General features: G+C 43.7%; 2 protein-coding genes across 2 annotated transcripts; both read right to left on the bottom strand.

The window, feature by feature from the left end:
- Nucleotides 1-52,825: 52,825 nt before the first annotated feature.
- LOC127030155 (uncharacterized) lies at nucleotides 52,826-55,018 on the bottom strand. The gene is made up of 2 exons (XM_050916205.1): nucleotides 54,475-55,018; nucleotides 52,826-53,482 (listed from the first exon to the last, which is right to left on the bottom strand). The coding sequence occupies exons 1-2, from the start codon at nucleotides 54,878-54,880 to the stop codon at nucleotides 52,968-52,970; spliced, it is 921 nt and encodes a 306-aa protein (XP_050772162.1). The 5' UTR covers nucleotides 54,881-55,018; the 3' UTR covers nucleotides 52,826-52,967.
- Nucleotides 55,019-67,127: 12,109 nt separating this feature from the next.
- On the bottom strand, nucleotides 67,128-143,946 carry PTH2R (parathyroid hormone 2 receptor). Its single transcript, XM_050916055.1, has 14 exons — nucleotides 143,873-143,946; nucleotides 140,097-140,160; nucleotides 137,689-137,791; nucleotides 131,082-131,192; nucleotides 130,854-130,975; nucleotides 129,124-129,221; nucleotides 124,999-125,185; nucleotides 123,433-123,586; nucleotides 104,350-104,410; nucleotides 83,102-83,168; nucleotides 75,215-75,309; nucleotides 69,363-69,501; nucleotides 68,376-68,417; nucleotides 67,128-67,771 (listed from the first exon to the last, which is right to left on the bottom strand). Exons 1-14 carry the CDS (start codon nucleotides 143,944-143,946, stop codon nucleotides 67,376-67,378), a joined length of 1,713 nt encoding a protein of 570 aa, XP_050772012.1. The 3' UTR covers nucleotides 67,128-67,375.
- Between the last annotated feature and the right edge of the window lie 233 nt (nucleotides 143,947-144,179).

Raw genomic sequence — 144,179 nt, 5'->3', positions numbered from 1 at the left:
TTACTGATTTGGAATCTGAAGCAATTGTCTTTGTTTTAAAACTGTTCATTTCACCTTTAAAGGCTATCAAAGCTTTGTTATTACAAAGAGGCTGTCAGCAACAGAATTTACTTGAAACAACAACTGAGAATTTGACAAGGGTGGCAGAGATGTTGATAAAAACTAATCTGATCTGGGTCAGTATCACATTAAGAAACTGGGTGACATTTGTTGGTTCTTGTACATTTAACAAAACTGTAGGGACATAAAATATCCTGAAGGACTGTGTTTGGGAATTAAGGCTGCACATTGACTGTGTACTGTGAACTTTTCTCTCAAGTGAAATGTGTATTGATGCCTACTTATGACTGGCAAATTGCTTTGAGCTTGATCCTTTTTTCTCCCCCTAAAATATTTATATTCATATTCCTTAGGCATGGTGTACGTTTTTAATAGTATCAGATTTTAGAGCCATCTCCTCGGTGCATCAGTCACAAATGGAAGCACCATCACACGAGCAAGAAAATGCTCCTGGTGCAGCAAGATAGTGTATTTTGGCTCGTAAATTATCATGAGCTAAATGTCAATGCTGGTTTATGCCATCTCAAGTTAATGAAATTTCAGTGGAGTGTAGGTCGACACAGCATTTGGCCCAATCTGACTGCTGCTGAAGTCAGAAGCTTTTACTGTTCATGTCAGTTGTAGCATGATAAGGATCATAATGACCCTGGAATTTCCACTGAACATTCAGAGCTAGATTCAGACAGGCTCTTACATAGGTGCATAGGGGTTGGAGGTGTATACTGGGAGCCTGTGCACCCTGGTTCACCTCTGGCAGAAGAGCAGTACCTGTTCTGGGGAAAGCACTGGGACAGCTCCCTCCATACACCCCTGAAGTTGCACACGGCCCAGAGGAGGTTGTGCGGAGGTAGAGCCATGTCCCTTCCCATGTTCTGGCTCATGTGACTGGCATGTAGTGGGGAGTGTGTTATGCTCCATGAAGGGGTAGCCATAGGTGCATACATCCTGCACCCTGTGAAGCTCTGGGAGGCATTCTGAGCCACTCTCACTGCCGGCCTGTGCCTCCTTGACAGATAGAAGGCCCTTGTTATTATAATATCAAAGATCCTAAGTATCATAAAATAACTCCTCAGAAATCCATCACAGACACATTTCCTACTCAGGGGACTTTTTGACTCTGATTGGGATTGGATTTAGAATTTGGATTGTGTGGAATTATGGGAGCCCAGTGGGATGTTTGTTACAATCTTCTGCATGAACTTTAGAATATTATTGCAAAGCTCTGTATTATTATTAATTTATTTATGTATTCCAGTAGCACATAGAGGCCACCAATTAAGGATCAGGACTCCACTGTATGAGGCACTTGTATAAACAGATGAGAAAACACTTCCTGCCTGAAAAAGAGATCACAATTTACATAAGTGTATGGATTTATTTCCCCCTAGGAGCCTTCTTTTTCTTTTTCTAGCATAGCAAGTCATCTTTAAATGGCTTAGCAGTTTCACACTGTAAAATTATTTCAAAACAATTTTCTGTACAACAATGGATGTTAATGGCCAGTCTTTGGTACATCATTTACTGTTCTCACTCGATAATTCCCCTTGCCTTCCCCTGTTGGTATGAGTGGCATACACAATGAAATAACAATGGTAACACAAGATGATTAACAATGAGTACTTACTATAAAGAGAATGAGTAATGGGTAAACTTATTTTGCCTATTTGACCACATATGTGAACATCATGGGCTAAATCCTCAGGTGAGACAGATCCTGGGCATAGTGCAGTACTGTTCTGGGGAGTGCAGCTTTAGTGACCCCATGTGGTCAGGGACTCCTCACTTGATGACTGATCCTGGTATCCTATTTAAGGGAAATTCCCCAGGGCTCAGCCACAAAATATTTCTTCAGAATTTCTTGTCCAGTTGGTGAGGGCATGATGCATATCTTCTCCAGAGCTTTCCCCTTCATGATACCCTCAGCCCTCGCCGTCCTGTCCTGGCCCCCTCCATGGAGCCACAGATCATGTGCTACAGAAGCATCTGACTTGCCTTCTACAGGAGGGATGAGATCCTCTCACACAGTGTCCTCATCACACCTGCATATAGAGAGTCTGGATCAGATTCTCAAAGTTATTTAGGCAGCTAACTCTCCTTGATATTAATGCGAATTAGCCACCTAAATAACCTGGAATATTTGGGCCTCCGTTCCTGTCAATGTAACTGCGTGAAAGCATTTCTCTGTGTCTCATCTCTGGATATCCCCGTCTGCTCTTCCTCCTAGTTACAGTTGCTTATCCCTACCTTAGTTTAGACTGCTGAGAGTGGGCACCTCCCGTGGCAGCCATGTCTGCAGTAGGAAAAGCTTTATGGTTTAAAATAAGTTAAATACCATGAGTACAGCAAAATAGAGACAATGGATTTCAGGAAGGCGGATTTTGGTAAGCTCAGAGAGCTGATAGGTAAGGTCCCATGGGAATCAAGACTGAGGGGAAAAACAACTGAGGAGAGTTGGCAGCTTTTCAAAGGGACGCTATTAAGGGCCCAAAAGCAAGCTATTCCGATGGTTAGGAAAGATAGAAAATGTGGCAAAAGACCACCTTGGCTTAACCATGAGATCTTGCGTGACCTACAAAATAAAAAGGCGTCATATAAAAAATGGAAACTAGGTCAGATTACAAAGGACGAATATAGGCAAATAACACAGGAATGCAGAGGCAAGATTAGAAAGGCAAAGGCACAAAATGAGCTCAAACTAGCTATGGGAATAAAGGGAAACAAGAAGACTTTTTATCAATACATTAGAAGCAAGAGGAAGACCAAGGACAGGATAGGCCCACTGCTCAGTGAGGAGGGGGAAACAGTAACGGGAGACTTGGAAATGGCAGAGATGCTTAATGACTTCTTTGTTTCGGTCTTCACTGAGAAGTCTGAAGGAATGTCTAGTATAGTGAATGCTTACGGGAAGAGGGTAGGTTTAGAAGACAAAATAAAAAAAGAGCAAGTAAAAAATCACTTAGAAAAGTTAGATGCCTGCAAGTCACCAGGGCCTGATGAAATGCATCCTAGAATACTCAAGGAGTTAATAGAGGAGGTATCTGAGCCTCTAGCTATTATCTTTGGGAAATCATGGGAGACGGGGGAGATTCCAGAAGACTGGAAGGGGGCAAATATAGTGCTCATCTATAAAAAGGGAAATAAAAACAACCCAGGAAACTACAGACCAGTTAGTTTAACTTCTGTGCCAGGGAAGATAATGGAGCAGATAATTAAAGAAATCATCTGCAAACACTTGGAAGGTGGTAAGGTGATAGGGAATAGCCAGCATGGATTTGTAAAGAACAAATCGTGTCAAACTAATCTGATAGCGTTCTTTGATAGGATAACGAGCCTTGTGGATAAGGGAGAAGCGGTGGATGTGATATACCTAGACTTTAGTAAGGCATTTGATATGGTCTCACATAATATTCTTATAGATAAACTAGGAAAGTACAATTTAGATGGGGCTACTATAAGGTGGGTGCATAACTGGCTGGATAACCGTACTCGGAGAGTAGTTGTTAATGGCTCCCAATCCTGCTGGAAAGGTATAACAAGTGGGGTTCCGCAGGGGTCTGTTTTGGGACCGGCTCTGTTCAATATCTTCATCAACGATTTAGATGTTGGCATAGAAAGTACGCTTATTAAGTTTGCGGACGATACCAAACTGGGAGGGATTGCAACTGCTTTGGAGAACAGGGTCACAATTCAAAATGATCTGGACAAATTGGAGAAATGGTCTGAGGTAAACAGGATGAAGTTCAATAAAGATAAATGCAAAGTGCTCCACTTAGGAAGGAACAATCAGTTTCACACATACAGAATGGGAAGAGACTGTCTAGGAAAGAGTATGGCAGAAAGAGATCTAGGGGTCATAGTAGACCACAAGCTTAATATGAGTCAACAGTGTGATACTGTTGCAAAAAAAGCAAATGTGATTCTGGGATGCATTAACAGGTGTGTTGTAAACAAGACACGAGAAGTCATTCTTCCGCTTTACTCTGCACTGGTTAGGCCTCAGCTGGAGTATTGTGTCCAGTTCTGGGCACCGCATTTCAAGAAAGATGTGGAGAAACTGGAGAGGGTCCAGAGAAGAGCAACGAGAATGATTAAAGGTCTTGAGAACATGACCTATGAAGGAAGGCTGAAGAAACTGGGTTTGTTTAGTTTGGAAAAGAGAAGACTGAAAGGGGACATGATAGCAGTTTTCAGGTATCTAAAAGGGTGTCATCAGGAGGAGGGAGAAAACTTGTTCACCTTAGCCTCCAATGATAGAACAAGAAGCAATGGGCTTAAACTGCAGCAAGGGAGATTTAGGTTGGACATTAGGAAAAAGTTCCTAACTGTCAGGGTAGTTAAACACTGGAATAGATTGCCTAGGGAAGTTGTGGAATCTCCATCTCTGGAGATATTTAAGAGTAGGTTAGATAAATGTCTATTAGGGATGGTCTAGACAGTATTTGGTCCTGCCATGAGGGCAGGGGACTGGACTCGATGACCTCTCAAGGTCCCTTCCAGTCCTAGAGTCTGAGTCTATGAGGTTAATCATGATTTTGGCTTTAGTGTAACCAAGGGTGGTTGTGTTTCACATGTTGGTTGGTTGGGGAGGGTTGGGACCATTTTTAAACACAACTTGGCCCTGTCTCTCCTATGTGCAAAGCTGTGTTTAATTTTGTGCTAGCCTACATGTTTTGAGTCCGCTTATAAATGGTTCATATAAGCCTTAATAAGTGAATAATGGATGTTCCAGGCATGTTGCAGACAGCACTATGTGTTATAGATGGTTAGAAAACAGCTCAGTAGACTATGGGTAGCTTCAAGTCATGGGTTATAAGCAACCTGTTGGATGTGCTAATACACGCCTAACTGTTCATTAAAAATGTCTGCTAGTAATTTATTAGCCCTTTACAAACTATTAGAGCCTGAATACCGAGTGTGACTCGTACTAAAATGCATTAATTTCCCAAATGGCCTAAGTGTAACTTTCAAGCCAGTTGGGAATAACAGAAACCCTTAAAGACCATGTAGTGGCACCCTCTTGTTTAGTTACTGGTTGCAAATTCCACTCTCTTCTGTCCTTAGAAAGCTTTCTGAGCAGTGTGGCTTTCTGATCCTGCTTCACTGCATCAGTAGTTTTCCAGTTGCTGATTGCAAGCAATGGCTTTTCTGTTTCCTCTAAATTGAAATTTCCTCTAAATTGCATTGTTGTTATGTTTATGTAGAAAGGTGCCCAGTGGCTAATTCTTGCTGTAATTATTGTTTAACTGGATTTTCTATTTTGTTTCATTTTCTTTTCTGCTATTTAAGCTCTTCTATTGTTTAGTTGCTGCACCCTATCTAGTACTTAGGTCCAACTCGGGATTCCACTTAAATCTGGAGCAGCACAAAGGGGAGACAGACCTGCCTCAAATAGGCAGCTGATTATGGTGTATTGAGGACTATGTTGGAATTGCAAGCTATCACTTTAAGAGTCTGGTGGTGGAGAAGGGGGTTCCAGGTCCTGCATGCAGAGTAGGGAGGCTCTAGCTAGTCTGTTAAGAGCCAGCTTAAAACAAGTGCAGGTGAGTTGTGCCATGCTGTCTTAGAGAGTAGCCTGTTTTCTCTCTCGCAGTTTCTAGGTTCTTATGTGTTATCATTCTGAATTCTAAGAGAGAAAGTCCTGTTACCCTTCAACCTTCCAGCAAGATTATTCATGTCTTTGTCTAGCATTTCTGGTGCCTTTGTGGAAAGTTTGGCAATGCCTAGCAACACCAGCCTTCTGCCTTTCTTTAGTTAGCTCAGTCTGATGTGAACGTTGTTGCAATTTTGCTATGTTAATTTCCTGCTTCCAGTGGGCTGCCTGATGCATGGCTACGATGGTGAGTGCATGCACATTTCATAGCTTTCATCTTAACTTTAATAAAAATGGAAGACTACAATACTAAGGAACAGGTTGATTCCATATTGATTATCTTAACATTTGAATACTCAACAAATAACCCACTCAGATCTCAAATGTGCACTTGGGGAAAAAGCAGTGTGCTCTTTGTGTGCTTTAGCCTTGTGTGTGCTGGTCAAATTAGTCTCGTGTTAGGATGGAGACCAGGTCTAATGTTAGAGCACAGAACTGGGAGTTATGGGGTCTAGGTTCTATTGCCTACACCACTGACTCACTGTGTGACCAGGGGGAAGTCACTTAAACTCTGAACTTATGTTTCTGTGCCTGTATAATTGGGATGATAAAACCTCACAAAAGTATTGTGAAAATAAGCATTTGGAGAGTGCAGTGAGGCACTTGGATGAAAGGTCTTCTATTCATGCAAAATACTGTCTCAATATTTTCCGTGGATTATATATGAATGTAAAACTTGTGGTGAACAAAATGCATTAAAAATGCTACTGATTTTGATGATGCCCAGTGGGAGTTTGGGTTTGATTATGCCAGAACTTTGTCATTAACCATAAATACGTATAAATCTGGTTCAAAAGCACTGATGTTTTATAAATGCATGTATTTTTTATTTTCAAGAGTAGCATAGTTGTAGCAATTACAATGATCAAAGTCTTTTGCTTCCATTCCAATATACTAGTCCAGTGGTTTCCAAGCTGTGGTCCACAGCCCCCTGGCAGTCTGCAGACTATGCTAAGGGGTCCGTGAAAGATTGTCATTATGGTAGAACAGTGGTTTTTCAACCTGTGGTTCTGGTGATTGAATCATAATTCAATCTCTGCTCTGCCAGCACCCAGGACAGTGTAGCTACACACTGTGCTTCATTCAGGGCAGATTGCAAGGTGCTGATCTAGTTCACAGAAACTAGGCAATATCTGGCACGATTGGGCCCACTGAGTTTCACCTGGGGAATCACAGCAGGTTATGACATACTGTCATATTCTAGATGATCTGTGCACTGTAGATATGTGCTCCTGCTATATTCATACCCCCTTCCAATCTTTTTGCTCCCTCGGTATTCAGGTGGTGACAGCTGCAAAGTACCAAACTAATGACATAGTCACAAGCTTGCCAGGACTCATTTATCCTTATACAAACTGGACTTTGTGCAAGTGCTGACCGAAAGGATGTTCAAGAACTTCTCGAAGTATTTATATACGGCAACATTTTGAAATACGGCAGGTATTTGAACACGGTATTTATGGAGGTAATAGTGAGCAGCTCTTAAAAAGCTGCTGTATTTATAATCCCCTTATTTTATTACTAGAAAAATTAAGTATTTATAATGAAGCCGATGAGCTTTCCAGAAAGATTTGTACTTGCATATATCTTTTTTTGGAAATTTACAAGTTTGGTTGATAAAAGTAATGTATGTAAGATATTGAGACTTTAACTGGAAACTTTGTGACACTTTTAATTAAGAAACTGCAGTAGAACGACACCCAATCAATATGGCACATATCACATGGATTAAACTGGCTAAACAATAAGTCTAAAAATGTAATTGTAAATGAGTAATCAGCAAAGGGGGTGTATTTCTAGTGGCATTCCACGGGGATCAGTTCTTGGTTCTACGCTATTGTTTTTATCAATGACCTGCAAGAAAATATAAAATCATCACTGAAATTTTGCAGGTGGCACAAAAATTGGGGGAGTGGTAAATAATGAAGAGGACAGGTCATAGATAACATGATATCCTGGGACAGAGATGACTACAATGATATTGCATACAGCAATTTGCAGACTCTAATATTTACCAAGCAAAAATCATATGAGTGCATTAACGCCTTGGAAAATCCCCCATGTAGAAATGGAGATTGCTAAAGCATTGTTGATCACTCATTAAACTTGCAAGTTGTGCAACCACATTTGCCAATCCAGGATTTAGACTTGCTTCCCATGTGCAGAGCCATAAGAACAAAAACCCAGAACTCAAGTCAGTGCTAGCTGAACGCTCACCCATTGAAGCGACGGGGAGAATCCATTAATTATTGATCAGAAGGCATTAGAGATTAGCTCATGTGAGCGTAATGAATAACAGCAGGAGATCGGCAGACGCAGTATACAGGAATTTGCAAATGAGGATGTAAGCAGTGTCTGAATGAGCTCTCCCCTGACATCAGTGATGCACTGGGGGAAAAGACTTTGGCAGCAGAGCACATTTGCACGGACAAACCTACTCTGTCTAGGTTTTCGATAGGCAGACCTGCTTTGCCAAGGTGATCAGTTTTGGCTGGTGTCGAGTTACAATTTGCTGAAGGTGTGACTTTAAACTGGTTTAGTTAAAGGCTGCATGGACACACTCATGTCTGTTTAGACCAGACAAATTTTGGTTTAGGTTATATGTTTAAACTGAAATAAGTGTCCACACAAGAGTCTGCACTTGTGCTGACTGCTACATCATGTAGGACTTTTAAAAAATGTTATCCACTATACAGTATTTTCTCTCTCTAGCTCTATAAATCACTGCTGTATGTGGATAAAGTGTGGCCTTCCGCACGCTTCCTTGAAAAATTGAGAGAGAGTGAGATTTTTTAAAGCACTCAAATTCCACTGAAGTCTGCCAAGTCCGTAAGGAATTTTTGAAAATGTCAGCCTCCATTTTTAAAGAAGAATGGATTTACAATGGATTGGTTGATATGGCTCATTAACCAATAAATAATATGCATTACTTTATTTCAAGAACACTTGGGAGATTTGCAGAAAAGCCTTTCCAAAACCAGGAATATAGAGGTTTTAATCGTATTTAAATGCAAGATTAGAGAAATGTTGTTCTATCTATTTTGGACTATTTAAAGGTCATAAATTTGCCTGCCTTGGTTTCATGCAAAAACCCAAAGACCTTAAGGTAATGTTCTGACATGTATTTTCAGTGCAACACGCTGGGATCAGCAGTTGGACTCCCATTGATGCAAATGGGATCTCTAAAGTTAAACTTTTGATACTGAACTGAGAATGTCTCCCAAGGATCTAACTAAAAGCACAACAGTATGAAAAACCTGTTTTAAGGCTGCTCTGAAAATGCACCATTAAATTTAGGCTTCTGGATGCTAATTTTCCTTTACATTCTCCTCCTTGGGGAGCTGTTTGCAATGCCTAGACAACATGGGGTATAAGGAGGAACTGTAATCCGTAGCTTTTAGTTGCATGATTTTTTTAAAATTTTTTTTTAAGGTTTGCCAGGGCTTGGATGGAGTTTATTTTTATTTAATTCCCCTGGTTTTATTTTTAACCACTCTACATTAGAACATTACGGGATTAGTAGCCAAACAAATTAATTTTCTATGAGGGAACACGGTGGGGAACCCACCTGATTTTAGTTTTTTAAAAAAATTACCTGGTTTAGGGGAACTGTAATTATACAAAATTAAAAAAAAATGTAACAAATGGAAAAAAAGGGCAGCTGATAGAAATAAGTTTAAATCACAAGGTAGGAACTGTAGAAAATTGATAAAAGAAGCAAAGGGGCACAAGGGGAAATCTATAGGTAGTGGAGTTAAGGGCAACATGGAGTTTTTAAAGTATATTAGGAACAAAAAGAATCCTAACAATGGTATTGGCCAGTTACTAGTCAGAAACGGTAGAATTATCAAGAATAATGCAGGAAAAGCCGAAGGGTTCAATAAACATTTCTGTTCTATATTTGGGAAAAACATGTGATGTAGTTATATCAACTCTTCCCATTCCACTATTATTTCTGGAGGATGTTAAACAGCCACTTCTAAAGTCAGATAAAGCAGCAGGTCCAGACAATTTGCATCCAAGAGTTTTTAAAGAGCTGACTGAGGCGCTTGCTGGACCATTAATGTTGATTTTCAATAAGTCTTGGACCATTTCCGGAAGAATGGGAGAAAGCTAATGCCATGCCAATATTTTAAAAGGGTAAACAGAATGACTCAGGTAATTAAAACCTGTCAGACCAACATCAATCGTGGACAAGATAATGGAGGGGCTGATCCAGACTCAATTAATGAAGAATTAAAAGAGGGTAATATAATTAATGTCAATAAATATGAGTTTATTGAGAATAGATCCTGTCAAACTAACTTGATATCTCTTTTTTTTTGACGAGATTACAAGTATGGTTGATAAAGGTAATAGCACCGATCTAATATATTTAGACTTCTTGTAAGGCGTTTGACTTGTGACCACATGCCATTTTGATTAAAATACTAGAATGATATAAATAACATACATGAAACAGATTAAAATCTGGGTAGCTAATAGGTCTCAAAATGTAATTGTAAATGGAGAATCATCAGTGAGACAGAGTTTCTAATGGAGTTCCACAGGGATCGGTTCTTGGCCCTATGCCATTTAACATAATTTATCAATGACCTGGAAGAAAACATAAAATCATCCCGATAAAATTTGCAGGTGATACAAAAATTGAGGAAGTGGTAGATAAATCAGGTCACTGATACAGAGTGAGCTGGATCACTTGGTGAGCTGGGCACCAGCAAACAGTGTGCATTTTAATTCAGTCAAATGTAAATGCATACATTTAAGAACAAATAATGTGGGCCGTGCTTGCAGGATGGGGGACTCTATCCTGGGAAGCAGTCACTTTGAGAAGGAGATCTGGGAGTTGTGATGGATAGTGAGCTGAACATGAGCTCCCAGTATGTTGCTGTGGTCAAAAGAGTGAATGCAATCCTTGGATGCGTAAGCAGGGGAATCTCAAGTAGGAGTAGCTTATTTTACTTCTCTGTTTGGCACTGATACAATCTCTGCTGGAATACTGTGTCCAGTTCTGGTGTCCTCACTTCAAGAAGGACTTTGATTACTCAGAGGGTTCAGAGAACAGCATGAGAATAATTATAAGATTAGAAAACATGCTTTATAGTGATAGACTCAAGGAGCTCAATCTATTTAGCTCAGGAAAGAGAAGGTTAAGGGGGGACTTGATTAGTTTCTAAGTACCTACCTGGGGAAAAATATTTGATAATGGGCTCTTCAATCCAGCAGAGAAAAATCTAACATGATCCCATGGCTGTAAGTTGAAGCTAACTAAATTCAGACTGGAAATAAGGTGTAAATTTTTAACAAAAAGAGTAATTAACCATTTGAACAACCTACCAATAGTCAAGTTGGATTCTCCATCACTGGCAATTTTTAAATAAAGTGTGAATCTTTTTCTAAAGATCTGCCCTAGATAGGGTGACCAGACGTCCCAATAAAATTGAGACTGACCCGATATTTAGTTGTTTGTCCCGCATCCCAGCCGATGTATGGTCGGGATGCCATTTGTCCTTATATTTTGGCATGGGGCTGGAGTGGATTGGTCAACCTAGCTGGGAGGCTCTCGTGCAGCTTCCAGGAAGCAGCTGGCAGGACCCTGCGGCCCCTAGACACAGGGGCAGCTGGCGGACGGGGATGTCTCCACATGCTGCACCCACCACCAGCCCCAGCTGCATCGCGGCGAATGGGGGCTGCGGGGGCAGGACCTGCAAGCGCGGACAGCACGCACAGTCCCCTGGCCACCCCTGAGCCTAGCAGCTAGAGGGACCTGCTGGCTGCTTCCAGTGAGCCACCCATCCCCACTCCCACGCCAGGCAGGTCCCTCTGGCTCCTAGGGTCAGGGGTGGCCAGGGGGCTCTATGCACTGCCTGCGCTCACAGGTCCTGCCCCTGCAGCTCCCATTGGTGCAGTTCCCAGCCAATTGGAGCTGCGGAGCTGACACTTATGTCAGGCGCAGCAAGGGGAGACAGCCCTGGCTGACCCTAGGACTCAAAGGGACCTGCCGCCTGCTTCCTGGGAGTCACCCCAAGGTAAACACCACTGGGACCCTACACCCACACCACCTCCCCTGCCCCAGCCCTCAGGTGAGGAGGTGAACAGCAGGCAGGAGGCCAGCCAGGAGCAATGGGACATGCATGGCATGATCAGATGCACACTGGTCCACCTGGTCCTGTGCTGCCAGTGTGCCCATTCCTGTGGGGGGAAGGCCCATGTTGTGCCACACAGCTCCCTCACACAGTGCCCCCCAGCCCCACTATGCCCAGTGTCCTCCGGACCCACTCTGCCCAGCACTCCCCCCACACAACCCTTTCACCACAAATGCACTGTGCTCTGCACACCACCATCACTGCCCATCGCCACCTCCCCAAGCCCCACCACAACTGCCTAGCACCCCACACAGAACCCCCCACTCCCTAGAGCTCAAAAACACACATCTCCCCTCCTCCCACTACCCAGTGCCCTTCCCCACAATCCCATCACCACAACTACATAGTGCCCCATACAGACCCCTACTGCCCAGCAGCCTGACACACACAGATCTCCCCCACTGCCCAGCACACACCCCAACAGGTCCCCCATTGCCTAGCACCCCAAAACACACAAACCTCCCCCACTGCCCAGCACCCTCGACCCTTTCACAGCCCAGCACCCCACCACAGACCTCCCAGACACTCACTCCCCCACTCCCCGACCTCTCCCCTGCCCACACTCACCGGCCCTCCTGGGAGGTGAGGTGACTGTCAGCTGGAACTGGGATCATGTGCCCCTGCCCTGAGGCGTCAGCCGGGGGCTTGAGCTGGGGCCAGGAGCCCCTTGCAGGGACTACAGCAGGGGCCGTACACCCTCCTCACAGCTTCTGAGAGCTGTGTGCCCCTCCTCCCCCATGGGTTTGGTCATCTCTGTGTGCCTGTGGCTGTCCCCCCGACCATGTATCCCGATATTTCACTCTTGCAATCTGGTCACCCTAGCTCTAGGGATTATTTTAGGGGAGTTCTCTGGTCTGCCTTATGCAGAAAGTCAGACTAGACAATCACAATGGGCCTTGGAATTTATGACCGAATCGATACCATGAAGATTAGGTGCCAAGGGCTAAATTCCAATCGGCGACATGTTCACATTGGGAAGAAAGGGCTTTTCTCCACTGCTAAAAAGGCAGTGGTTTTTACCCTGGGGTAATTAACGCATGTGAGTTATTTTGAGGTAAACAATAGTGAAGACAAGGCATGTTAGTTTTATTATGAGAACTTGCCAGCCCTATATCATTGCTCACACCAATCACTGCTCAAGGTTGTGCTTAAAGCAGGGGTGGGCAAACTTTTTGGCCTGAGGGCCACATCAGGGAATAGAAATTGTATGGTAGCCATGAATGCTCACAAAATTGGAGTTGGGGGTAAGGGCTCTGGTTGGGGGTGCGGGCTCTAGGGTGGGGCTGGGGATGAGGAGTTTGGGGTGTAGGAGAGTGCTCTGGGCTGGGACCGAGGGGTTCAGAGGGGGATTAGGGCTGGGGCAGGAGTGCGGGAAGGGGTTTGGGGTGCAGAAGGGTTCTCCGTGCTGAGATTGAGGGGTTTGGAGAGCGGAAGGGGCATCAGGGCTGAGGCAGGGGATTGGAGCATGGGGAGAGGCTCGAGGGTGTAGGCTCTGAGTGGCACCCCCTCAAGCAGCTCCCAGAAGCAGTGGCATGTCCCTTCTCTGGCTCCTATGCGTGGAGCGGCCCCCCGACCAGGGGCGGCGCCAGGGTTTCTGACGCCCTAGGCGGATGGCCATTTCGCCGCCCCCCGCAGCCCCAGTGGACCTACAGTAACGCCGGTGGACGGTCCGCTGCTGGAAAGGCTCCGGTGGAGCTGCCACAGTGATGCCGGCGGGCGGTCCGCTAGTGTAAAGGCTCCGGTGGACCTGCCGCAGGCATGACTGTGGTAGGTCCGCCGGAGTCTTTAGCCCAGCAGACCTTCCGCCAAAATGACTGCGGCAGCTCCACCGGAGCCTTTCCAGCAGCGGACCGTCTGCCGGCATGACTAGGGTAGGTCCACTGGACCCGCATGCCACTCCCCCCCAGCAAAATAGTGCCCCCCAAAAATTCTGGCACCCTAGGCCATTGCCTAAGTCGCCTAAATGGTAGCGCCGGCCCTGCCCCTGCCCCTTGGAGTGGGGCCAAGCCACGGCTCCTGGCCTCCAGCCTGGCACCCCAGCGGGAGCTCATGGGCTGCTGGCCCGTGGCCATAGTTTGCCCACCCCGGGCTTAAAGTCTCAATCTAGCCCTTAATAAATAGGTTAGACAGACATATTTCTTCCACTGGGAATGATTGTTATACAGAGAAGAATATATGTCTTAACTTGTGAATATGCTAGATTGTTCAAGAAAATTAAACAGGTACAAGACCTAATGTTCATTACAAAATCTCCTCCATCTGGATCAGCTAATAATTAGTGTTCATTTACAGATGAGGTAATGAGTGTAGCCCTTTCTCCCTAGCATAATCTTTTAATGTGCAGTTCAGGAACAGCTGATCTAAATCCACAAGCCTGCCACAAACTTGGCAGCTATGACACTTCCAAATTAGACAGCAGAAGCTTTTCAATTATAATTGCACCATAAGTGTCTCTTTAACCAGTTATGTGTTTTAATTATAAAGTATTTTTTTGAAGTTTGTTCTGCTCAGCTGAAGGATTTTGTTAGTTTGCTAATGGTGTAGGCCTGCAAACCCTTTTTCAGGTCAATAATGCTTCCTGCACCTCATTTTGGTCCCACTGAACTCAAAGGCGAATGCCCTCCTTTAGGGTGTAGCAATAGCTGCTCCTCCAGATCACCTGGTGGCATTTTGTTTGCATGTGTTCTCTGTGGAGAGACTGCCCTCAGGAGCTGCCCATAGCCCCTTCAGGACTTGGTTCTTTGAAAGCCACAGTCTGGCTTAATGTGTGTGACATTCCGGGGTACAGTTCGGCTCAGTGAGGGGCGAGGTAACCTGGGGTGCTTCATCATGCTTTACTGCTGTAGCTTCCAACCTGGGCTAGTCACAAACAGCCAAACAGCATGCAGGTCACAGCTGGTCTGCAGATAGCTGGTGAGGTCGGTTAGGGGCGCCTGGGCAGACATGGGAGTGACTTATCCAGGTCATTCCCATTTTTTGCTGAGCACCTAGGAGATGACGATGGCTAGCAGTCGTACTGCACCGTCTTCTGGCGAGCAGCCAGGAGATGATGATGGCTAGCAGTCGTACTGCAGCGTTTTCTTGCCGCAGGGCCACCCAGAGGATTCAGGGGGCCTGGGCTCTTCAGTGGCAGGGGGCCCCTGCTTCAGTGGTAATTCGGCTGCGGGGGGGTCCTTCCGTTCCGGGACCCGCAGCCAAAGTGCCCCAAAGACCTGCGGTGGGCACCCCCACCACCGAATTACTGCCGAAGACCCAGCACTTCGGCGGCAGGTCCCACTTTGGTGGTAATTCGGCGGTGGCGGGTCCTTCCGCCCCCGCCACCAAAGACCCGGAGCGGAAGAAACTCTGGGGGCCCGGGCCCTGCGAGAGTTTTCCGGGGCCCCCAGAGCGAGTGAAGGACCCCACTCCAGGAGCTCTGAAAAACTCTCGTGGGGGCTCCTGCAGGGCCAGGGACAAATTGCCCCACTTGCCCCCCCCCCAGGCGGCCCTGTTCTGCCGAGCACCCAGGAGATGACAACCTAAGATGTAAAAGATAGATGGAGGGGATCAAAACAAGAAATTGACCTGATTTGTTTTGTGAAATCAATGGCCTGCCAAACCCAGGGTTTTGAGTTCAATCCTTGAGGGGGCCATTCTGTGTGACAGTTGTTTGTGTTTTTCCTTGACGCAAAGCCACCCCTTTTGTTGATTTTAATTTCCTGTAAGCCATATCGTCAGTCACCCCCCCTCTGTCAGAGGAATGGCAGACAATTGTTTCACACCTTTTTTCAGTGCAGAATCAGAAGCTGCTAAAGAAAAACCAGCCAAGGAGGCGACGGCAGCGTGGTGATGAGAGTGATGAGGACATAGACATGGACATAGATTTCTCACAAAGTACGGGTCGGGCAGTGTGCCCCGGCAATATGCACATCATGCTGATGAGATCTGCATGAGCTCTGCATGGTCACCTGTGCTGATCAGCCCGCCACGCTGGCCAAACAGGAAATGAAATTCAAAAGTTCGCGGGCCTTTTCCTATCTACCTGGCCAGTGCATCTGAGTTGAGAGCGCTATCCAGAGTGGTCACAAAGGAGCAGTCTGGGATAGCACCCAGAGGCCAATACTGTCGAATTGCGTCCACACTACCCCAAATTTGACCCGGCAAGGCCAATTTCAGCGCTAATCCCCTTGTCAGAGGTGGAGTAAATAAATCGATTTAAAGAGCCCTTTAAGTCGAAAAAAAGGGCTTCGTTGTGTGGATGGGTCCAGGCTTAAATTGAGGTAATGCTGCTAAATTCGACCTAAAATCATATTGTAGACCAGGCCTCAGTTGATGTTTGGCTGGCAAAAGCAGTTTGGATTACTCCATATAATTTTTGGAAATGAATCAAAACTTCAGGTAATGTATTCAGCCAAATGGAATTAATTTTGGTTCTTCTATCGCCAGTTATGTATATTAGCTGCTATCTCTGTCGCTTTCTTCCTCTGTTTTCATGCTGATGTTTCCTGCAGCGCAATCACTAAGTAGAATCTTCTCTCTCAAGTGTCTTAGGGCCTGCTCCAAAGCAAACCAAAGTCAATAGAAAGATTCCTATTGGCTTCAGTGGGCATTGGATCAGGATCCTACTACAAGCTGAATCAGTGATAGCTGGCTGCCCTAAGGACCTGCTTGTTGCGCTAGTGCCAGGAGCAGGCCCTGAAGCTGGGTAAGCAAACCTCCATCCCACCCCACTGTTGCCATGCTCTTTGCTCACCCCATACGCATCCGAAACTTACAAGCCCACCGCTAATTATAATCTCTCTCCCCACCCGAATATGCTGCCCAGTTTTTCTCTGGATCCCCAAAGAAAAGTATGCATCAGTAATTAGGGGCCAATATGCAGAATAAACCCACCCTGCTTGTGGCTGAAAATATTAAAAGGAAAACGTTTATATATGGTTGCAAATAAATTTGCCACAGGACCTATTTCTCTGTGATTTAGGCTCCATTCGTGATATTAATTATGTGGAACACACTTCATGGGAAGTAATGGTAATGTGCACTTTAAATCTGATTTGGGAAAGCACTTATGCACATTCTGAAAGCTAAGAAAGTGTTTAAGTAAGGTCCTGAATCTGGGCATTTGGGGACTTATTTAATTTTAAACTTGGTCGCCTGGTGTGCACCCGCCACAGTTCTCAGTTTATCTGCTTGCCCGGCCTATGGTGGGTCCTTTATACTTGGTATGGGCTGTTAGATGCAAATGGTTGTGACACTGACAAAAGCAAGTGCCATGGGTTTTTTAAGGGTTGTGATGGACTATTCATGCCATGATCATTTTACCAACGATGCGTTTGTAGTTACCAGGACAGGGCTGTGATCAATTACCTCCCCAAGTAGGCTCCAGACATCCACACAATAAAAACAGTGTTTATTTTTTTGGCAGCGAAAATTTCTCTACAATGATAGTCTTTTCATTATTTGAATTAGAATGCTCTTTCTCCTTTTTTGGTTGTTCTGCAAAATTTGATTTTGAAAGACTGCTCTGCTCTTCCTGTGTGGATATTTTAGAAACCATTCCCCTCCCTCTTCATTTTTTTTTTCTGGTATTGCGAGCAGTGGGTATTTTAATCCCATAGTAATAAAGCCCTGATTTAAAAAAAAGAACAAAAAGAGAGCAAGAGAGTTATAATGAAAAGCCAGATAGACATTTTACTCTGATGGCATCATTAAGGGTTGCTGAAATACAATATGTATTTCGGACAACCCCAGGAGGAACAAATGCAATGATAGTGGTGATTGCTCATATTTATGTACCTCCATCCACCCAGGAGCATCCACCAGTGCTTGAAAAATCTTGTAAATCATAGCCTTGGTCCTTCAGCAAATTCTTGATAGGCAGCTCCCATGCCCACTCAGCACCATTGTGCAACAGAGATCCACCCGCCTGCATCACATTGCAGGACTGGGGACTATAAATATAAGACATGCTCCAACCATCTTTGAAATGCAGCTACCTCTCAGATGAAAGGTTGTAACCATTTAACAGCACAGCAGGATAGGTCAGGTGGATGTGGGACTTGGGAGACCTGGAATCAATTCCTTGCTCTCCCACAGATGTCTTGTGTGCCCTTGGGCAGGAGGATCAGTCTCTCAGTGCCTCAACTGCCCAGTTGTAAGATGGGGGTAATAGCACTGCCCTACTTCACAGAGATGTTGTGAGGATAATTACATTAGAGATTATGAGATGCTCTGAGTCCACCTCAGATGGTGCCTGGCTAGACAGTATCTAAGATAGCAACAATTACCCAACAGTTAAGGCCGCTGAGAAATGCCACCTCCAGCTGAAAGTAAAGGGGGGATTTAATGTAGTTACTAGTCCTTTTAAAGTGTATCTGTGATGGGGTTTATCAACCCCCCACTATTGGGCTAGAGCGGGTTAATGAAAAATTCTGGGCCCCAACGGCTCCTCTGCACCTGCAGAGATTGCTTCAACATGGAATAGGAGCTTAAAAGAGAGCCAGATAGGTCTGCCCTCTGGTGCTATCTTGAGAACTCCTGAGCAGTGGGTATAGCAGAAGTCTTTACTGCAAGGGAAGGGCCTTCAAATGGCAGCTACCCCATCTTAGAGGTGCGGCCAGGGTGGAGAGGTAGCTGGGAGCTTTCTCTCTTGGGCCGAGGGAAGCCTGGGGGACTGAGTCTTGAGCTGGGAGCCTGACTGGAGGCCGCGGATGATCAGGGACTGCACACTGCCTGAAGCCCTGGATAGAAGGAGTGTGTGCCAGCCCCCAGGAGGTGGAAGTGAAACCCAGGAACTTGGGACAGTCTGAATCTAGGGGCAGCCACCAAGGAAGAAGGCTGCCAGCTGACTCTGCCACCAAGGAATATATAGCAGAGTGGAAAAGGAACAAGCCTTGCTGGGGGCATTATGAGGCATGTGGAGGGGCAGTCCCTCCACACAACTCACTGGGTATCCTCATGGCTTGGTCTTTTGGAAACTGTGGATCCTTTGCCTATCATCATTTCCTGTGTGATCTGCACTGCCGGCCACTGTGCCTCCCCCTCAATAGGATGCTGCAGTGCTCACCTGCCTTCGCTCCCACGGATTTTATTGGGACTAAGAAGACACTTCCATTAAGAACAGGTTATTCCATAATTGTGCATTATAGCATTTTTTTGCACCTTCCTTTCAAGCTGCCAGTGTTGGCCATTCTCAGAGACAGGACCCTGGGTAAGATGGATGTTAGGTCTAATCTAGTCAGACATCCCATCTTGTGATGAGTTGATAAAGGTCTTTCCCACTATACATTTGGATTACGTGTTAGAGAGAACAGTGTAATTTCCTCCTATGAATCTTCATACAGCTTGGCAAATGGTTGCCAAGTTTATTCATGTGAACAGTTTAGCCTGCTGGATACAGTTCTGAATAGAAGTGAAATATTTCCTTTTCCAAGCTGTTGGTAAATTGCATAGTCAATGGCTTGGCCACCTTTTGGTTCATTATGAAATATATTAGAGAGATTGTCATAAACAGATAGTTAAGGGTTAATATCTCTTTTACCTGTAAAGGGTTAAGAAGCTCAGTGAACCTGGCTGACACTTGACCAGAGGACCAATCGGGGGACAAGATACTTTCAAATCTTGGTGAAGGGAAGTCTTTGTTTGTGCTGGTTTTTTTGTTCTTTGTTAGCTCTTGGGGCTAAGAGGGACCAGACGTGCAACCAGATCTTTCTCCAATCTTTCTAAAACAGTCTCTCACATTCAAAATAGTAAGTACTAGCTAGAAAAGGAGGATTAGGCTTATGTTTTGTTTTCTTAACTTGTGAATGTGTATTTTGCTGGAAGGATATTTTTACCTCTGTTTGCTGTAACTTGTATCTTAGGCTAGGGGGGAGGGAGTCCCTCTAGTCTATATAAGCTGAAGACCCTGTAAACATTTTCCATCTTGATTTTACAGAGATAATTTTTACTTTTTTCTTTCTTTAATTAAAAGCTTTTTTTTAAAGAACTTGATTGATTTTTTTCCTTGTATAAGACCCAAGGGGATTGGGTCTGAACTCACCAGGGATTGGTGGGGGGAAAGGAGGGGCAAGAAAGGTTAATTTCTCTTTGTTTTAAGATCCAAGGAGTTTGGATCAGCATATCTCTCAGGGTAACCCAGGGAGGGGAAAGTCTAGGAGGGGGAATGGTTTATTTCCCCTTGTTTTAAGACCCAAGGGTTTTGGGTCTTGGGTCCCCCAGGGAAGGTTTTGGGGGACAGGGAGTGTACCAGACACTGGAATTTCTGGTTGGTGGCAGCGCTATCAGATCTAAGCTAGGAATTAAGCTTAGAAGGGTACATGCAGGTCCTCACTTTCGGACACGAAAGTTCAAAGTGGGAAACATACCTTGACATGGTGGCAGCGGTGGGATTGAGTTTAAAAGCAAAACCAGTAAGTTTTTTTTTCTCTCCTTTCTGGCTGTTCAGATAGCAGCCTGAGAGCAGAGATGTTAAGTTTTTTAACAAGGGTCTTTGTTAAAAAGGAGGCTCAAGCTGTGAGCCAGCAGACACCAGCAAAAGGCATTTACAAGTGAATTGTTTTTTTCCTTTCTGCCTCTCTCGGGGATAGCTAATTAGAAAATCTCTGTTAACCAAGCAGCCCTGAGGAAGCAGCCTGAGCTGCAGCATTCCAGGCAGTAAGCTGCAGAGGTCGTGCAGCCAGCACAAGAAAGCAGGAACCATGAGTTCCAAGAAAGCCGTTAAACAGGAACGGGCAAAACTGGATGCAAAAGAACAAGCCAAAGAAGCTAACCACAAAAAAGAGATGGGGGAAAAAATAATAATAATAATAAAAAAAAATGAAGATGGAAAAAAAAAAGAGATGGAGATAAGGAAAAAAAAAAAGCCAAAGAAGCAGCCCACAAAAAAGAACAAGAAGCCAAAGAGGCTGCCCACAGAAGAAAAATTTTTTAAAAAAGCATAAACTAAGATTAGCAAAAACTAAGCCAGCTGTTCCAGCTCGCCCTAACCCAGGTACTGTTTCCCATCCCAGAAAATTCCCCACCTACAAGGCAGATGAGGACACTGAGGCCTTCTTAGAAAATTTTGGAAGGACCTGCCCTGGGTACAACATCTCTGCAGACCAGTACATGATAAAGCTGAGGCCACAGCTCAGTAAACCTTAACCAAAGGTGGCAGCTAAAATGCCTAAGGAACACACAAACAATTATGAACTTTTTCAAACCAAGGCCAAAATCAAAATGAGGCTAACACCGGAGCATGCCTGTCGGTGGTTCAGAGCCCTAAGGTGGAAACCAGATGTGTCATTCACCCGAGACGCCTACCACATTGAAAAAAATTGGAATGCCTGAATATCAGAAGCAAATGTTAAATCTCTGGACAAGCTGTCCCTCGGAATGCAAATAAAGCAGTTCTTAAAGGGTGTTCCTAAGAAAATAAAAAGGTACATCCTAGATGGGAAACCCAAAACTGTAACCAAGGAGGGGAAAATTAAAGCCAAATGGGTGGAAGTGGGGGGAAAAAAAGCTACTAGCAAGGGAAGCAAATATCACAGGGGGCAAACAGACAATAAACCCTATCACTTAGGGCAACCCAAGACCACACCTACAACCCAAGGAAAGCCCCAGCCTCCCTATTGTCCCACCTCACCAGTCTCCAGCAACCCACCTCGGCCCAGTAGCCAGTCAGCTGGGCGATGCTTTAAATGTAATGAACTGGGACATATAAAGGCCAACTGCCCCAAGAACCACAACCGAGTGCAGTTCATTACACCACCATCACACCAAAGATCCCCAGGCCCAGATGTCTCTCAAATACCCTCGAAGCGAAGGAAAACTTTGACAGTGGGCAAAAAGAAGGTTATCATGTGGAGAGACACGGGGGCACAAGTGTCAGCTATCCACCAATCCTTAGTGGACCCCAAATTCATCAACCCAGAGGCTCAAGTGACAATTTACCCCTTCATGTCAAAATCTGTAGACTTGCCTACAGCTGAACTGCCTGTCCAGTACAAAGGCTGGTCAGAAATGTGGACTTTTGCAGTCTATGACAATTATCCCATCCCCATGCTATTTGAGGAAAGACTTGGCCAACCAGGTGAAGCAGGCCAAGAGGGTGGGAATGGTTACACGCAGCCAAGTCAGGCAAGCTTCCAGACCCACGCCTGTTCCTGAGCCGTCCACAAGGGCCCCGTCTGTGTTACCAGAGACCCAGACAGAGGTGGTGGACCCGAATCCCCTGCCAATGACTGCCACAGCCAAAGTGCCTCCAGTCCCAAAATTGGAACTGGAAAAGCAACCAGCACCAGAACCGTTGCTAGCACTGATGCCAGCGCTTGCAAACCCATCTCCAACCCCAATGCCAGAGGGCGCCAGCGAGCCTGAACTAGCCGAAGCAGCAGACAACCCTACCCAAGAGGCTCAGCCAGAGCCTGAAATATCTCATAGTGCACCAGCGGAAAGCAGTTCACCATCAACGAACACAACCCCATCACCTACATCGCTTCCAGAGGGACCAAGCCCAAGTCCACAGTCTAAGAAGGAACTGGTGTCTCCAGTCTCAAGGAAACAGTTCCAGACTGAGCAGGAAGCAGATAACAGCCTTCAAAAAGCTTGGGTGGCTGCACAGAGCACCCCACCGCCTCTCAGCTCTTCTAACCAATCCCGGTTTGTTGTAGAACAAGGACTTTTATACAAGGAGACTCTTTCTGGTGAACACCAGGAAGACTGGCATCCTCAAAAACAGTTGGTAGTTCCAGCTAAGTACTGGGGAAATCTCTTAAGCTTAGCCCATGATCATCCCAATGGCCATTCTGGGGTGAGCAGAACCAGAGACAGGTTGGGGAAGTCCTTCCACTGGGAGGGGATGGGCGAGGACTTTGCCAATTATGTCCGGTCTTGTGAGGTGTGCCAAAGAGTGGGAAAGCCCCAAGACCAGGTCAAGGCCCCTCTCCAGCCACTCCCCATAATTGAGGTCCCATTTCAGCAAGTAGCTGTGGATATTCTGGGTCCTTTCCCAAAAAAGACCCCCAGAGAAAAGCAGTACATACTAACTTTCGTGGACTTTGCTACCTGATGGCCGGAAGCAGTAGCTTTAAGCAACACCAGAGCTAAAACTGTGTGCCAGGCCTTAACAGACATTTTTGCCAGGGTAGGTAGGCCCTCCGACATCCTTACAGATTCAGGAACTCATTTCCTGGCAGGAACCATGAAGAATCTGTGGGAAACTCATGGGGTGAATCACTTGGTTGCCACCCCTTACCACCATCAAACCAATGGCCTGGTGGAGAGGTTTAATGGAACTTCGTAAATAAACACTCCAATAATTGGGACCTAGTGTTGCAGCAGTTGCTTTTTGCCTACAGGGCTGTACCACATCCAAGTTTAGGTTTTCACCATTCGAACTTGTGTATGGCCACAAGGTTAAGGGGCCATTACAGTTGGTGAAGCAGCAATGGGAGGGGTTTACGCCTTCTCCTGGAACTAACATTCTAAACTTTGTAAGCAAAGCACCCTCCGACACTCTTTAGCCCTTGCTAAAGACAACCTAAAGGATGCTCAGAAAGAGCAAAAGGCCTGGTATGATAGACATACCAGAGAGCGTTCCTTCAAGGTAGGAGACTAGGTTATGGTCTTGAAGGCGGAACAGGCCCATAAGATGGAAGCATCATGGGAAGGGCCATTCACGGTCCAAGAGCACCTGGGAGCTGTTAACTATCTCATAGCATTTCCCAATCCCTCCCTAAAGCCTAAAGTGTACCATGTTAATTCTCTCAAGCCCTTTTATTCCAGAGACTTGAAGGTTGTCAGTTTAAAGTCCCAGGAGGAGATGACGCTGAGTGGCCTGAAGGTGTCTACTACGAAGGAAAAAGTGAGGGTGGCGTGGAAGAGGTGACCCTCTCCACAACCTTGGAACGTCTGCAGCGGCAACAGATCAAGAAGCTGTGCACTAGCTTCGCCCCATTGTTCTCAGCCACCCCAGGATGGACTGAACGGGCATACCACTCCACTTACACAGGTAATGCTCACCCAGTTAGAACCCCACCCTACCGGGTGTCTCCTCATGCCCAAGCTGCTATAGAACGGGAGATCCAAAACATGCTACAGATGGGTATAATCCACTCCTCTACCAGTGCATGGGCATCTCCAGTGGTTCTGGTACCCAAACCAGATGGGGAAATACGCTTTTGCATGGACTACCATAAGCTAAATGCTGTAACTCGTCCCGACAACTATCCAATGCCACGCACCGATGAGCTATTGGAGAAATTGGGATGTGCCCAGTTCATCTCTACAATAGACTTAACCAAAGGGTACTGGCAAGTACCGCTAGATGAACCCGCCAAAGAAAGGTCAGCCTTAATCACCCATGCAAGGGTGTATGAATTTAATGTGCTTCCTTTCGGGCTGCGAAATGCACCCGCTACCTTCCAAAGACTGGTGGATGGTCTCCTAGCAGGATTGGGAGAATATGCAGTTGCCTACCTCGATGATGTGGCCATTTTTTCTAATTCATGGGCCGAACACCTAGAACACCTGGAAAAAGTCTTTGAGCACATCAGGCAGGCAGGACTAACTGTTAAGGCTAAAAAGTGTCAAATAGGCCAAAACAGAGTGACTTACCTGGGACACCAGGTGAGTCAAGGAACCATAAACCCCCTACAGGCCAAGGTGGATGCTATCCAAAAGTGGCCTGTCCCAAAGTCAAAGAAACAGGTCCAATCCTTCTTAGGCTTGGCCGGGTATTACAGGTGATTTGTACCACACTACAGCCAAATCACTGCCCCCTAATAGACCTGACCAAAAAGACCCAGCTGAATGCAGTTAAGTGGACTGATAAGTGTCAGAAGGCCTTTACCCAGCTTAAGGCGACACTCATGTCTGACCCTGTGCTAAGGGCCCCAGACTTTGACAAACCATTCCTAGTAAGCACAGATGCATCTGAGCATGGTGTGGGAGCAGTGTTAATGCAGGAAGGACCGGATCAAAACTTCCATCCTGTCGTGTTTCTCAGCAAGAAACTGTCTGAGAGGGAAAGCCACTGGTCAGTCAGTGAAAAAGAATGCTACGCCATTGTGTATGCCCTGGAAAAGCTATGCCCATATGTTTGGGGACAGCGGTTGCAGCTACAAACCGACCATGCTGCGCTAAAATGGCCTCATACTGCCAAGGAAAACAACAAAAAACTTCTTCGATGGAATTTAGCTCTCCAAGATTTTGATTTTGAAATTCAACACATTTCAGGAACTTCTAACAAAGTAGCTGATGCACTCTCTCATGAAAGTTTCCCAAAATCAACTAGTTAAAAATTGTCCTTAAAATGTGACAAGTCTTGTAGTTTACATATTTAGTAGTATAGGTAAAGGTGCATATGTATTATTAATCTGTTTATTCTGAAGTTCTAGGAAGAAATCACCACCAGTGTGGTTCCACACTGTCTCAGATTTGGGGGACATGTCATAAACAGATAGTTAAGGGTTAATGTCTCTTTTACCTGTAAAGGGTTAAGAAGCTCAGTGAACCTGGCTGACACCTGACCAGAGGACCAATCGAGGGAGAAGATACTTTCAAATCTCGGTGGAGGGAAGTCTTTGTTTGTGCTGTTTTTTTTGTTCTTTGTTCGTTCTTGGGACTAAGAGGGACCAGACGTGCAACCAGAACTTTCTCCAATCTTTCTAAAACAGTCTCTCACATTCAAAATAGTAAGTACTAGCTAGAAAAGGAGGATTAGGCTTATGTTTGTTTTTCTTAACTTGTGAATGTGTATTTTGCTGGAAGGATATTTTTACCTGTTTGCTGTAACTTGTATCTTAGGCTAGGGGGGGAGGGAGTCCCTCTAATCTATATAAGCTGAAGACCCTGTAAACATTTTCCATCTTGATTTTACAGAGATAATTTTTACTTTTTTCTTTCTTTAATTAAAAGCTTTTTTTTAAAGAACCTGATTGATTTTTTTCCTTGTTTAAGACTCAAGGGGATTGGGTCTGAACTCACCAGGGATTGGTGGGGGGAAAGGAGAGGGGTGAAAGGTTAATTTCTTTCTGTTTTAAGATCCAAGAAGTTTGGATCTGTGTATCTCTCAGGGTAACCCAGGGAGGGGAAAGTCTGGGAGGGGGAAGGACGGGGAATGGTTTATTTCTCTGTGTTTTAAGACCCAAGGGGTTTGGGTCTTGGGTCCCCCAGGGAAGGTTTTGGGGGACAGGGAGTGTACCAGACACTGGAATTTCTGGTTGGTGGCAGCGCTATCAGATCTAAGCTAGGAATTAAGCTTAGAAGGGTACATGCAGGTCTCCACTTTCTGGACGCTAAAGTTCAAAGTGGGAAACATACCTTGACAGAGAACAAATCACCATTGCCAGGTTTATTGCTAAAAACAATAATAGTATAGTACCGGAAGACACAATACAATAACAGTTTCTGGGAAGTCGGCTTGTAAAAATCACCTTACACAGAGAGTGTGCTCCCAAAGTTACATATTTCTACTAAAATAGTCTCAGGATGATTTTATAAATTACAAAACACTTTACAAGGCCTTAAAATCCAACCCACCAGTTCATCCCAGTACCTTATCTTGTTGTTCTGTACTTTCCTTAGCTTTGTTTTGGACACTACATTCCAGGTACTGGCCTGCGAAGGGTCTCCTCAGCTTGTACTGGGGCAGAACGTTAATTTATTTTGCCTTTGACAAGTTTCCTACTTTCTAAAGCCAAAGCTGACTTCAGCTTTGCAAAGTGTTATGGGATACTTAGCACAGGTGAACAGAGTTATAGGCCAATTCAGGCCAGGTGACTGCTAGAAATATATATACACTATATAATGTTATATTGATATTGTATGCTTAATACATATTGTAATATATGTGGTGTGAATAACACATTGATAATATGATATTGATTTTTATCTATACGGTCATATATTGGTCAACAAAGTCCTGTGGCAGAAGAACACTCCCAGAGGAAAATGCATTGATGACCAGAGAAACTGTATGTGCTCAGCCAACTTCAAAATAAGAGAGCAAGCAAGAAGGTTTTATGTGCTATGCAATTTATAGTCATTGAACTATACAACGAGTACCAGATGTCAGTGCATAATTGCAGGGCTTCACGTGAAGCAGTACTTACTGCACACCAATGTAAGAGGCTAATGATGCTAAACTCCAAAGGCTTTAATTTTAGGCTAAATGGAAGATTCAGAGGTGAGGTATACACTTACGTGATGGGCAAAAGGAATCCGTAGACCCTTCTGTTCCTAAACAATAGTTGTGCCATTGTGCTGTGTCCCATGCCTGCATGAGGGTAAGGAGTCTGACTCTCATCCTTGGCTGTAGCTGGTGGATAGTGGTGATAATTAAGAACAGGTCAGTGGTGCAATCATTTGGCTCTTCTGCTTCCCTGCTTCCAAGTTTCTGAATTTCATGCACATAGAAAAAAATGTAAAAGGCAAAATTAAATCAAAGCAATTAACCAAGCATGAAAGGGGAAAAAAAAATCCCAGTCAGCTAATGATCAACTGACAAGAGACCCTGATATTGTGGATCCTAATTGAAGAAAGGGGCCAAACCCTCAGCAGGTGTAAACCAGTGTAGCTCCGTTATAACCCAGGCCAATTTGCATTATGCAGGATCTGGCCCAAGCCATTTTGCTTTCTGAGCTATTACAAGATTTGGACACCAGCATGACATTTCCTGGGGCCAGTGGGACCAAAGACCACATGGTGTAAACCAGCATAAGCACCAGTGGCACACATGCCAAATTACATCAAGTGAGAATCTGGCTCTGGGTACGTCCAGTTTACAAATGTTTGGCTACTGACTCGTGACTTCTGCATGCATAAGGAAGTAAGATGTTTTCTATACTATTTATATTATAGAAGCCCCTCAAGGCCCCCAGGGTGCTATGCACTGTAGACTCCTTTCACATAGCAAGCCTCGGAGTGCAACCCCCCCCTTATAAATTAAAAACATGTTTTTATATATTTAACACCATTATAAATGCTGGAGGAGAAGTAGGGTTTTGGGTGGGGGCTGAGAGCTCGTGACTCCCCCTCCCCCGTAATTGCCTTGCGACTCCCTGAAGGGTCCCAACCCCCAGTTTGAGAACCCCTGCGTAGAGATAGTGCCCGTCCTGAAGAGCTTACAATCGAAATAGACAAGACAAACAAAGGAAGTATCATTTTGCAGTTGAGGGAACTGAAGTGCCAGACCTTCTCTCTTCTGGGCTATAAATGGTAACATAATATAAGCCATAGGCTTTGAATGGTGTTTTATTCTTAAAGACAAATAGATCTCATCTCCACTATTTTCATAGGTACGTTTTTAGCCTCCTTTTTAATGCATGTCATTGGTGTCATACTGCCACGGGAATCTGTGGGTGGTAGCGCCTTTCATCCGAGAATCTCAAATCCCTGAACAAACAATGGCCCACAATGTGCTTGGCAATAATTCATGCCATTCATGACCATTGGGCCATTTGAATACCAGCCCACGCGTGCCCTCGAGCGAGTGGTAAGGTCGAGAGGGTTGTGCGAGCTGCAAAAGCACAGCCTAAACCAGGAGGATCCATTTCTGGCTTTACTCAATTACAGAGCAAGGCTCATAAACACCACTAAAGGGCTGCTCTGCACAGCTCCGTGATGAACAGGAGCCAGCTGACAACAGCAATTCCTAGTCCAGAAGGCACACTTTGTAAAATATATTATCAAGTGCTGCTATTTCATGTGACACCCCAAGCCTCAGCCAAAGCTCTGAAGTAGTGCACAACTGGTTATCATGACCTTGTAGTAATACCACCCAGATGTATAGTTTCTGGCATCTGTATTGCAGACAAGCTGGGTATATAGCTTCCTAGACAGCCTGTAGGGAGTCGACGTGGTCTCCCTCCGAACCAGAGGAAAAGGGGCCACTATCTCCGCCTAAGTGGGCAGAGCCAGGCCAACATTGCTCCACCCCCTGGAAGGGGAGGGGTGGAACAGGAAGTACAAAAGGCAGGGCCTTTAGCCCAGTGAGACCAGCATCAGGGAGGGAGACAGACACAGGCTGCTCCCTGTGGACCCTGCTGCCAAACCAGGGGATGCCCTGGACTAGGGGAAACCTGACCCAGAGAAAGGACTCAGGCTACCAGGACTCCCGGCTTCAGAGTACCCCAAGGAACTGGAGGAGTCAGGCAGCGACCCGAGCCCGAGTGAGCCCGACGCTGAGGGTAAGCTGGAGCTACCAGGGCTACCGGCAGCTGAATAGCCCAAGGAGTTGGAGGATCCAGAGGGACCAGCTCGAGAGACCGGATAGGAAGTAGCTCAGGAGCGGAACAGGACAGTGTGGTGAGTTGGTGTTTGGTCAACGTGTTGCGGACGGATCCCCGCTGACTCAGAGGTGCGACACTCCCACGTTCCCACCACTGTCCAGGTCCTGGGCTGGAACGCAGTGGCGTTGGGCAGGCCTGCATTCCCCTACCCCTGCCATCCTGCCTCGGAGTGGCAGAACCTCAATAAATTGTCACAGAATCTTGCCGGCTCTCCCTTGCCTGAAGGGTGCGTCACTGACTCTTTCTGGTGTGCCTGTGTCACGCTAACTGTGATGGCACACCTCCCTCTGCTAAGTCCCCATCGACAGCAAGGTGTGACCAGAGCCTTTCAGTGAGGCAGTAACTCCCTGCCACCCCACAGTGGCTCGGTGGAACATCCGAGACCTTGCTACACAGCCAATCCCCAGAGCTCAATCCGATGAGATGAATCCACCTGCACGTTTCCTCTTCATGGGTACAGGGGAGCAATCAACTAAGTCTTTGTCTCTGATGTTTCGCAATGGCTCATTTGGTTTCAATGGGCCTTCTTGGTGGCCAGAATCCAACACCGCCTGTAGGAAGCCAGCATTTTACATAAATTAATGCATCTTACACAATTACAGAGGTTTACAATGCAAACCATTAATACAACCTTGTTCTACGCTGTGACTGGGGTCCTAGTGGGGAGCCAGCTGCAGTCACTCAATTAGGGTGAGCTGCAAAGAATGGGGCAGACAATCCCCATAAAGCTGGTGGATATTCCAAAACTTAGATTCACCAAGCCAGCACAGAACAGCTTCTTTATTACCTCACTGGTTACTCAAAAGTCCAAACAACACAGTTCCCTTAAAGTGATCCAGCCTCAGGCCTCCATCCAGGTACCCACATCAAATATGATGAAAATTTCTGTGAATCTTATTTCATCATATTAAAAAAGGGTTCTACCCATCCCAAGGGATCAGACACAGTACTTCCCATGTCAATGAATGTCTCAGATCTTACCCAAATACACGCTACAGCCAATTCTTATTAACTAAACTAAAATTTATTAAAAAACAAAAGAGAGAGTATTCAATATACCCACAGACATGAGTTCAATTCACTGAGCTGCAGATTCATAGCACAGATAGTGAGCTTTGTGGTTGCAAAGAGTTCTTTCAGAAATAGTTCATAGATTATAGTCCAGTGTCCAAACATCATATTCAGGGCGTACCAGCATAACTGGGATCTCAGTCTTACGACTCAAACTTCCCCTGATGAAGCCTAAGCAGATGTGAGATGAACAGAATCAGGACCCAAGGGTCTTTTTATACAGTGTCCTAGTATCCACTTGACCACATAGTCCTGGTTAAAAAATAGGCTTTTGATGTAATCTTTTGCTTTCTAAATACCACTAGTAATTAGTTATACAAATTAACATAGAGCGATTTATCCATTAGGCAGTCTATTACAAACTTCAAAGAGGCATATAGACAATGACATTATCTCTGAATCAATAACTACAGTGACAAACAGGAACTGTCTTTTTCGCGGTAGCATCTAAGATACACACAATTAGTATTACGTCTAACAATATAGATTTGCATTTCAAAGTTCTAGCCTATTTAGCATGAATGACCTTAATTATCATTCCCATACCTTTCTAACATGACTTTAAAGGTGGGCTTTGGGTCATTCAGCCTGCAATCTGTTTACCCCTTTCTAGCCATGCGTCACACAGGCGGTACTGGGTGTTATGTGAGCTGACTACAGGCAGCATCATGCAAGCATTTCATCAAGACTAAACACATTCTTATAAACCTACCATCTATATTAACAATGCTAACACACAGATAAGCCGAACTGGTTTCCAGCTATGCCTTTGTCAGTGTTCAGTTAGGCATAGGGGCCTTGGCATGAGCTGGCACCTGGTCTGCCCCCATCATAGCCCTCCTTGCCACTGCTGTGGGACAGCTCCTGTATCAGGACTCTCCCTGCCGCCTGCTCCTCCTCCCCCAGGCCAGCCTGGCCTTACCATTTCCAGCAGCCCAAGTCCCTTCTCAGGGATAGGGAGCGACACTGAACTAAGGCAGGCTGCGCTGGAAGACAGGAGCTAAGCAAGCTCAGCAGCTATGTCAGGGATGGTTCTGGAGGGATTGATGGTGCATACCTTGGGGGGGGCACACCAGCTTCCTCCCACACATATTCCTTTCTGTAGTGGATGAAGAGGGTAATGCAATTTGCTACTGGCCTGTACCAGTAGTACAAGTTAATTCTTATTCCCCCATACTCCATTGTATGGGAATGCAGTCCCAGCCGCAATCCAAACTGTAAAAATGAGCACCAGGCACAAACATACAAGGTGATCTGAAATTGAGCTCAACAGGGCTGAATTTAAGCTCCTGTGAATCTCCATTTTAACACTGGTCTAACATTGAAAATCGTTGTTCATTACGGTAAATTGGCGCTTCAGACAGCCCTGCGTTTTCCATAGCATAATGAACAACAGTTGTTAAATTCTGAAACAGCCACCGGCTACTGTAGGCTAAAGCAGCAATTTACCACATGGCTTATGCTGCTGCTATCAATATTTCTGTATGAAGGTGAACAAGTTGTCTCCTGTAGAGTTGTTGTTCCGTAATGATATGGGCTGAAGCATATATTAGCACATATGAATGCCCGCTTTATAAGTTCCATTCACAGCTATAGATTAGTCATTACAATTCATTGTCTCTGCCCTAAGGGACATGCAAAGCCCTGCAGGGACCTTAAGGAACTGTGGAAAAGTTTCTAGCTGACAACAATGTCCATGTATTGAGTGCACATATAACTTATATTGGTATCTTTATTTACATATTGTGATGGGTTGGGTCCCAGAAACCCCCTTGGGGCTGCCACCTGATGTGATAACACCCTCAGTAGATTATATGCTTTGTAACGATACCTTAGAAGAGTCCTTTTGCATGAAGAATATTCCAGTTACATTATATTCACACATATTAGCATACTTTCATAAAATCATATGGAGTGCAATGGCACACACATCTCAGTGTAAATGGCTACTTTAACCTGTATACAAAGAAATTACAGCAGGAGGAGGAAAAGCTTGGCAGCAGTACATACAATTATGTTAAAGGGGTACCATCAAGTTAAAAATCACACTTCACTGAACATTTTGGGCAAGATTCTTAGCTGGCGTAAAGCAATCTAGTTCTTCTGAAGTCAAGGGCACTACAATAGTTGAGAATCTGTTCCTTTTTGCATATTGTTCCTAAAGTTGTCTTGTGGTGTCGTTATTTAACATTCATGTTGTGGTAGGACCTAAAGAGTGCAACCAGATTGGGCCCCATTGTGCTAGGTGCTGTACAAACAGACAAAATGACAATCCCTGCCCCGAGGTGCTTACATTTTAAAAGTAACACTTAAGTGGATTATTACTGGGAAAGAGAGGAGGGGAAAAAATCTCTTTTTTTTGTGTTCCAGTTTGTCTGCATAGTGCAGGTGACAGAACGTTCATCTAGTTGATTTCACTGTTTCTTCCGTATTCCACAGTTTGGGGCTAGATTGTGCCTGTAGGCAGGGCCCTAAGGAAGAGGCAGCTTGTCCCTGTTTCACTCCTGGAGCAGTCCCGGGAAGGAGGTGTGACTAAGGGCAGGGAAGGAGGACTTAGTCACACCTCCTTCCCGGCACTGCCCCAGGAGTGAAGCGTCACTTCACCTGCGACGCTTAAGTGAAGATGCTCCTACCCCGATGGGAGAGTGCTTTCCTGTTGGTGTAGATAATCCATCTCCCTGAGAGACGGTAACTATGTCGACAGAGCTTCTCTGAATGGGGGTTCTGGTTGGTATTACTACATTGCTCGGGGGGGGGGATTTTTCACACGCTTGAGCGACATAGTTATATTGATATAGGTCCGTTCTGCAGTCAGTTCCTCTCTTGGGCCCCTGGGAGAAGGAATGGCTATAGGCTTATCCCAGTGACCAATTACTTCCTTGTTCATGCTAGTTGGGTTGCACTGGCTGGCACATTGAGGGGACAGAGCAAAGGTTCTGTCTATTCCCCACTGCTCTGTGCCCTTTGCCTGCCCATCTAAATCCCACAAAAGGAACAAAGAATTTATTGACCACTTCAGACAGCATTTTAATGATATTGCAATTCTTAGATATCATGAAATCTGTTACCACTAGATAGCTGCCTTAACAAATAGCCTCTAATGGATACTTAGTGCGGGGGAGGGGGAGTTTATATCATGTTTGCCACCGGATGATAATTAAACAATAAGGATTCAGATACCGAAGCCACATTTTGAGGACTTAATCATAGACTGAACACAAAACCATTTGTACATTTCGCTCTTCTGCTGTGGGAGAAAAACCTGTCCTGTAATTCACCTTGACTCTGATACATATGGCACTAGCTGAAAGAAATACATCTCTACTCCTTCTGTAGCATATCCTGTATGAAGACGATAGCTTCATCCCTCAATAAAATGAAGCATAACCCAGAGGAAAAGCAACTGGGGGGCTGAAGACTCTTTCATATTAAAAAATAAACACCAAACTATGTTTGTACTTTAGTGTAAGAGGCAGAAGTAAAAGAAAATTCACAGGGGGAGAAAAAATTGAGCTGTAATTAAATTGACTAAAGAGAAATTTGCAGCTGATAATAGACTTCAGTAGCCTCTGCAAACTGATGTTTTTACAGCCTGCCACAGTGAAACCATCTTTCACAGTTACTGAGCGAGCTGCATTTTAGAACCCTTTATATTGCTCTTGAGCGCATCCTGTTGGGAACAGGTTTTGCTACTTTCCCCCTTTCTGGGTGGGACCATGTTGTCCTACCATTCTTAGACTGGATATTCTTAGACCAACCATGTTTGTCAAGCGTGAGCCTTTTTGGCCGGGAGCCTGTGCCAGCGGCTGATTGAAGTGACTCAAAACCAGTTTCTTTAAAACAAAGGCTTATTTATTCCTTCACCCAAAGCTACATAGCAAGCAGAAAAAAGAGTTAAAACAATAGAGTCCTAAATGCATATTTCCGCTTAGCTACACTTCAATCTTTTCCTTGCAAGGGTCTGTAAGCTCTCCTCAGTCTACCTGACCCCCATGTCCGCCTCTCCTGCTCTGGCTGAGGGTGAGACTCCATGGCAGCTGGGAGGTGTAATTCCCAGCAAGGGTACACATCCACACGCTACCTCTGCTTCTGCTAGCCACTAAAAACAGCAGTGTGGCCACGGCAGCACAGCGGCAGCTCAGGCTAGCTGCCTAAGCACTTAGCCAAGAGGTCTGGCAGAACTGTACTCGGTGAATACTCTGTGTCTGAGGCTGGATGTCAGCCTCAGTTGGTTGACAAATCCCTCCCTCCCTCTTCTTCCCTAGGCCAGCATCTTTAAGGTTTAAGATCCCTTTTGATCCTAGGCTTTTAGCCTTGGGAAGAGGAAACTGTGCCAGACTGGTGGGATCCAGCCAGAGGTATTTCCCAATTAACAGCTGCTTCTACCCCCCATCACATATTTCTCTTTGCCATTGTTTCCTTTCCTGTTTGTTCCCCTCTTTACAGCCTCCTTTGATTTAACTCAAGTCCTGGAGATGGACAATATAATACCAAACAGCAGCCACTGGGCCTAAGTAATGCTCATTTAGAAAGAAAAAACAGAAGGTTAAAAATGTTTGATGGGGGAAAAATGAAGTGTTGATAGCTCAACAGAGGACAGGTTCACCTTATAGCAAGAGATTGGAACAGTATATAATAGCAAAAACAAGGAGGAGTCCGTGTGGCACCTTAAAGACTAGCACATTTATTTGGGCATAAGCTTTCTCAGAACTGGAATTGATTTGCAAACTGGGGGGCACCATCAGATTAGGCCTGACTAAAGACTGGGAGTGGTTGGGTCATTACAAAACCTAAACTTAATTTCCCCCTACTGTTACTCACACCTTCTTGTCAACTGTCTGAAATGGGCCACACTCATTACCACTTCAAAAGTTATTTTTCCTCCCTTGGTATCTTGCTGTCAATTGAATTGTCTCGTTAGACTGACCACACACTTGGTACAGCAACTCACATCTTTTCATGTATTTATACCTGCTCCTGTATGTTCCACTCCATGCATCTGATGAAGTGGGGTCTAGCCCACAAAAGCTTATGCCCAAATAAATTTGCTAGTCTCTAAAGTACCACAAGGACTCCTCATTGTTTTTTGCTCATACAGACTAACACGGCTACCACTCTGAAACCTGTATAGTAGCAATTACTTAGACCCATTGGCTGCAGTTTCCTTTTTAGTTTCAGTTTCATTGGGCATCTGCAGTCCCTCTATTCCACTGTCTTCACCGATTAGGAGCCCAGCCTCCTTTCCATTCTTGGGAGTGACCAGCTACGCTTTGGCACCGTTTCTGTGCTTATCCCCAGTATGGTGCAGTTTCTGCGGGTTTGTCCTGCACCATATTGGGGTAAACCCCAAAAATGTGCAGGTCAGTGCAAAAAGCATAACCACCCTTAGAGGGATCTCATAGACTCATAGACTCATAGGTCAGAAGGGACCAATCTGATCATCTAGTCTGACCTCCTGCACAAGGCAGGCCACAGAACCCCACCCATCCCATTTTATAACAGCCCCTATCCCAGGACCGAGTTATTGAAATCCTCAAAAATGGTTTGAAGACCTCAAGCTGCAGAGAAACCACCAGCAAGCGACCCATGCCCCACGCTGCAGGGGAAGGCGAAAAACCTCCAGGGCCTCTGTCAATCTGCCCCGGAGGAAAATTCCTTCCCGACCCCAAATATGGCGATCAGCTAAACCCTGAGCATGTGGGCAAGAGTCACCAGCTAGCACCCAAGAAGGAATTCTCTGCAGCAACTCAGTACCCATCGCATCCAACATCTCCCCGCAGACCATTGAGCAGACCTGTCTGGTGGTAATTCAAGATCAATTGCCCAAATTAACGATCCTATCATAACATCCCCTCCATATACTTATCAAGCTTTGTCTTAAAGCCAGGAAAGTCTTTTGCCCCTACTACTTCCCTCGGAAGGCTATTCCAGAACTTCACTCCCCTAATGGTCAGAAACCTTCGTCTAATTTCAAGTCTAAACTTCCTAATATCCAGTTTATACCCATTCGTCCTCGTGTCTACATTAGTACTAAACTTAAATAATTCATCTCCCTCCCTAACGTTAACCCCCTTGATATATTTATATAGAGCGAGCATATCCCCCCTCAGCCTTCTTTTGGCCAGGCTAAACAAGCCAAGCTCTTTGAGTCTCCTTTCATAAGGCAGTTTTTCCATTCCTCGGATCATCCTTGTAGCCCGTCTCTGAACCTGTTCCAGTTTGAATTCATCCTTCTTGAACATGGGACACCAGAACTGCACACAATATTCCAGATGGGGTCTCACTAACGCCTTATATAACGGTACTAACACATCCTTATCCTTGCAGGAAATACCCCGCCTGATGCATCCCAAAATCGCATTTGCTTTTTTAACAGCCGTATCACATTGGCGACTCATAGTCATCCTGCTATCAACCAGTACCCCAAGGTCCTTCTCCTCCTCCGTCGCTTCCAACTGATGCGCCCCCAACGTATATCCAAAATTCTTATTATTAATTCCTAAATGCATGACCTTGCACTTTGCACTATTGTATTTCATCCTATTTCTATTACTCCAGTTTACAAGGTGGTTCAGATCTTCCTGAATAGTATCCCTGTCCTTCTCCGTGTTAGCAATACCCCCCAGCTTTGTGTCATCCGCAAACTTTATTAGCACATTCCCACTCTTTGTGCCAAGGTCAGTAATAAAAAGGTTAAATAAGATCGGTCCCAAAACCGATCCTTGAGGGACTCCACTGGTGACCTCCTTCCAGCCCGACAGTTCACCTTTCAATACGACCCTCTGGAGTCTCCCCTTTAACCAGTTCCTTATCCACCTTACAACTTTCATATTCACTCCCATCTTTTCCAATTTAACTAACAGCTCCCTGTGCGGAACCGTGTCGAACGCCTTACTGAAATCTAGGTAAATTATATCTACCGCATTTCCTTTATCTAAGTAATCCGTCACCTTCTCAAAGAAGGAGATCAGATTGGTTTGGCACGATCTACCTTTAGTAAATCCGTGTTGCAATTCGTCACAATTACCATTGACCTCTATGTCCTTAACTACTTTCTCCCTTAAAATTTTTTCCAAGACCTTACATACTACAGATGTCAAGCTAACAGGCCTATAATTACCCGGATCACTCTTATTCCCTTTCTTAAAAATAGGAACTACATTAGCAATCCTCCAGTCATATGGCACAACCCCCGAGTTTATCGATTGCTTAAAAATTCTCGCTAACAGGCTCGCAATTTCACGCGCCAGTTCCTTTAATATCCTCGGATGGAGATTGTCCAGGCCCTCTGACTTCGTCCCATCGAGCTGTTCAAGTACGGCCTCTACCTCAGTTGCGGTAATATCCACTTCCATATCCACATTCCCGTTTATCATCCCTCCATCATCGCAAGGTTCCTCACTAGGCTTATTAAAAACTGAGGCAAAGTACTTGTTTAGATGTTGGGCCATGCCTAGGTTATCCTTAACCTCCATTCCATCCTCAGTGTATAGTGGCCCCACTTCTTCTTTCTTTGTTTTCTTCTTATTTATGTGGCTGTAGAATCTTTTACTATTGGTTTTGATTCCCTTTGCAAGTTCCAGTTCAATGTGGCTTTTAGCCTTCCTCACTTTATCCCTACATGTTCTGACCTCAGCAAGGTAGCTTTCCTTACTGATCCTGCCTTCCTTCCACTCCCTGTAAGCTTTCTGCTTTTGTCTAATCCCCTCTCTGAGTTGCTTGCTCATCCAGTTTGGCCTACAACTCCTGCCCATGGTTTTTTTCCCCTTTCTCGGGATGCAGGCTTCCGACAGTCTCCGCAGCTGTGACTTAAAGTAATTCCAGGCCTCCTCCACATTTAAATCCACTAATTCCTCCGTCCAATCCACTTCCCTAACTAATTTCCTTAACTCTTTAAAATTAGCCCTCGAGAAGTCAAAAACCCTAATCCCAGATCTACATTTGTTTATCCTTCCATCTAGTTTGAACTGAATCAGCTCATGATCACTCGAACCAAGGTTGTCCCCTACCACCATTTCTTCTATGAGGTCCTCACTGCTCACCAACACCAAATCTAAAATGGCATCCCCTCTTGTAGGTTCTTCAACTACTTGATGAAGAAATCCATCCGCTATCACATCCAGAAAAATCTGACCCCTATTATTCTTGCAAGTACTCGTCCTCCAGTCTATATCCGGGAAGTTGAAGTCCCCCATAATCACACATTTCCCCTTTGTGTTTACTTCATTAAAGACATTAAAGAGGTCTCTATCCATATCCCAATCCGATCCCGGCGGTCTGTAGCACACCCCAAGCACTATCTCAGGGGAAGCTCTAGTTGCTTTTTTACCCAGTGTGATTTTTGCCCAGACAGACTCTGTCTTATCCATTCCATCGCTTCTTATTTCGCTACATTTAATTTCATCATTGATGTACAAGGCTACTCCACCACCTTTGCCTTTCTTCCTGTCTTTTCTAAACAGCACATAGCCTTCAATACCCGTGCTCCAGTCATGAGTACTATTCCACCAGGTTTCGGTAATCCCTATAATATCCGGCTTCACTTCCTGCACTAGTAACTCCAGTTCCTCCATCTTGTTACCTAGGCTCCTCGCATTAGTGTACAGACCTTTTAATTTTCGGCGTTTGGTGAAAGTGACATTCTTTCCCCCGTCGTGCACAAACTTTCTACCACCAGCATCACCTGTTACTCTGGTTTCTACTCCACTATTCCTCCTTGGATCAAATCTTGGGGCCGCAAGGGTATCCCCACTCACTTTGTTTACTTCCCTCTCCAGGTTATATTCTGGCGTGGAGATCTCCCGAACATCTCCCAGCCATCTCCCCCAACTTCCTAGTTTAAAGCCCTCTTGATGAGGTCGGCGAGCCTCCATCCTAGAATTCTATTTCCCTCCTTGCTTAGATGAAGTCCATCCTGAGCGAACAGTTGTCTATCTGTAAAATAAATGCTTCCCAGTGACTGTACATCCCAAAGCCCTCCTTATAACACCACTCCCTGAGCCATCTGTTGATCGCCATAATCTTGTCACTCCTTCCTTGCCCCGCTCTAGGAACCGGCAGAATCCCACTGAAGATCACCTGAGCCTCGATGTCTTTAAGCCTCTTCCCCAGTCTGGCATAGTCCCCCTTGATACAGTCCAGCGAGTAACTAGCCGTGTCATTCGTTCCCACATGAAGGATAATCAACGGATTCTTTCCTGCTCCCGCTAAGATCGTATTCAGCCTCAAGTCCACATCCTGTATCTTAGCCCCTGGCAGACAGCACACTCTTCTGTTCTCCCGATCAGGTCTAGTTACAGGCCTGTCTACTCTTCTCAGTAAAGAGTCTCCAATCACGTAGACTTGCCTTTTCCTGGCGATAGTGCGATTCTCCGGTCTATCCCCCACAGCAGCTGGCCGCGATTCCTCTCGATTTGTATTCGCCCTTACAATCCTCCTAGGGCTCGTACTTGATGTCGCCTCCACTGACTGGTTAAAGGGTACTAGGCCCTGCATCAATGAGTGAGGCTGTAGAGGCAGCGTTAGTCCTGTTGTGGGACTGTAGGAACCTTCATGTCGATGTCCCTGACTTTCAAACTTTTTTTGGTGTTACTTATATTACCCTATTACTACACTGCTATTCTGCACAAATTTTAAATACCTTAAATGTGTTGGATCCTCAGTCCTATAACAGGCCCAAGTCCTGAGTAGCAAACTGCGCACTGGTGATCACTGTCTGGGGAAGGAATCCTCCCAACTAGCTGTGAATCTGCCCCCTGGCTTCTACCTCTGCCCTGGTGCTGGGAGAGCCCCATAATATTCATTCCTCCATTCTCTCAAGGACAATGGATAGTGGATCCAGGCAGTCGCTAGTCCACTTGTGTCACCCCCTAATCTCCACTGAGGCAGAGTGCCTCAATGGAAGAGAGGCCAGGATATACCCCTTGTGCGGTGACTGAAACGCCTCACACCCCCAAACATATGCACATGTACAGCAAAGTGCACCAGTTTCTGTAGGTGTAAGGTAGCTTAGTGCTTGGTCCTTCTACTGAGGTTACTAACGAGGAGGCCAGTTAACAACCACTGTAGCATTTCTTCTGTGACATCACCGATTCTGTACACGTAGGCCCCTAAAAAGCGATTGGATTCTACTGAGCTTCTGCTATTACCAAGCTGGGGCCCAGTTCTCCTCTACTAAACGTAAAGGTAACACTCTCATTTATTTCAACAGGAATAGGCCTCTAGTCAGAAAGATTTCAAGTTTTGAGAAATAGCCTAGAATTGAGTCTCTGTTAATTTTATTCACTCAAGGCTCTTTTTTAACTTTCTTAAAAGTGTAAATGACAAGTAAATACATACTTGCACAATACTTCACTTTAAGCCCTGCCAACTAAGCAGTTATTTAAGAATTAGTTCTCTGTCAGTGATCTTATAAATCATACTTTTAAAAATCTATTCCTGTAGAATTATTGGTGGGTTGTCATGTGCATATCGCAGGAATAACAAAATGTTACTCAACAGTCAATTTTCAATCTTTATTCCAAAGACAGGTTCATTTTAAAAATAACACACATTTGTGACTTGATGTTGCTTTCCTTATACACCCATAACGCCCACCGACTTATAATTTTACATACAGTTTAAGCTATCTGCAATTCAAATCTCTTTTCCAACAAAAATCCGCTACGAAGAGGTTACCAAGCAGGAAGGAATGGTCTTGTGGACCGATTCAGAAGATCTGGTTTCAATTCCAGGTTCTTCCACAGGGTTCCTGTGTGACCTTAGGCAGGTGACTTCATCTCTCTGGCCAATGTGTAAAAAGAAAAATGATAGTACTTCTTTTGTTCTCTCACCCTTTGTCTGACTTGTCCATTTAGAATGCAAACATTTCAGTCTCTTATTATATGTATGCACAGCACCTTCCGCAGTGGGACCTTGATCTTGGCTGGGACTTCAGGTGCTAAGTTAATAGAAATAATAATGAGCAGTTTCACATCTCTGGCCAAAGCTCAGACCCACTGAAGTCAGTAGCAAAATTCTCATTTGTTTCAGTAAGATGAGGATTTGGCCCAGAGTTCCTTCTGACTTCAACAGGCCAGAGCATGGGCTACATGCCTTGCGATAGCATTGTAAACTTCTTTTCTTGATTTAAATGGTGCCATGTTTTAGCTGTCCTATAATCACCCATGCAGAAGGCAATCTCTCCTTTTAGCAGCAATATTTGCATTGCTATTCATGTATCTGTGAAAGAAAATAATTGAAAAAATAGAATGGAGAGTAACTCTGAACAAATTGCTGTTCGTCTTTCGCTGGCTAACTAATCATCATTTCACTGTGTTGAGCCATTGCTATAACAGCCCTTGTTTCACTTCTTAATTCTTACCAGCTTCCAGTCTAAGCTGCCATAGAATCCAATGAGAAGCATATTCTGGCTTCCTCCCTTAGGTTATCTAGTTCCTTGTTCAATGAAATCAATGGGTCAACTCAGAGTAAAGTAATAATCATTATGAGCAAGGGTGGCAGAATATGACCCGACAGACCCAGCATCAAATGCTAGAATCTTTACCTACTTCATAACAATAAAGTGATCACCTCATAGATTGCTATTTTCGATCAATTTTATCTAGAAAATAATGTTTGGAACAACTTTTTCTGCTTCCACTGGTTCTGGAAGGCCCAAGTTCATGAAAGCATCCCTGTTTAGCAAGGCACTTAAACACAGGCTTATGCTTGGCCTTAAGCAAGTGGTCAGCACTCACCGATGTCAATGGGACGTAAGCACCTACTTAAAGTTAAACGTGTTCAAGTGCTTTCCTGAATCAGGGTCTAAGTTTTCTGCCAATGCAGTTGTAGAATATAAAATTGAGAGTTTCTGGTCCTGATTCTCTATGCTTCCCCCCCTTATGCAGTCATGTATTCCTGTGTAAAGTGGATGTAAAATGCCACTTAGGTTTCAGCAAAAAGCGTACCGACCATGGTCTGATGGAGGAGCTCCTGCAAGGTTGATAGTTCCAGGGCAGTCATACCTGTCAAGAAAAATGTCATGAAGGCGATTCCAAGCATAAGCAGTGCCTGCAAGGGCATTTTACATATGGCCAGGGTCACCCAGAGGCTTTAAAATGAACCACAGTTAATGTTGTGATGCATTAAAATAAATCAGCGTAGGTGGAGACGGTAGACTAGGAGAAATGTGGAGGATTAATAAAAATGACATGAGTAATAATAGCAGCTATTGGAGGGTGACTAATGAATTCCTGCTTTAACTAAACCTAGGACCTTTCTTTTACTTTCCCAGGGGAAGAAGAAATAATGGAAATGATATTTGAAATAAACTAAACAAAACCCCCTTTCTTCTACAATCCTCTAGTGCCAGGCCTGCCTGTCATTGTCTGCTGGTAAATAGAATAATAATTAGTAATTACACAGAAAGTGCACATAGTTCTTGAGGATTAAAAGTTATAGATGGGCAAGGTTGAATTGACTTCCTATAAATCCTATGATGTCCAGCTGCAGGCTGGTTTATGGACGAAACCCTTTAGCAAATGGAAAGCGGTTGCAAGGCTGCTGGCAAAATCTGCTGTTTCCCATAGCTGTTGTCACACTGTCTGGACTGGCTCACAATTGTGGCTGCCTACCTCAGGGCAGACTGTCAGAAACAGGGCAGACACCCCAGATTGGTGGTACAGTCTATAATTAGATTTCTCCAGCCCAGTAACAAGTGTGAACTCCTGAATCACTGTATCAGTCTTACCCTGGAGTCACAGGCAGTCCCCTTAGACACTCTAGTCTATCTTGCCACACCCCCAGACAAACTGGACTCAGTGATAAATGATCACATGCACCAAAAATCCCACAATATTTAGTTTGCTTCCATTCCCAAGAGACCAGTCATTTATCCCAGATCAACTAGTATCCTAAATCTTACACCAAAGATGCCTGTAGCCAAACCCACAATAAACTATCTAAAGGTTTATTAACTAGGGGAAAAATAGGAGAGTTATTTACAGGTTAAAGCAAGCAAACATATGAGTTACCATCTAAATCCAAAGAGGGACAGAGTTGTAGTGATCTGCCAGTTCAAAGTGTCTTTCAGGGTGGACGCAGGGGTCAGCCCCTGGGGATCTCTGGCTTCACTTTAGAGTCTCTGGCCCTGTCAGAGTTCAAACAGTTACAAATATGGAAAATTTTCCTGCAACTTTGTTTTATTTCCTTCATTCACCTTCCAAGCTCACAAGATGAGCTTCCTTGCATGTAGCATTTCCCTGGCGCCACAGGGCCGTTAACCAATCCTTTGTATTGTGATGTTCTGGGTGGGTGGGGTGTGTCTATGTGGGGGGGATGATTCCCCATGCCGGGTTTCACAAGTTAGGAGCAAACATTTTCAAAGTTATAAAGTTATACTTATGGCATAGAGTACCGACAAGTGAGATTATTGCATGCAGCAACTTCCAGGCATTTCACAGAGTCTAAACACTGCATACATTCTTGTAGGAGACTAATACCTATTTTAAGCAAAACTAACATACAGGTGAACTGGCCTCGTCTCCAGCTATTAGTTTGTTAGGTCTTAGCTGTTGGGCCAAATAATAGCGGTCCCTATACGGCAGTACTGGAATTCGGGGCGAGACCACAGGAGCCCATTCTGTCCCCTAATTCACTTACGAAGGAGGTAGACAAAATGCTGGAGTTTGTGTACTTTGAATGCAAGTGGAGGGGTTCAGCTAGGGTGACCAGATAGCAAATATGAAAAATCGGGACAGGGGGTGGAGGGTAATAGGCACGTATATAAGAAAAAGCCCCAAATATTGAGACTGTCCCTATAAAATTGGGACCTCTGGTCACCCTAGGTTCAGCTAGCCCAGCCAGCAGCACTGTACATCCCGACAGAGGAGGGACTGCATACGCATCTCCTATACTGCCACTTCTGAGTGTACTGCTAGCAAAAGTGCCCAGTGCTTTGGGATGCCTCCATTTCCGGGTGCCCGAACTGAGGCTGGATTTTCAGAAGGTGGGTGCTGAGCACTGAAAATCAGGCCCATTTAAGGGTTCTCAAGCTGGGCAGCCAGAAACGGAGGCATCCCTTATCACTAGTCACTTCTGGAAATCTTTTATTATTCCTGGCTGTGCAGTGCACAGCCCCACTCTCATCACGCTGCACCTCTGCAACAATTTCTCCCCACACGTCCCAGCCAGTATTTGCCTGGAATCGATCCCTCTGTAAATAGTCATATGAAATAAGAAGATGCATTGCTCATTTATAAGTAATTCTCACAAGGGTTGTGTCCTAAGGTTATTTTTGTATACAAATGGACAGAAAAGGAAGTTGCAAAGTACTCTGTGATTAGAAATAACAGTTTTGCTCTTTAGATAGTCAAAGCTTCAGTTAAGTTACAATTATATCTGAGGATATGTAATAACCAAAATTACCTGAAGGATTCAACAAGTTTAAAAAGAACATTGCATTGGCAGTGTCTCTGGAGAGTTTTGCCTGAAGAACCGAAATCACTAACATTTAACCTTTTAGATTGTTGGTAGCTCATTTCTGTTAGTAATGCTGTGGATTCTGAACTGGAGTGACCACATGTTCTGTTTTTAAAGGGACAGTCCCATTTTTGGGGACTTTTTCTTGTATAGGCCCCCATCCCCTGTCCTGTTTTTTCACAGTTGCTATCTGGTCATCCTATTCTGAACTAAATTGAATAATATAGAGGTTCCATCTACTTATGTTTATATCCCCAACTATAGTATCCCAGGACCTCACAGCCATAATTTCTTGCTCTGAGATTTTGGTTGTATAACCTATAAATAATTATTAGTGAAAGTTATCAAGCACCAATGGAAATTTTTAAATGAATGAACTAGTTTGCATGTGATGGGTCATTTGTAAGTTTTGATGCACTTTCTACTAAACGAGGGATTTTTCATTGCATTCAGTTGTACAATCTTTCCCTCTTTCATTTATTTTATGATAAATTAGGTTAGATAAATGTCTATCAGGGATGGTCTAGACAGTATTTGGTCCTGCCATGAGGGCAGGGGACTGGACTCGATGACCTCTCGAGGTCCTTTCCAGTCCTAGAGTTTATGAATCTATGAATAACACAAAATGTGTTTGGGGGAAGCTAGTTCCCAAAGGCCACATGTTTAAGAGTTTTGAGGCAGGGTTTACTGCAAAAGGAATATTTAAAAGATTTAAATGTCAAAGCATTACACAGAAAAGCTACCAGGTATCCCAGAGGAAAAAAATGTTCTATATTTTCATTACCTCCTTGCAGTATAAATAACTGAGAAATCAAGGCCACAGCTACTATCTATTCATTATCAAAATAAGATTACTTCACAGAAGTCATTCGGTTTAGTTTTCAGCAAAGGCAGACAGAAAAGTGCCCTGGGAAGCCATCTTTTATCACCATTGATTCATCTAACAGCTGAAGAATGCACATTCTTGATCCACTGCGGTCCTTTATAACAGAGGTGCTAATAGCAGAGGAAAGTAATGACATGGATAAAAGAAGTTGTTTTACTATTTTTGTCCTGGGGAGACAGAGATACAAGTGTATCATCTGAGGAAACCAATTAGTTTCATTTGATATTTCTCTCTGTTCATAATTGATCATTTCAGCCTTGTTCATGAAGCAGAAGAGAAGATGAAGTAGGCAAGATGTGTCAATATGGACAACTTTCCCTGTCTTCTGTGAGTATGATCTAGTGGTTATAGACCCTTCTGTCCCATCCTCCCAGCTTGTCTCTGTCCTCTTCTTCTCCATTCTCTACCCGCCCCTGCTCCCTCCTCCAGCTCCTGTATGTCTCAGCCTCTCTTTGTCTCTCACTCACTCACTACTAGTTACATTAGACCACTCTTTGGCTATCTACCATAAACCCCCACACTTTTACACTGAACTTGTGGATGTCACCAAGCTCGGCTTGAACTAACAAGATGGTTTCCATGGTAACTAATTTTTTTTCAGAGGGAGAAAAGTGGCGTGAAACTATAAAGGTAGAGGGTGATCAAAATAATGCAAGTATGGGTAATACATATACTTGAGCTATGGGTGGGATGTCACATTTCCATTATCATTAGTTGAGAAGCCTGCACAACTCAGTGTGAACAACACAGACAGCCCAAAGGCTCTGTAAGAGCTCGTCAAAACCTTTACAGAATGTACACTGTTATAACATTAGCACATACTCCTGTAGTCTGGAAACGGAACACAAATCATCAGGACATCACTGAGTCATAATAAACATGGAATCCTGTTCAGCCACATTAAAGACTACAATTGCACTTGAAACTTCCTGGGGGGAAAAACCCAAATGTAAATGCATTTCTCTCCTTTAGAAGGTAAACAGGACAGAATTTAGCTATAATTGGAGGAGTGCACAATTATAAGCATTTTGATTCAGAGACAGACAGTAATGAGTTTGGTCATGTTATGCATTATTTATAGGTATTCACTGAATATTCATGACATGAAACATATTTCATTAAATTTATCATTGCCGCCGATTTGTTTGTAACGAATATTACAGTTGTGCTCAGATATATACTGTGAGAAATATATTCGTCACTTGCAGTTATTGGCTCAAGCATTCATATATAGAGAAATTTCAGCCTATGGGTTGTTCACAAACCATTTGTTTGGGTGATGTAACTGACTATGAGATTCATAGATTTTTAAGACCAGAAAGTCTGAGTTCCTATATAATCGGAGCCATGGAATTTCACTCAGTTGAGCCCAATATCTTGTGACTGACTAAAGCATATCTTCCAGTCTAGATTGGCAGCCAATATTCAGAACTTTAGATGCAAAGATGGTACGTGGATTATATAACCATATATATAATATAATATAACCATATTTCATAGAATATCAGGGTTGGAAGGGACCTCAGGAGGTCATCTAGTCCAACCCCCTGCTTAAAGCAGGACCAATCCTCAGATTTTCAGCCCTGTTCCCCAAATGGCCCCCTCAAGGATTGAGCTCACAACCCGGGGTTTAGCAGGCCAATCTCAAACCACTGAGCTATTTCTCCCCTACAGTTTGATACTGTAACTTTTCCATTGACCCCTTACATGACTTATATTGCACAAGATTTGTTGCAATTGTATAACAGTGGTAGCAACAATGCGATAAATGGCCATCTTTCTCATACACAGCATCACATCGTCGCAAACTGAACTCAGCACTTTGCATTGCAAACATTTCCCTGAGCAGTTGTGTTATTACTCAACCAGCCCTAGGGCTCAAATAATGATCATATATATGAATAAGTAAGTAACACATACTCCATCAATGATTGCACAGTGAAAATCATCGCATCGCATATTTTGTATAACCCAAGCAAGATCTAGTTATTTTCTATGGAAAATTAAGCACAGTTTAGCATAAACAACCAATAATGTGTGCAGTTGGCATTTTCTGTTTTTGTTTCATCCCTACGTTCAACTTGTTAGACTCAATGTACTGAAAGAGTGTTAGCGAGAAGCTTTCTGACAAGTTTGCTTCTCATTTGTCTGTGAATATACTGATGCGTTGTTCTGCATTGCATATGGCTTCTAGTGCACACTTCTATGTGTACAGCTCTGAGCACCATGGGGGTACCATATATTCAACAAGGAGGATAAAAGCATATGATAGCTGCCTCCTTCACTGATCACTGTCCAACCTGTGATCATCCTGGGCTCACACAGCAGGTCAGTGGTTAAGGCCAAGCCTACACTACAAAGTTTTGTTGGCGCGGTCAGAGGCATAAAAAAGCCACACCTCTTAGCCAGCATTGCTGTAGTCCTTAAATGAAGATGCTGCTGTGATGATGGGAGAAAGTCGGCATAGATAATCCACTTCCCTGAGAGGCGGTGGCTATGTCATTGGGAGAATCTCTCCCTTCAACATAGCACTGTCTACACAGGGGTTTAATGTTGGTATAACTACATTGCTCAAGGGTGTGAATTTTTCACATCTGTGAGTGATATAATTATACTACTCTAGGTCTGTAGTATAGACTGGGCCTATGTGAAAAGAAAAACGCTTTCTGTCGGCATCAGCTATGTCTACTCTAGGGGCTCTGCTGACTTAGCTATACTGACAAAACACTTGCAGTGTAGACAAGACCTTAGGCAGGAACAGAACCCAGATTTCAAGTCCCCTGATCTGGCCCCCTTCTGCTTTCATTTAAACATGGACCCAGAAGTTATTTTGCATCACTGACCATGCTGCGCATTTATTGGGAACGCTTGGCCCCCTCATTGGTAAATCAGTTTGTAAAGTGTTTTGAGCTCCTTTCAGATAAAACCGGTGTATAATTACAAGTCATTAGCATAACAAAATTTGAAAAATGAAAACAAAAATAACCTTCTATCCCTGTGATGAATCAGTCCAATTATCGGTAACACATAAGTATGCTTCCACCCCTCGCTCCTGCAGGATTGCTGAGGTATTAGTGACTGGTGTTTATTGTACAGCATCCATCGTGGTTCACAAATCATTATAAGGTTGATCTCTGGATATAATTATACATGACTCAACACGGGTATGAAAGGGAACGCTATCTTGTTGAGCAAAGAAGAAACAGCACTAATAGACATGGGACTATGATAAAATGTACAGAAGGCCACTAGAAATGTTCACAGGATGGGGAAAACATTTCCTACTCCACTCTAATATTGGTGAGGACGCTTTTATGCCATAAGATAAGCGTCCAACTGCAGATTTACACCAAAATACCCAAAGGGTATGAATGAGAACAAACTGAGTGCTAGCCGCGTGAGTCTGCGTGTAGACAAGCTCGTAGGGCCACATTCTGATTTCTGTCACTCACAGTGTTATACATGTGTAATTCCAGTGACTTCACTGGAGTTACTTCTGATCTACACCAACCTTAGTCAGGCCTACTAGGCCTGGTCTTCCGCTCTGTTACACTGGTGTAATGGAGCAGAAAATCAGGCCTGGTGCTGCTAACCTGCCAACCCATTCTCAGGTATTCACTGTGAAAGTCACCTTCCTTTTCTGTCACTGACCATATCAACCAAAGTCCTCTCTCTACTTACATTTCTGCTGTCATTTCTACCTACTCCATTTTCTCCCTGCACCTCTCCTAGTCCTCTTGCTTAACTGCACCTCTGTTTTCATTCTTGGCTTCTTGTTACCCTGTACATGTCGTTACCCTATACCTGGAATAATCTTCCACTCTGCCAAACTTCTCATGGTAAAATCCACTTTTTCCAGAAATGCTTTCATCACCTTTTCCCTACTCCATTAATCTCTCCCTGCTTTCCCGTCCCTGGAATGCCCTCCATATTGTCTTGTATTTGTTTCCCATTTACCTTAGACTAGCAAACTAACAGCGCATGAAATGTGTCGTACTGTATGTTTGTAAAGCACCATATCAATCTCTGACCAAATATATACAGTTTAAGAATAATAAAATAATTATTCCCTTTAATATTCTAAACATCAGAAAGCTTCTAGATTGCCCCATTATTTCCAAAACAGTATACTTAAGTGACGTCTCAGTTTTGGCCAATGAGTGTCAAGATGCATTTTCTTGCATTTATATTCTTCATGCACTATGTGACTCTGTGTGTTGTGTAGAGTTCCAAACTGTGTGTGATACTGGTAAACAAGAGAGACAAAGCTGGAACTCAAGGTGTATGGACATTTGTTCATTTGCGTGTGTAGCTGTAGTCATTTTGCCTAATGTATGTATCCTGTTAAAGATCATAATACTGTATATATTATTACAGTGAGGCTTGATGTATAGAGCAAATGGATATAACAGTAGTGCTCAATAACTCAGGGTGCATGTACAAAGCAAAAAAAGAGACCCAGGGCAATGAGTCTCAGCTTCTGGGTCAACGGAGTCATGCTCATGCTGTGGAGCAAAAAAATAGTGGTTTAGACATTCGAGCTCAGACTTGAGCCCAAGCTCTGAAACCCAGTGGTGGGGGGTGGATCTCAGAGCCTGGTCTTCAGCGCAAGCCTGAATGTCTGCATTGCTATTTTTTGCTCTGCAGCACAAGCTCAAAGCCCCAATAAGTTGACCCAGGCTCTGAGACTTGCTGCTGTGGTGGGTTTTTTTTCTGCTTAGATGTGCTCTTTGGCTTCTTGGAAACTCGTGTGTTCCCATGTCTCCTGCATAAACTCATTACAGCCAGCATGAGATCTATTAGCGCCTTTGCTGAGCATGCTAGTTCCTGGAATTTTGAACATATTAAATGAACAGCTTGTTGGCCTCACAGTGGTAAAGTCTTGACAGAAATACACTGATGCTTGTTATGGAAAAAATGTATCTCAACAAAAGGGACAGGATAGCAGGGTGTCTTGAGCAGCTCACAAGCCTGAGTGCCAATCTCAGGGCAGACTGGCCAGGAACAAGGCACAAACCTCAAACTGGTTGTATGTTCTATAATTAGATTTCACCCACACAGTAACAAATGTAAACTCTTCAAGCACTATAACAGCCTTAACGTGGAGTCACAGACAGTCCACTTGTGCACTCCGGTCTCTCTTGCCATGCAGGCAAGCCTGCCTTTTCAATAGATGGTCCCTTACACCAAAAATCACAATATGCAGGTTATTTCCAGTCCCAAAGGACAAGGCCAGTTGTACCTTAGAGATCACATACCAAAGACAACGCTACTAGCCAGTCCTGTAATAAACTAATTAAAGATTTGTTATCTAGGAAAAAGAAACAAGAAAGTTATGTACAAGGTTAAAGCAGGTAAACAAACACATGAGCTACAGGCCTAGGTTTCAAAAGGTAATAAATGTTGCTGTAATATGCAAGCTCTGTATGTCCTTTAGGGCTAACCCAAGCTAAGCAGCTTGGGGATCCCTTGCTTATGCTTAGGCTATGTCTACACTACAGGATAATTTCAAATTAACATAAACCGGTTTTATAAAACAGATATTATAAAGTCGTTTGCACACGGCCACACTAGGCACATTAATTCGGCGGTGTGCGTCCATGGTCCGAGGCTAGCATCGATTTCCGGAGCATTGCACTGTGGGTAGCTATTCCGTAGCTATCCCATAGTTCCCGCAGTCTCCCCTGCCCCTTGGAGTTCTGGGTTGAGATCCCAGTGCCTGATGGGGCAAAAATCATTGTTGCAGGTGGTTCTGGGTACAGCCTCACCCCTCCCTTCCTGAAAGCAGCAGACAACCATTTCGCGCCTTTTTTCCTGGGTGAACTAAGCAAACGCCATAGCACAGCAAGCATGGACCCTGCTCAGATCAATAGCGCAATCGTGGACATTGTAAACACCTCGCACATTCTCGTGCAGTCTATGGTGAACCATGAACTGCAAAGGCAGGTGAGGAGGAGGCAGCTACGGCAGCGCGGCGACGAGAGTGATGAGGACCTGGACACTGATTTCTCCCTAACCACGGGCCCCTGCGCTTTGGAGCTCCTGCTGGTAATGGGGGACGTTCTACCCATTCAACGCCGATTTTGGGCCCGGGAAACAAGCACAGACTGGTGGGACCGCATAGTTTTGCAGGTGTGGGATGATTCGCAGTGGCTGCAAACTTTCGCATGCGTAAGAGCACGTTCTTTGAACTTTGTGACTTGCTTTCCCCTGCCCTGAAACGCCATAATACCAGGATGAGAGCAGCCCTCACAGTGGAGAAGCGAGTGGCAATAGCCCTCTGGAAGCTTGCAACGCCAGACAGCTACCGGTCAGTCGGGAATCAATTTGGAGTGGGAAAATCTACTGTGGGGGCTGCTGTGCTGCAAGTAGCCAAAGCAATCATTAAGCTGCTGCTATGAAAGGTTGTGACTCTGGGAAACGTGCAGGTCATAGTGGATGGCTTTGCTGCAATGGGATTCCCTAACTGTGAGGGGCGATAGATGGAACCCATATCCCTATCTTGGCACCGGAGCACCAGGGCACCCAGTACATAAACCGCAAGGGGTACTTTTCAATGGTGCTGCAAGCACTGGTGGATCACAAGGGACGTTTCACCAACATCCACGTGGGATGGCCAGGAAGGGTTCATGACGCTCGCGTCTTCAGAAGCACTGCTCTGTTTAAACGGCTGCAGCAAAGGACTTACTTCCCGGACCAGAAAATAACAGTTGGGGATGTTGAAATGCCTGTCGTTATCCTGGGTGACCCAGCCTACCTCTTGATGCCATGGCTCATGAAGCCATACACAGGCAACCTGGACAGTAGTCAGGAGCTGTTCAACTACAGGCTGAGCAAGTGCAGGATGGTGGTAGAATGTGCATTTGGCCGTTTAAATGCGCGCTGGCGCACATTACTGACTCGCTCAGACCTCAGCCAAACCAATGTCCCCTTTGTTATTGCTGCTTGCTGTGTGCTCCACAATCTCTGTGAAAGTAAGGGGGAGACCTTCATGGCAGGGTGGGAGGCTGAGGCAAATCACCTGGCCCCTGATTACGCGCAGCCAGACACCAGGGGCAGGAAGCGGTGCGCATCAGAGAAGCCTTGAAAACGAGTTTCATCACGGGCCAGGGTACGGTGTGACTGCTTTGTTTGTTTCCCCTTCATGAACCTCCCCCGCTTTATTGACTCCTTCCCTGCAAGCAATCCACCCTCCCCCTTTGATTACAGCTTGCTTAAGGAAATAAAGTCACTATTGTTTAAAAAGCATGTATTCTTTATTAAAAGTCATTCCCTGTAAGCAACCCACCCTCCCCCTTCGATTACAGCTTGCTTAAGGAAATAAAGTCACTATCGTTTAAAAAGCATGTAATTATAAAAAGAGGAAGAGAATTAACAAGGTATCCTGGGTGTGGTTTGGGAGGAGGATAGGAGGGAAGGAAAAGGCCATTAAGCACATTTCAATGTAATGAAAGCCTTTTGATTGGACTGTCCACGGGGGTGGAGTGGGCGGGTGCACAAAGCCTTCCCCCACGCGTTCTTACACGTCTGGGTGAGGAAGATATGGAACATGGTGAGTACTGAGGGTGATTAAACATGGGCTGCAGCGGCACTCTATGACCCCGCTGCTCTTCCTGAAGATCCACCAGACGTCGGAGGATGTCAGTTTGATCACACAGCAGCTCCAGCGTTGCATCCCGCCACCACTGATCTTCCTGCCTACACCTCTGATCTTCCTGCCACCACCTCTCATCTTGAACGTCTCTCCTATCCTCACATTGGTCCCTCCTGTCCTCACGTTCACTGGCATCTTTCCTGTACTTTGCTACCATGTCCTTCCACTCCTTCAGATGAGCTCTTTCATTGCGGGTTACTTCCATGATTTCAGAGAACATTTCATCTTGCGTCCTCTTCTTCCTCCGCCTTATCTGAGCTAGCCTTCGGGATGGAGTAGGGAGGCTTGAAAAATGTGCAGCTGCATGAGGGAGGGAAAATAGGGAGAGAAGGATTTAAAAAGATACATTTTACAGAACAATGGTTATACTCTTTCACAGTGAACAACACTATTCACCTTACATAGCACATGTGATTTCACTACAAGGTCGCATTTGGAAACTTTTAATATTGAGTGCCTGCGGCTCTGGTGTTACAGATCTCACAGACGCAGGTCTGGGCATCACAATTCAGCTTTCATGCGGTCATGGTAAGCCACAGCTTCTCCAGCCTTCATATACACAGTGCCCTGCTTCTTTCCTGTTAACAAGCAGCAGCAGACACCAACCCCTCCCCTCCCCAATCCAATTCTCTAGGATTGCTTTACTCCTCCCCCCACCGCATGGCTGGTATCATGGAAGATCACTGCTAATCACCCCCCTTTCTCCCCCCCCCCGCCACTGCGTGGCTGGTAGCTGGGAAGATTCCCGCTGGCCAAACGCTAAAAAGCTCAGCACCATTACCCCACCCCTCCCCCCACTTTGCTACGTGCAAGGAAGGCTTTCTTTTAAGCAACAGCCCAGTAGGAAAATGGCCATCTCTCTGTCCCCTTAATTAAATTCCTTAATTTCAACCAGGTTACCATGAACGATATCACTCTGCTGAGGATAACAGAGTGAGATAAAGAATGGATGTTTCTTGAATGCCTGCAATCATCGGGACCATACGCAGCTAGGCTTTGTCATGCAATGATACCCGATTACTTGCTACATGCATGGCGTGGTAAAGTGTCCTACCATGGTGGATGGAACAAGGCTGCCTTGCCCAGAAACCTTCTGCAAAGGCTTTTGGAGTACCTCCAGGAGCGCTTCATGGAGATGTCCCTGGAGGATTTCCGCTCCATCCCCAGACATGTTAACAAACTTTTCCAGTAACTTTACTGGCTGTGAATGCATCCCAAGCCCTCATGGCAAATCAATCATTAAAAAACACTTGCTTTTAAACCATGTTTTATATTTACAAAGGTACACTCACCAGAGGTCACTTCCATGGCTTCACTGTCTGGGCTAGTGGCTTGGGAGGGCTGGGAGGGTAATTCCGTCTGGGTCACAAAAAGCTCCTGGCTGTTGGGGCTAACGGAGTGCTGTGTACTCGCTGCAAGGTCGTCCTCCTCTTCCTCCTCCTCCTCCTCATCTTCCCCCTCCGCTGAATCCTCATCCAGGATTGAGATTATAACCCCCACCTCGGAATCCACGGACAAGGAGGGGGTAGTGGTGGCGCAGCCCCCTAAAATTGCATGCAGCTCAGCGTAGAAGCGGCATGTTTTTGGCCCTGACCCGGATCTTCCGTTTGCTGCTTTGGTTTTCTGGTAGGCTTGTCTGAGCTCCTTAACTTTCACTCTGCACTGCACTGCGTCCCTGGTGTGGCCTTTTCCCATCATAGCCTTGGAAATTTTTTCAAATATTTTTTCATTTTGTCTTTTGGAACGGAGTTCTGTTAGCACTGAATCCTCTCCTCATATAGCGATAAGATCCAGTACCTCTTGTGCGGTCCATGCTGGTGCTTTTTCTATTCTCAGGAGACTGCATTGTTACCTGTGCTGATGAGCTCTGCGTGGTCACCTGTGCTGATGAGAGCTCCACGCTGGCCAAACAGGAAATGCAATTCAAAAGTTCGCGGGGCTTTTCCTGTATACCTGGCTAGTGCATCAGAGTTCAGATACCTGTCCAGAACGGTCAGTGGTGCACTGTGGGATACTGCCCGGAGGCCAATAACTTCGATTTGCGGCCACACTAACCCTAAACCAATATGTTAATATCGATTTTAGCATTACTCCTCTCGTTGGGGAGGAGTACAGAAATCAATTTAAAGAGCCCTTTAAATCGATATAAAGTGCATTGTAGTGTGGATGGGTACAGCGTTAAATTGATTTAACGCTGTTAAAATCGGTTTAACTGCGTAGTGTGGACCAGGCCTTAGAAATATTGTCCTTTCCAAGTTCCAAGTCACATAATGCTACAGTTCCTTCTTATTAGGCAATTTAATTCTCTTCCCCTAGAGCTCAAGTTGATGGTATGAATTCCCGTGCAGGTCCCCTCTTCATGGAGCAATCAACAAGGTCTTTGTCCTCTGATGTTTCGCAATGGCTCATTTGGTTTCAATGGATCCTCTTGTGGGCAGGACCAAACACCTTCTGTAGCAAGCCAGAGTTTTATACCAATTAATGCTGCTTTCCTGTTTGGTGTGTTACAGGTACAGGGGTTTACAATGCAACCAGTCAGTAGAATTTTATGTCATGGGTTACCGATGTTATAAGTGAGATCAATACGTACAGCATCCTACAAGCATTTCATATGTCTAAACACTTAACTCATTCGTATTAACCTAACAGCTATTTTAACAATGCTAACACACAGGGGAGCTGGACTGCTTTCCAGCTATGCATCTGTTAGTGTTCAGTGAGGCCTAGGGTCCTTAGCATGAGCTGGCGCCTGGTCTGCCAGTGTCAGTGTAACTTATGTTTTGCATTAAATAGCCCAAAACAATTATTGATACATTCAGACAGACTCAGGTTAGTTGCAGCAGAAATATATTAGTGCTAATCATACAATGCATGAATAGAGCAGAACTATTTGTATAGTTCTCTTAACTCATTTCACAATGTCTCCTGGCATAAGACAAGTGTGCTCATCAACATCATAGTGATTATGTGTTCCAAGACCCCTGGAGAGTTGTCAGACATAATTGCCTATAAAAATACTATTTACAGTTTGCTACTTATTGAGTTAAAATGGCAAGTTTTCTTTCCCTCCCCCCTCCCACAATAAACTAGAATTTTTTTCAAAATGATCTTGCTTTCTCCCGTTCCCGCGTACACAATAATAATAAAGACGCCACATTGCCCCATCTGTACTGACCGTAGCCAGGTTGCATTGCAGCACAATTTAGACAGGTGACTTGCTGTTTCTTTGCCTTTGACCATGTACTTCGTCTATAACCTCATTTTTTATTTTGCTTCCCTTTAGGTCAAAAGTCCGGAGGCTGATTTTACTCTCACACCACTGTTTTACATGGGTCTGACTCTACTGGCATCACCAGATTTGCACCTTTGTCACTCATTGCAGCCTGAAAAGGTGGGAAAACTTTCCCCCAAGCCCCCCAGCTTCAGTCCTGGTTAAATCAGAATACTAACCCATCTGACAAAAATACACTGGTCCTTTTGGATTTTCTGAGATGTCAGCTATGGCCTGTGTGCATAATGGCCAATATGCCAGGGGGTATTTAAAGTGTAGAGTAATGAAATTAAATCAGGTCTCAAAGAGAATGTGAAAAGAATACTCTTCTACCGTGACTCAACTGAATTATTTCTTTTAAATAAAAACAACCGTGGTAATCTCATGATAATGGATCCTCCACCAGTATAAACCAGTGCAGCGCCAATGAAGTACATGCAAATAACGAGCTGGCACAGCGTTACTTTCCTTATCTAGCTGGTGTCAATGCTTCCCAGACATTGGGGAGGTGATGACTCAGCTGGTGTAAAGCAGTGCTAGGCTGAGGCCTAAAGGCTTGGCAAGAGCTGGCACCTGGTCTGCCAGCATAACAATCCTAACAAGACTTTTGCCTGACTAAGGAATATATGTTGAGGTTTTAGATAGAAAAATCTGATGACAACAAGCTTCGTTGCAAAATGGCGTCATTGCTTCTGTTAATCCTGTGCCAGGAATAACACAAGAAGACTCTTCCTGGGTGTTATTTAATACCGCTTTTTCCAGTGTCTGTTAGAACTGGGCCGTAATGGGGGAGGGAAGAAGTTAAGTGGATGGTTCAGAACCTTCAGAAAAGTTAATGGCAGGTTCAGCTCTGGCACTGCTCAAAAGTTTATTTTGGGGGAGGGGAGGGAAGGGAGTGTCAGAAATGGCAGTGTCACTTCTCTAAAATGTAATGTGCCTTTGTAATTTGGCAAGTAATAGCTTATTTTAAAGCATTGCTATGTACTCAGAGGGCATCTACGTTCTTTATGCCACCTGCATTTTTATTTTTTATTTTTTTTACTTTTAGCGATAAATAATCTTCCTGGTTTCTCCAGTTCGCTAGTTCAACTTCCGTTGCATTCGTTACATAGCTTTGATCGCTTTTCTTGCATCTTTTATTCACTTCTTCACTGTGTTGACCTCTGTGATGTTTCTCAGGCAAATAGGCAGAGATGAAGGTAAGGTTTAGCTATTGCTGCAATCAAATAGCTTCTTTTTATCAAGAGTTGAGTTCCAACATGATAATTGACGTCAATCAGCTTTCTTGCTCTTATCAGTCGCGTTCTCACAGTCTGTATCTTTCTGCCTCCTTGTTTTAATGATCTTGCTGTCTCACACAAGTCTTCATGAACACTTCAAAGATGGTCCCAGCTGTACTAACCTAAGGATCTTGGGACTAAATTCATTGATTTGTTATGTGTATAGCCAATTCTATTGTCCCAATGAAGCTTACTATAACTGAACACCCCCGCAGTATCCAATTTTTACCCTTTCTTCATGAGATTTATCTCAATTCCCTTGATACCAGTCTTTGCCTAGGACAAATGCATCAGCCTTTAGTTCCAATGTCAGTCCAAGCTATCCCTTGCTGTGAAACCCATTTAAATACATTTTGCTGAGGCGCTTGAATGTAACTGAAAGTTCATGCTTGCTATATACACATGATTCAGAGACTGGTTAAAACATAGGCACATAGGGATTGTCACACTTAATCAGACCATGGTCCATCTAGTCCGGTATCCTGTCCAATAGGTGATGCCTTAGAGTAAGATGCAAGAAATCCCTTAATGAACAATTATGGCAGAGGCCCATGGAGAAAGTGTCTTCGTTAGTTAGTGGCTGGCTGAGGCCTTTGAGGGTTAATGGGGAAGATTGTCAAAGCCACAAGTGACAGGCTGCCAACTCTCACTGACAGTCAATGGGAGTTAGGCCTCTAACTACTCTTTACGCCTTTCAAAAATCTCTCTGTGGAGGGGCAGAGAACCCCCTCCATGAGTTAAGAAGGGGTTAAAGAACCTTTGGGCTCACAATCAGCCGCAATTCACCATGCCTGTGAGGCATGGTGGCCGGCCCTTAACAAGGAGGCCCTCAGCTCAGGTGTGGGGACACTCAACCAGACCAGGGCTCTGGGTTAGTGACTGAGGAACAGACTGACAGCACTCCCACCCTGAACCCTTGGCCTGTGTCATTTATTGAAATTCTCAGGGCTAGGTCTTGGCCTTTAACCGTGCAGGAGGGAGGGAACTGAGACTTCCTGTGGTACCAGCCCCAAGACTGCTGCTGCCCACAGACCGATGTATAAGGTTAAAGCAGTACCTACCGTCGCCTCAAGGGGGTGACATTGAGAAATAACCTTTGACACTCCCCTTCCATCGCTTCTATATATTTTTATTTCCTATGTGTTAGCTTAAAAGCTTTGGCTCTTTTAGCTGCTTTATGTATGGAAATAACAGGCATTAAAGGCCAAAGGTGAATTTAGGGAATTCAATTTTGGAGAAGCAACTAACTATGCAAAAATAATAATAAAGGTTGACTCCACTCTTCATAAGGGATATGTTGACACAAGTATAGGAGCGAGTGGCTCTTCGATCCAGCTGTTGTATGGGCCTAAGGCAGCTAGACGGCCTTACCAAACCCTTTAAAATGCAAGTTTGCTCAGCAGGGAGCTCATGCACACCTTTTCCAGGAAATAAGTCCCATGACGATCACATTGCTCATCAAAGCAGCATTCTCTTAAGCATTCCCTGCTCCCACCCTAAAACCATTCCGAGTATTACACTTGTCTATGGGAACATATTAGTGCCCCCATTACAATGGGTCCTTTAAATATGTTAGAGAAGCACATTAATGGCTTGATTCTCCACTCAGCTGAAGCTGTGGAGCTGGAGCTGTGGAGAGGGAGTTTGACAGAGGGAGTTGATGAGGTTGTACAGGGATCCTACTCCATTAGTCATAATTGAGCTCTGCTCTGCTCCACCTCCTTCTTTCCCTGCTCCACCCTATCTCTCTCCAGATCAGCCACGACATGCGCCCTTCCACTCAAGAGAGTGGGGCGAAGAACCCAATGCAGGGAGCAGTGGAGCTCCACTAGCTTTACACGTGCAGTTCTTCTGCACGGGAGGAATTCTCCAATAGCCTTCTCCAACTCCATAATCAAAAGTGGGGCAAAGTGGCCTTAGTAGATTGGAGAATCTGGCCTGATGCATTGAGCAGAGAGTAACGAGCACTACCTCGATGTCACTAGATGTGATCAGCCCCGGTGCAGTAGGAGGCAACCTTACTGGATAGTAAAGAGGATGTTTGCAGTTGCATTGGCAGTGATATAAATCAAGAGATGTTCATGTTGCTGGTGCTATCAATCTGAGCCCTCTCGCTGGCCATACACTTGTTTTTAAAACTATAAAGAAAGAAACCATTCCCTTTTGGAGAACTCATGGCTAGTGATAAAGCAAGGAAGATGACCCAGGGGGACACTTTCTTCAGACAGCTGCGTACAGGGATTGATTTGTAAAACATCACGCCTGTGCATCAGGAAGAGAGGACATTATTGTGCCAAGGCAGCAGCCAGCTTTCCCAGCAGAAATAGTTGCTGAACCAGGTTCCAGACTTGGATTCAGACGAAGTGTGAAGGTATGACCTCGGGCAACCAGTTTTGCAGAAGGGAAGGCTGCAGAGGGGCTGGAGTTGGTGGGAGGTGGGGTGGGATGGGGAGAGGGAAGAATTATGAAAATTTTTCAGTGGCTACACAGCTGTAAAAATGAGGTTGACCCATGGACTTCTTTAATAAAGCACTATAATACATGCAAAATCTAAATGCCGGCCAGTTAGAGGCTGGTGCTGAAGTGCAATATAAATCCATTCTATTACATTCATGTCATCTTTGATCATTTTGATGGGTTCCCCCCCACACACAAACACACTAGTTTGCTTTTCTGGCCTGCTTAGCTTTGCTCGTTGGTTGTCTTATTTTCTGGGCTGTTGACCGTTGCTCTGTTTCAATATTTTGCTGTTCTAGACCTGGCCCAGGTTAGTAGAGACAAAGGCCCAGATCCTCAAAGGGACTTAGGCACCTGACTCCAACTGATTTCAGTGGAATTGAGGTGCCTAAATACTTTTCAGGATTTGAGCCAAAGTCATGTGCTATGATAACTCTTTCAGTGGCCTAGGTGAAATGAACTGGGGGTAACAGTTTAGCTGGTAGTGGGGGGTACCTAGAAAGCACTATCCCAGTTGGCATCAGCTGGCATCTTTCTTGGTAGCATTTGAAAGAGAATCCAAGGAATAAATACAAATGGAGACTCTGTTATCCTTTCAGGCCTCGTGATCATCTCTCCGAGACAGGGTTGGGCTATAGCATGCTGATGGGATGCTGCAGGGAACCCTTTTCATTCAAGGCCAGAAAGGACCACATCTAATCTCCTGAGCTGTATGACACAGGCCAATGGCCTTGTGATAGTGCACCTACCCCTGCTGCTCTGAGAATAGACAGAGGATTGTTGTATACAGCTACCAAGCAGGCAGCTTTCAGGGACATGAGGACTTTCTCCATACTCTGAAGACAGCGGACCATTAACCCACGCATCCCAGCCAGCAATGGACTTAAGATGAGCTACTCTAACAGGGCATAGGTGAGACATCCTCTCAGCTATGCAAACCATTTAAACAGTTAAGTCAAGTGCTATAGAGGAACTGGTGGCCGCGAGCTCTCCCTGGATGGCAGCAGGCAAATAGCAGTTACAGAGCAGATCAGTGAGTGAACTGGTGGAATTAATGCTGAAAAAGAAGCTAGTGCAAACCTCTGAGGAGGAGCTCCATGGAGTCCATAATTTTTGGACTATTATCCGCAGTCTTCAATAACAGGCTGCTGCGCAACCCATGCACTACGCAATTTGCCTGGAGAGAGGTAGTGACGCACGTCCCTCCATGGAGAGGGAAAACAGGCTCTTGAGGAACAGCAATCAGCATTGCACTCTCCAAGTCTAGCCACAAACACCTTCAGTTTATTCAGAGCTAGGAGGGGAGAGGCGGGAAGGGAACAGAAAGTCTCAATAACAGCAGTCGGGCATCATAGCAGCTTCACATCATCGTTGGTCGATGCTGGATACAGACCGGGCAAAGGAGATTGTGTAACTTTTTCTATTGCACCAATTATGTTGGAAATGTTGTAATCCCCCACTAGCAGAAGCCAGTTTCTTAGGAAATAAATAATGCCAGGAAATTCAAACTGTTAATGTATAGGTTAGTTGAAAAAATGACTCTCTAACGGACATGGCGAGTTTCTATGTTAATTCCCTTTCAGCGGGTCCAGTAGCAAATCTGTGCAGTTTATATGTCAAATGGCAATTTGCTCTGTGAACTCCACCTGGGATCCGAAACAATCAAGCTGTTTTTCTCTACTTCCACTGTCACCAGCCACAAAGCTTCTGCTGTCAGAACGTAGCTGACAGTGCCGTCAACAATTGATGAGGCTGGCCCTGCAGTGCTAAGAACAGTTAGTAGAGTAGGCAGATTTCATTCCACAGCCGTGAGAATGGATGTGATGCACAAGGAGGTGATGTTTTAACATGCACTTTCACAGCAAATTAAGTAAATCTTGTAAGAAACTGAATGTGATCAAAAAAAGTTGGCTTAAAAGCAAGTGTGCCAAAAGCAAACAAATCTGGATCCGATGACCGGCTCAACACATCTTGTATAGAAGCCTTATATACGAACTATTTTACTCTTTTTTTTAATAAATGTATTGGGAATTTTGCTCATTTTTCTAACTATATAATTCAATAATGCTGGATGCTGTAAAAATGGGTAAAATGTTTCCAGAAACACTCACATTTCTGCCAATTTTTTTCTTATAGATGCAGAATTATCTTAGGCTATGGCTGAGCGAGGGGTGTGTGTGTGCATGAACAGGGGAGCACACCCCTAGTTCCTAGTGTAGACACAGCCTTAGAGAAAATGTGATCTAGTTGTAAGAAAAAGTGACTGAGCTCCAGGACTCTTGGATTTCTTTTCTATTCTGCTAGTGACTAGCTGTGTGCCTTTGGTGAAATCACTTCATTTCGCTCTCATTTTATTTAAATGTAAAATTGGATTAATAGGCCCTACTTCAAACAGTGACTCTTGACTGACATACTTTCAGATCCTTGGAAATATGGCATCAGGAGCTGGATTGCATATACCTTATTTGCACTGAGGACCAATTACGCACACCCAATAGTCTCATTAATTTCAACTATTAATTCTTCAGTAAGATACTACTCATACTGGCCCCATATTAGTGCAAATTATAACTAGTACAAAATGTGAGGGATGAATGTGTGAGAAATGGGAGGTGATTGTCCTGCTCGACTTGGCCCTGGAGAGGCCTCAGCTGGAGTACTGTGTCCAGTTCTGGGTGTCACACATTAAGAAAGATGTGGACAAACTGTGGAGCATCCAAAATGATAAAAAGTTTAGAAAACCTATGAGGAAAGATTAAAAAACAAACAAACTGGGCATGTTTAGTCTTGAGAGAAGAAGATTGAGGGGGGAACCTGATGATAGTCTTCAAATATGTTCAGGGCTGTTATAAAGAGGACAGTGATCAGTTGTTCTCCATGTCCTCTGAAGGTAGGACCAGAAGTAATGGGATTAATCTACAGCAAAGGAGATTTAGGTTAGAGATTAGGAAACACTTTCCAACTCTAAGGGCAGTTATGCTCTGGAATAGGCTTCCAAGGGAGGTTGTGGAATCCCCCTCATTGGAGATTTTTAGGAACAGGTTGGACAAACACCTGTCAAGGATGCTCTAGATTTACTTGGTCCTGCCTCAGCACAAGGGGCTGAACGTGAGGTCCCTTCCAGCCCTACATTATTATAATTTTCACATTTCTTTCAGTGATTGGACATGGAAAAGGAATTGAATCTCTCCATTTCAGAGCTCAACATTAGAGCTGGGCAGGAAACAATTGTCCCGTCTCTTGAGAAGTTTCAAGATTTCAAAAAAAAAAAAAATTCGCATCCAAAATTGGGACAAAAGTCAAAACTTCGAAAATTTTTGCAACCCAAAAATCTGCAGGAGAAAAAAGAAGAAGAGTTCATTTTGAAATGTTTCATTTTGATTTCAACCATTTTTTATTTTTTTATTTTTTAAAACTCTAGATAGCTTACATTTTGGGGGGGGGAGGGAGAGAGAGAGGGAAGAAAAAGTAATTTTGAACTGGGAAACTAGAATTTATTGTTGTGAAAATGTCAAAACTGCACGTTTCAACCCATTTCAAAACCTTTTCCAAACATTTTTCAAGTCAAGAATTTTGCCTAAATGGACCCTTTGCCTTGACAAGATTTGGTTGCAAAGAATCCGCATTTTTTCAGTGAACAACTGCTTTTGTCAAAAAAATTCCCAACCAACTGTACTCAACATGCATACCAGAACCATGCATTGTGACAGTAAACTGAAGCTCAGGGAGACAATCTTGTTGTGTTGACTAGACGATGCATAAGTCCGTTACCACAAAAGAGGCAATGTTGTTTCATTAGAAAAGAGAAGATATGTTGATAATCTTCTGATCAGGAACAGAGTGCTCCAGCACTGCTGAAAGAGATTTCGGAAGTGGGTTGATATTCAGTCATGGGTGTGCTTCTGAGAGATGACCAGCACTGAAGTTCATGAACACACAAAGCATTTTCAGTCTCGTGTTGACTGTAAAATAATAATTAATAAATGGAAACAAATGCTAATGACAGTTATTGCAGGCGAGAAACTCCCTTGACTGCACGAATGTTTGCTGTGGACATTCCGGATTTAAATAATTTTGCCCAAGGACAGAGTTTAGTTGCTTTGTTCACTATAGCAAGCTGTACTTATTCGCAGAAATGGAAAAAAATATTTCCTCCAGAAAATGGCTAAGGAAAGGTACAGTTTCCCACATAGGGAATTCTTGCTTAGGAACAGCAGCTGTATACATGCCCCCAGTCAATGTCACCTTGGGTCAGAGCTAAACAGCTCTGCACAAAGAGAGGGTGGAACAAATGATTTAACAAGAAATCACGTGAACAGTGGCTCAGGCTATAGTCAGACCTATAGTAGCAACAGCAGGATACGTGCCTGATCCAAAGCTCATTTTGAAGCCAATGGAAATCTTTCCGTTAAGGTCATTAAACTTTGGACGAGTCTCTTAGAGAATGTCTTTTTCACCATACGATAAAGGACTGCAAAATGACAACAGGAAGAGGTGGACCGAGAACTCCTTAGCAAAAGGATGACTTGCTTTTGTGAAATCTGTACTCATGTGAGCTGTCACTACTGCATAGGACATTTCTGATACGGGGATGTACAGAATGCTTTAGGTGACAGTACAAGGACTTCAGAATTAGTCCATATCATGAGTAATATCAGAGAGGGGGGAGATGGGAAAGAACTCTCTTGCCATCTTGTCTATTCCCCTGACTATAAGGTTTACTGGCTAGTTAATAGGTTCAGTGAGGGAAATTTGAGCTTTTAACCACAGAGAACACCTGGGTAGGAAAAGGATCACTGGAATGAATGAGCGTCTCCAAGAGCGATTTGATAGGTCACAGAGGCAGAAATAAACGAGAAGCACAAGTGCCAGGCATAAGTTTTAAGCCTAACTAAAAAGCTGAAAAAAGGAGATTTTTTTTTTAAATCATAGAATATCAGGGTTGGAAGGGACCTCAGGAGATCATCTAGTCCAACCGCCTGCTCAAAGCAGGACCAATCCCCAGATAGATTTTTACCCCAGTTCCCTAAATGGCCCCCTCAAGGATTCAGCTCACAACCCTGGGTTTAGCAGGCCAATGCTCAACCACTGAGCTATCCCTCCCCCCCAATGCCTCTCATGTGCCACTGAACAACAGCTACCCAACAAAATCATCTTTAATATCAGCAAACGAAACAGCACAATTGACGTCTGACATCAGTTAGCACTTCACAGCATCAGCCCTCAGATGTTCCATTCAGACATGATGGAACTTAGCCCATGTCAAATCCAGTTGGGATAAACAAAGTTGCTGTGCGATCTGGAACTTTTTGTGGGAAATCATGCAGTTCACAGAAAGCATACTTGGCACCAACATGGCTTATTCTTATTTTCATGCCTTGCAGGAAGAAATGCGCTGCCGTTCATGGTAAGTTTCAAATGTACACCAAACAGATCATAGTTATCTCAGTTTTTTTGCCTCAATTTACACTCAGGTGACATTTTAAAACTATTTTCACCCCTTTCCCCCAAGTTCAGTCATTTAAAAAACATTTCAATGTTTTATAGCACGCTCTGGTAATTCTCCATACCGATGATGAAATATGTGGAGATGTGAATGGCTGCATACTGCACCTTCCATACCTCCCCAAGTGGTTCAGCTAACACAGCAGTACCTACAAAAATGGCCCTTTTGCTGCCTTCTTCACCCCTGGGCTGTGGTGTGTGTTTTTCCCACATGGGAGGATTTCAGTGCATTTCCTGGGCTTTCCCCTTCACTGTTGCCCTTGTTATGACAGAGCAGAGCAAGAGTGAAATCTTTCTAAGAGTCGAGACTGAGGCACGGACTGCAGCACTGTACCACCACGATGAGAGCCATTGCATGTCCATTTAAGGGTTCTCTTCTGAGTTTCCTCTACCTGGGCCATGATGGTGACGCATGCAGGAGCTCCTTAGCTATTCTATCAGATGATGTTATACCATGTCCACCACCACATTTGAGCTGAAGCAATGAAAAAGTGCCTGGATAGCAGAAGCATGCCAGAGGGGTGCGCTTAGAGGGGCCGTGGAGAGACGTAGTGTAGGCAGCTGCCATCTTATGCATCCAATCCCCCCTGGAGAGGAACTCCACTACTTGAAAATCCATGGAAGAATGGAGTGAGATTGTGTGCCAGTGGAAGAATTTGATCTCAGGGCAAGGATCTTTGGACCAAAGTTGGCCAACAGGAAGTTAGTATCTGGCAAAGACCTTGATGTGTTTAATGAAAGTGCTTTTGACACAGTACTAAAGCTGGCTGAAGTAGCTCAGGCCTGTATTAACCCAATCACGGCCTCTTCTGGTGTTTAATGGCAATTCAGTGGGCACAAACCCATTCACTGTCCAACATCAAAGTCTTTTAGGGGTCGACATAGAGCAGGAGACATTCCTCCACTACAGGGCACTAAGTATATTTAAATTTTCTGGTGCTCTTTTTAGAATTATTTCACTTACATGGAAGGTTTTCAAATGATTTCATATTCAGTTAGTATTGCCACTTAATTCCCAAATCATTGCAGAACTCAGTGCATGCAGCAGGGGCTGTCTCGTTAGAGAATTTAGGTCACATACTACATGAGGTTTTGGTTTGGATGTTTCCATAAAACAAGCTAAAGCAACAGTGTAAATAATCAAACCTAAGTAACATCTCTGTTTAAAAACAATTATTTGAAACATTCTGCGTTGAGATCAAAAGTTCACAAGGTACTGGATGAAAATCCTTTAAAGTTCTTCCCAGCCCTGTGATTCACAGCGAAGACATTTTGGAGTCCAGAGAATCCATTCAAATGCATATACTGTAAACCTTCTGATATCCATTCCTCTTTTCCTTTCAGGTGTACAAATGGAGGAGTCACCTTTCACATGCCTTCAGAAGAGCATGTGCAGAAAACATCTATGATGTGTCTGCTGTAGAGAGTTTTAAGTGTAATGCAGGTAGTAAGTGCTAAAAATTCACTTTTTTTGTGTCTTTGACATTTGTGGCATAGAAATCATTTTGCGTAGTCAGCTGCATTATGTAGGTCTGGAGTCCTTGTAAATTAAGCTTCATCATTGAGTAAGATCTTCACTGAGATTGGCTCAAGGCAGTATATGGATACTAGTAGCTGTTGGCATCATGAGAGGATTCAACCCATTTTAGATTGGACATGCCCATGGATGTCCATGACTCTTCACAGAGCCTCCTCCATTTCTACCCTGTTCCCCTCAGGGTCTGTGCTACTACCCTGCGGTCTAAGTGACTCCTTGAGCGATATATCATCCACCTGCTTCTCTTCATCTTCATTGGCCTCCTTAAGAACCCAGTGGTGCACACAGTCCTGTTCAGAGTTGCTCCTAACATATCCAGGCAAATTCATATGCGCCTCATTTTGCCTACTGGCATTTCTGCAGACTTTGCTGGAAATCAGAACCATGCGGGAGCTGGTCACCATCTGAGACTGGCTGCTGGTGCTGTGGGTCATGTTGGTGAGGACGGAGCCATATCTGTAATTGCCACATGGAGTCGTCCTTTTCCAGTCAATAGCCAGGTTCCATCTAGTCCAAGTCTTCTTGATCTCAGTCTGAACCTAACAGAGAGAAAAACAAAATCGATCAACAACAGATCTAAGACATAAATTGTAAGGGGAAGGAGTCAAGAGCTAAAGCAAGCCTTTAATCATCTTCCCCTTCAAGCACAATCTTGAAAATTCACATGGTATGAAGCTCCTCCAGCCGTGTAAAATCAGGTTTAAAATCATGTATTAACCCTTAAGAAAAATCCCAAATGCCCAAACAAATGTCATCAACTATCAGCCAGATTCTAAATCACTTTCTCAAGTTGTACAATTCCTTTCTCCAGGAGCCGTCCTATTGTAATCACAGATTCAGATTATAAAGCCAGAAGGGACCATTAGTGTAAGGGGTTGCTGAAGTCAGTTTCCTACCATGATGCAAATAATACAAGGGCCTGTTCAAATCCAGACAAAAATTGTTTCCATTTTGTTTATTTTATAATTCATAACAATTTAGGGACCAAACTGCGTGACCCTATCCCTTTAAGAGTTGATCAGCAGCTGTAACACAAACAGCTAACTTGCAACCACTCTCTTATTATATTCTGTAGAAAACTTCCCTTTCTGTCACTCAGTAATTTTGGTTAGGAGCCTCATCCGATCTGTGCTTTAAACTTACCTCTCCGTTGCAGTAACAATAGATGATAGAGACGAAGAAACCCTGAAGGATAAGAAAGCAGAAATCTTTAAGGGATAATTGTCATGTGAAGAACCATGTCAAATGTAAGTCTCCTTCCAGCTAAATTTTAGCAGATCTAACTCACGTTAAACATATTAATGAAGTTTATCATTTCTCAAAGTCTTCCAAGTTCATTCCTGTTTCCATGTTATTTTAGCTACACCCAGCAGAGTTTTATCTGTTATCACAATCTCTGGAGAAAGATGAGGAGGAGCTGGAAGATAGATACTCTTTCTAGTACAACCAGCTGGAAAATGGAAATCCTTTCCCATGAAATATTTCACATTTTTTAGGGGAAAAAAAATTGGTCCCAAATCAGAATGAAAAGTTAAAAAATGTGAAATGTTTTGTGAGATGAAAATGGCATTTTCTATTGGAAAATTATTCCAATGGAGAATTTCCAACCAATTAGCTCTGCTCTCCAATATCTTCAGATTCACGTCTGCAATGTCTGTTTTCTCTGTTATTTCTTGAGTCTACATAATCTTGTGGTTATTTGCATCCAGTTGGCACAGTAATTGAATCCATATTGTAGAAAAGTAAACTAAACTCGGATCTTTGTCCCTGAAGCAGAACTTTCCTAACTAGGAAACAAAAAGACATCTATTTTATCACAAAAGCTAATAATACGCCACCAGAGAAAACACACTCACGATATAGTCGTCACAATCCTTCCTGTGGTAAATAGCACATAGAGGAGCAGGAGTACTGTTGTATTTTCTCTAGTGTGGAATGAACCCCCAGAGCTCCCAGCTGCTACTAGGTTTAGGAATGCAATGACCAACCCTGTCAGAGCTCCATAAAAATGTGATTTGCCTTTGGTGTCAGAATTACACTGTTACATTGTGTCAAGGATCAGCAGAGAACCAGAGAGAAGGGGTAAGGGATGAGAAGGACAGAGAACAAACCAGATAATATATCTCGCACCTGGAAAGAGTTGAAGAAGAGTTCACAGTGCATTCGGATCTGCCATCCCAGCCCGGTGAACGTGTGCGGTAGGCACACAAAGACAATATAATGCACCCCGAAGACCAGAATCAGAACCAAGGTGGACTTCGCTAGCTTCCTGTAAGAGTTACAAAAATATATGAATGAGAGTGGATTGCAGTGAGGAGCTCATGTAGACTCATTAAGATTCCATCAAGTCCCACTTGATTCTGTCCCCAAAATGTACCCCAACAAGGGTGATTTGTACTGCAGCCGTTACTCCCTCAGCAGGTACTTACTACCTGAATTAGCGTTATGAGTGCACTGTTGTACACAAATACTTTTCTATTACATTAGACCCGTGAGAGCTTTTACGCTTCCTCTTGAAAAAGCAAAAGCTCTTTTTTCTTGTGTGAAATGCCAACAAGCTCGTGCGCCGAGAGGGTTCAGTTAAAAGGAAATGGGCATTGCCAAGAAAACACTACAAATTAAGGGCTCTACTGTGGCTTGTAGCAAAAACTCTTCAATAGGGTGTGGCTTGTAGCTGCAACACCTCAGTGAGGGAACTGCGAACATTGCAGCTCCAAAAGGTCCAGTGGAAGTGTACCTACTGCTGTATCCCTTGCATGGCTGGCTGGCTCCACTGCTCAGTGTGGTGGAGGCTGGGAGCATGGTCTCACAACCACCTCACCCCACCCTCTCTCCTTTTGCACCCCAGGGTGCACCAGCAGGGATCAGTTTCAAACACTTCCTGAAAATGGCGGAGGTGCTCCCCTTGTTAGGACCGCCCTTTCAATACAGCTTTGCAACTTCAATGTGCCACTACCTAGCCAGCTCCTCAAGTAACTGTGACAGCCACGAGTGTTTTTCCCATTGGCAGGCAGTGAGAAGGAAGGTGTTACCTTTCTTTTCTGATGCAGGCCTTTGCACATTCATCTACATTTTTGTCGCCTTAGGGTACTTCTAGACTACCTGCTGGATCGGCGGGTAGCAATCGATTTATCGGGGATTGATATATCACGTCTCATCTAGACGCGATATATCGATCCCCGAATGCACTCCCGTCGACTCCGGAACTCCACCACGGCGAGTGGCGGTAGCGGAATCGACGGGGGAGCCGCAACCATCTATCGCACACCGTGAGGACAGGAGGTAAGTCGAAATAAGACATGTCAAATTTAGCTATGCTATTCCCGTAGCTGAAGCTGCGTATCTTACATCAACCCCCTCCCCCACAGTGTAGACCAGGAATACTCTATTGTAATTCACTCTACACGATTCTACACACAGCAACCAACTGGAAACTGAAGCTAGTGCAGTATGTGGCCAACTACTTGTTAAGCAGAGCATCATGGAGAGAATACATTACATCAGAGTCTGAACTGACTGCCTGTTTGTTCCAGCTGGAGCTTTAATTATATTATTGGTTATAATTATAATGTTCTTGTGACACTGACAGGCCAGGTGCCAGCTCTTGCCAAGGCTTTAGGACTCAGCTGAGCACCGACAAATTCATTGCTGGAAACCGGTCTGTTTCACTTGGGTGGTAGTATGGTGAAGAGGACACTAAGCAGATAACAATGTGCTTAGTGTTTAGACTTTATGACATGCTTGTAAGTTGCTGCATGCATTAATCTCACTTGTAATATTTTTCTCACATGCTATAAGGTAGTATTTTAGTTTTTGCTGTATAACTGTACAAAATGTTTGCCCTGAAATTGTCAACCTGACTGAAAGGGATTGTCTCCTGCTCATTGAGAAAGCTATCAAAACTCAATGGGCCATTGTGGATACCATAATACAAAGACATTGTTAATTCCCCCTGCACACTCACGAAGAGGCTATGTGCAAAAGGGCTCATCCCAGCAGCTTGAATTCTGGAAGAAGGAAATAAAGATAGAGAACAAGAAAAATTTTGCATTTTTTTTCTGATTGGACTTTTTCAGGAGCCATGAAGCAAAAGCAGAGATCCCTAGGGTCAACCTAGGTTAGCCCTATAAGACATTCAGTGCTGACAGATTACTACAACTCTATCATCTTTTGGAACCATAGACTGTAACTCATTGGAATATATATACTTGCTTGCTTTACCTGTAAATAATTCTCTCATTCCTTTTCTTAGTTGACACATCCTAAGTTAGTTTATTACAGGACTGGCTACAAGCATTGTCTTTGGCGTGAGATCTGGTCTCTTGGGACTGGAAACAACATGAATCTTTTGTGATCTTTGGTTTATGTGGCAACCAACTATCATGGAGTCCAGCTTACCTGGCTGGCAAGATAGAGTGGAATGCCCAATGGGACTGTCTGTGACTCCATGGTAAGACTGGTATCGTGCTTCGGGAGTTCACATTTGTTACCAGGTTGGTGAAATCTAATTTTTGACCATCTGCCCTGAGATTGGCACTCACGGTAGTGAACCACTCCAAACAGCGCAACAGTCCTTCATTGGTTTGGGAGCTGGTTAAGTAAGATACCACCTCACACCTTGTAGAGATGCTTGACCTTACTTGAGTTAAAGGTAGACATCTGCTCGCAGGACATTCTCCACGTTGAGTGCTCAGTTTGGAATGCACTCCCTCCCCTTAATTCACCAGCCTCAGAGTTGTTACCCTGCAAGACCCATCTGTTTTCTCAGGAGTTTGGTAGATCAATGGGTTGACTTAGGTCCCAAGTGGTGATGGTGGTTATAAGGGTAAGAGGGGATTTTTGAGAGTACACCTCTATAAGAGTTCTGTAAGCATTTATGTGTGTGTGATTTTAAATTATATTGCATTATGGTTAGGTGTGCTAGAGTTGCAGCCTCTGCTGGATAGATCTAGATTAATGAATAAATTAGTACTGTCGATATTGCAGTTAACTCATGCGATTAACTCAAAACAATTAACTGTGATTAAAAAAATTAATCACGATTAATCGCACTGTTAAAATAGAATACCAACTGACATGTATTAAATATTTTTGGATGTTTTTCTACATTTTCAAATATATTGATTTCTATTACAACACAGAATACAAAGTGTACAGTGCTCACTTTATATTATTTTTATTACAAATATTTGCACTGTAAAAATGATAAACAAAAGAAATAGTATTTTTCAATTCACCTCACACAAGTACTGTAGTGCAATCTCTCTATCCTTAAAGTGTAACTTACAAATGTAAAGTTTTTTGTTACATAACTGCAGTAAAAAAGAAAACAATGTAAAACTTTACAGCCCACAAGTCCACTCAGTCCTACTTCTTGTTCAGCCAACTGATCAGACAAACAAGTTTGTTTACATTAATAGGAGATACTGCTGACTGCTTCTTATTTACAATGTCACCTGAAAGTGAGGACAGGTGTTCGCATGGCACTTTTGTAGCCAGCATTGCAAGAAATTTACATGCCAGATATGGTAAACATTCATGCTTCAGCCACCATTCCAGAGACATGCTTCCATGCTGATGATGCTTGTTAAAAAAATAGTGTGTTAATTAAATTTATGACTGAACTCCTTGGGGGAGTATTGTATGACTCCTGCTCCGTTTTACCTACATTCTGTCATATATTTCATGTTATAGCAGTCTTGGATGATGACCCTGCACATGTTTGTTTTAAGAACACTTTCACAGCAGATTCGACAAAACACAAAGAAGGTACCAACATGAGATTTCTAAGAACAGACACAGCTCTCAACCTAAGTTTAAGAATCAGAAGTACCTTCCAAAATCGGAGAGGGACAAGGTGTGGATAATGTTTTCGTACAACTTAACAGAGGAACACTCAGATGTGGAAACTACAGAGCCCCAACCATCAAAAAAGAAAATCAAGCTTCTGCTGGTGGCATCTGACTCAGATGATGAAAATGAATATGCGTCGGTCCGCTCTGCTTTGGATTATTATCAAGCAGAATCCGTCATAAGCATGAATGCATGTCTCCTGGAATGGTGGTTGAAGTGCATCTTTAGCGCATCTTTGGCGCACATAAATATCTTGCGATGCTGGTGTGACGTTGCACTCCACAATGTTTTATGGAAATGCACTTATGAGTATGAATATGATGTAACTGGAATATGCCTTATGCAAAAGATCTCTTGTAAGTTATCATTACACAGCTTATGATCTACTGAATATATTCCTATTTGTATGCATGTATCATTCTTGTATCTGAAGCTAGAAAGATGAAGTATAACTCTACAGTCCTATTGTAATTATGTAAAGTGTGGGCCATTAATGGTGGTTTAGAATCTTGATGGCTCCCACTGACTAGGACAATTGGTTGTAGATGGTTTATTTACCTGCAAACCTTCCTGTATGTACAGGCCAGCCCTGGAAGAACGGAGGCTGGGGTCTCAAAGGACATGTGAACATATCACATGATACTGTAATCCATCTTAAACCTGTTGCTTTTCCTTTTAGCAGGAGGTGTGGGGACCCAGAGAGACAAGATTCCTGCCTGGTGCCAAAGCTATAAAAGAGGATGGAACAGAACAAAGGGAGTGGCCAGTCATGAGAACACCCCTGCTTTCTACCTAAGATGTCTGCTGGAACTAACAATGACTGTACTAGGGGAAAGGATTGGGCTCAGACTAGGAAGGATGCTAGCCTGTGAAAGCAGCTTATTGGAACATCTCTGAGGGTGAGATTTTACCTGTAATCAGTTTCCTAATGTATTAGGCTTAGACTTGTGTGTTTTTGCTTTATTTTGCTTGGTGATTTACTTTGCTCTGTCTGTTATTACTCAGAACCACTTAAATCCTATGTTTTATACTTAATAAAATCACCTTTGTTTATTAGTAAACCCAGAGTAAGTGATTAATACCTGGAGCAGCAAACAGCTGTGCATATCTCTCTGTCAGTGTTACAGAGGGTGGATAATTTATGAGCTTACCCTATATAAGCTTTATACAGAGGAAAACGGATTTATTTGGGGCTTGGATCCCATTGGGAGCTAGGTGTCAGGGTGCTGGAGATAGGTAACTTTCTGACCAATTAAAGTCTGCAGCTTTGGGGGTGTGGACCAGACCTGGTTCTGTGTTGCAGCAGACTAGCATGTCTGGCTCAACAAGGGTTCTGGAGTCCCAAGCTGGCAGGGAAAATGGGCTCAGAGGTAATTCCAGCACGTCAGGTGACAGTCCCAAAGAGGATCCCTGTGAACCAACCTGTCACAGTCGATTACAACAGTACTATGCGAATGCCTGTTCTCACTTTCAAGTGACATTGTAAACAAGATGTGGGCAGCATTATCTCCTGTAAATTGTAACCAAACTAGTTTGTCTGAGCAATTGGCTGAAGTAGGACTGAGTGGACTTGTAGGTTTTAAAGTTTTACATTGTTTTATTTTTGAATGCAGTTATTTTTTGTAAATAACTCTACATTTGTAAGTTCAACTTTCATTATTAAGAGATTGCACTACAAGCCTTGTATTACGTGAATTGAAATATACTATTTCTTTTGTTTTTTACAGTGCAAATATTTGTAATAGAAAAGAACTAAAAAGTGAGCACTTTACACATTGTACTCTGTGTTGTAACTGAAATCAATGTATTTGAAAACGTGGAAAACATCAAAAAATATTTAAATAAATGGTATTCTATTATTATTTAACAGTGCAATTAATCGCTTGACAGCCCTAGAATAAATGAATTTTTATGCCTACACAGTCTGGAAGATGAATTTACAAAACCAGGATATTTCAGATGAATGTAGCAAAACAATCTATCAACCCCAAAATTTCTCAGAAGCTAGGTGTCAAAGGCTGCTTCACCTTTTATAGAGACTTGTAGGTGATTCATACTGTTTAAAGCATCCCTTTTAACCAGAAAAATCTTGAACATGCTGTTAAACAAAATCCAGTCCAGGAAGTTACCTGTATTGTTTCCTTGTGTCATACCCAACAGCATTTGTCTCCCAAATTTTGGTTGCCAGAACCCGTACGGTATTCAGGAACAGAATGAAGTTCAGCTGTAAAATACAGAGAGGTATTACAGGGACACAAACAGTTAACTATCTTGCAGGCAGCTGTGCAAATTTTTGGAGGTTGAAAAGAATGTCATCAGTAGCATAGGCACGAAAACAATGAAGAACATTTTGCCACATAGGAAAACTTCAGCAAAGATAAAATGATATATTTCTGATCACTGGTCCAGGATCTTGCTTGGAAAAGTTACTGGTTCTGAAGTTCCTAGCCCTGGCTAGCTGTGAGATATCACACTTGGTTATCATGGATGGGTCAGATTTTCAGCTCCACGCCAAATGAAACCACTCCAGTTCTGACATGGGCTAAGCCATGAAAGTTAGATATTAGTGAGGTGTTAATGATGGGATCCCATGCTTTCCATCACTAAAAGCTTTAGGGCCAGGTTCATTGGCCTGGAGGCTACTCCAGAGGTGCAGAGTGGACTGGCTATCTGGGTGGGAGGAGGGAGGAATCCTTGAGTGGCAGAGAGATGATATAGACACTCCTATGTCAATCCTTCTTGGGTTTAGTGTAGGGGGAATAGCCTAGCAAAAGGGACCATGGCTGTGAGGGCCTTTTGGGGGCCATAGACACCATGTTTAAGTCACGCTGAGGACTAGGACAAATGCCCATTGACCACATGATCAGAGAGTTACAACAATGGCTTAATACCGCCTTAGGCCATCACCTCCCTGTGCACTTGTACTGAGCATAGTTCTGCCAGTTCAGTGACTCTGGGCCTAACTGCAGCTGTGCTTAACCTAGAAGCAGCTCAAACCACATCAGGATCTGAGCAGACACAAAAGCCAGATCAGTATAATGTTGTTTAAGGGCTGATGTCCTCAATCTGGCCAGGTTTACTGGAGTTGGCAGTAGCAGCGCTGATGAAATTGGACGAATCCCAGCTACCCAAAGCTATATGGCATTTCTTTCCAGCCCAGGAGGTTTGGGAGATACTGCACCTTAAAACAGGTCCCGCTGAATTGCCGGAGATTTTTTTTGGCATTGCTTGAGAACTGGACATAGTCAGCTCTAGGCTTCACACCAGTGTAATTTTTCTATGCATCACAGGTAGCCCTGTTGTCACAGTTTATTTCGCATTGTTTCCCTTGTACATACTGCTAGTGTTACTTATGTACATGCAGGGCTTTCATTTGCAAACCACCCATTTCAGGTGCAGCTTTGGCAAGACTTCTGTGGTGTAATTTTGAAATCCTGAGTACACCTGCTGCCTTTATTAGGCCTAGAAAGAATTTTCTATTCCATGTGCCTATTATCGCATCAGCTAAGCCCTCCCCCAGAATTGGCTGTTGATTGTGAACAAACAAACAATCAAATGGTCATAGTGTTGGTTGAAATTCTAGTGTGTATGCTGCCAGGGGATCATACAATACGCTGCCAAAGGGATGAAATTGAGAGTATAATGGGTCCTTTGTATCACTAATTGGAATCCCACTTGGTCACAACAGCGTATTGCCAGTGGAAACACCTGCAGTGAAAAAGGCCTGGGGTCCCTTATGGAGAACTTTCATCCACATGAATCAAACAGAAATTTGTCAGGAAACTTTCAAATCTGAGCTAACTGTCAGACCCTTTCTCCTCAAAGCCCAGCTAGTCAATGGGAGCATTTTCCCATTCACTTCGGTGGCTTTGCACTAGGCCTTTGTTGCGGCTGTGACCTCTGAAATAAGGGCAGAACATCTGAGAGGCAAGCTGGTCTTCGTGAAAGGCTTTGAAATTCCTTGTTCCTGTAGGTCCTTCAGAGGCTAAGTTCAGGACATTAATTCACATAGGGCCTGAGCCTGATTCTCCTGTAGTTTAAATCAGAAGTAATTCCATTGAAAATAATGGGGTGAGACCAGTGGCATGAGAGAAGAATCAGGTTAAGAATGGGACAGCATCATATATGAACACAGACAGTTCATTCATATATTACTGAGGCTGTAGGAACAGGGCTTGAAGAAAGGAAGCGCTCCCTGTGTTAAGCTTGGTAACTTTCATTACGCACATTACTGTCTCTTTCACCTTGAAACACAGTGAAAGATCCCAATTGACACCAAAAGAATGTATTGATTACACTCCAAATACTGCAGTGAAGTGGAGTATGCTGAAAAAGAGCACCTATCCCACTATTTTCTGGCAATTCCTTATTTCTACAGCAATTCTAAATAGTACACAGAACAGTATGCAGGGGGCTCTCACTCCAGTGTGCATAAAGATACCAAGGGATGTGACACATCCTCCAGCAATAGAACTTTTTAAAATCAAGCTTTCACATTTTTTCTAGCAGATAGTGCAAGCAGAGCTATTGGACATGAAGCAGGAATTAATTCTTTGACCTTCTATGGCCTGTGATTGCAGGTGGTCAGAGTAAATTATCACAATGATCCGTCTGGCCTTTAAAAAAATCTGTGACTAATTGCCCTGATTCCAATCTCATTTACACAAGTTCTGTGCTGCTGTATGTCACTGGCATGATGCTTCTTTACAATTAAGCCCCTCTTACACTATTACATCAATGTAAAAGACAATTTACACCCACTTCAGATGTAAAGAGATGAAGAGGGGCCGTAGTGTAAACACAAATCAGGTTCCATTGACTTTAGTGGAGTCACTCCTCTTTTACACCTATGTAAATTAGCCCACAAACAGCCCCACAATACTCACTAAAAGAAACAGGAAAAAGGTTTTGTCAGTCTGGATATTACTCTTTTTGGTTTCCTGGGTGTGTGCCTTTAAAAAAATCTGCTTCATCTCTCTTTGTTTTCATTTCTCTCACCCAGCTGTTGTGCTGCTTTGTTTGTTACTTGGTTTTCCTGCAATATTTCCAGCCTCATTTGAAAACAAACCAATGCATCAGATCTAATGTCTGCGTGGCAGAACTGGGTGGCTTTCGTACTCAGAGAGCAAACAGCAGTGTAAACTGTTATTCTTGGGCTTGAAAAGAAACCCCATGTTCTAGTCTAGAGACCTGACCTGTGTGTTTGATAATAAAAACTTGTTCTGTAATAGGATGGGGCACCAGTAATATTATTTCTATGTATTATAGCAGTGCTTAGTGGCCCCAGTTGAGACTGTCACCCCATTGTGCTAGGTACTGTACAAATACTGAGAGTATGTCTACACTACCATTGAAGGGGAATTGCAGCGCAGGTAAGTATACCTGTGCTAGCTTTAATCTAGCTAGTGGATCTAAAAACAGCAGTGAAGATGTGGCGGCACCGACTCTTTCATGGGCTGTACAAGCTGCCTGGAATCCTGAATAGGAAGGGGGTCTGTGTCACCACATTTTCACTGCTATTTTGGCATGAGAAATAGTAGCTTGCTAAATACAGGACCAGCACATACACGCCAGAGGAAGGGATAGCTCAGTGATTTGAGCATTAGCTTGCTAAACCCAGGGTTATGAGTTCAATCCTTGAGGGGGCCCCTTAGGGAACAGAAGTAAAAAATAAACCTGTCTGGGGATTGGTCTTGCTTTGAGCAGGGGGTTGGACTAGAAGACCTCCTGAGGTCCCTGATAACCTATGAATTCCCCAGACATTCTCTCAATGCATCTAATCCTCACTTTTCAAACCTCTTTCACTATCCTGGGTTCTCAATCCCACAGTTTTGTGATGCTGACAATCAAGTTGAAACTGCTAAGCTCATTCTCATTTGGGAAGCAAGCTGGTTTGGAAGCCAGATCTCCTATACCAACCTGTCATAACACTGAGTTTACTACAAATCTGTTTTGAGCCTAGTAAAAGGCATAGCTCTGGAAACCCACCAAAGTGTCATTTTGATAACAGTAAAAAAACTTAGTGTCAAGTGCAGAAGCGGCTAATAACGAGGGGCCATCTCTAGTACTTAGACTCAAGCACATTTCAATGAGCCATCTAAAAGCTTTAAATCACAGGTGATTCTGAAAAGTAGATTTTAATGTCTGGACAAATTTGACCATTTATTGCAATACCTCTCTTAAGACAAGAGATTCTGGCTATAGCTGCAGTGCTGCGGCCATTAATAGTGAATTTTTATGAGGATGAGGCAGCAGAAATAAGTGTGTCTCGAAACGAAGGAGACTGTAAATGTAAATATAACAGAAGAAGAATACGCTCTCCAAAGATTTTTTTTTTTTTTTTTTTTTTGCTTCTGCTGAAGCAAACAAAATTAACTGGATAAGGACACGTGTCCTGGTTACAGAAGCATCTTTGACAGGTTAGGCTGATGCACAATGAAAATTCAGTATGCAGCAGCCCTTTAAAAAAATCCAATTTTCATGTGTTTTTAAGGTGTCACATCAAGCTCTGCACAGTATATAGATGAGCTCAGCAGAGGTGTTGAAGTTAAAGCTACGCTGGTATGGATAAGAAGGGGCTATTGGCTGAGCGTTCTCTGGCCTCGTGGCTTTGGAATTCAATCCCAACTCAACGGTCCAAACCAGACCAAATCTGATCAGTTGAGATGAGCAAAAAGCGATCATGAAAATATCACAGTATTCTTTGTTCTGCTGGTGTAGAAAAGGAACAATGATTGGATCATTCCAAATTTTTTCTTTAACATTTTTATTGAATATTTTTCGTTTGGGGTTTTTACTTTTTTTTTTTTTTTTTTTTAATTTTTCCTTTCTCCTATTTCCCCCCCTTTCCCATGTTGCTAACAGGAAGAATGATAACATAAATCTCAAAAGCTTAAATAAACCCCCCCCAGTTTTGTTTTCTACGGTTGTTCAAAAGACCAGGACCATTTGAGAATAAAAAAATGTCATGATGGTTTCCAATTTCCTAAAAAGCCATTTTTTGACACTGCCCTCCCCCGTGTCTCTCCCCCACCATAAATTATCCAACCCACTCTAACTTTGCAGCATGCCGTGAGGATCAGTAGTAATCTTTATGCGTCCGACGAAGTGGGTATTCACCCACGAAAGCTCATGCTCCAATACGTCTGTTAGTCTATAAGGTGCCACAGGACTCTTTGCTGCTTTTACAGATCCAGCCTAACACGGCTACCCCTCTGATACTAGTAATCTCTAGTGAATTATTGGTGAGGAAAAGGTATTTAGGTTTTTAATATGCTGGGATTGCTGATGATGGGTTATACTGGATTGCATTGCTCCTCTTTTTTGGAATAATTTTGTATGTATTTTTAAGTTATGTCAGGGGAGTGTACAGATGCATTCTGTATAAATATAATATTTATTTTATGGGCCAGATTAATTAGTAGGATAATGGAGGCTTGTTTTCCCTATGCGTTGGTAAATGACAGTCTTTTTACTTCCGTATTTGAATAAATTGTTCAAGTGATTGTGTGTCAAAATTGGGCCATATACAGCGCATTAATGATATTTATGACGTATTGATTTTATATAAATACGGACATGAGATTCATCACATGAAATGCATGAAACTTGGCAGGTCCAGCTGCCGTATTAGTTTTATGTTTATTATTTGCGTGCCAAGTTATGGTCACAAAGACTCGTGCACAATAGGCAATGCTGCCACAGACTTGGGCCATTGTGGATACAAGCGCTACAATTCCAAAAGCAAAAGTGTGGCCCCATTAGCACTATCCCTTCTGAAGACTCTACCTTCATACCAAGCTCGCAGTAGTTTTAATGAGGGTTTCACACATGGAAGAGCAGCATGATTGGGCCCCTGGAGTCACACATCACTTTCCGATCTTCCTTGCCCCAGACTGTGCTTTTCAGACATTCCCTTTAACACGAAATGTTAAAGAGCTAAAATTCAGAACGAAAAAATGGGCACTGGGATTGAAACTACAAAGAAAATCTTTCATTTCCAATATCGGTTATGAAACATCAGTGCTGCCCATTAAGGCTTTCCTCCCTTTCCTGCTTTTCTGTCAAGCTATTGCCTGCACCGCACAATGTGTTGACAGTTGCTGCTGTAGTATGGTATTATGTCGGTAAGTTAGCGAAGGATGAGTTGTCATTGCCTAAAATAATAGCCAATTTATAACAAAAATGCAGAGGATTTATTTATCTTAAACAAAAAGCCTCTTGCTTGCGACACTAAAACGCGCTTTTCTCTTTATTGTGAGAGGTATCAACACTTAAGAGAGAAAAACTAATTTTTTAGGGGGGAGAAGGGACCACTCCTCCCCAGCAGCCTTCAGATGTACATGTGCCCCCTTTTCAAACGGGGCTGGAAAAGGAGCCTGCCCTGTACTCACAAGGCAGGGTTGGCTCCTGACACGCAGGGCTGGGCCCAGATCCCTGCTCTAGGTACACAGAGTCGTGTGCGTGTCACAAAGCCACTCACTCAAATATGGCCCAGCTGGTCATCACAAATGGTACTGCGGCCCTGTGCACCAGGTCGCAGCAGTGGGGTGGCTCAGTAAAGCAGGACAGAAGCTGCCACTGCCAGGTGAGTGTGAAGCAGGCTCAGGCTTGCTCTCCAGCTCTTTCCCTGCCCACCTCCCCCACCCCAGACCTTCTCTTCATGCAGGGCTGGGATTAGGGGTGCAGTGTCAGGTCAGACAGTGCTGCTGTGAGAGGTTAGTGCCTCCATGGCAAGGCAAGGAAGACGTGTACCCACTGAATAGGGAGGTACCACCAATGACCCATCTCTCTCCTCCCTTGGTTGCAAAACTGTAGCAAAGGATGAGGAAATGGTGTACGACAGATTAATTTTAGTGTGGTGAATAAAAGCAGCCACTTACTATAGATCTTTGATAACAGGGCTGCATTCTGGAGTTTCTTTCACTACAATATTAGGTGGTCGGCTTTGATTTCTAAGAGTACCCTCTCCCTGTAGGGCAGGTGTGCAAATATTCAGATGCATGACGGGCTGTGTGCAATGTGAATCTTCCTTTTCACCTTTCACACACAATGATTCAGGGTAACATTTTGGAAAGCACCTAAGTCTCATTTTCAAAAGTGACCTGGGCGCTTAGGCACCTAAGTTCTATTGATCTTTCCATGGGGACATACGGCTTGTCAACACTGACAGCTAGGCTGTGGCAAACCGGGGTGTGAAACTACAGTGCACAAGCCCAGCATGCACTAATTGTCTGTGGACCTTGCTACCACACACCAAAAGCTCCTTTGAGCCCAACAGACTAGTGTGCTGTAGATTTATACCCCAGCTTTCCACTAACTCTCCCAAGTACCGATGTCGCTTTTGAAAATGGGACTTAAGTGATTTTGAAAAGGTAACCCTTAGCCTACCATTGAATAAGACCATTTTTATCTGATCATAAACAAAGTGTTCTCAGTCTGGAACTAAAAAACAAGAAGCCATTAGAACTATTACCCTAAACTTTCCCCTTGAGGTTCAAAAACAAAATGTTGGATTAACTTTATTTTTAAATTGCTTTTCACTGTCACCCTTTGCTACACTTCTGGATGGGACCAATAAAGGAAGTGATTAAATCCTGACACAAAGGCAATTCTTATGTTATTCCTGGCCTGGACAGGAAGCACTGGAAATTCCATCAGAACATCTGTTTGCGGGCAAGTTCCAGCCAATTTTGTAGACTCGAGAGAGTTCAATAATTAGGAAAAGGATCCAAAATTTAAAGTGTTTATCTGAACGGAGTCTAACCTCTGACTCATCATTCATCCATCGCTAGGGAAAGCTTCACCTTGATCAGCTTCATTTCTTGAGTCACTTTTTCTGATAGATCCCCCGGGCTACTTTAGAGCCTAAGGTAACCTGCTCCTCAGGCCACGCTCCCCCGCCCCCCTTTCACTTCAGAACCTGTATCTTTTACAGCAAAGCCACAGAGTTTTTTTTTTTAAATAATCAGACAACCAATAAACCATTTACTCTACATTGCATGTATAAAACCTACCCCGATGGCTGCTAATATTGGTGCTTGGTAAATCCATTTGATAGCGCCGGCACTGAGCTCCCAGCATCTGTGATATCAACAAATACCTAGAGTTAAAATAATGACAACAGCAACAAACAATCAAAGGTTTGTGGGTTTTTTTTTAAGTTTTGTTTTTTCCCCATTGGCTAGAATGAGTCATGCTCATTTTGGAAGCATGTAGAAGAATGGGCCGCCATTTTCGGTCAGCCAAAAGAAACAGTCAGCGCTAGGTTATCAGTCTATCAAAAGACCAACAAAACCAGCCACATCATCACCATCAAAACAATCGTCCCAGCACTGGGACTAATTGCTTGCAATCGCAGAGTGAAAAGACAAGAGACTGAAAGCTCTGCTCAAGAGCTGATCCCGCCAGGGCACAGTTGAGACAGTAGTGGTTGCACAGAAGGGGTCATTCGCCAGTGCTGTCAAGACAGCATCTTTCATGAACGTTGACTGGAGACGTGGTTTTGAAGCAGGAAAAGCATGTCAGTCATAAGTTCAAGCTTCAGACTGATGCCAAAAAATGTGCTTGGCTGATAGATCAGTGACAGAGAGTGGAAGCGAAAACAAGACTTACCGATACAACCTAGATGGCCATATTAGACAAACATGCAGGGCTCTGATGACTAATGATGAGGGTACAGGGAATCAGAGTTTGTCTCTACAAAAACATAAGCCAAAATGATGCGATCCTTTACCTCCTGTTGCATGTTTTCTTTATATAAACGTAAGCATTACAGCTGTTTAGCTACTCTAGAGCAATGTACATACTTTACCACAAATGCTACAGTTGGGTCAGCTGTGGCTGCAATCATGTTAATGATAGAGGCCATGCCACTATTTGCTAAATGCAGATACCATGATTTTACAGGACTAACGTGTCAGTTTAGGGATAAGTTGTGAACTTTTTTTTCCTGCCGGGCCGGGCTTACACACATCCATTGGCCCATTGACATCAATGAGGTCCCAGTATGACTAAGTGCCCACCAGGCTGAGTTAGGGGGTCATAATCTAGCCCGTGGTTAGTAAATAATGCATATGAATTGCAAAGCACGGGTGCATCCATTTACAAGTAGTGATGGGCCTGGAGTGGCAAGTCTTAAGCAACATCAGGCCTTGTTTTAGGGCTATTTTATGAGCTCACTTCCCACTGAACGGGAGTATGTGTTGTCTGACCATCACAATCATTTTCTGTCTTACTCTATATGAGACTCTTAGCCCTTCAGGCTTGTCAACAGTGCCTTCTGCTCTCTAAAGGACTTATTTTCTTCCTTTTGTTGACAAAATAATGTCTGCAATATCATACCCACACAGAGACATGAAAGAATATCAACTGATTGGCATGCTGGACATGGTTTCAGCCCCTGTACAATAAGCAACATTTTAGTATGAAGCTACATTGCATATAAAGGGTCAAATGCTAAGCAAACACACCCAAAATACATCATTTGTGGTGTCTGCATGGCTATTTTTCAGCTGGAATAACTGACTTAATTGACAGTGGCTAGCACAGCTGAAACGCCTTTGACTTTTCATCAGAGCGCCACCCCATCTGTAATTGCATTGTCCAGTGCCCATGGCTGTCACATCGAAGCACTTCACAGTCTAATGCATTTATCCTCACAACAGCCCACTGAGGCAGGGAAGTGCTATTATCTACATTTGCTGGCTGGGGAAATGAAGCACAAAGAGACTAACTGACTGTTCCACAGTCGCACAGAATGCCAATGGCAAAGCGGGACCTTGAATGCAGGTCTCCCCACTCCTTGGGCAGGGGCCTTGCCCGCAGAGCAGAGCTTCAACTAGCGTCAAGCTGTGTTGAACCACTGACTTCAATGGAGTAATGCTGATTTACATCACCGGCTGTTCAGCCCACGTGTCGGTGATCCGCTTGCTAAAATAGATATTTAAAAACAATGGGATTTTCAATTCAAAAAAAGCCAGAAGAGTGGGAACTGGCTGGAGGCTATTTGCTGCTCATAGTGGGGGTTTAAACATCAGTAGCATTCCTTCTAAATGCCTGTGCCTACACAACTTATGTGGACTACTTTATAGTCTTTAAAAGTTTGCTTCTTTCGGTACGGAAGGTAGCTCTGTGGAAAGGAGCCCGACGGATAGCCCTAGAGACTGAAGTCACTAACTGAACAAGATGAGAGACAGCTACTGGAAGCTGGTTCCTTTTGAGTGCTGTTGAATGACCTCTGTGAAGTCAGTTGATGGTCTCCAGCCAATTTCAAGTTAGCAGATGCCCATATCACAAAAACCACCCGAGCAATTGACATCTTTACTGGAAGACTCAGCAGCGAGGGCAAGAACTGACTCACCCATCAGGGTGGGGGGTGGGAGGACATCTAACGTAATGAACACCAGTGAAAATGAGATAGGAGCTAAAGCTAAAATAGGGAAAGAACAAGATAAAAATTACTTAGACAAGTTAGATGTCTTCAAGTCAGCAGGACCTCATGAAATACATCTTAGATTACTCAAGGAGCTGACTGAGGAGATTTCTGAGCCATTTCATGATTATCTTCAAAAACTCAAGGAAGATGGGAGAGAGTCCAGAGGACTGGAAGAGGGCAAATATAGTGCCAATCTATAAAAGGGGGAATAAAGACAACCTGGGAAATTTCAGACTCATCAGTTTAACTTCAGTACCTAGAAAGATAATGGATCAAATAATCAATTTGTACTTTTCAGTTATTTTCATAAAGAAAGATGGTCATTGGTAACCATTACAACATGTTACTTGCAATTAAATGTAGCCGTTATGTTAAATTTGTTGCTTCTTTTTGGTAACCAGAAGGATATAAAATATCTACACATATTTATTGAAGCAATTACATAGCTTAATTTATTCAGACTCTTAGTTTTTCTATTTTTTAATCAGTTACAAAATGGTGAATGATGCATCTCTTACTTACTAGACGATTAATTTTTATTTATGATCCGCCAAGTTTTAATTAGATGGAAATTAAAATCTGATTAAAATGCACACTTTTTTATTTACTAAATAAAACTACCTTAAACGTGTTGGATACATAAGAAAAAGTTTGTCAAAGCACATTTTGCATTTAAAACTAACTGCTTTATTAAACAAAGGAGGTATTATCCATAGTTAATTAATTGAACGGCTTGTTTCTGGTCACCATATCCTTCTTGATTTTAGTACTAGTAGATCTCTCTCTCTCACATCTTCTTTTTTATTCACAGATTGCAAGAGGAAAACAATATTGCTTGCTTTTTCAACTCCCAATTGGTTTCTTAACCTTGAATGAACTAGCCATTGAACTGAATTAGATCAATAAACTGAAATGGAGGAATATTCTCTTTGCACTGGCAGAAGGGGCTACTGCTGTCAAAAGCTGAGTTAGCACTTCAAACACACACTTCTTTCAAGTGCTTAGCCAGTGACTTCAAGCAGTTCAGGGTTTGACTTTCTTAAAATCGAGGCAGCAAACTTGTACCATTTAATAGTTTTTGTATTTTATTTTAATAGATTAGAATAAATTTAGGCCTTAACATCGATTGTCAATTTGAAATTTCAATGTAAATAGGTTTATATTTTAAAAAGAAACCTGGATTTAAGTATTTAAAATTTGATTTTTTTTAAAAGTATCACCAATTTGTATTAATCTTGTCTCAAAGTGACATGATAATAGGCTACGGGGGACTTTGTTCTAGGACTTGTCTATATGGCAAGTTAGTGCACAGCAAGTTGGGGTGTAAATCGACAGCACACTAGCCTTCTATGCACTAACTGGCCCTGGGAACCCTGCTACCACACATGAAAAGCTCCCTAGTGCCCTTTGACATGAGTGCGTTTACTGCAAAGAAGCAGAGTCCACATGGTGACTTATGACAGGGCGACACTTACAGATGTAGAGCACTTTGAGTTAAACCAGCTTTCATAGAGCGCAATAAGGAAAGCGCTACAATCTGTCCACACTGACAGCTGCAAGCGCACTGGTGTGGCCACATTAGCAGCTCTTGCAATGGCCACAGAGAGTAGTGCATTGTGGTTGCTATTCCAGCATGCAAGTGGCTGCAACATGCTTTTCAAATGAGGGGGTGGGGTGTGACAGGGAGTGTGTTCTGTGTATATGGGGGGAGAGAGAGTGGGTGTTTGGGGGGCTGAGAGAATGTCAGCATGCTGTCTTGTAAGTTCAGACAGCAACAGACTCCCCGCCTGCCCGCCTCTCTCTCTCACACACAGCATTCCACAGTAATGGTTGCTTTGTCTCGGAGCAGACAAGCAAGCCGGCTTTCAGAAACGGAGCTTTCAAAGGGCATATCGGCATGCCTGCAGTAATTCCAAAACAGTGAGAAGAGTGGCCACTTGACTTAAGGGGATTATGGGATGTTTTCAGGGGCTGATCAGAGCGCAGTAATGCAATGCCTCATTCACACTGACACCTGGGCATTTCAGCCAATGCGCACCAAGTGTTAATCTTCTCATGAAGTGGAGTACCAGGAGCGCTGTAGCCCTGGATTCAGAGCACTCTATGTGCCTTGCCCGTGTGGACAGGTAGTGAGCTAGGGCGTCCGGGGCTGCTTTAATGTGCTCTAACTAGCAAGTGGAGCCAAGCCCCTAGTGTGCAGAAAGCTAGTGCGCAGTAGATTTACACTCCAACTTGCTGTGCACTAACTCGCCACATAGACAAGCCCTTAGCCTTTGCCTCCAGAGTCTTCCCACTTCATAAGAGACGTGAGTTAGTAAAAGATCTCAGCCCATATTTCCTTCAGGAATGCTGCCTTCCTGAACAAGGAATATGGAAACCTTCATTGTGTTGAGTGTTCTCCCTCTTCTTTCTTTGCTTAAATTCTGCTAGGCAGCATTGTTTGAATCGCAGCCGATCTGAATCATAGAACCATAGGGTTAGAAGGGACCACAAGGGCCATATGGTTATTGACCCTTTGAGTCCCTCAATATCCACTGGCAAAGTGTTCACCGTCAGTAACTACAATGGTTACCATGCCTGACAAACTCATTATGCATAACAGCCTTTTGCCATAATATTTATCTAAAGAGTATCTTGTAAGCTACCATATGGAAACTGGTGACACTGTGGTCATTAATATTCTTGTGTGAAATACGTTAAGTCCAAGCAATCCAAGCAGAGATGATAAGCAGATTTGTCCTAGAGAAAGGAAGGTATATGAACCAGTCTGCCAGCATCAAGCTTTGCGAGCCAGTGGATAATGCATTTGCCTCTGTGGTAAACAGAGTCATCAAGTTAATAGGTGAAGGAGAAAACAGCATGACTTGATTACAAGCAAAAGACACAGATAGAGTAATCAAACCAGCAGGAAAAGGGCTCCAGTTTGTTGGAAAACAAAAGAGCATGACTGGAGTCTGAACTCCAGGCTCTGAAGGCAAAGACAATGAACTTCAGGGAATATAAGGAGAAACAAAAAGACATTCTGATTATCCAACACTTTAGGGACTGAGAGACCTGTGCTCTTTGAATCTGTGAAAGATGGAATCCCGCAGACACGTGGGCTGAGGGGGATGAGAACTGACTCAGTAAGAAATTGCCTGAAACCACGATTGTGATCTGCTATGTTGTAGACACGGGCAAGCGTGTTTTACTTGCAACCACTGTCTGTTTCTATTATCCTTGGTTACTATCATTTAAATCACCGTTCTTAATTAATAAACCTTTGTTTCATTTTAGCATAAAATCATCTCAGTGCGGTGTATTAAAGTGCAGGTCCTCTGCTAAATTAACAGGCTGAGGTGTGCACCCTCTCTCTGGAGGCAGTGGACTTGGCAGTTTTTGTGTTTCCAATATTAGGGGCCGGATACTGCTCTTCCAGGGGGTTGGGAACTAGACAGCAATCCGCAATGCCAGGCTGAGACTGGCAGAGTCTCGAGGAGTTTGCTGGGGAGGTAGACAAACTGCTGACACACAGTGTTAGCTCCTGGAAAGCTTTCTCTTGCTGAGGCAGAGGGTAATACAGTGGCTTACAGTTCTGGACGCCGTGACAAAACATTCCAATGGCCAACTTCAGTGATACTGAAACACAGGAATTGTGATGAGAATGCCATCTGCTAATGAAGACACATTGAAATAAAATCTCTGGCTCATGTAAATCCAGAGGTAACACAAGACACTCTGAGCCAGATGCTGTTCTCCACTGCATAGGGGTACCTCTGGAATAACTCCATCAGCAGAGTGACTCCATGGATACATTAGTGCAACAGGGATCACAATCTCTCCTTGCTTAGTAAAAGAACTCTCAAGCTATCTATGGAAATTGACACACCTTTCAATACCTGCCAGTGGAGAATTACTAGGTTTTGTTTTGCTTTTTAACAGTAGTCAGAGATTCTTGCTAACAATTTTGAGTGGATGAAATGATTGCTGTGAGTCAGAATGTGGGAGACAGAAACTTTCAGATACTCAATCTAGTATTTACTGAAAACAAAACAAAAAAATCCTGTATCAGCCTTGTAAGAAAAGATAAATGGTGACATCCTGGGTGAAAAGGATGCTGGTAGTGAGCGACACTTCAAAAGAAACTTCACCAGCATCCTCTGCCAAAGATCAAAATGGAATGACCGATATTGTTCCTCCCACTATAAGGAAACTGAGCAACTTACAGAAAAGTTGGTGCCTTCCATTAGTTTTCTTTCACTCAAAATAACAGAGCACATGGGCTGATCAGCATTTTTTCAATTTCACTGAAATTCCAAATTTTGAAATAAAAAAAATTGAGTTGGACAAACTTTTGAATTGAAAAAGAAACCTGATGAAATGCTTCTCATCTCTCCCCTGCCCCATTATCCCTATATAGCACCATGATGGGGTAAAAAATCAGTAAGGAAAGTTCCCGTATGCATAGAGTAATTTGCTACTGTTGTGCCAAAGCATGGGAGACATTTGGAGAAGTCAAAGGGTGGCCATTCACACTGGAGTGCAGAGTTCTGTGAATGAGCAACAGAAGGGAGAGCTGCATGCTGCGGCTGAATAAACAGCCTCTGACTTTTGTGGTGCATGCACAGAGAAAAGACCAGAAGTATTTAATGGTGGTTTATAAGCTCTCCTTGCTTTCATAAGAAGAACACCACAATATAAGTGTTCATGATTTTCATTGGTTGACCATATCTATCCGAAGCTGTTCCAAAGGCTGTAAATTCAAAGGTTAAGAACATAAGAATGGCCATACTGGGTCAGACCAAAGGTCCATCTAGCCCAGTAGCCAGTCTCCCAACAGCAGCCAGTGCCAAGTGCCCGAGAGGGAATGAACAGAACGCTCTATCCCCTGTCGCCCATTCCCAGCTTCTGGCAAACAAACGGTTCTGAACATCTGTACGTCCCACTGACAGCAGTCTGAGGGGTGAGTGCTTGAGCACCTTTGAAAATATATCAACAGGTTCATGATACAATTTATTAAAAAAAAAGACACAGTTCCAACAGAAGAGCAGGTTGCTGAATGAGCAGATCACTTATTTATATGCCTAAATATGGGCTTTGAAGGATCCAGGTTTCAATATTTTTGGCCCAATACTCCTAGGCAGAAGCTCTATTAAGAACATAAGAACGGCCCTACTGAGTCAAACCAAAGGTCCATCCAGCCCAGTATCCTGTCTACTGACTGTGGCCAATGCCAGTGCCCCAGAGGGAGTGAACCTAACAGGTAATGATCAAGTGATCTCTCTCCTGCCATCAATCTCCACCCTCTGACAAACAGAGTCTAGGGACACCATTCCTTACCCATCCTTGCTAACAGCCATTAATGGACTTAACCTCCATGAACTTATCCAGTTATCTTTTAAACACTGTTATAGTTCTAGCCTTCACAACCTCCTCAGGCAAGGAGTTCCACTGATTGTGTGCTGTGTTTTAAATCTGCTGCCCATGAATTTTATTTGGTAGCCCCTAGTTCTTATATTATGGGAACAATTAAATAACTTTTCCTTATTCACTTTCTCCACACCACTCATGATTTTATATACCTCTATCATATCCCCCCTTAGTCTCCTCTTTTCCAAGCTGAAAAGTTCCTAGCCTCTTTAATCTCTCCTAATATGGAACCCGTTCCAAACCCCTAATCATTTTAGTTGCCTTTTTCTGAACTTTTTCTAGTGCCAGTATATCTTTTTTGAGATGAGGACACCACATCTGTACGCAGTGTGCAAGATGTGGGCATACTATGGATTTATATAAGAGCAATAAGATATTCTCCATCTTATTCTCTATCCCTTTTTTAATGATTCCTAACATCCTGTTTGCTTTTTTGACCACCTCTACACACTGCATGGACGTCTTCAGAGAACTATCCACAATGACTCCAAAATCTCTTTTCTGATTAGCTGTAGCTAAATTAGCTCCCATCATATTGTATGTATAGTTGGGGTTATTTTTCCAATGTGCATTACTTTACATTTATCCACATTAAATTTCATTTGCCATTTTGTTGCCCAAACACTTAGTTTTGTGAGATCTTTTTGAAGTTCTTCACAGTCTGCTTTGGTCTTAACTATCTTGAGCAGTTTAGTATCATCTGCAAACTTTGCCACCTCACTGTTTACCCCTTTCGCCAGATCATTTATGAATAAGTTGAATAGGATTGGTCCTAGGACTGAGGAACACCACTAGCTACCCCTCTCCATTCTAAGAATTAACCATTTATTCCTACCCTTTGTTCTCTGTCTTTTAACCAATTCTCAATCCATGAAAGGACCTTCCCTTTTATCCCATGACAGCTTAATTTACGTAACAGCCTTTGGTGAGGGACCTTGTCAAAGGCTTTCTGGAAATCTAAGTACACTATGTCCACTGGATCCCCCTTGTCCACCTTTGTTGACCCCTTCAAAGAACTCTAATAGATTAGTAAGACACGATTTCCCTTTACAGAAACCATGTTGACTTTTGCCCAACAAGTTATGTTCTTCTATGTGTCTGACAATTTTATTCTTTACTATTGTTTCAACTAATTTGCCCAGTACCGACATTAGACTTACCGGTCTGTAATTGCCAGGATCACCTCTAAAGCCCTTTTTAAATATTGGTGTTACATTAGCTATCTTCCAGTCACTGGGTACAGAAGCTGATTTAAAGAACAGGTTACAAACTACAGTTAATAGTTCCACAATTTCACATTTGAGTTCTTTCCAAACTCTTGGGTGAATGCCATCTGGTCCTGGTGACTTGTTACTGTTAAGTTTATCAATTAACTCCAAAACCTCCTCAAGTGACACTTCAATCTGTGACAATTCCTCAGATTTGTCACCTACAAAGGATGGCAAAGGTTTGGGAATCTCCCTCACATCCGCAGCCATGAAGACTGAAGCAGAGATTTCATTTAGTTTCTCCGCAATGACTTTATCATCTTTACGTGCTCCTTTTGTATCTCGGTCGTCCAGGGGCCCCACTGGCAATACCGGATTTACAATGGCACCACTGGAGCCGGGCCCACGCTCCAAAGGGGCCCTGGCCCAGCCTCTCTTCTCTTGGAAGCTTGGTGCTGCTGTGCCCAGGGCTCTGTCCTGCTGTTGCATGCAGCCGGTAGCAAAGCTCCCCCTCCCCTGCCTCTTACTTACTCCTCCTGCTCTCACTCACTCTACCTGCTCCCAATCAGCTGTTTGTGGGGGAGAGAGCAGCAGCAGAAGCTTCCGCTGCCTGGACCCCGGGTAGGGAGAGTTTGTTTCTCTGGAAGGAAATGATTTTTTTTTTTTTTTTTTTTACAGGCTGTCCCCATTTCCCAGATCTTCCTCCCCATCCTCCTCCCATGGTGCCCCCTGCCCTGCCCGGGGTCCCCTCTCCCCCTCAGTTCCCCCCTCCCATTTCCCAACTCCTTGCCCCTGGTGCCCTGTCCTTGCTCCAACTCCTAATGGGGGTGAGGGACCTTCTACAGCAGCACCCATGTCCTTCTTCCCAGCTCCAGCCTGGGCTAGAGAAGGAGCCTTACTGTCCCTCCAAGTCCTGGGAGCATTGGGTGGCTTAACAGTAGTGAGGGAAATACCCCTTCCAACAGCAGCTGCTGTCCCCTGAAGTGTGCAGGCATTGGGGGTCGGGGGGGCCTTAACACTGCACCCCCACCTTTACTCATCCCCCACCGCCATATCAGGGAGAGCGGTAAACAGTTATTGCATCACCAGAATTCACAAGTTTTCTTTAGCTGAAAGAGGTCACAGAACATTGCAAAAAGAGAGCAGTGCCTGGTTTTCCCCTCAAAAGGATAATTACTGAAGGCAAAGTGATGATATATTTTGTGAGGGAGGCCATGGAAAATTCAGTCCTCTACCCCATCTGTTCCTCGGCATTGGACATTTAATAACGTTCAGGAGAGAGAGGAGGAAGTGGAGAAGAGGGGGGGCAGGGCCTTGAGAATGGGGGTGGAATCAAGGCATACCCCCTCCAGCCCCCTGCTGTGAACTGCTCAGGGCAGGGGGCTGGGTGCATCTCCACAACCCCAGCCCGCCTCCCAAGCCCTGATCCCTGCACCCCCCCCACACAATTTCCAGCCCCCTGCCCTGACTTCTGCACCTTCCCATGACCTCAGCCCTGACTCCTGCACCCCCCCAAATCCCCACCCCCACCCTGAGCACCAAACGGGAGCTCCTGCACCCTCCCCCTCAACATACCCAGCTGCAACCCTCGCACTGAATGGGAACTGCCCCAGGTAAGCGCTCCACACCCCAACCTCCTGCCCCAACCCTGAGCCCCCTCCCTCATTCTAGCTCCTGACCAGACCCCAACTACCAGCCTGCTCCTGCACCCTAACTCTCTTCCAGACCCTGCACCCCCACCCTCAGCTCGGTACAGAGAGAGGCAAAGAGAATGGGCTAGAACCAGGGAGAAGGTAGGTAACCACTCTATGTGGGCAGGGGTGAGGGGGGGATCCTGTTTACCCCCTCCCCAGCCCTGCTGTGCTTGCAGTTTACTCCCAGCCCCTCCCTTGCTCCAACGACCAACCCTAGCTCCTGCCCCACTGTGTTTTTGCTCCCAGCCCCTGCCTTGCTCCAAGTCAGCAAGGACTAATCCTGCCCCCATGTCCCCCTGTGCTCATCTCACCCTTGGCCCCTCCCTCACTCCAGCTCGGGACCAATCCTTCCCCCACACGCACCATGCCCAGCTGTCAGGGTGGATAAAAATCAATGACTTAAAAAAAAACAGATTTTTAAAATTTAAATAGTTTCTCCCCCTCAAAAATCCAATCAAAGATAGTTTTAATTAAGATACATTATATCATGGAATAGGGATTATAAATTATGATTCTATAGTATAAGACAAGATATTCATGTAATGTTTGAGAAAAGTTTTGTAAATGAGTTCTAATAGTTCATGGCTTATTATGCAGACAAAACTACACAGGATCGTTTCAGGGGGTAAGGCAAAGATGACTCATTTATTATGATAAAAATTTGATCTATAACCACTAGCTAATACCTTAATATATATATACACACACACACACATACACACGCACGCACACACACACGCACACCAGATGTTCTACAGCTGCTGTATAGTTACCAGTCCTGAACATAGCTTGAGTTCATGGCTTGAGTTCACAGCTTGGGATCGGAGCTTGTAGCGGCTAACTGAGCAGGAAAGCTGGGCACAAGAAAGGCTGGGTCTGCCCTCCCATGTTGGCAGCAGAACGTTACCCTTCCAAGTCTTCCATCTCACCCATCCTTTCTGTAGGCTTTAGTTTGAATCCAGAGTCTATAGGTCTTGCTGTGTCACGCTGCCTCTGGGTTCGGTGTGATTGATCATCTGTCAATTGCAGACGTGACTTTCAGCCTGGCTTTGATCTTCCTTCTATTGTACCTTTGTTCTTTTCTTCTTAGGGTGGACTCTTCTTACTTTGTTAGGGCTTTTGTCTGCATCTTCAACCATTGGTGTTTGAACTCTGTTTCATCAGGACAGGCTGGTGCTGGAGGTTGAGTCCATCATCCATACATATCTCATTCACACATTTAAACTAAACTAATAAGATTATAGCAGGGTTTTGCAAAAATGAAGGTTGCAGCAAGCTTTTACAAAATGGAGTGAGCATTGTAAAATGGAGTTTGAATTACAATATGGCAAACAGTGAACATAAGTTGACAAGTGTAGTGAATGGCAAACAGTTTATAGGAGTTACAATGTAGGCAAGTGTAATGAATGGCAAACAATGAACAGAAGTTACAATCCTGAAACAGTGCAAGTCTCAGTGATTTAAGCAGGAATTGGATTGACAGTGAAATTTACAAGGGCAACTGGCTGAACAGCTATGGCTCTTAACAAGCATCTTAATTGCCAATTAGCCAGTTATTGGGGTAACTGGTTTTATGAATGAATGTTGTTTCATTCATAAAACTTTACTTATGAAGTTACATTAGTAAAGTGAACAATTAAAAACAATTTCATTCAACAGTTCTACAGGCTTAGGGACCCAATCTTACGGAGTTCCACAGACTTCTGTACAGATTATTTAGGTCAATTTTTCTATCTACCCCATGGGTCTCAATGCTCAGAAGATACCATCAGAGATGCTTAGTTTTGTAGTTCTCAAACTGTGGATTTGTGTCTCCAGAGGTAACATGCTTGTGAATAGCAAAAATGTTTTAAAATAAATAAATAAATAAATAATGTATAGATGTGAGAAATAACAGACCTCAACTCTACTGTCCCTCTGCAAATTTGTGTACACAGGGTCAACCCTTTACCTCTCTTTAAAAGTGAAAAGTTTCAAAAAGTTCAATGAATAGAAGATTGTTGGGGGCAGAATAGATCTGGATAAGAAGTCCGGAGATAAATGTGAGAAGTGAGGGACATATTTTTTTTTGTTAAAATATTATGTTTGCTGTTGAAGGAAAAAAATCCAGAATACTTCACGTTATTGTTTTAGTTAAATAAAACAATTTAAATGTTTGTCTGGTGACGTTTTCCTCCTAATACAGCCTGGCAAGAAAATCCTCCAAATACTAATGATTAATCTGTTCAATTGGAGATAGTTTGCCTCCCAATGACTTCGTAAATATCTGCTTCACTTACCTTTGGTAAATGAAATAACTAATCATTCATTTTCTGATATAGCTGTAAAACTAAATCTGAAAAGTTTTCAAAATAAATCACGGTTTAAAAATGTATAGTGTGTACCTTCTAAAAATGAAACCTACCGCTATCTCTGAGTTGTGAAGAATGTGTTTTAAGGTTATAACAACCAACAAGAATGCACTTTTATGTAGAAACCCATGATTAAATCAAGTCTTTCTAACTAGTGATTTAAATCATGATTTAAATCAAATCCACCCTGCCCGCTGTGCTCTTGTTCCCAGCCTCTTCATTCCTCAGGGGGGCCCACAAATATGTTTGGCGCCAGGCGCACAAAAAGTTTATCCGGCTCTGTCCACTGGTTGTTTAGCAGGCTTCCTGCTTCTGATGTACTTAAACATTTTATTACCTTTTGGGTTTTTGGTTAGCTGTTCTTCAAACTCCTTTTGGGCATTTCTTATTATATTTTTACACTTATTTTGGCAGTGTTTATGCTCCTTTCTATTTACCTGACTAGGATCTGACTTCCACTTTTTAAAAGATGCCTTTTTATCTCTCACTGCTCCTTTTACATGATTGTTAAGCCACAGTGGCTCTTTTTTAATTCTTTTACTGTGTTTTTTAATTTGGGGTATACATTGAAGTTGGGCCTCTATTATGGTGTCTTTGAAAAGTGTCCATGCAACTTGCAGGGATTTCACTCGTCACTGTACCTTTTAATTTCTGTTTAACTAACCTCCTTACTTTTGCATAGTTCCCCTTTCTGAAATTAAATGCCACAGTGTTGAGATGTTCTTCCCACCAGAGGAATGTTAAATGTTGTTATATTATGGTCACTATTTCCAAGCGGACCTGTTATAGTTACCTCTTGGACCAGATCCTGCGCTCCACTCAGAATTAAATCGAGAATTGCCTCTCCCCTTGTGGGTTCCTGTACCAGCTGCTCCAAGAAGCAGTCATTTAAAGTATCAAGAAATTCTGTCTCTGCATTTCGTCCTGAGGTGACATGTACCCAGTCAATATGGGGATAATTGAAATCCCCCACTATTATCGAGTTCTTTATTTTGATAGCCCCTCTAATCTCTCTTAGCATTTCATCGTCACTATCACTGTCCTGGTCAGGTGGTTGATAATAAGATCCCTACTGTTATGTTCTTCTTAGAGCATGGAATTACTGTCCATAGAGATTCTATGGAACATGGGGATTCATTTAAGATTTTTACTTCATTTGATTCTACATTTTCTTTCACATATAGTGCCACTCCCTCCCCGCCCTCCCTCCGACAACCTGTTCTGTCCTTCCGATATATTTTGTATCCCGGAATGATTGTGTCCCATTGAATCCTGTGGCACCTTATAGACTAACAGACGTTTTGGAGCATGAGCTTTCGTGGGTATTCCCCCACGAAAGCTCATGCTCCAAAACGTCTGTTAGTCTATAAGGTGCCACAGGATTCTTTGCTGTTTTTACAGATCCAGACTAACACGGCTACCGCTCTGATAGTTGTGTCCCATTGATTGTCCCCAGTCCACCAGGTTTCTGTGATGCCTATTATATCAATATCCTCCTTTAACACGAGGCACTCTAGTTCACTCATCTTATTATTTAGACTTCTAGCATTTGTGTACAAGAACTTTAAAAACTTGTCACTGTTTATTAGTCTGCCCTTTTCCAATGTGTCCGATTCTTTTTTATGTGAATGTTTCTCATCTGATGTGGCCCTTACATTATCCTCTTCCATCCTCTGCTCCTGACTAGAACCTAGAGAATCTCTATCAATAGACTCTCCTCTAAGAGAAGTCTCTGTCTGACCAACACGCTCCGCTGCAGCAATCGACTTTCCCCCATTTCTTAGTTTAAAAACTGCTCTGCAATCTTTTTAATGTTAAGTGCCAGCAGTCTGGATTCACTTTGGTTTAGGTGGAGCCCATCCTTCCTGTATAGGCTTCCCCCATCCCAACAGTTTCCCCAGTTCCTAATAAATCTAAACCTCTCCTCTCTACACCATCGTCTCATCCACGCATTGACACTCTGAAGCTCTGCCTGCCTACCTGGCCCTGCACGTGGAACTGAGAATGCTACCATAGAGGTCCTGGATTTCAGTCTCTTTCCTAGCAGCCTAAATTTGGCTGCCAGAGCGTCTCTCTTACCCTTCCCTATGTCACTGGTACCTATGTACCATGACCACTGGTTCCACCCCAGAACTACACAAGATTATCTTGATGCCTCGAGAGATCTGCAACCTATTAGTGGAAATATACCAATAAATCCAGTCATGGAATTCAAAAAAATAATTATGTCAGGGCAAATCAGAGATTTGTGTAAGCTCCTCCAGAGAGGGGATGCATATTAGCTGCTCACTTGCACATGCACCAAATCTGGTCCTATCTGGGGACCGAAGATCAGGCCCTGTACATCTTTGGAATATTTTACTCTGTGACAGCTGGGTCCATAATTCAGGTTTCAAAGGCATTTTTTTTCCCCACCTTGATGTGTTGCATGAAGGAAAGTGGCAGGGAGAGGCTTAAACATGGGTTCAAAATGCACCCACAGAAACTGCACTCCAAGCATTGTGACCCGGCACATGGGGTCACATCGCCACTTAGGTTTGGTGACTCATGCTGTGCCCTTGCAAAACAGCAGCCCTCTAGTGGTCAAGCCTGAAAATAACACTTGCAATTGCCAGCAGGAATGGGAATAGTGGCTTCTTTATAGGATTTTCACATCAAAGCTTCATAGACATCTTCTACATTAAAGGAGCAGCTACCCTTTGTTTCCTGTAGAGGTACAGCTGTCTCTCCTCGGCGATGATGTTTTTCATTAGCCACCACGGATTTCACTGCTTTCTTCCTTACCACAGACTTTAAGTGCAATGAATCTCATCACACAATGGAAAGAAGGTTCTAAGATGGGTTTTTTTTTATAGTTTGTATGTTTTATTGTAAAACTAGAGTTCCACTGTTGATTTGCAGGGGGGATCTTTATATGTGTCCTTTAAGGTGCCTCAGTTAAAAGCCCCATCACGGTCTGGCTGCTTGGCCCTCATGTGGATGCACAAGGAAAGGATGCAGGGCACATTTCCCCTCCCATCTGGTCTCCATGTTCATGAACCAGACACAATGTATCTGATGAGCACATGCCCAGCTCCCCTTCTGGGATCCTCACAGATACTAGCTGCCGTGTGGGGAGAAGGGTATGCAGAATTTAGGGACATGGTCCTACAGCCATCACTGTGCACCAGCAAGCACAGCTAGGTGGGAATGGGAGATTGGGGGGGTGAGATATTACATCTCTCCCTGGGTGGCGTACTTACCATGCCACGTATGCTGCCTGAAAGCCCCTTTCCCGGTGATTTCAATGCAGGCGTAACACAGCAGCTTCTGTCGTACGCATTTTCAGACCAAATTCTGCACTTCCCTGGACTCATGCTCAGAGCATCTAAGGAGAGGGTGAGAAAAAGGTGGCTCAAAGCCACCTTTCCAAACTGCTGATACTGGAGCGATCCCTTAAGGGCACAAATCATCTAAAGTGTTGTGTGTTCTGCTCCTAGCTCTGTTACACCATTCTGCAACTGCTAGCAGCAACTAACTCCAACAGCCGGTGATAGGACCCTAGATGGGGCGGGCTCCAAGTTACTACAGAGAATCCTTTCCCAGATGCCTGGCCGTTGGGTCTTGTTCAGTGTCCAACTGATCACCATATTTGGGGTCAGGAAGGAATTTCTCCTGGATCAGATTGGCAGAGACCCTGGGATTTTTTGCCTGTCCCTGAAGCATGGGGCATGGGTCACTTGCAGGTGTAAACTATGTAAGTGAGAACTCGAAGTCTTTAAATCATGCTTTGAGGACTTCAGTAACTCAGCAAGAGGTTAGGGGTTTATTACAGGAGTGGGCAGGTGAGGTTCGATGGCCTGCAAGTCAGACTAAATCATCGTGATGTTCCCTTCTGGCCCTAAAGTCTATGAGTCCCCACCTTTCCCTGCTCCCAACATACCTCTGACACAGGGGGAGGGGACTGTGGGCGGCCTATGGAAATGTTCACTTCATACTACTCAGGGGGTGTTTTACATTCAGGGAATCAGTGATGCCCCTTTAGGTCAATACAAAGCAGTTGAAATATAGTCAAGGATCTGGTCCAATATCTCAAAAAGAAATTTGGGAGTGGACCCAGACATTCCAAATCCCCTATCACTAGGGTGACCAGACGTCCTGTTTTTAAAGGGACAGTCCACTATTTCAGCTCTCCTGAAGGTGTCCCAACTTTTTCTTAAAAACAGGAAAATTGTCCTGTATTTTCTGTCTCCTCACCTACTGGCAGGTCCTGCTACTGGCCGGATCCCTGCTCTCCAGCTGCCCGCCCACCCACCAGCAGTAAGTGGGGAGGTCCAGTGGTTGACGATTGGGGTGGGTGTGCAAGGCTGGCGGAGGGGCAAAGCTGCAGCGCATGGAGCTGGTTGCTCTGTCAGCGCAGCCCACGCTGTATGTCGGCTCTCAGCAAGCAGGACCCACCCACCCCCCATCCTGTTTGCAGCCGATACTACTTTATTAGGTTATGTGTTGCCTCTGCTAACCACCCAGCTACCCTTTATGTGCTCCCCCTCTGTCTTCTCCTTGCTTTGCCCCTTCACCACCACCCCAGCCCAGCTGACCCTCCATCTCCCCAGCAGCAGGGCGCATCCCGCTCCCAGCACTGTGCGGAGACCCAGCCCCCAGGTCCTAGTGCTCAGCTCACCAACAGCCTGGCCAGCAAGCTCCTACCTTCCCCCACTGCCTCTGGCTGGGCCAGCGCCCTGAGAAAGTCCAAGACCTTCTGGCCCAGGACTCCGGCCAGGAGGAGCCAAGCCCAGCATGTGCCAAAGCACCTCACAGAACTGGCATGGGGAAACTTCTCCACCCCTCAGCTAAGCTTTGGAGTGGCAGTGGTGGGGAGGAAAGTGATTTCCAGTCTGTTCACACTCTGACCCTGCAGGCTCCACAGCAAGCACCCAGGCAGGGGCTTAGCACCCTCTTTGCCCACCACCTGCCTCCCTGCCCTGGGCCCTGTATGGAGTACAGGGAGTACGGAGCTGCTTTGTCCCTTAGGCACTCTGCCCTGCTGAGCCACCTCTCTGGCCATGTTCACTGAAGCCCCTGCAGTCAGGTTCTCCGGGTCCTGGTGCACAATGCTTCCTTAGGGCTTAACCTCTTCCTGCCCATGCTATAGCCTGGAGGTGTTAGCTGCCTTTCAACACTGTGCAGGTAGGAAGGGACAAGCTGCTTCCAGCCACAGGGAAGTGGGTGGTGTGAGGAGAGAGCCAGGTGACCCTGCATGCCTCCCACACATTGCCTCAGGAAGATGCAGTGGCAGGTACCAGGAGAGGTGGGTCCATCCCGGAGGCCCAGCCAGGCACGGAGGGTGGAGAGTGCCAGGCAGGGAGCGTCGGATTGGTCAAACCCCCACCTCTCCGGTGTGAGAGAGAGGTGTACGGGAGTGTGTGTATGTCACGTCTCCCCGTGAACCCTAAAGCCTTAACGATAAGAAGGTAAATAAAAAGAATCCAGCTACACAGTATTTCTTTTTAACAGGGGCTCAGTCAACCTGATGTTAATTTGAATGTTTATCCTGCATATTTCTGACTGATTTCTCATAGTCAAGCAAGTTCAATGGCAATTTTATGAGGTGGTCCATATTTAGCATAGAGAAATAGGGTCACTCTACCTATCACTCATGCTGAGCAAATGTGTGTCTGAATACACAATGTGCCTTTCTTCTAGGACATGAACAAAGACTTTTCCAGCCCAGCTCAGTATATATTTGTGGGTAGTGAAAGTGATGCCTGGTAGTAAATTGCTCTGAACAATTCCTACTGCCTAACGAAGTTTTGAACTATTGACATTCAGCAAAGCAAATCCTCAGCAATTATTACACAGACAAAAGTAAAGCTCTGGGAGGAAAGAATAATTTTCTGCACATATTGATGCAGAGAGTGAGAGCATGAAATAAGGTCACAGATATTGCTCAGTAGCAGCTCATATTATTCCTCATTTCAGCTGAATGCGAGGGCAAGTGTTAGCGCCAGGTTGTCCACTTAATAGCCATTTGTTTGAGGTTGGAATTGTTACTGTTAGATCGTCTCTTGATTTCTCTTTGGGACACAGAAATAGTGACAAAAAACAATTAGAGTCAGGAAAGTGCACTGATCGTGGAGCTTTCCCTTTCCAAGTTTTCTTTACTATGACGCACTCAGGGGCCTACATGAGAAGCAAGGCCGGGGAAGAGGTGAACTTATGGAGGACACTGGAGCTCTGCAGCAGGGTACACAAGAGATTTTACATGTCGACCTTGACAGCTATCCATGGGACTGATTCACAGGCGTGAAAAGCCTCAATGGGCTTTGGGTCAGGCCCCTTTGAGTAGCAGCCTTATTAAAACCATGGAAAACTCCCACCCAAAACAGCATCTTCATAACCTTTGAGAGAAGGTTGCTATGCCAGATTGCCGGAAAGCAAGAAAAGGAGCAGCTAAGTCATTCCACACCCCATCTCCACTCCATTCATTAGCTCTCATTCTCACGTTCCACCACCCACAACTATGTCTCTCCAGCCTTCAGCTGGAACAACCCAACCTGCATCTTTAAATCAATAAACTAGCTCACCTATGCAGGCCTTCAATTCTGACATTTCTGTATTTAAAAAAATCACTGGCAACATAGATCACTGATTCCTCCGTCACCCTAAAAATTACAGAGAAACAAAGCTCCCTGCTCCTGTTTGCAGTCTGACACCAGATCTCACTTACTCATACCAGTATGAACAGAGTGATAAACAAAACAAAACACAATCAGTGCATAACCAATAACAATAGGCACAGTGCCCGGGTGCTCGCTGGTTGTTCAGGATGGAGGCATAGGCATATATGTGGGCTGTGGGTGATGAAAGGGTAGTTGAGGGTAGTTGAAATTGATGAACGACATGCACGTGGAGTGTTGAATGACTTCTCTTATCTCCTTGTTTTTTGTGATGGGACTTTCAAAAACACTCAGCAACAGAATACCCTGCTCCTGTTGAAGTCAACAGTAAAAGCTCCACTGACCTCAGTGGCAGCCAGGAGGCCCAGACTGAGTGCGTTTGAAAAGCCCACCCTACATGCCTGGCTCTCGGCTGTCCAGAGAGTTTGGGAGTATGAAATGCAAATTCTCTTATTTGCATTTATCTCTAATTGTAAGTGCAAACCTTTGGATGTTTTAATCTCTCCAGACCTAGAAGCCAACTTGGGGGCCCCTTTTTTTGAAAATGGGTAATAGTGTATATGGATCGTGTGTGTGTATGTACACCCCTGTGCTAAACTATGGAACCATGTGATAAATCACATTGATCATACAACTTTGACTTTCTCACTTGCCCTCTCCCCACTAGTCCCTCAGTACCACCTATTTTTAATATTTCAAACATCCGAGCAGCTTCAGCTACTACTAGCTTAGAGAAACAGCCTGTCAGGAGAGTTCCTCTCTTTCCCCGCTAACATAAAATTTCCACCCCCAGAATTTCACTGGCTTGATATGTCTGCCAATCAGTACTCAATCCTGGGTTAATGGCAGGCTTAAGGTCCAATATCTTATGAACCATGAGGCCTCGGATAAACAGTTGTTTGAACACTGGCTAACCCAATATTTGGTCTCATTGAGTGTGAACTGTATATAACAGAAAAAGATCCATAGTGGAAATGACACACCATTTTCAGTGCTCTAGCTGCACACACAGCTATTTTATTGCCCACTATCTAAATGCCATGTCTAATTTTAAATCCTTTAGAAACACATTTATAATCACAGTGAGGATCTCCACAGCAATGAGTTATCAGACCAATAGGAATTATTTGCTTTGGGCATTTAACTTACTATCGGCCCTTCAGGAAATGAGATCCCATTATCATCTCTCAGTTTTGCAACACAGAATGTAAAAAAAGGAAAATTAGGGTTATGCAGGCCGTTATTCTCTTCAGTACATGTGGAGCCACGCTAAATCAGAGCAGCAGATGAGCTGGCCCTTTATTTTTATCATCATTTTTTCCTCTCTTTTACATTAAGGTTTCCACCATCGACCCAGGCATTCTATCTTTTGCTGTGTAAAATGACACTTTGCAGGTAAGAATGGGAGCACGTGATCAGCGGTACATGCAGGAATGGAGAGATTAAAACAAATCTGATTGCTTTCCATAAACAGATAGATCAAAGCGCCTTCTGCTTCTTTGCCGCTTACCTTGCATCTGCCAGCGTTGCACGGACCACTGCCCAGGCTCCTACAAAGACAGCCGGAAATCCTACAATTACGAAAAGTTAATTAGTCACTGTTCAGAATAGGTTCATTTGGAAGAATGACGGAGTGGGTGAGAATTTTTTTTTTATTTGCACCTTAAGGGAAAGTAAAATAACTACTTGTAAAAGAAGCCAGAAGGAAATGAAGTTCTTATTATTAATAAACCATGAGCTGTGAAGAAGCAATATTCAACGTGAGCATGAAAGACCAAATTCTAAAAAAAAAAAAAAAAAAAAAAAAAAAAAGTCGATGGGGTAGAACTGAGGTCAGAATTTGCCCCTAAATTTTAGATAGAGCTGAAAGTTTGAAAAACACGCATTCTACACACAACTTTTTGAGCCAGATCCCTAGTTGGTGTAATTCAGTGACTTCATTTACATCAGTTGAGGATCTGTGTCCTTGCCTCCACTGTTTCTTATACACCATAAACCAGAGGATGAGGTGATTCTGAGCCAGGGAGCTTTTGTCTCTATATGATACAGGAACCCAGCCCAGCTTGGAAATAATGTAAAGTTTGACAGTCATTGGTTGGTGTACGTGAAATGAATTGGGTAGCCTCAAGCCAGTTCCAAGTGAATAAACATGGACAAAACAAAAGCCACAATCACAGCTGGCAACTTTCGGCTGTCTCATCATGCAGCCTAAGGAATGTATGGGTGGAAAGCATGGATTATTCTTTCCTTTGAAAAGCTAGTCAAAGAAAGGATTGAGGCAAAGTGGCAGGACAGCATGGGGACATTTGCACTGTTTCTGCCCACAAGAGTACCTGTTGGCTGGACAGAGGACTTCAGTCTCCTGCAATGTTTGCCCAGCCCATGTCTCAGATTGAGTATTTAAAATGCAGCACCACTCATGGGTTCTGTGTTTCAAATATAGGGTCTGGGTTTGTTCTCATTGAGGTCAGTGGGAGTTTTGCTGCTGGCTTCAGGGAAGCAAATGCAAAGGTTTCCAGTCACCAATCTCTAACCTCCCCTGTGAGAGTAAGAATATTTGTAGTAGAATCAAAGCTACCAACTTTTCCCGTTTGCAAATAGACATTTATGTGCAAAGTTAGCTGTCTCCTTGGGGGGAGATTTGCCACAGTGCAGAGGGCTGGCCCAAAGCCCACTTTAGGCGCATTCTGATGGCTTAGGTAGGACGTATACAGTTCATGGGTTTGGTGCAGCTCGTCTGCAGAGCACCAGATTTGGCCTACTCCTAAGGAAACGCTGTTGAAAGTGTATTCAAAAAATGGTGCCGGTAGCTTCAGGAAGGATTGTTGCCCTTTCAGAATGTTTGTTTTTAGTAACAATTTTCTTAACATAGGAAACCTCCAGATGGCAGTTATTGGAAACACTATTGACCTTACTATAGCCAAATGCATTAGTGGCCTGAGCGAAAGCCAATGGGAGTCTTTCCATTGGCTTCAATAGGCTTTGGGTTAGGCCCTAAACAACCAGTAACAGCAAGGACTTCCTGTGGACTACCATTTGAGCACCACCAGATTAGAGCATCAGATATAGCCATTCCTCTTTAAGAGATGAATAGTGAGTTTTAAAATGTTGACAGCATTTTCAGGCTCTACTTGCTCAAGAAGTTGTGATTTCTGAGATGCGCCATGCAGTGCGACCCTCAATACTGACAAAGGTTCAGGTGAGCTACCATCTGCTTCCTCCATTCAAGTTCATGGAAATAGCATTGTGTGTTCCTGTGACCCTGCAACTCTGAATTTGATTTCGCCATATGGGGAAAGCTGGTGATAAAGTACTAAATTTAAGTGAGGAGAAAAAAAGTACGGGCAAAGCCTTATGTTTATACTTGAAATTGGAAGAGCCATCTCTTTGCACAAGCATCATTGCTCTCTATAGTATGTCTAGTACTGTCATGACTGGTCTCATTTTAAAACACTCAAATGCTGGGTCTTTATAAGACCTGAGTGAACAATTGATCTTTTGCTGTTTGTGAATAGAACAGACTTAGATTCCTACTAATTTGTGCCTTATTCAAAATATGGTTCATGAGGACATATCTCAGTCTATGGAGTGCTCTCAAACTGTTCTCTGCCTCTCTTGCTTTGGAGATTTGCCATTTGTATTGTGTGCTCTTCACTTATGTCACCTAGTGTTATATACCCGGAAGCCACAATTCCTTCTCTGCTCCAAGCTGGCTCTAGTGAGACAGTAATATACCCTTGGCCTCCACCAATAGTAAATTACCACCTCTGGGGAGCTGGCTCAGATGTACTGTGTGTTATGGGGGCAGAGCCAATTCCCTGCCACTCTCCTCCTGTTCCATTTGGTATGCAATGAACTCCTCCTTAACACCTGAACTCAAGGACTAATCTGCCCCCCTTTTGTCTACACACAAATTGCGTTAACCCAAAATTTGGACCCAGCATTCCAGGAGCCCAGAGGGGTGAAGGGTCCAAGCCTGAGTCGAGCTAGGAGCCAGGGTTCAAGCCCTATTGCTCTGTACTGTAGACATAGCCCCACAGAACTTGTGCTCTGTGAGTTTGCCAAAAGTGTCCCACAATCCCATGGACTGACTTTGTTCGCTGGACAGTCAAAAGTGGTGATCAAGTTTGCCCACACTGTACCATAAACAAAGGGCTAGAAGAGCCACATTTTGGGAGGGTGAGAGGAAGTCTGGGATATAGGTGATTGGATTCAGGTTCGGACAATGCAGTGTAGACACTGGAGCCCCAGGTTGGGACACAGGGTTCAACAATTCCTAATCTGGGGTTACAAACGAGTGGCAATTCTCAACCCCTAGGTAAACAAACACCAGGTCTGCTAACTCGTGTTCTACTAACCCTGGGTAACAGTACTGTGTAGACATCCCATTAGTGAACTGGGAAGAGAGGGATCTGAGCAAAAACTCCAGATATGAACCCTGCCAGCCATGAGGAAGTGTATGCGAGTATCTAGAATTTGAGAGTGAGACAGACCCTGTATGTCAACATCCATAAACTCTGAGATCCAGCTTCAGACTTTGAAACTGTATCCATCCTTGTTCAGGAGAGCCTCTGCGGAAGAGAGAATTCTAGTTTATCGCATTTGATTACATCAGCACCTGTAGGGTCTAGTGAGGGTGGCCTGGAAACAGCAGAGCTATTCAGAAATATATAGAAGTCTCCCTGCTTGTTCCTGAGGCAGGTTTTTCCAACAGTTAAAATGTATTCACCCTTATTGATGCCCACAACATCTAGGAAGGGACTACGGGGCAGGGAAATGATAGACTGCAACAGATGAAACAAATAGTGTATGTCTACACTACCCGCCGGATCGGCAGGTAGCGATCGATCTATCAGGGATCGATTTATCGCGTGTTATGTAGACGTGATAAATCAATCCCCGATCACTTTCCAATCGACTGCTGAACTCCAGCTCGGCAAGAGGTGGAAGCAAAGTCGATGGGGGAGCGGCAGCCATCGATCCTGTGCCACGAGGATGCGAAGTAAGTGACTCATAGTCGATCTAACATACGTTGACTTCAACTACGCTATTCTCGTAGCTGAAGTTGTGTATCTTAGATTGATTTCCACTCCCCCCCGCGCAGTATAGACAAGGCCATAGAGAAACAACTATGAAGAGAAAACAATAGGGAAGAAATGAAGGGGTTAAGGTCAGAGTGGAGAAGGGTATTAGAGAAAGAAAGAAAAACAATGATTAATTCTTTACTTAAAACCATTGTTTCTTTGTATTACTGTAGCCCTCATGAGCCCTAGTCACAGACCATTGTGCTAGGTGCTGTACAAACACAACACAAAGAGGCCACCTCCCTATCCCAGAGAGCTTAACAATCTAACTGTAAATTATAAGATAAAAGACAAAAGGGCCCAACCATCAGCTAGTGTCAACTAGTAAAGCTCCGTTGAAGTCAATGAAGCTACAACACTTTACAGCAGAGGAGCTACCTGGTCCCTTTTGGCACTAAAACAGTATTAAAATTCCCCAGGTGCCAGGGAAGCTCAAAGTACTTCAATGTCCAAATGCTTTTTTATTTAGGTCTTCCTCAAAGTCAGCTGCAGCTTTTGGCTCTCACAAGGTGCTGCTCCTGTTTTATCCACTTTTATAATTAATAGTAACTGTGACAGATATGGCAATTTCCTGCCATATCCTTGAAACACCTAAAGAAATTAAGCTTAAATATCTTTTCAGTCTACTTCATTAAATGAAAAGACTATGTATTATTGTAGGCCAGGATTGTATGTAACCTCTCTAAGGATATGTTGACCTATGACCCTATTTTGTGTATAATTTAGCTTGCTGTGAAGTTAGTGACACTATGGGGCACAATATTGACAGCTTTATTAGACTGGAACATGCTGGGGGACAAAAAGGAGAATCCAAATAATTGGGTTATTTGGCTTTGCTCTGGTTAAGGTCTGCTTTATTAGCAGCTTGAATTTGTCATGCTAAGGTGAGAAGGTGAAAGGGTAACTGTTTGATGGGGGCAATTGAGACAGGAAGGCAAAGGGTTCACTGCAGAAGTTCTAATGTGCAGTATTAGTCAGGAATGGCCGAAGACCCACGTGCCTATCAATATCTAAGGAGGGACACCTCCTGCTCTTGTTAATGACAAAGTTTTAGCCACTCAAAGGCTCTGCATACAACTCAAAGGCTATAAGCACTTGAATTGGGTAGTAACAGGGTGGACAACTTTGTTTGAATGATCATCACAGTACACCTATACCCTGATATAACACAACCTGATAAAACACAAATTCAGATATAATGCAGTAAAGCAGCACTCTGAGGGGGCAGGGCGGCGCACTCCGGCAGATAGAAGCACATTCAATAAAACTCGGTTTCACCTATAACGTGGCAAGATTTTTTGGCTCCCAAGGACAGTGTTCTATCGAGGTAGAGGTGTATATTATTAATTGCATAGGTATATATAATTATTTAAAAGAAGGAACCTCTGCTTATCAGACAATAATGGAAGTTTAGTTATTCACAGGTTTGAGAGGCTGTGTAGCTATGTATTTTGTAAGTCATGGAGGAGGGCCACCAGCTGTAATGGAAGTAAAAAGGTTTCTGTAAATGTGTACATTACCTGGGCTTTTTTCCAGACACACTACAAATCTATTTCTCTTTTAATTATTAAAGGCAAACAGTCATAAAGGTATTCTTTGATTAGTTTATCAAGTGTAAAGTTAAAGGCCTTCATTGTTTCTGTGCCTTTCACTTGTAATTCAGGTGTAATCTTCAGGTAGAAAGCTGAAAGGAGGGAACAGTGCAATGTGGTTTAAAGCTCTTTGGCCAGCTGCCAATATGCTGATGTACACAACTGGAAATGTGTAGTTTTGGTCGTTTTATCTACGTTCATTAAAAAGGGAAGCAAATTGCTTTTAACTTACATTTGACTAAACAGAATTAAAATTGGTTCCCCATCAGCCAGTCTCAAAATCATTATTTTAAATTTACATAATGTATTAAACAGCAGCAATTAACAGTCTTTGTTGTTGCAGAACATCTAATTTAGAATGCTTTAGACGGATTAGTAATTTATAAAGTTCAGTATCTCTTTAAATAAAATAATATATTTTACATTTACAAAAGTAGTAAGTAAAGGTAGACAGAAAACAAACCCCATTCACTACCCCTCTGACCTGAAAGTATGACAGGGGAGAAAGTTAAAAAAAAAAAAAAAAAGAACAGGAATAAAAACCCTTGAGTAAATTAAAGTATGCAGAGTTAGCGCACGTCCAGACTAACCCGCGGCATCGGCGGGTTAAAATCGATTGCTCAGGGATCGATATATTGCGTCTAGTCTGGACGCGATTTATCGATCCCCGAGCGCGCTTACATCGATTCCGGAACTCCATCAACCCGAACGGAGTTCCGGAATCGACACGGAGAGCCGCGGACATCGATGCCGCGCCGTCCAGACGCGTGAGTACCTCGATTTTAGAAATTCGACTTCAGCTACGTTATTCCCGTAGCTGAAGTTGCGTATCTAAAATCGATTTTAAAACCTAGTCTGGACGTGGCCTTAGAGAGAGAGAGAGAGAGAGTGAGTTAAGTGAGTGAGTGTGTGTATGGCAGCATGTTTACACTGACTGAGCCACAAACCTCATTGGGTTCAAATGTTTAACTTGACTAATTAGTTCCTGTCTGTTATTATCGCAAAGGTTCCAGGTAACAAACCAGATACAATCCCGGATTCGTACACCATAACCATGGCAAAAAACAGGAACACACAACTTCTTGCTTTGTGCAAGGATCATCCTTTTAAGAAAGTATGAAACAGTCCCTGGTACCCACAAATAACAGCTACGGTTATTATTATAAGTCCTAAATCATCACTTCAGTAAAACAAGTGACTAAATATTTCTTGTAAAACCTGTATAAGTCCCTTTTAATTTCCCTAACTAAACAAAGCTTAAGTTAATATTGTTTTTTAATTAAGAAAACACGGAATATGACTATTCGAGAAAAATTCTGCTGTAGCCATGTTGGTCCCAGGATATTACCTCATGCACCTTGTCTCTCTGTTCAGGGAAAACACCTTTGACTCCTAATTAAACTATTTCCATTAAAACAAGTAGTTTTGCAAGATATTACGCTGTTTAAAATGAGAGAGATTTCCAGTACTCATCTGCTTTATCAATCAATGATGCCATCAACTAAGTTAAGGACCATTAATAAATTTAACTCTTAGGTCTCCATGACCTGCACTAAATAGCAACCTCTAAGTGGCTGTATGTATTTTACCCTTTGTTTTTTTTAATATATGGTATCCAAGTAAATTTACGTTTTCATGTTTTATTTTATGTATTTAAACAATGTTAAATTGTTTTGTCCTTAGTTGTCAGTTATGTTTTATGCAGTGTTGTTGTAGCCATGTTGGTCCCAGGATATTACAGAGACAAGGTGGGTGAGGTAATATCTGTTATTAGACCAACTTCTTTCTCAGCAGCGGAAGTTCATCTAATAAAATTATTTTTTACCTCACCCAGCTTGTGTCCCTAGATATGGTTTATGTCACATGACTCTCATTGGTGTTTTTTTACTTGGGGGTTTATTTTGTTGCAACAAAAACATTTTTATGTGCAATGGTACAAAAAAAGATTGAATTAATGTGGTACCAAAATTATATTATAATTAAATTATAACCACCATTATTAAAATTCTTGTAATGGCAATTACATTCTTTTGTTAATCTCAGTTATGAATATAGCTATGTTTTGCCTCAATGAATTATAAATGTTTATTTTATTTATTAAACTTTTGTTCAAACTACTGTTAATTTTGATTTGGGGTGTGTAAAACAATATAGCCAGTCGTTCGGCAAAACCCAAATGAAAATTCATAAGTTCATCAAAACCAAAAAATATTAATGCAGTATTGATAGTGATAAATGTGTAATAGCTAAAGTGCTTTAAAAACTAAAAAATATACATTATTTATTGTTATACGTAATTAATTTAATGCAAATTCAAAAGGATCAGGTCCCAGCTAAGACAGACAGTTTACCTTTTCCATAACTGGGGCTCTTCAAGATGTGTTGCTCATGTCATTCCACATTAGGTGTATGTGCTCGCCACATGCACCAGTAACTGAAGTTTTTCCCTCAGCATTATCCATAGGGGACCAGCTCAGGTGCCCTCTGGAGTGGCGCCCACATGGCACGGTATAAGGGGCGCTGCTGGCTCCCCCACCCTCAGTTCCTTCTTGCCGGGAACTCCGACAAGGGAGGTTGTGGAATGGACATGAGCAACACATCTCAAAGAAAATCAGTTACAGAAAAGGTAACTGTCTTTTCTTCTTCAAGTGCTTGCTCATGTCCGTTCCATATTAGGTGACTCCAAAGCAGTACCCATGGAGGTGGGCAGGGGTTCACAGACGTGTAGATTGCAACACACTTCTGTTGAACCCTGCGTCATCCCTGGTCTGCTGAGTGATGGCATAATGTGCGGTAAACATGTGAACAGAGGACCACGTTGCAGCTCTACATATGTCCTGGATAGGGAAGTGCACCAGGAAGGCCACGGAAGATGCCTGCGCTCTCGAGTGGGCTCTGACAATCGGCAAACAGTGAGTCCGACGGCTCCTCAAATTCCTCTGCCTGGAGCCCTAGGTTAGAGGCGACCCTCTTCAAAAGCTCCTGATGAGCCTTGGCATTATCTGGCGGAACTTTGTGACAGGGACCCGTAATCGTTTCGTCCGGCGATGAGGTCGAAGCCAGCAGTGGGTCGGGGGGGGGGGGCAGGATCTTCCTCTGTGGGGCCTCCACCTCCTGAGGAGGGCGAGATGCTGTGACCGATGGCCTATCTGAAGCCCCCTGCCACCAATCGGGTGGTCTGGGAAGGCTGGGTGAACACCCCTGGATTCTGGGGGTATCACGCTGCCAGCCACTAGCCCGGAGGCCACGTGGTTGGTTGTGGTGCTGATGAGGTTGACGGTACCACTGGTGCCTGTCCTGCTACTAGGGATTCCTGCTCAGCACCGGAGTTGTAAGTGGAACGGATGCTGTGGAGTGACCATATGTGGCGGGCCCGGCGGCCCTCCTCACCATGGTGCCAGCCACTGTGCCTCAATGCTGATCTGTCTGATCAGGACGAGTTCTCCCCACAGGACCCTGTGGATCTTCGCTGTTCAGCGGATCTGCATTGGTAGACCTCATGCTGCTTGACCTGTACTGGGATCTAGAGCAGGACCAGGAGTCAGAGTGGGCTAGTTGTCGAATGAATCTCCTCGCTCAAGGGATTTGCCTCTCAGCAACGGGTGCCACTGGGTGGGTGACCAGCGACCCTGTTTCACCAATGGGTTGCAGGACTGGTGCCAAGACGTTGGAGACCCGATGGGTCGGTCTTGACACTCATGCAGGGGGCTGTGTGCCTCCAGTCTGTGGCAGGTTACCGGCGAGCCACGCCTCAAATCCCACTGTCGATGTCCAGGGTCCGGAGACTGAAGATGATTTCTCTGAGCCTTCCTTTCAAAGTCCAAGGCATGACGGCTCCATGCAGGCGAGCACTGGAGTGATGTCTCCCACAATGGGCAGCAGCGCTGCTCGGTGGGGATGATCCCAAGGCAGGTTTACCCCTGGGCTTGGGTACCACCGAGCTGGTGTGGGCGGCACCAGTAGTGTCAGGATCTCCTGCGCTGCCTGCAGGGCCTCGGGATTTGAGACTTTGAGTTGATGGAGGCCCTCGTCACTGTCCAGTGTGGCAGGCATAGTACAGGAGGAGCTTGACCACTTGACATGAGCTGGGGCCCGACTCCCTGGCGGAGGTGTCGAACCTCCCAGCGTGGATCTTGGCTCTCCTCCAGCCCTCTTCTTTCCCTTATGGGAAGTGGGAGATCTTCCCCTTACAGACCTCTTGGGCTGCTTGGCTGGGGCTATGGAGTGGGATCGGTGCTGGCCCGTAGATGGCACCGGCAGGGCGCTCCGTACCGACGCTGCAGTGCTTGGGGTCAAGTTAGACCTCTGCTCCGGTGCCAGGATCAGCGCCGACTCCATCAGGAGTGCCCAGAGACAGATGTCTCTCTCCTTTTTCATTCTGGGTTTGAATGACTTACAGATGCAACACTTGTCTCTTATGTGTCCTCCTCTCAGGCACTTTAAATAGCTAATGTGCTGGTTGCTGATGAGCATAGGCTGTTTACAATGATTGCATGGTTTAAAGCCTGAGGATTGGGGCATGTCCCGTCCCCAGGCTGAGTCCCATCCGGGAGCAACTATTTACTAAACTACATATAACTATTTTACAAAGAAACCTTCCAGAGAGAGACTGAACTAAGTGAAAGCTAGCCAAAGCAGCGGCAGTTCTAGCACCATCACTGGCAGCAAGAAGAAACTGAGGGTAGGGGGGCGCCCCTTATATCGCACCATGCAGGCGCCACTCCAGAGGGTGCCTGAGCCAGTTCCCCATGGATACTGCTAAGGGAAAAACTTCTGGCACCAGTGCATGTGGTGAGCACACACCTAATATGGAATGGACATGAGCAAGCACTTGAAGAAGAACATGGGGTTGGTGACCATAGACCTGGACCTAATCTTGAGTGCTCCACCTTGGATTAGCCTGTGATGGATATGCTAAGGTGTCTGGGCTGGTTAATTATAGGTTGGTTAATTAAAGCTGGGCAGCAACCGCACAATCTGCTGCATTGGCAAAGAGATGGCCCCAGGGTGCATGATGTGGTCATGCTCTCTCACGTTTCTGGTCAGTTCTGTACTGATCTCTCAAAAAGAACTAGTTTCAAATCTAAGAATTTTATAAAAGGAAACTGGTCATTTATGGAATCCCTTTCTCTCAGCAAGTAAAAGCCTTTTCCTTAAAGAGCAATACTGCTTCCAACATAGTCAGGGTGTCAAGGCTTTGGAAGAACAGGTTCTCTCTCACTTGGGACTCCCAACAAGGATAGAATTTGACCAAGAAAGTCACTTTGGGGGAAATGGTCTTTGAAATTCTTTACCACTGTTAGAAATTCACAGCTTTAATTCCACATCCCACCCCACCCACAGTCATCTGGTGGAACAAACAAATCAAACCATCAAACTGATGTTAAGAAAGCCAGTGAGTACCCATGGAAAAATTACCACATTTTAATTCCCATAATTTTAATGGCTCTTAGAGCAACCCCTGCATTTTCAACCAGTTAATCCCTTTCAAAGCAATGACTAGACACAACATGAAATTGCCAAAACATCAAATATGGCAAACCATTACCTTCCAAATAAAAGGAATTACAATGGACGCATACAATCAATTCTTGCATGACATGGGTAATGACCAAAACGGGAATAAGTTTTATCACGCTAATCAATTAAAGTTGTACGAGGAAAAAGATTGGTCCCTGCAGGCGTCAAGCAGTCCTGCAGTAGCCAGAGATGAATCCCAAATCATGGTTGGGGCTGCTCCTCCTAATCAACAATCTCAATAGCGTGAGAGAATAATTAGGATTATTAGGTTTTGCTATGGTTAGGACCTTTTTTTATTACTGTGAAGCCTAGCTTGATTTAGTGATGCTCAGTCTGCATTTTAGCAACAATAATGCAGGCCTGAGAAGTGAACCCCAGCTCCTGAATTCTGCACTCTCAGAGGTAAACAAGAAACAACAGTAGTACAGGTACTCTGCAGTACTGCAAAAGTAATTCTGCATTTAGGTGGTTGGGGGCATTTGGCAACATAGTAACCAGGCAGACAGGTAGTTAGATCACACTGATGTATAGGAATTAAGAAATTATTGATGAACATTATTAATATTAATTATTGGAAGATTAATTATGGATACCCAGAATGCTACATATGGATGATGGACAAGTATAAACTATTATGGTCATGGAAAGTGACTTGATGTGTTCGTATAGCTGGATTGTTACATAAAAGAGGCATATAAAATATCTGGTCTAGTTCTCTAGTTCTCTGTGGGTTCATCAGATCCCCGCAATGTTGTAAACTGAATCAGGACCAACTGTCTGATGTGCTTCACTGACTTCTTCATCTCCAAAAGGTTGTGTGTATGCATAAGTTTAGATTGCAAGGATGGACAATACAGGAAACCACTTTACTGTACTTAAATTATACTTGTATATATTAATTTCTCTATGATTTCAATTACATTTGTTTGTATTAACTAAACCTCAGAGTTTCTTTGTGTTTTTCGCCAATTTCATCTTCTTAGTTAACTCTAAGCAGCTGTCTGAATAAAGAATCTGTTATCTGGCACAAGTGTGTGTTGCAATAATCAATCAGGCTACAGGGGAGATGTGATGTAAGGCCCAGATGATCAAAGGACCACTGAAAGATGCCAAACAAGGATGGATTTGGGGGACAATACATGTGAAGTGGATTTCCTGGGAAAAACACTATGGAGAGGTTAATGCTAATTCCCCACTTCTGGTAATGCAAACACCCTGCCTTTTGAAGCTATGCCTGAAGGGGAGGACCGTTGTCTACTGAATATCTGTTCCTGGAATCTCAAGATCAAAAGGTCCAAGCTGTATAAAGGAAAGATTAACCTCTTCCATGGGGGTGCAAGTTCTGAGCTAAGGCTGTTATGAAACTGTTACTACAGGGGAAAAAAAAAAAAAAAAAAACTTTGGTGGGGTCTGAAGGATTGACTCCCACCAGACCTCAAGACTGGAGTTGAGCTGATCTCTGGTATGCTTATTAGCATGCCTGTAGGGTCTTTTATTTAATTTGGTTTCTCTGTAGTGCTTTCACCATAAGAATAAATGTGCTTGCTTAGAAAGAACTGTGATAGTTCATAACTGCTGGAAATTCCAGCTCTTCATAGCCCCTAGAATGAAAGCAGCGTGCGGACGCTGGTCTGTTTAGGCAGTCGGGCTTGCTGAGAATATCAGAGTGTTGGCTGGGAACTACGCAGGCTGGAAAACCCCCAATCATAGGAACGAAAGAGAGATGTGGGTCTCTACACAAAAAAGACGATAGCTAAGGAGCAGTGAGCCTAGAGTGGCTGCCTTTGGTAGACCAGCAAGGGGAAATACACAGTGCGGTGCCCCTGAGCTGTGACACTCACCAAGACACAGAGATTAAGTGACTCCCTTCCTGTCACCACAAACACATATCCTAAGATCATACCTTGAACAAGCGTGTCTCAAGCCTGTTTTAGATGGACCGGCCTTAAAAAGACAACTGAGAAGGGTGGAGTGGATGTGAATAATAAACCAAGGAAAATAGCCAGGAGCCAAGCTCACACTCCACTCTAATGAAATTAATAAATCACAGAACTGGAGAAATGTATGAACTCTTTCACTTCAGATGACTCAGCACACAGAGATGTATTATTGCTCACATTACTATTAGAACTTGGTGAAATTTTTCAGCTGACGCTTTTGCAGCAAAAAAAGAAAAAAAAAACCCGTAGATTTGGCAACATCAAAATGTTTTGCAAATTCAGGTTATTGTTTAGAAAAAAACCAATTTTTTAAAACCCTAAAATTTTGTTGTCAGCTCTTATTCTTTGTTCCCCTCTCCTGACGTACACTATCAGCTGAGTAACACAGGCTTGAAAAAAGTTTTAATGTCTCTTTGCTTTTTGATGCATATTATAAAGTGGGCTCCTATATGAATGATGCACTCTGTCAGGTGTTTACCTTCTGCTGGAGGTATCCGCCGGAGAGCAGACGCGCTGAGGCCAGAGAGGAACAGCGTTTAAATCACCAGGGCAGTCCTTACAGAATGAAACACTTGGCAGTGGAGCTCACCTTGGCCAGCTTGTCAAGGAAGGAATGGGGACGACAGCCAGGATGATAAATAGGTTGGATCACCTGTCCAGTTTTATGAGGCAAAGTGGGAAGGGGGAAGCGCATGGAAGGAACAAACTGCATTGATCTCAAGAACTCCTACCATCCGCTCACTTAACTGTATATAACCCCTTGAGTACCCCAGCTGGTGTGCATCAGGGAGCATGACATTTTACCTTAACATTCACTGGGTTGTGCATAAACTTGCAAGGATTCGATGAAGCACAGGAGTGAATATGGCTACACGCCACTTTCGTGGTCGCACGGTGAACACCTATGGGCTGATTTATGCTGCAACATGTCAGTTGATCACACATGAAAGACAAGGAATATGGGCTCTAACCAATTAACCAAAAATGGTGGCCTGGAATGAAGAGTTGAATAAAAAAATGGCTAGCGATCTCATTTATACCAGCTTTACACAAATTGACCTCAGAGGAGTTACTCATCTTAGAACAGCAGGAGGAGAATCAGGCCCTAAGTCTGCCCTCGGATCAACCTACTATCTTGAATACAGTCGTTATCTCAGAGCACTACTTGGCATATACTCTCATGTGGTGTTTAGATGTGCTTGTAATTATTAGAACTAGGAGGCTGAGTGAGAGCTACAGAGGGTGCAGCAGCAGCTTGGTAAAGGGGTTTCCACTGTAAAAATAAAGTATTGTTGAAATTGTTAGTAACTTGCCAGGTTGATACAACCTCATCCTCTCCTTTACCCACCCATTCCTGACCATGCCCACATGACTGCTTAGTCCCTACATCTCAAGCCCTAAAAAAGTAGTTACATGATTAAATTTGGTCTCCTCTCTGAACAAGCTGTGTGATGTATTATGGGAGTCACATGCCTCAGGTGCATCATGGGAGATGCAGTCTGGCCAGAGAGCCCAGCCCACACTAGAAAATGGGGGCAACAAGTAGCTGAACCACATGTCCTATCAGGCAACACAGCACCCTAGGAAGAAGCAGTTTAATATTTAACTGACACGGAATTAATCATTTCAAGTCAGTTCAACAAACCAGAGCTTTAATGTTTTGATTCAGAAATACAGAAAACTTAGCTGTGATCAAAAATGCTGAAAAAAAAATGTTTCACCATTTCCAAATTGAAAAACCTGAATTTCCCATGGGACAGAAATTCCAATTTTTGTTCAGCTTGATTCAATATGTTTTGTATGGACTGTTTATAGCGATCCTAAGCAAACTATTTTAGAAGCCATTCTTGGAATTGGTGTGTGGGAAGCAGCTGCGATGTACTTTATCAAAACTATGTTAGTTTAGAACATAAATAAATAAATATAACAGTAAATGAGCATGCAGAACGCAGCGTTGGCATGGAAACCAGTGAGTGCTGTGTGCTCCTCTCTTCAGTACTTTCTTTTCCTTGAGCTGCCAATTGAGATTTGAATATCATCATGATCGGAACGTACAGATGTTGAATTATCAGCAAGACCATGGCAGTGGTGACTGAAGCCCCATTGCCATGCAAAGCAAATAGACAGATAAAAGGCCCACGCAAAGCAAACAGTGACTGAAGAGGAAGTAATTTACAGAAAGGCTGTCAGTAACGGTATCATAGCAGTTGGTGATTGAAAAGGCCTATTTGGTCACCGCATCCCTTCCTTTGCAGAGGCCCGCTGCAAGTCTATATGAAAGGGCTACTGAACTCAGCAGAAAGAGTGAAAAGTAGTTTGAAACTAATAATCCTGAAATAGAAGAAGTTTGTTTTTTTTTAAGTCACGAGGGACTCCACATTTTCACAATGAAAAGCTCTGACAAGGAGAAATGTGCTAGGAGATCTCCATATCGAATCCAATTTCAGCTCATCTTTATTCTCCATGGTAGGATTGCCACTGGCCTAGGGATTATGAGCGATATTTCTGAAGGTATTTCAAGGGAGTTAGACACCAAATTCTGCTCTCGGTAGGCCCACTGAAGTCATAAGGTGAATGTGACACATCATGCTTAATGTCTCTGTTCATTCAGCACTGGCACTTGGGAAAGCAGCTCTGCTCTCTAATTACTCTCCGCATCATCTGCTGCTGTAAATAAAACCCGATAGCTTTCCAGACCTTTACAAATCTGGCCCCTTGCTTTTGAATCAATCAAAATGGAGCCCTGAACATTCCAGGGGGACTGGGGTGTCTAACACTCTTAGGAGCCTTTGAAAATCTTAGCCTATGTTTCTAAAGTACCTTCCATTCAGACATCTCAAAGGCTATTACACACAAGAACGTATTACACAGCACAGAGCCCCGGTGAGTTAATGAGTATTACACCTAATGTGTTTTGATATAGTGAAGCCAGCACAGGAGGTTAAATGGTTTGGCCAAGCTCACGAAGATAGACATGCCTATGTCAGAGCGAGGGATAGAACCTGGACGTATCCAACCAAGCATCTCCTATCAGTGCGTCTTAATAGAGTAATTCAAAGCTTTGGCAGATGATGGCAAGCAGGGCTGCACCCTGAAAGCTGCCAAGGAGATCTGGAAAGTGAAACGTTTTTGTTTACAGCAAAAGATGATGTGGAGGGTATTTAGCGAACAGAGCTGGTTTCCCAAGTGCTAATGCTGAATGAATAGAGACATTAAACATGATGTGTCAAATTCATCCGATGACTTCAGTGGGCATGCCTCAGAGCTAAATTTGGCCCAGGATATTTCTCCTCTGGAATGCTCTTCGTTCATAAGAAAAAGCAGCCTGTTTGCTACTGAAAAGAGTTGTGCTACTTTAAGAGACTAACCAGAGATGGGAGAAACTCATGATGTTTTGTGTTTCATGAAATGTTTAGATATTTTTAAATAAATAAATAAATAAATAAATAAAGCTCAAACTCTCCCCCTGTAACGTAACCCTCCTTTCCATTTCTCCCTTACCAGGGAAATTATTGCCTGAGTTTTAAAATCAAATAGTAGCTCAATCCCTGCTTTGCAACGAGCCCTGTTTATTGAGGAGCGAGCGCTTGCCCCTGAGCAGCTCAGAAAACAGATGGGCTTCGAGTCCATCTGCCTCCCAGTTTCCCCCTGTTGGGGGCAGGGCCATACCCTACACCAGCCTCAGACTCTGTGCAGCATGTTCCTCCAGCTCTCTGATGGGGGAAGAATGAAGGCTGTGACCTGTGATATTACACAGTCCTGAGTTTTGCCCTATGTTTTTAAGAGCTTGATCTAGTTTTAACATTGACTTCAGTGGGCTTTGGATCAGGTCCTCACATAGGAACTCAGGGTACCAAGCTGATGCAGGGCCATATAAATATCTAATTAGCTAGATGGTTTGAAAACCTCTTCAAAGCAAGTATTACCTGCATCTCCAGAGAAACATTTTGTTTCTATTCCCCTGTCCTGCAAGTCCTGAGACACACCCCAATCTAAGTGCAGGGACTAAGCTGCCTCCCTTGAGCACAGAAATGAAGTGGGTGAAATGTTTCCTTATCCGAGGCAGAGCTACCAGAAAGAAACACTGTAATGCTGAGAGAACATTATGTAACACCCACCCTTCAACGTAATACCCTGTCCCATGTAGCGGTGGCTGGGCCATATCTAGCCGTCGATGAGCCTGCGACAGCCTTGGCTAACGGAGCTGGATCTTTTAACTCAGGTAGGAAAGGTTTGTATTGCATGAGGTCCTGGGTCAATCCCCACTACTGCTGACCCACCGAGGGGTGTGGAGTGAGTTACTTCTCCTGGAGATTTTGAGAGGACAGTAAAAAATGGTCCTGTGTACAAACAAGGTCTCTCTCTCTCTCTCTCTCTCTCTCTCTCTCTCTCATTCAGTTCTCTTTGGTATGAAAAGAGAAGCCTTAGCTCCATGTTACCGCACTGCGAACATTTAATCCAAGACACTTTATTGCACCTGTCTCACATTGCAGTGCTGATTTATCTATTCACTGCAGATACCACTCTCCTAGCAGTACTTGTTACAGGGAAGCCTCCATTTACAGTGTCTTATGCCAGAATCACCACTTATTATCAGGGATGAAATGTCAGTGGAGAACCATCAAGCAACACAAGTAATAGACTCACAGATTTTTAAGGCCAGAAGGGACCACTGTTGTCCATCTGCATAACAGAGGCCAGGGAACCTCACCCAGTAATTTCTGTATCCAGCCCATAACATCTGGTTGACCTACAGTACAGCTAAAAGAAAGACAGAGTCTGCAAGTACTGGAAAATCCACAACATCACTAGATAAGCTGTTCCAAAGATTAATGACCTTCACTGTTCAGTTCTGAGTTGAACCCAGAACAAGAAAGACAAGGAATGGGGGAGCTGTTTAGGCTTGGATCATGTATGGAGAACATGAGTGTCAGCCTCCTAAATATCCTTTTTTCTCCTTCATGAATTCCCTTTTCAGAGCCCCACCCTCAACCCCTCTGTCAAATTCACCAGCGTTAACTTCATTTCCCCCATTTCAGAAAATTTAAAAATACTGAAATACAAAATGAAGTTAACCTCAGATCTCTTTACAGACCAAACAGAGAACACACTTCAGTGTGAAAGCAAAGGAACCCGACAAGGGGCCTTAACTGCAGTGACTGTTTATAGAGGGGATGGTATGATGAGGTTGCCTACAATGGCACATGTGTCTGCTATTAGCAAATATCTCCAGTGGCCAGAGATGGGACACTAGCTGGGGAGAATTCTGTGTTACTACAGAGAATTCTTTCCCATTTGTCTGGTTGGTGGGTCTTGCTGACATGCTCAGGGTCTAACTGATCGCCATATTTGGGGTCAGGAAGGAATTTTACTCCAGGTCAGATTGACAGACTCTGGGGACAGGGTGGGGATTTCACCTTCCACTGCAGCATGCAGAATGGGTCACTTGATGGAATGAACTAGAATAAATGGCAAATTCTCTGTATCTTGAAGTCTTTAAAAGATAAATTGAGGATGTCAGTAACACAGACACAGGTTATGGGCCTATTACAAGAGTAGGTGGGTGAGATTTCATGGCTTGCAATATGCAGGAGGTCAGAGTAGATGATCATGATGGTCCCTTCTGTCTTTAAAGTCTAGGAGTAATGAAAGACTATGAGAACACAAATCCCAGCGTAAGAAGTTCAACCTGAGGATGGTTGTTGAAGAGACCCAGTGCAGTAAGTAACCTCCTGCCATTTCTCTTCTGAGGCTTGTGGTCAATCCCCAGTTCTGGACACAGGGATGAATTCTGCTGAGTTACACTGGTTTAAATCTGGAGTAACACCATTGACAGGAGCAGATTTACACTGATGGGACTCAGTAGAATTTGGTTTAATCGCTCTGCAAATTCATAGATCCTTCTTGAATGGATAATAATGGCCAATGGACTGATATATGAAATGAGCTAACAACATGAACAAACACAAATTAATGGCTGAAGAATCTGAGGACAGGAGATTCACCTCTCTCTGGAGTATGGAGAGGACCCATTATCTCTTATTTTAATTTATATAGAGGTTTTCCTGTGGTGCTCCCCATCACACTATGTTTAGCTTGCAATTAGGCGCTTCACATATTTGCTTTGCCCTCACAACAACCCTGGAGGTAGGAGTGTATTATTATCCACATTTCAGAGTCAGGCGATGGAGGAGTTAAGTGACTTGCCTAAGGTTGTAAAGGAAGTCAGTGGCAGAGCTGTGCCTCCTGAAGGAGTTCACCAGTGGTGCCCAACAAAATCAACTTCCTGTAACTACTGTGACAATAGATTATTGCTGGACATAGATCCTTCCTGTCTTTTTTGTTTGTTTGTCTCGTGATGAAACAGAGCAATGGGGATAGTAAAATAGCAGAATCCTCTCCCTCTGAGAAGCCTGATGAAAAGATGCAAGGAACAGAAGAGTCCCATATACCTTACCCCAGCCTATCAAGGTGAAGCCCCACAGGTATTTGGTATCCGAAAAGAAAGCCACAAAGATTAGGCTGTGCAGGTAGAGGCCTTCAACCAGGATCCAGTAGTAGTTGGTGGCCAAGAAGTAAATAAACATCACAACCGCAATCTTGCACCCCGCCTGTCGAGGAACCCAAACAGAAAGCTAATGGGTTACCATTCCTGGATACAGCAGCCATTCAAGAATCACCATTATGCTACTGAACCCATTGCATACAGCTCCTATTCTGACAACTTATCTTCATCTCTCTGTAAATAAGACATGTTAAAGGCAGCAAGGCCATCCTTAGCACAGTGTCAAGTCTTTGTGTAAAGTCAGCAGCTCTCCTTGCTTTGTAAGGACCATCTGTGGATGCATTAGTGCTTGTGGAAGTGACGAACGAACAGCATCCCTTTGAGACAGCTAGAGTGGAGGTAAGAGCTATACAAGCTTCCCACACCCATGCCGCTCTGTTAAGGCAGCTTCATTATGATCTGCTAATGCAGTCTTGGGTCTCACTCGAGCAGAGAATGACAAGTGGCTCAGATTTTGCAAGGACGCCAGCCAGGGTGACCCAAACAAACAAGTGAGTCAATCTGATCCCTGTTAACAAAGAGAAGGATTTACAACAGAAACAGGCAGTCAGAGGTTCTCAACCAGAGACACGTGTATCTCTGGGGCTGGGCAGAGGTCTTCCAGAGGGTATATAAATATCTAGACGAGTTAACCTAGTTTTATAACAGGCTACATAAAAGGCATTAGCAAAGTCAGTACAATGTAAAATTTCATACAGACAGTGACTTGTTTAATACCGCTCTATACACTGAAATGTAAGTCCAATATTTATATTCCAACTGATTTATTTTATAATTATACGGTAAAAATGAGAGTGTGCCGTGACACTTCTGTATTTTTAGATCTGATTTTGTAAGTTTCTAAGGGAGGTAAAACTTGGGGATATGCAAAACAAATCAGACTCCTGAAAGGGGTACAGAAGTCTGGAAAGGTTGAGAGCCACTGGCTTAAGTGACTTAGGAATCCAAGTCCCATTTTTAAAAACGTCAAGCAATTCAGTGAAGATTTTAAAGGTATTTAGGCACCTAAAGATGAAGATAGAAGCCTAGTGGGATTTTCAGATGTGCCTCGGCACCTAATTCCCATTGGCACCTATGTACTTTTGAAAATCCCACCAGGCGCCTATCTTCACCTTTCAGCACCTAAATACCTTTAAAAATCTGGCCCTAGGAGCCAGAGTCTTACTGACAGTCAGTGAGGCCCAGATTCTCATAGGCCCCCAACTTCCATTCACATCAATACCTTTGAGGAGCCAGGCCTCGGGATCTTAAGTCACTGTAAGAAAATGAGATTTTTGCCCATTGCATATTGAATTTTCAAGAGTCCGATCCTCAGGATCAGCCTGATATTTTATACTGAGTCACCACAGCAATCTCTACGCACTCCGAAAGGAATACAGATTGTCCTAAAAGGGGCATAACAACTCAGAGAACAGTTGACTAGCAGGCTGACCGTTTTCCCTGAGGGTCAATGCTTACGTATTGTGACTTGTCAACTGCAGGTGCCACTACAGTGCCCCAGAGGTCACTCATCAGCAGAGAGTCCAATTCTTTGACGCCTATGTGCGTATGCACAACTTTGTCCTTGATAAAAATGCTGGCAGCTCTTAGCATGAAAGAGACAAAGAGATGCATGTGGATGCAATTCCTGGTGCAGTGCAGCCTCCTATGAGAAGAAAAGGATAATTTAGAGAGGGTATTGAATTCAGCCAGCAAAAGAGCAAAATTTTTCAGTAGGTTCTAGGATAATCTATGGCCAAGCTCAGCAAGTTCAATACTTCCTCATCCCTTGACTTAGTCACTATTTCATACTTTAAGGACTCTTTTATTTAGTATTTTTGTCCTTCTTAAGAAAAATATAACAGAGCATGATTACTCAGCAATGACAGTTACTCAGCAATGACAGTTACCTACAATATTCTTGATAAACTTTCCTGTCGTGAGAGGTTATATATATATTTTAATGGATAGAGGATACAAATTTTCTTTATCTTTGAGTTCTGCCTGAAACTCTAGCCCACAGCACAATCTTCAGAACCCCTGCACGGTGTATCATTTAATAAGGCTTAAAATGCAACACCTCACATGAGCAAACGTCTACAAGTCTCAGCTGCTGACAGTCTGCAGCTTGTTGTTAGTAAACTGAATAGAAAGCTTCTGCCAGATGCCACCCTGACAGCAATAGAAACTAATTGGGCTGAATCGTACAACCACTTACTCCGAAACATTGTGCATTGTACAGTGCATAATGCTACTGAAGGGGGAAATTCACGGTATTATGCACTATGCTTGGTAGTAAGAGTCTGCAGCACAGCATCCTTATATTACATAGGCCCCAAACTCAGGAAAGCATCTCTATTCAGGACAGTCCTCCAGCGAATGCTTAGCATCAAACATGTGCTTAAGTCTCATTTGTGATGCTGGCAGATCAGGTGCCAGATCATGCCAGAGCCCCAGGCCGATTCATTGTGTATTCGTATAGATCACAGAGATTATTAAATGTATAAGAGTGTATTTGCTGTTTAAATGTCATGAAAATAGTGGGATGTTACTTGCATTGTTTTCACTTATCTGTATCCTGCTATAATGTAGGAGCAAACATTTCCACTCTGTGTACCCCTGTAACTAAATAACCCATCAAACAAGCCCTAAAACGCAAAGGAGGCATTGCGGAATGCAGATGAGGAACTTGAACAGAAAAGTGCTAATTTCAAAGCAAGTGGTCATTAGGTGTGATGCCCGGAGGTCAGAGACTCTAAATGCATTCCTCACTCACAGTCATCAAAAGAAAAGCCCACATGGGTAGTGACACGATCAGCTTGTTTTCTGTGAGAAGAAGCTATAAGTGTGGATTCAGGGAAAGATCCTTCACCTCTGGAGTGTTTGGACTCTGACAGGGAAGTGTACCAGATACAAAAGCCAAGGTCCCCAAAGACAATCTGGTTATCCTGAGAAGACTTTTGGGGAACTGATAGTTTATGACATCACTGCCACCACTTGGAATTAAAAACTGTGGTTCATTTGTGCATATATTTTATCTGCTTTAACCTCTCAATAACTCTCATTTCCTTTTCTGAGCTAATAAGCCTTTAGCTAGTTTACCAATTGATCTAGGGTAACTGATTGGTCTCTTGAGATTGAGAGCAAACAGATGTGATGTGATTTTCTGTTTAAATGACCACTATCACAAAGTCCAGATTGTCTGGGTGGCAAGATAAACTGGAGAGTCTAAGGGGACTTTCTGTGAACCCATGGTAAGACTGATACAGTGATCCAGGAGTTCACATTTGTTACTGGCTTGGTGAAATCTAGTTATAGTACCCACTACCCATGTGGGGTGTCTGCCCTGTTTTCTGACAGTCTGCCTTAAGGTCGGCACCCAGAGCTGTGAGCCACTCCAGACAGCATGACTTCACAGATTCACAAAGACTACCAGTGATGGAAAAATCCCCAGTGTCCCTAGATAAATTGTTTCAGTGGTTAATTGACCTCAATGTAAAAATACACATCGTGTTTCTAGTCTGAAGTTGTCTAGCTTCATTTTTCAATCCCTGGGTCCTGTTAAGCCTTTGTCTGATAGATTAAAGAACTGTCTACCATCAGAATTCTTTTCCCCTTGTAAACCACGATCAAGTCACCTTTTAACCCGCTCTTTAATAAACAAAACAGATCGAGTTTCTTTACTCTCTCACTATAAGACACATCCTGCAGCCCCTGTAGTTCTTTTCTGAACCCTTTCTGGTTTTCCAGCACCTTTTTGAAGTATGGACACCTGAACCAGACAGTAACAGTCTCATTAATGCTATATACAACGATAATACCACCTCCCCATTCTGACCTGATATTCCCCTGCTTACATGGATCGCATTCATTCAGCAGCTACCAACTCACACTAGGAGCTCACAATCAATTGGTTCTCTACCATTTCCTTTACAGAGTGACTGCGTTTTTATCGACTTAAGTAGGCCTTAAGCACATGAATGTGTCGAAGAGCTCTCCTGAACAGAAGTGGCCCTGGAGCACGTAGGCAAGCATTTTTCTGATTCTAGCAGAGGTCAAACATCTTGCTTCTTGCAATAGCTTCCTCTACCCACACCCTTGCAACTAAAACAATATAAACATTTCTTCTGAGATTAAGCCTTGCTCATATGCTATGGAAAAGAAGTTGGAAGAATGCGTGTAACTGCGCCACCTGGAGACACCTGCCCTAATGCATAATATTAACTCCCTAAGGTCCTTTCCCAGTATGCACTGGGTTTCATGCTGATGACTCAGTAAGGAAGACAATCATTATTATCTTTTTTTAAAGCCATAATAGAAACTCAGACAAAATTGCCAGAAACACCAACAAGTGCATATGCTGACAATGAAAACACTGCATAGTCTTACTACTTATTTATAAGTAAGTATATTTAATTTATATGTAAGTATTTATACCTGCCTCTGGAAATTTCCACTACATGCATCTGACGAAGTGGGTATTCCCCTATGAAAGCTCATGCTCCAATACGTCTGTTAGTCTATAAGGTGCCACAGGACTCTTTGTCAAGTCTTACTACTGTAACCCTCCTCCTCCCTGCTCCTTTCCCTTCCTACTGTTTGCCCCCATCATTTCTTTTTCCTGTCACAGGGCAGGTTTGCATTGGGACTGTGACATCCCTAAGAGGCCTCGCCCAGAACCTACAGCCCAGGAGGGTGCCGTGGCAAGGGGCTGTCTACGTTACAGCAGCTTCCCTAGGCTGACCTAGGGGTCGCAGCACTGCTGTTAATGGCTGCAGTGCCACTTGCATTCCTTGACATTCCTCTCCTGCACCTAGCAAGCTCCCTACACCAGGATTCGTGAGGAGGTTCTCCGCTCTATGGCTGTCTTCTGCAGTGCCTGCACCAGAAGAAATCTTCCAGAGCCAAAAACAGGGCTTTCAGAGCTCCTCTGCAGCCTTTTTACACAGCATAAAGGGGCCAGAGCAGAAGCGAGGATCTCACTGTTTTTCTGCTTGTCTTCCATGAAATGCCTAACATGCTGCTGGAGACCATAATATGAATAATAGTCATGGAAAACCTGGCATGCAGTCTTTAGAGTTTGTTTCTTCTTTGGTTATTTCAAAAGAGAGCATTCGATTGAGCATTCAACTCCTAAAGTGTTGGCAACTGACTATATACCTATCAGTAACTCGAGCGGATAATTCCATATGCCAGCAAGTCTATTGTTTCAGTTGTGAAATAAGCCATTAAGCCTCAGAAACAGAGTATAGGATAAACCACTCTGATCATTCTGTGCCTCACTGTGCTGTCATCTTTAACAGTTCTGGAGACAGACAATACAACGTCTCTTGCTGCTTGCAATCTTTGCATGGCCATTGGAAATTATTTTCCATTGAAAGGTTTTAATGTGTTCTTCCTCTGACCAGAGTTTTACACAATGGATAGCCATTGAAAATTACTTCATGCAATGCACAATATTTACTCTCAGCACGGCAGACAGGAATATACAAAAGCATCAAGAGATTGGACAGTCCTGGGTGAATAAGGAACATAAGATTATCTCCCGTAGAGATGATGATGCAAAAAGGGGACAGAGACCAGCTGGGACTATGAGTCTCTCACCTGAAGTAGCCGATGATGAAAACAGCGACTGCCAGAGAACTGAAGGACATAGAATAGCCAACAGTGTACATAATGTACAGACGCTCAAAGAATTCCCGCTGGAAAAGAAAACAAGATCATTTCCACTTTATTTTCTTCATCTGTGTGTACAGTCTCCGATAATCCAGTTTCCCTTAATAAGTGAAAAGCCCTAATATGTGTTATTGGGCCATATTCATCCCTGATGTAACCCTACTGACATCAGTGGACTTACACCAGGGATGAACCTGCTGTACTGCCATCCCAAAATATTCAAGATTCATCAGTCTACAGTAGGGGAAAAAAATCACAAGAGTATTAAAAGGAATAATTTGGGTTCACATATTTGCCTTCTGGTGTTGTACTCTTTAGAGGGTCACTTTTAAAACTTTATTCCACAACCATGGAAACTAACATTTTTTTTTTAAATGAAAGAGAAGATCATGTAACATGATTCCTGGAGCTGCAGATTTGAAAAAATGAATTAACCACCATTCAAAAATCACAAGAGCAGGCGATATTGACATCGTATCTGTTGTCAGTTCCCTCCACTAGCTTTGCTGGGAGGGAGGGAATAATTGGACACACTTCTCTTGCCCTGGTATCTGCTCAGCTTCATTGACTTCTACACTGGAGCGGGTGGAGCCAAGGTTCTGATTCCTCCTCCTCCTCCCTGATCCCTCTCAGCTCAGTTGCTGATGGCATTTTAGAATATGTTTGTCTAGATCATTGCCCTGAAGAGGGCTGCTGTGCGACAGGTTGCTGAGAGTTTAGCATGAATACATCACATGGGTCAGTATTAAAAGGAAGAGAGAGCTAGCATATTTAGACCCAGATTCTGAAGTGGGATCCATCCGAGCACACAGCTGCAAAGACAGACATTGATTTCAATGTCATGATGAGCCTGGGAGCTTTTGAAAAATCTATTGGGCATTTATCTGCATCATCAGGTGACTAAGTACCTTAAAAATGGCCCAAATCCCACAGACATAAGGACTTACACTTCACCAAAGCTACATATAGGAGAAAAAAGTATACATAAAAATGTTTGAGAGTCTGGGGCTTTTAAAAAAAAAATACTGATCAGTTATATAGCACTTTCCATTCAAGCATCCCTAATCTCAAGATAAACAAATAACATTATCCTCCTTATACAGATGGGAAAACTGAGGAACAGGCAGGTTAATTGACGTGCCCCTATATCACAAGCTGATTCAGTGGCAGAGTACCAAATTGAGCCCAAGTTTCTTCAACCCCAGCCACTGGACAAGAATTTTGGACCCAAGAATTTGGAGTTAGTCCACCCCTGCCGAAAGCAGATACCATGCTGACTGAAGCCAATGGAAATTGCAGCTTTGCTGCTATGGCTGAATTTAGCCCTTACAACCATCTTAACCACAGCGAGGAACACGTTGACTGGGGAAAGTGCCTTCAGTTCATAGATTCAGTGTCTGCAGTTCCTTCATGTCTACATTGTTTTAAATAAGACTCCTCCTCATTTTATGACTTAAAAACCATTGTGTAAATAAACAAATACTCATTGGGACTGATGCACCATTATTAAATCAGGACAACAGTGTGCAGGTCATTCATATTTCCAATTGTTTCTGTACAGAACCATCAAGGAATGAAAAGTGCATACAATTTCAGGATTTGTTCTTCCCATCCAAACTCTCATGCTCTGTTATTGCATTGGAAAAACACCCCCATACCTTCCCCGAGCTGATTTCTGGCTGTAAGTAGCGAAGGCAGTCCGAGTAATTGGCCCACGTTCGGTTCAAACCCTGCACAAGGTCCCATGTTCCATTAGAGCTACAGTGTCTGAAAGCCACCCCTGCAAGGAGGAAATGAGTCTTGGTTAGTCTGCGTGGGTCCTTTGTACCACCTGGCTTTTCATTCGTTTCAGATAAACCCTCTGAGGACTACAAGACTGGCAGTACCTTTGTGATTGAAGTCATATATATAATGAGGACATGGAACAGCCAACATTTTTCCCAGTGAGCCCCTGGGCCAGCATATTAGTCCATCCCATTCTGGAAAGCAGTTACCCTCTGCAGACAAATAGAAGGAAGACATAGACAGGAGAAATGAAAAAAGTATGAGACAAGCCTCTATGCCACTTATTTTTTTTACCGTATCTCCTAAATATTTAAAAGTATCTTGCAATTTAGTTACCTAAGGATTAAAAAGTGTTAAATTTCTTCCCAAATAACTTAATTGATAATGAATCAGTGACATCTAGCTTATACTCCAAAACAGTATCAGTTTCTTTAAAAACCCAGTTCGTAGATGCTTTAGAGATGCAGACAGTTCCCCACTTCCATATAACTCTTCATCTCTGACTCTCAACCCACCTACTTTACACTATCCATCAACCTTAATTCTGCCGTCCGATGTTTGCAAAATAAGTCAAATGTATTGGCAATGGTCCCCCATGAATAGGAGATCATATAATGCTAGGAATTTGTTATTTTGACCATTGCACACATTTTTGTTGATTCTGGGAGCTGTGGTATGATAGGGATATCAAGGTATGTCTATGAACCTCATAAGTTGGTGGATCACCAAGGATGCTTCATCGACAGTGTTGGGCTGGTCAGGGAAGGTGCATGACACTTGTATCTTTAAGAACACAGTATATTCAGAAAGCTGCAAGCCGGGGGACATGCTTTCCCATCCAGCAGGTTACCATTTGCAATGCTGAAATGCCAATATTGGTCCGGGGGGCCCAGCCATCCCCTTGTTCTTGAACCCATACATGGAGCGCCTCGACAGCACCAAGGAAAGATTCAGCCACTGGCTCAACAGGTGCACAATGATAGCTGAATATGCTTTTGGTTGACTGAAGAAACAATGGGGATTGTTTACTCACAAGATTGAATCTCTAAGTGAAGTATCTGAACAGTTATAGCTGCCAGCTGTGTCCTGCATAATATCCATAAGGCAAAGGGGAAAAATTACCACCAGCATGGAAGGCTGAGATGAAACATGTGCTGAATTTCAGCAGCCGGACACAAGAGTTATTAGAAGAGCTCAACATGGAGCTATGCCATTAAGGGAGGCCTTGAAAGAGCATTTAACCAGGAGCCAGAGTAATGCACTGCGGTGGACTGAGCTCTACGTGGTCCTGCCGTTTTGGGGCCTGTTGGGAATTGCCTGGTGCTTGTACATTTATGAATATAGCACTGTTTGTCACTGATCCTAGGAGTTCTGTCACACTGTACAAGAAGCGTGTAAGTGCTTTCAGTTCCGCTAGGCACTCTGCAGAATAGGTTGTCAATGAAAGAAGATGAATTATTTTCCAAAAACAGAAGTTTATGGAGTAACAAAAACAGTGCAAAAAAAACCAGGTGTAATTTAAAAACAAATATGTTTTAAAAGAGCTAACTAAATTAATGGAACAGAACTTAACAAGGGGAAAGAACATTCATGTCCATTGTTACCTTCATCCAGCAACCGTGGCTCTCCCAGGTCAGCGTATGTGAAGCGGTGGTTGTCCTTACTGTCCTGCAGTGTAAAGTTGTAGGGATAGGGACACAGCCCCTGGGGCCATGTGGAATGTTGAGAGGGGTGTAGGGAGGCACTAAAATGGAGTTCTCCCTGGAGGGCAAAGGGAGCTTAGTCTGTGATTGTCGAACCTGTCAGTCCACCTGAGTTTGCAGCATCTGTGTTTGCTGCCAGAGAAGCCCCTGTATGTCCTGGTGCATCTCCTTCTCCTGTCCAGATTTTCCTTTTCCATACAGCCTGCAATATTAACATTCCAGGCCCTCTGCTCATGGTCTGATGCAGCACTGGCTTGCTGGAGCTCATTGAGCATGTCGTCCCAAGTCCTCTTCTTTCTCCTCATCTGGCTCAGGCATTCTGCGGGCATGGAGGGGGAAGCCCTGAAAGCTGCAGCACCAGCAGCTCCAGATAGAACACAGGTACCATCGGCACTATAGCCACAACAGAAAGTGAAGGATTCAGGACTCCCTTTGCTTGCTCCCCTCGAGTTTTACACAAGACATGCTTATTGACACTTCTGCCTGGGATTGCTTGCTCACAGCACCTGCCATGGGGAGCATGGTTCACCAGGTGTGGGAAATGAGGAAGGAATTGCTTAGTTGCATGAAACTAGGATGATAAGGCACTGAGTACAGGCAATGGTGATTTTAGTGGATCTCTCACTCCTGAGGGTAACAAAGGCACAGAGATCACAGCTGCTGCTGGCATCCCGAAGCCGCTTGGGCCTATATGTCGCTAGCCTGTGTACTGCAATGGTGCCTGACCAAGTCATCACAGATTGGCATGGGAAAGTGTCCTGTCCTAGAGGAAGAAATACAGCTTCCATTCCTAGAAAGATTTGGGAGAGGATTGCAGAGAACCTCCATGCAAGTTTCATCAAGATCTCTCAGGAGAATTCAAAGAACATAAGAACGGCCCTAGTGGGTCAGACCTAAGGTCCATCTAGCCCGTCAACCTGTCTTCTGACAGTGGCCAATGCCAGGTGCTCCAGAGGGAATGAACAGAACAGGGAATCCTCAATTGATCCATCCCCTGTCGCTTACTCCCAGCTTCTGGCAAACAGAAACACAAAGGATGCCTCTGTGTACATACACTGCTCTGCATGGCCTCCACTGCCTAATTCTACAGTGGAATGAAAAGCAGATAACTGCCTCTGCTTGTACGAATAAACCACCTCTTCTAGGATGAATAAATTAATGAAAAAAGTTGATAGCTACATCTTGCTAAGCTGGGAGCATCACTGGAATGGGAAATATGTTTACACACCTACCCAAGGCTCCTTCCCCTGCATCAGGCTTGCCTGTGCTCGAACCCCAGGGCTGACTGAACTGCGGTGGAGTTTCCAACAGGTCTATCACATTTGGGCCCCCCATCGCATGTTTCCCCCCGCCCTCATCCTCCTCACCCTTCATGTCAGGGACCTGTGACTCAGCTCCTTGAAGATATCCACAGTGGCATGCGGGGCGTAAGTGGGGTGTGCACCAAGCATGGGATGCAGCTCTTTGTAAAAGGGGCAGGTCTATTGACTGTTCGCTTCTCTGACCTTGATATGCCTGCTGCAGCTCCTTGGCTTTCACGCGGCATTGCTGCTGGCCCCTGTCATTACCCTTCTCCTGCATCCCCCGTGCAATCTCCCCATAGATGTTCACATTTCTAAGGCTGGTCTGTAGCTGTTCCTGCACAGTCTCTTCTCCCCACAGGCCTAGGGGAGCCAACATCTCCCGAATACTCCAGGCCAGAGTGCAGCTGGAACGTGTATCCAGCATGGTCAGTTAGGCAATTGCACATAACAATAGAGAGCTGCAATGTGTGCTCATCAAGCTGTGCAATTAGGAAGAGGCTTTTCAAAAATTCACAAGGTTTTAAGATGGGAGGAAAAGAGGTTTTCGGTGTCTGTGACCCCCCTGGGTAGTGGAGTTCACATTTGTGACTGTGTCAGTGTCAGGCATTGTGGGACAGCTGTTGGAGGACTGTTAGGGTTGACATACAGTGTCTACATGCACATCGTATTGATCTCAGTACATCCTGAATGGCATAGAGCCATGGTTGGAGGCAGGAGGTGTGACTGTGTCACCACAACAGAGTACTTACATTGGTGGGAGACAAATTCAAGTGTAGTCACATGCACAACTAGGTTGATGAAAGGCAGCTTATATCAACCTAACTTTGCAGTACAGACTGGGCCTTAAACTCTCCACATCACTTAGCCTGCCTCTTTTATTCACCCAGTGAGAAATACATGTCATTCATCACTGCAGAACAGACACTCAACAACCTTTCTGGAAATATAATTGAAATTATTCTATTAAAGAAATAGCAACCAGTACAGTTACCCTTCATTCACTGGCTCAACACATCTAGTCTCAGAGCAAGTATACTCAATTATATTTGGCTGCTTAAAAGATGTTGGCTTTTTAATAAACGTAAAATCTGATTAACTTTTGATCCAGTAATTTGTGCGTGGTTAAAGATTGTTCCAGGTCATTACATGTATAATTCTTAATGGATGAAACTTGTCAAGGACTTCGCTATTCAGAATAAGTATAAAAGGCTCATATATTATTTCAGGTCCACTACAGGAAGTCACTACCACCAAAAAAGCAGATCAAAGAAAAATCTTAACTTCGGGGCTTCTTAAATCTTTATTTTTAACTCATTCTGTAAAGCTTTAGGGCCAGACACTGATCTCAGTTACACTAGTGTAAATCTGGAGAAACACCACTTCCTAAGAACAGGGTTATTTCAAACGCACAGCATTGTAAAGAAAGCATCCTTATTCAGGAAGCACCTACACACGTGTTTGTACAACATGTTCTTAACGTTAAGGATGTACCTAAATCCTATCTGGAATACGGATAGATTTACACATGTTTAAGTACTGTCATGAAATATGAACCAGGATTTCATCTCAGGACCTAATATTTATTTTTCTGTAGCACCTCGACAGAAATGTTTGTGTGTTACTGTAACTCACATGACCTAAGCCATTGGACCCTGCATTCATTTTTGTGGCGCTCTTGTGAAAACAGGCTTCGGTAAGTATTTTGTTCACCGAGAGTTGTTTCGTACAGGTAAATAGTTCACATTCATTATCTGGTAGAAGGAAAAAAATACTTTATGTTCAATTGAATATTAACTTGCTAATTTCCTCTGAACAAACACCATAAATTACCTCTCCCGAAATCTTCATACATGCCATGATGAAACTAATTATGTCTTTAAAAAAAAAAAAAAGGCAGTGGCATTTAGAGACAATATTCTAAAAAAATGTAGTCGTGTAGCTGTCTCTCTTCTTACTCACCCTTCTTTTAAAAAACATGTAAACCATGATTACTATTATTAGTGATATTATTCTTAGGACTGGCATTAGTATTATTGGTGAGATTGTGATAGCAGCCATAACAAGACATTGTTATTGACAGTAATAATATGTCTGTACAGAAGACATGTTTTCTTATTTAGACAAAACTAAAGGAAAACAAAGCAAAGCCTAATTTTATGGTTTCCCTTTTATCCAAAACTCCTTTTACTCCAATATAAACATCTCCTCTAATCGCTCCCAAGAGTATCTCAGTATTTATGCAAAAAGAATGAGGAGTCCTTGTGGCACTTTAGAGACTAACAAATTTATTTGAGCATAAGCTTTTGTGGGCTATTTGTGATGTCTTTGAAGCATTTCATGTAAATGGGGTTATACAACAGGGAGTGTTTTTTAAAACTAGGGTGCAGATGCACTGATATGTGTTTTGGAGGAATTCATCCTTTAATGACGGGGAGATAGAAAAGGTCTGCTAGTCTAAATTCTAGAGGCCAGATTTTCAACTGGTGAAGCCAACAGAGTTATATGGGGTAACACTAGTGTAAGTAGGAAAAGAATCAGGAAACCTAGAAATTCAAGTTCTGACTGGTCTGGAACACTCCATGAAAAAATGCAGAACTAGTGAAATGGTGATGTCTAGAGCTGGGTGAATTTTGCTTTGGGTAAACACGTGTCTAATTTGGCAAGTAACTTCAGCCAAAAAACAGTTTTGGAATATTTTGTTTCACTGTTTCTGAAACAAAAAGGTTTTGACGTTTTGAAATGAAGCATTTCATTTCAGCAATTTCAACGGTGAAACATTTAAAAGTCTCATTTCGAAATGGTGTTTCATATAGAAATTTAGTTAATTAAAAAGGGCGAAAGACAACTATCCCACTAGCAATTGTTTCAGGTTGAACAAAGTGTTTAGCTGGATTCTACACAACATTTATTTTGCATTTTTTCCAGTTCAGCTCTGAACAAACAAACAAAAAAAATTAAAAATCCATTTGCTCAGCTATTGGGATGTCAGAAGAGCCAAAAAAGTAAAAGTGGATCACCTGAGAGAAGAAGGGATTTTAAGTCTTGGTAGTTGTTAATTAAGACAAATCAAATATTTAAGTTCAGTGGCTAACATTTTAGACAAAAGAAAGCTTTGTTAAAGATTTTGTAGCCTCATCCTTTTAATTCAGGTGTTATAAACAACAACAAAGATGTCTGAGACCTTCTAGCAAACCAGGAAAGATCAAACAGGACGTTCATGATAGCGGTGATTAAATCTCTCCCAAAAGAGCAAAAAAGGCAGGTTTTTTTAAAACCTTTTTCAGCTCACCTTTATGCTTAACTCCACAGCAGTGTGGAACAATAGAACAAACTATGAAGAGAACGTGATATCTCATGCACATAGATTCCAGTCAATGAATTCCAGTGACTGGAACCTCACTAACTACAGATATCCAAGAATGCTCAAAAGCCTTGATCAGTTTGAAGCATCAGCCTATGTGCAACCTTGTCTGCTTGAGTCGTAGAGATAAATTGGGAGAGAAAGAGAAATAAGGAATGTCTATTAAGGGCACATTTCACACACACACTTGATTTGATTCAGAGAAATGCTGAAGAAAGAAATTGGGATCTTTCTGCATTGATCTGCACTTTGAGATGGTCGATATATTTGACGGTCTTGACACCCTATTAGTACTGCTGGTGTAGGGAAGAGAAAGAAATCAGTTACTTGGGTACTTCACCTCCTTCTTGTAGTTGGGTAGTGATGTTCAGTTCACACTGAATTTTGGCTTCCAGGAGAAGATAAATCTGCTCCTCCGTGGTAATCGTGTCATCAGAATCCACCTGTGTGTGGGGGCAAAAAAAAGAAGTGAGGAAGGATGTTGCTTGGATCATTTGACCCTTGGCTGTATTTTAATGGGAGTGCTCTAAAAGAGAGTTAATTTTCTAGACCTGCATTTCTAAGTGTTTTAACATTTTCAGAATGAAATGTTTCGATTTTTACGAATTGACACATTTTTGTTTTGAATTTTACTTTTTTTTTAAATTTGGGGTTGGGGTAACTTTACATACTGGTTGATCTGAGACAACTTCCCTCCCCCCCAAAAAAAATTAATTTCACCAAATATTATGTAAATAGTTTCATTTCAGGTTGACTCAAAACTAGTTTTTCTGCAATTTTGCAGTTCAGCCACTAAACTGAAAGACTGGCTATCCCCAAAACTCTAATTCCATCAGTTTACTGATTAACATGCTCATCATGTCAGCATTTTCAAAGGTGTGCTCTCCTGTAGCCGTTGAGAAAAACTTCTGGCAGATTTAGATACACCACTAGCAGCACCCTAAGTTCATAGTCAATACCTGACTTTCAATCTACGTACTAAAGCAATGAGGAGTCTGGTGGCACCTTAAAGACTAACAGTTTTATTTGGGCATAAGCTTTCATGGGCTAAAACCCACTTCTTCCGATGTATCTGAAGAAGTGAGGTTATTACCCACAAAAGCTTATGCCCTTTGCACTTGCTATATTCCTCCCTGGTCCTCTTGTATTAGAGCATCTTAAGAGTTGCTCTGATTTGTACTCTACTTCCCATCTCCCCTTATGCACCCTGGAAAGCAGACTCGTTGTAGCATAGTGCATTCTGGTCACACTTTCCATTCACCCCCTTTACACTGCCACTCCATCTTCTACATCAGGGCTGAGAACAGGAACCTTGACACAAGCACTACCTCAGATAGGCAGTCCCTTCTGCATAAGGGATACTTTCAGAAGGCTGTTTCCACACACTTCAAAGCCTTTTCTAGAGCACAGGCCCTTGGCGGCAGGGCAGGGGGTGTTATGCATGAATTCTGCTAAAAGCATGTATAATTCATGCCAGAATAATACTCTGCCCTTCTGTATCACCTTCTATCTGAAATTCTCATGGCCCTTTATAAACATTACTGAATTAAGATTTAACACATCCCGATGAGGTAGGTGTTAAGCCCATTTTATGGAAGGGAACAATGAGGCAGTGTTAAGTGACACACCCAAAGTCAAACAGGAAGTCTGTGGCAGAGCAGCCAGATCTCCTGACTTCCATGCTTGAGCTGCTAGACCACTCTCCTTCCTTCCTATAAAGCACAATGCACTGAATGCATGCCCCTGCAACTGCATATGCAAATGTCAGGGGTACATTAGCCAAGTCTCCTGAACTCAAACTCTCAGAAGCAGAGTTTGTTGGACTGAAATCAGATAGGCTCAGCTTTTTACCTAACCTGTCAGCTCAGCCCTAGCAAATAAGATGTCTCTTTCAAAACATCCTTATCTACAGATCTGTTATTCAGGGGAAGACATTTCATAAGCTGAGCTTCTAAACATTTCTCAGCCTCATCCGCATCAAAAATAAATGTGTCTCTCAAAGTTCATATGTAATTTAGCTAGGTACAAGTGTGTCCTTTTTTGTGCCAGTTTCCCAGTACGTAAATCTTAAATTCACACCAGTTTTCTTCTCTTGTGTCAAAGGAAAAAATATTAGAAAAGTAAGAACTATGGAAAGACCATACTTCATGTTCTGCCCCACACCATCCCACTGCTGCTTTAACCCATTCTTTACCCAAATATGATAAATCAGACCTAAATAAAAGTTAAAATGCATCTCTAATATATAGTGCTGTTGGCCGTCTGGAGCACCTGAACGCAACATATTTGAGTGGTACGGGCTCAGAGATGGCTTTACGCTACTTTACCTCCATTTACAATCCTGAGGCAAATGTAGCCCCTGGTGTAAAGTGGAGCAGCCTCAGGGCTGCTCTAATTTATACCAACAGGAACAGCTCCCTATGAGCCACCAATGAGGACTGGCCAGACCACATGACACTCAGGCACACACCCTCTACCTCCACACTGTTTCCTCTGCTGAAGTATAGTGGAGAATAGGGCCTTAATTAAGGCAGGACAAGCAGGGCAACTGGCCAGGGTGCAAAGCCATGGGGGCAGAAAAATGAGATGGCGAAATAATCCCCCACCCCCTCCAAAAAAAACACCACACAACAGCAGGGGGCACAAATACGTTTGCTTGTCCCAGATGCTAAAATGTCTAGTTACAGCTTTGAAGGAGATGGTGATGTAATGCTACTGAGAATTCCACTGTCCTGGGGGAATCCTCACCTTCACCATTAGGGTGGCTTTAAAGGAACTCAGATACACTCCGGAATCAAGATTCAGGTCCCTCCTATGGCAACACACACCACTTAGCATTTACAATAGCATTTTCAAAGCACTGTAAAAATATTAATCCTTCTCCAATTCTACGTGAAGCACTCAGCCATCTTCTAAAAAGACACACTACTCACTTTGGGGAAGAGACCCTAATAATAAGGTTATCAGTAGGAGATGAAGGACCAGGGCATCCTGTTTTTAAAGATTACATGAGTAGATCTGGAGAAAGTTGTGTGTGTGTGTATGTGTGTGTCTGCAACATTTTTCCAGGCAGGTGGAAGAAGGGGAAGCAAATTCAGCAACAAGAAACATTTTGTACAATTGTTCTGTCAAATTAAACGTTAAAAAGAAAAACTCCAACACCTGCTCTCCCCCCCAAAAAACCACCTTTTCTTTTGGCAGTTTCTGAGCAAAACGTTTGCATTTTTTCTGTCCGAAATTACTTTTCTTTCCAGAATTTCCTTCAATTTTATTTAAGCAATGGAAATGTTTAAAATGATCAAGATCCAAATGAAACTTTTACCCAACCTGAGTTGAGGGGTTTTGGTGTTTGTTTGGGTTTTTTAAACTTTTTGATTCATCACAAATGTTGAAAATTCCATTTTCAATTTGACCCCCCATTTCCCCCCCCCAGAACTGCCCACAAACTAATTCGCCCAGCTCTACACCCAAGATTAGTTTCTAATCTCTTTGAAAGCAGTATTGGTGAAAATATAGATTTTAACAGTTTGAGGGCTAAGCTAATCACATGCCCAAGCTCCACCCAGGAGTGAAACATTATGTGTATTACTGAAGTGCCTAAAGATAGGGGGGCCATCGGCACTCAAACCATGGCCTCACCCTTCTCCCTGAGGCCCTGCCCACCTGCCACCTCTCCCCTCCACCAAGGCCCTGCTCCCTGCTTGCTCCTCTCTGTCTCCTCTACCCTGTCGCTCACCCTTATGGCCAGTAAAAAGTGATGAGGCCTTGGCCCTCTAGCCCTTCCTGTTCCAGGATCCCTGCCTAAAAGCCTAGCCATGGACCAAGGCCTCTACTGTGCTTGCAAGACTTCTCAGTGTGATGTCATTAGCATTTTATAAGCATACTCCTTTCTCTTATCTAAGCCAGAGGTTCTCAAACTGTGGTCCATGGACCACCAGTGGTCTGCGAGCTCCATTCAGGGGGTCTGTGGATAGTTCCCTCTAAGGTGCACACCTGGGCAGCCGCACACAAGAGAATGAAGGACCACCCACCTAATTAGTGGAGCCGCAGAGGTGTGGCTCCACTAATTAGGTGCCTGGACCCTGGAGAAGATGCACATGTAAGGTGAGGTGGTGGCCTTGAGGGGAAATAGGAGGTAGGGGGCAGTGGGGTGAGAAGAGGGGATGGGGGGAATTTGATATGTGCAGGGTTGCGGCGGCACTGACTTTCCCCAGCTCCAGGGCTGCAGCTACCAGGGAAAGACAGCCCTCCTTCCCAGCTCCAGCTCAGGGGTTGCTGCGGTAAAGGAAAGGGGGAGAGACATCCCCCTCCTTGCCAGGCCCAGCTTGGGGGTTGCCACAGCAGGGGAGAGAGAGAGCACATCCATTGCATTAGAAAGATAAGACTACTGATATTAAAATACGAGTTGTGTGCTTTTATATGTAGGACCAAAAAATGTTATTAAGTTTTTATTTTATATAGCACTTTTATCCAAAGCACTTTACAATAGTTAGCTAATGGTACAAACAACATTTGGAAAGATTAAGTGGTCCGCCGAGACCCTCAGCAACTTTCAAGTGGTTCGCAAAAAAAAAAAAAAAAGTTTGAGAAACACTAATCTAAGTAATTAATGAACCTATTGACTAGTTCCAGACCCAGGACTGATCCATGTGGCCCCCCTAGATACGCCCCTCCCAGTCTGACAGAAAGCCACTGATAACTACTCTGAGTACAATCTTTCAACCAGTTGTGCATCCACTTTATAGTAATTTAATCTAGAACATATTTCTTTAGTTTGCTTATGAGAATGTCATGTGGGAGTGTGAAAAGCCTTACCAAAAACAAGTTATATCATGTGACTGCTTCACCACAATGCAGTAGACCAGTAACCATTACAAAAGGAGGAAATTAGGTTGGTTTCACAGGATTTGTTCTTAACAAATCCATGCTGGCTATTACATCTAGCCCTATTATCCTCTAGGTGCTTACAAACTGATTGTTTAATAAGTTGTTCCAGTATCTTTCCAGGTATCAAAATTAAGCTGACTGGTCTATAATTCGTCTGGCCCTCTGTGATCTCCTTTTTAAGGATAGGTTGCCCTTCTCCTGGGACCTTCCCCATCCTCTGAGAGTCCTCAAAAATAATTGCTAATGGTTCCAAAAGTGCTTCAGCATGTTCCTTATGTACCCTAGGGTGAATTCCACCAGGCCCTGCTGACTTGAATACATCAATTTATCTAAATATTCTCTAACCTGTTCTTCCCTACTTTGGCTTGAGTTCCTTCCCCCTCATTGCTGATTTTTAATTGAATATCTAGTCACCATTAAAAGCAGCAAAGAGTCCTGTGGCACCTTATAGACTAACAGACGTATTGGAGCATGAGCTTTCGTGGGTGAATACCCACTTCGTCGCATGCATGTAGTGGAAATTTCCAGGGGCAGGTATATATATATGCAAGCAAGAAGCAGGCTAGAGATAACGAGGTTAGTTCAATTAGGCAGGATGAGGCCCCCTTCTAGCAGTTGAGGTGTGAAAACCCAGGGAGGAGAAACTGCTTTTGTAGTTGGCTAGCCATTCATAGTCTTTGTTTAATGCTGAGCTGATGGTGTCAAATTTGCAGATGAACTGGAGCTCAGCAGTTTCTCTTTGGAGTCTGGTCCTGAAATTTTATTGCTGCAGGATGGCTACCTTTAAATCTGCTATTGTGTGCCCAGGGAGGTTGAAGTGTTCTCCTACGGGTTTTTGTATATTGCCATTCCTAATATCTGATTTGTGTCCATTTATCCTTTTCCATAGGGACTGTCCGGTTTGGCCAATGTACATAGCAGAGGGGCATTGCTGGCATATGATGGCGTATATTACATTGGTGGACATGCAGGTGAATGAACCGGTGATGGTGTGGCTTATCTGATTAGGTCCTGTGATGGTTTCGCTGGTGTAGATATGTGGGCAGAGTTGGCATCGAGGTTTGTTGCATGGATTGGTTCCTGAGTTAGAGTTACTACAGTGCAATGTGCAGTTACTGGTGAAAATATGCTTGAGGTTGGCAGGTATCTGCCCCTGGAAATTTCCACTACATGCATCCGACGAAGTGAGTATTCACCCATGAAAACTCATGCTTCAATACGTCTGTTAGTCTACAAGGTGCCACAGGACTCTTTGCTGCTTTTACAGATCCAGACTAACACGGCTATCCCTCTGATACTGGTCACCATTAGCCTTTTTAGCGAAGACTGAAGCAAAATAGGCACTAAATACCTCAGTCTTGTTGAAGTCGTCAGCTCTCCTTCCTCCTTAAGTAGAGGTTCTACAATCTCTTTCACCTTTCTCTTGCTTCTATTGTATTTGAAGAATCTCATCTTATAGCTTTTTCTTTCCTTTGCTGGGTGTCTCTCATTTTGTCCCTATAGTCATGTGCAATACATCTCTACTCCTCCTCAATAATTCATCCATGTTTCCCCTTTTTGTAGGGCTCCTTGTTTAATCTTTCAATAATTAAAGACTTCCTGATGACGTCATATTGGCCTGTCACTGGTTTTCTTACCTTTTCTTCACATCAGGATAGTTTGCAGGAAGGGGCACAGGTCTGGGTCTTGTGTGCTTAATTGGAATAACCATAGTTAACAACAAAAAAAAAAGGAGGTCAGTAATAGCAAAGCTGAGGGTCTGAAAGCTCCACAGACTTTCAGATCAAAGTTTGAATAATAAATCTGTCACGCTGATGGATCAAGCCATTTACAAGGGCACTTCTGTGCTAGGTCACTGATTCAAAGGGGACTGGTGGTGATTTAAACCCTATCCTTAGTGAACAGGTAGCCACACAACAAAACTTCATCAACCCTAATCTGTAC

Source organism: Gopherus flavomarginatus, chromosome 10, assembly GCF_025201925.1.
Source record: "Gopherus flavomarginatus isolate rGopFla2 chromosome 10, rGopFla2.mat.asm, whole genome shotgun sequence".
Lineage (NCBI taxonomy): Eukaryota > Metazoa > Chordata > Testudines > Testudinidae > Gopherus > Gopherus flavomarginatus.
This window is presented reverse-complemented; position numbering and strand designations above follow the sequence as displayed.

Bases quoted from the DNA above. Each gene is read 5' to 3' on its own strand.
- LOC127030155 (XM_050916205.1), bottom strand. From the start codon at position 54,880: ATGATGGGAAAAGGCCACACCAGGGACGCAGTGCAGTGCAGAGTGAAA. The intron at 53,483-54,474 runs GTGAGTGTACCT...TCCCTCATGCAG, and splicing joins AGCCATGGAAGTGACCTCTG to CTGCACATTTTTCAAGCCTC.
- PTH2R (XM_050916055.1), bottom strand. From the start codon at position 143,946: ATGGTTATTCCAATTAAGCACACAAGACCCAGACCTGTGCCCCTTCCT. The intron at 129,222-130,853 runs GTATGGGGGTGT...TTTCTTTTCCAG, and splicing joins CAGAAATCAGCTCGGGGAAG to CGGGAATTCTTTGAGCGTCT. The intron at 75,310-83,101 runs GTAGGTTTTATA...TGTATTTTACAG, and splicing joins CAATATTAGCAGCCATCGGG to CTGAACTTCATTCTGTTCCT.